Source organism: Pagrus pagrus (assembly GCF_965226575.1).
Source record: "Pagrus pagrus genome assembly, chromosome: 8".
Classification (NCBI taxonomy): domain Eukaryota; kingdom Metazoa; phylum Chordata; class Actinopteri; order Spariformes; family Sparidae; genus Pagrus; species Pagrus pagrus.
Genome location: NC_140192.1, coordinates 24141693 through 24263588, shown reverse-complemented (window position 1 = coordinate 24263588; position 121896 = coordinate 24141693). Strand labels below are relative to the sequence as shown.

The window sequence follows — 121896 nt, the reverse complement described above, 5'->3', positions numbered from 1 at the left end:
TGTGTGTGTGGGAGTGGGGGGAACCTGACCCACAGGGTTCAGGCACGGACAAAGCGTCCTTTTGAGGCCTCATTCTCACCAGTTGCTTCAGGGAAGGAAAGAAAAAATGTCCTGCAGAAGAACAGATGCAGAGAGCACTCAGTTTAATCAGAGTGCCACACTGGTGCACACATTAGCAATACTTCAAGAAATATGGTGTTTAGATTAAATGTAAATGGAGGGACTGGCAGTGTAATAACTGCTGGATGATAAATGTAACTAAACACAGCCAAAAATGTTGTAAATCCTGGAACATTGAATCACAACATGTTAGTACCTGTCTGTGACACGTTGATTGATTGATAATAGTGATCATAATGTAATAGCTTCAGTTACAGCATTCTTCTTATATTACAGTATTTGTAATTATATAATTTTCAGCTGGTAGAATACATCATATTTAACTGACTGATAGTTTGGATGATGTCATTACATCGTTGGGCAAAGTTTGATGACTGTTTTAAAGGGGCTCTGTGGCACTTCTGTGTTGTGTTGGAAGCCAGTCGTTAGTTTGTGTAAGCGGACTCCATCTGAAAACAGACATTAGCTTATAGTTGCTCTCTGTTAGACGAGGCACTCGAGAACGTACATAAAGTCACATCCGTTGGACTGTCGCAGAAAATCATCCACAGGCCTGTACAGACAGCCAAGAGAGACGAGAAGGTCTAATTTTTCACATCACATTACAATCCGCTCACATATGGCCAATAAAAAAGTGATTAACTTGCAAATTGCTACAAATTGTTACATAGATCCCCTTTAACCTAATTATCTTGTTACGTTTTGATGAATTACTGCCCTCAGTTATAAATTATTCCATATTCACTGTGTTAGGCTGCATTATCGGTGCTGTGCACCAGGGACGCTGGAACTATTTTGTGGGAGCGGCTGCTGTAAGTGGGCATTTATAAACCTTGCTACTTTCTAAGCATTAAAAAAAAAAAAAAACTTAACGTGGAAATATGCGCAAATTTACAGAAACTTTGCCCCATGTGTATGAACATTTTGGAGACTGTCCACAAGATGGCTCCCATTGATTGTCTATGTAGAAAGCCCTGCAATGCATTCTGGTAGTCGAGCGTCCTGTTTCAAGGGACGGGGCGTCATGTTGCTGGCTCCTCATTTGCATTAAATGGAATTGTAGCTCTTTTATGCAAATCAGTGACGTCCTGCACGAAGACAGATTCTGCACCTGCATTTTTTCTCGCCTGAACTGTCTTCAGAACCAACTTCGCTGAGCTGTTCCTGTAATGAAATAGAAAGTTTTCAAATAAGGCACCATGTTGGTCCAGCCAGTAAGCTTTTGCGTGGTTGACGTGGGGTGGTTTCAGCTAAAGCTAAAAGCCTTGTGTGACCTTGTGACAAACAACGCCCCTGTGGATACAAACCTTTACTGCACCTTTAAGTGCAGGCAGACTAATAACTTGACGAGGGCTGCTAATAAACCTAACCTGCTTGTCTCTGGACTCACAATGGGAGAACATGCAAACTCCTCACAGATGTAGGCTGCAGTGCTAACCTCTAGAGCCACCAGGTCTGACTCTCATAATCTCTCCTTCTAAAATGATTGGTATAAATCTGTGAGCCAACATGTGCCACACAGAGATGAAGGTTGATCTTAGCACAGTGTGAAGGGGACTAAAAAGTGTTGCTAGTGAATACACACATGCAGATTTTTCCTTGGCCTTGACCCGGGCAGCCAGCTGTCCAATATCTGTTGGTGTCACTGAATACAAAGTTACCGTTTTGATTTGAACTTTAGGAGGATCTGCAGTCTGACTGCTGATACTGATAACTAAAATCTCTTGGTTTTAAAGCAACATTATGTAACTTTACCTTAAAGTAACAGCCTCAAAATCATGTTGATGGTACAATATCTTGTAATAGGGTGAATGGTGTCTCTGTCTCAGCCACTCGGCCCCCCATAACTTGTTTCTGCACTGTGTAACTTCAGTGAGAGGATCACAGCGTTACATACATGTCTTCAAGTCTTCAACACATATTGTTGTTGTGACTTAAGGAATTTTGTTTGTATTTAGGACCTACATTCAACTGACAAATTGTTACAGACTTTGTATTCATGACAGAGGTGTTGCAGTCAGAAACTGAGGGGGATGCCAAATCACAAAATTCCAATTTCTACATAATGTTGCTTACTCTAACATTTGTTGTGTTAAAACTTGTAGACTTTCTTTCTTTCTTTTTCTTCTTCTTTTTCTTCTTCTTTTTCTTCTTCTTCCTCTCTTCTTCCTCCAACTGTAAAGATGCATTTCCTCACCTATTGTGTCAGAGTGTGATGCAGTGCTTTTAAAGTCCATGAAAGTAATTTTGCTTTGTATTATCATCCATATTTATTAGCTAGAACTTCACCAATACTGACAAACAGCCGTTAATATAAATGTCCCAATATCGGGCTGATAATTTATTGGTCTGATATTTATCTTTCATCTCTAGAACGCATCACTACTTTGGACTACCTTGCTGTGCACAATAACAATTCACAGTGCTCCTAAAAAGTGCAATTATTTATTTTTATGGATGCACTTCAAATGTAGACATGCAATATTCGTTGACACTCAACCCACTCTGAATGAGTCAGGGAGCAGCACTTGTGCTGTAGCTTACATGAGAGCTTATAGATAGTTATCACTGATCACAGGCTGATACTCCAGAAAGCTGCTTCAGAGGAATGATTCATCATATCAGATAAATACACTCAATTATAGCCTTGGAGAATCACGGATGCACAGTAAAACTGCCTGTGTCTGTGTCTGCTCTTAATATACACACAAGCACATGTACATGCCACCACACAGCCACACACACACACACACACACACACACACACACATACACACACACAGTCATTATTACTTGTTCTTGCAGGACGCGTCATGTCTGATCACTACCTCTCATGTCAGTGAAAACGCTCACACACTTCCATTACCCTGTCAAAACTCATCAATGTTTGTGTGTCTCGCAAATGTGACAGAGAGAAAGGACAGTGAGATAAAACAGAAAGAAGTGAGAGGCAATTTCACTTCTTTCTTAATTTCCCCCCCCACCACCACCGCCACCGCTCTCTCGTCCTCATCTCATCACAGCGAGGAAAAAAATATGACAGAAGTGTTAATCTCAGTTTTGCCATTCCAGCTTTGTTCATTTTCCAGAGCACTGTTATCTCGAGGAAAGATAGACTCCCAAGATGAATATTATGGTTTTCATAAAGTCCTCTTGTAGCGAGGGCCAAGGGGGCAAACCGGGTCAGTTACAAGCAGGAATATTAGATTAATATTTTATATGAAGCGTCTATTTCATAACACACACACACCATTCACCTTTAACTATTAATCATCCAACAACTTGGTGTTATTTGTCACATTGCTGATTGACAAGTTTGTCTGAATCACCTGTTTTTCTTTTATTTGGCCCGTTTGCAGTGTATCACATCTGTCTGGTGCTTTTTTTTTTTCCCAGGCAGAGTCATTGGTCATTCTGCACAGGGTCCTGCTATGGAAAGCTGTCACAACCAATTTCGAATCACGAGTGTATGAGGACACCTGCTGGACATTTGTTGACATTGTTTGCATGTGTAATAAGCATAAGAGGAAAGCATAGAATCAGTTAACATGGCTTGATATGGTTTAGTCTTCATTCACTATTCACCTGGATGTGTGTTTATCAGCTCCAAACAAGACACAAACACAGCAGAAATGCAGATTGCCAAGTTTTCTTTATTGACACTCCATCTTCTTTAGTTGTTCATCATAACCTGGAAACACAAGTATTCGGTTACCCTAAGCCAACTGGAGGTGCTCCTTCACAACAGAGTCTAGATGTGTTTGTGCGTCTCCTACCTGGTCGATCCAGCCGTTGAAAGCAGAGACTCTGGTGAAGACGGTGGGCTTCTTCTTGTAGTTGCAACCAAGGCCAGAGACGAAGCTGGCAATGCCATGAACCTCCCAGGCACCACTGGCGTTCTTACAGCTCAGAGGGCCACCGGAGTCACCCTGGACGCAGAAAGAAAGACTTATGTTTTATTCTCTTGGTGGAGATTCTGGTCGACTGGCAAGGAAGCCTCAACTATGAGAATCAAAATCATTGATAGCTGAAGTATCGTGTGGGCAAAAGACACAGTTTTTCATCTTTCTTGGTAGCTAGGCAGCAAAAAAAATCTTTCCCTCTGATTCCTTAGATGTTTGTATTTGAACACACTCACTGCATTCAAATTCCAGTTTGCTTCACATGCATAATCAAGTACAGAAGCCACAGCAGGTTGTACAAGTTTTACAGTTTAAGCATAATCATTCAGAAAGAAATAAGTGAAAACGCAAATGGATTTTCTCTTTCTTTTTGCACACTCGCACAAAGAAAGTACAAACTTACGTTGCATCCAGCCACGATCCCATCCCCACCGGCACACACCATGGTGGTCCTGACAGCGATACCCCACCAGTCAGACTGGGAGCAGGTGGCATAGTCAGCCACAGGCATCAAAGCCTGCTGCAGCTTATCAGCTATGGGGCCTCCGGCTAAAACACACAGGCAGAGTCCATTACCATCATCCACATACACTAGCCGTCTGTCAAATCTGCTTTACAGCATTTCCCCTGAGCGCCAAATTCACAGCCCCGACCCAAATTTTCAATTTGGGAGTAATCCTTGAGCAAAAAAGTTTCAACTAAAATCTCAAGCATTTGATTTTCATCCCAACTTTGGAGGCTTCCCTGGGTAACCCTAATCACACACACTCACACACAGCTGGATTTAAATCCAACTGTTGTGCTTTCATCATTACATGAAGACATTTCAGAGGTTCTAAGCTGAAAAAAAAAAGTATTACAGTGACAGACACATAAACACATTAGTCGACTTACTGTACAGCCTGCCCCATCCAGTGATGTAGCAGGGGTAGAGGTTGGACAGCACAGTTTCAGCAGGAGGGATACATCCCAACTGCACATGGTCAGTCAAAGGCACAGACTCAGACAGCTTGATCAGGGCAATATCATTACTGCAAGAAAGACAAAAGAGAGCGAGACTTAGGGAGGTGGTTGTTCTGGCAAGCAATTTAAAATGTTCATCCAGAGCCAGAAAGAAGGAGAGCTAGAAAAGATAATGAGAACAAGTCCAATCTGCACTTTTGCAATCTTTCTTATTGTTCTCATGTCTACAGATACAAATAAATCATCTCAATGGCTGATCTTATCTCTCCCATTTGTCCTGCTGCATATTTCAGACTGAACAATACAGTGATATTAGGAAGTTGTGTCCAAGTTGTTCTTGGCCGAACTGAATAAAAATGTTTGAGTTTATGCCTCAGTCCACTTCCTCGAGACAGAGCAGACTTTAATGTACTCTATGTCTCAGGGGGCGACTCAGGCTACTCTTTGTACTGTATGATGGTGCTTTTCTTACCCGAAGGCCACAAAGATGGGGTTCCATTTCTCATGGACGACAATCTTCTCAGGCACAATAGCCTTGGAGCCAGCCTCTTCCTCAACCAGGTTGTGTTTGCCCACAAACACCCTGTAGTTGAACTTGGTGCTGGGGGAGAGAACAGACTATTGAGGCCAACCCAAACAGAAGATTTAGAGCGCAGTTCAACAATTTCTTAAGCTCACATTGATGATTAAAAGTCACAGCAAGATGAGGATTTGACCCGGGCAGCGGTCCAAGTGACCTTGAATGTACTTTTCTTATCAGTGTGACATTTGGGTTGGAAACCTTTGGACCTAATGTCTTGCCCAGTCCTCAGTTTAATGAGGGTTAAGCAGGGTTTAGGGTCCAGAATTTGGCAAGTAGTCTGGTGCCGAGTTAGGACAGTACATTTACCAGAAGGTCTGTGTGTATTTGACTTGTAGATGTGGGAATCTGTGGTTGTGTTTTTGTCTTTGTGTGTTTATGCTCCTACTTGATGCAGTGAGCAGCAGTCATGACCCAGTTGGCAGCAATCAGAGATCCCCCACAAGTGTGCCTCCACTCACCGTCCCTCTCATACTGCAGAGAGATCTGGAGACAAGAAAAAGGACAACATAGCAGAAACAGTGAGAGGCAGGTCATGGATGTGTAAGATGGCAGTTTGCTGCTGATTTAATTCAAAAGCAACCATTTAATTACAGAATTTTCAATAGCCACTGGGTCTTGAATCTAACAAGCAGATGCCAGACCCGTAAGGTTTGCCAGTAAAAATAAAAACATTGACAGATGTGTACATATTAGCATACCTGCCAGGGCCAGCTGTGGGGCTTGGCATCTACTCCATTGACCACACGGGTAGTCAGGGGCTGAATGGGTGGGGTGCCGCACCCAAGGGCTGTGCGAGGAAGATATAAACACGAGTGTGATGGACATGAGACAGGGAGTGTTCATGAGGCAGGAGAACAATGAAATTAATTTTGATTCCCACATCAGGCACAAACTGCATCATTTTTCTTCCCAATAAAGAATTGCACAGTGCTAGCTCCCGGTGTGGTATTATGCAGGCAAACACACACTCACTCAAGCAAACTTGCAAACACACAGAGCCAATTACACAAAGAATTAGAGAACGCCAGATGTTCTTACCGCTAGCAATGAGCACTGAGGCCAGCACAATGGGGATCATGTTGATTGATGCTTCTGCTTGGGGACGGCAGGACACACACTCTCTTTTAAACTTTCTACCACAGGCAACACTCGCACCGAATGCGGCAACACACACTCTTATTGGTCTGTCATGGCCTCCGGGGATGGAGGTCGACCAATGGCAATGAGGGTCAGTGCAACTGGGCGAATGACGAACCATACAGGTGTGCTTTCTGGAACATTTCCCATGACCTTCATGCAGAGCTGCAATGTATGCTCTGTTACTTTGCAGAAGATGTGTGCATTCAGAAGGGCTCACATGTATACATGCACAGTATATGGATGTGTGTACATGCTGGGGAGACATACTAAAAAACCTGCAAATGATTTTTTTTATCTCACCTCTCCTTCACTCCTTTCTGTGACAAAGTCTCTAGCATGAAACCTGGAATTAAATGCTTGCGTAACAGCATGGGAAGCCAACATCTGGATTACGGGTAGTTGCCTGTTTTCTCCGAAATGTAAAATAAAAATCAATCTTGGACGCATTACTATGATAAATAACTAGGACAATGAGGAACAGATGGTGTCACTGGAGCAGAAAATATCGACAGCTCCACTCAAATCTTTTTGACATCTTACAACGTACACAGTTCTGCAGTGAATTCTGCTGTGCCGGGAATGTGAGACACACTGAATGACCAAACGTATGACCAAACATGTCACTCAGCACATGCCACGTTCAAAACAGTCTAGTACATTTTCTGTTGTGAGGTAAAATGCACTGTTTAAAACAATGACCCAGTTGTTATAATGACTTGAATGGATAGAAGTTGAATATTTTATTTTGTTGAGTCTTTTTTTTATTGATAGGGAGAAAGAAAACATTGTTATTCAAAACCTTTGCAAACATGGGACCAAAAGCACAAGAAAGGCTCCTCAGACACTTCTAGTTTGCAATGAATGAGACTGATTCACAGAAAATGATTAGCAAAGATAAACCAACTAACACTGCAGAAATGGATACAAATAAAGCCTCAAGGCTAAAATAATGAACAAAACCCAACACTAACTAGAAAATCAAAACTGGTCTACAGAATCAAACAGAAAGACAATACCAAGCTCTCTTGCAAACCACAAAACAGGAGAGAAAGGGTAAGCAAAACAAACAGCAGAGAATCCCCACAAGGCTTCCTTAAAGTTGCCAAAACTAATTAAAAAAGGGTGTTCATACCAACTAGACAGCAAAGGCAAAAGATGGGTTAAACTGAGCCGTATCAAGGTAGATAATATCAAAAACAGAGTTTAACTAATAACAACAAACTCTGCAACAGCTGCACCAGACCAACAAGCAGCTACGTGGAGATTGGTCTTGGTCTCAAGATGACCTGTTTTTTAAGGTCTCAGTCTCGTCTCGGAGTCGACCGCATTTTTATTCAGCCATTTTTCTCCATCTCAGACAAAGATGACTGGATTTTATTTCAAGACCAGTCACGAACACAACTCTAGGGAATTACTGGTTTATATATACTGTACTCTTTTATGGTTTCTATTGGAAGACAAGACATGAAAACCTGATTCTTCCACAAAAGATTATATTGGTTTAGATTATATTTCGTTTGGTCGATGGCAAAACTTGGATATATATGGACATACATGGCAATAAAAGAGGTGAATGAAAAAGAAGCTTCATTTGTTTTCTGTGGATGTTTTTATGTGAATGTGGATCTGATCCAGAATTTTAGGACTGCCTATGGCTTGCATGTTCTCTGGCACGTTGGCTTGGTCTCGCCCTGCTTTGGTCTTCAGTTGGTCTCGGTTTAGGTGGTTCTTGACTTGGACACTGGACACTGACATCCACATAAGGAAACAAAACATGGCACATGAAATCATGTGAAATTTGCTTCTTTGCTTCTTTCACAAACAAACGGAAATTTCCTCACAAGAAATCAAACTGTTCACATGTGAATTACACATATGTTCATATGCTATTGCCTTTTTTCACACGTGGATTAGAATTTCCATGAAAAGGTAAGCAACACTGGTTCTGGGAGTTGAAATACGGCTCCAACGATGATTTAATGAAGTTCAGGGGTGGCTGATCCAGAGAGGGCGTGGCAGACCTGAAACACACACACACACACATAAACAGACAGCTCCATAGAAGAAAGTCAATGAATGTAACAAGGACATAGACTCGGGTGACTCAGCATGCTCTCATTGTAAATCTGTCAAAGGCTGTAATATTACACAGCTCAATAAAGGTGAGGTGTTCCGGTGCAGTAATCAGGTAGAGTCAGGAGACAAGGTGAAGCAGGAATTATAGCATTAGAACACAGTTTGCTTGTATGTAATGATCTTGAAGGTGTTTATGGTGAGAAAGTCTGTCTGTCACCACCTTAGACAGGATCAGGTTGTTACATACGCTGTTACAGCAGCTTTATCTCGAGTCACCGACCACCTTAAACAAACACTGCTGTAATACAAAGTATTCCAGAGATTCAGGAAAGAACATTTTTCATCAGGCGGCAGACGGGACTTGTTGTTCATGAATGATTTACTCTCCCAGCTCACCACTAGATGGGACAATTTATCTGTTTAGAAACCATACCTGAGTTATATTCTTTTACAAAAGAGATAAAAGCAAAAAAAAAAAAGGAACTCTATATGTTGTGTCTGTTTGCCGCAAGATACAACATCCAAGCTTTGAGTCATTTAGAAAATCAATTCTCAGTCTAACTGGGTTGCAGCACCTGAAAAGGAGGTCAGACAAAACTTTGATGCCGATCTGATAGTAAGAGAGCTTCATACACCTCTGAGAATACCTTGTAACTCATGACAGCTGAATCTACAAAACAGGGTTGTTTTTAAAGTTTGGTTTCAAAGTTTTAACAGAGCTACCCTTCTAGTTTACAGACTTGAGAAAATAGTTGATATCATTTAAAAAATAAATGCTTGAAAGGCCACTACAGCAACAAAACAAGCTTAGACATACTCAGTGTGTGTGTGTGTGTATCCATTCCTGCGTGTGTGAGCTTCTCCACAGCTGCGATATCCAATTAATTGAAGGCTAATTAAAATTACTCTTCAAATCTCTGAAACATTGTCAAACTTATTACAGGCCAGTGTCCAGAATAGAAGCCTCCTTTCCCATTTTCTGATTAAACCTCTTGTATTCATTAAATTTGATAGTGGCCAGATGACACTGCACTGATAATGAACTGAGGTATGTGCTGAATTGGTATAACTACATTAAAAAGAAAAGAGAAATTAAGAATAGATAGGAGTAAATGATCTCAGTTAATGTCGTTTTTTGCAGCAAAACATATTAACCTGACCTGAAATATCACCAGCCCCTCGTACGGAGTTCAAAACCTCTGATCTCCAGAATCTGCTCTTTACCGCTCAAATATGTTTCTATGCAGTCAGATGCAGTCTGTCTTGTTGTTGGATGAGGCCTACTAGTTTCATGGCTGGGCAAAGCAGAACACCTCATCGACTGAAACCCCCCCGAGGGTCTGTAACAGGTACACTTCTGCGTGTTTTCCCTATCAGAACAGCAGCTGAACCCTGAATGACACTCTATGTGAGGTTTATGGTTGGGTTATATCACATTGGGGCAGTAAACACTGTCCTGCCCATTGCCTTTCCCCATGTGGAGCAAAGGAGAAAGATTTTGCAATAAAGTATAAACATTATTGTGGCAGGTCTGCGCTGTTGGCTGCAGTCAGCTGTGTGGCTTTTAACGAATTTTCCTTGCATACCTCTTTGTATCCAACAACATCACCACTGGTATGTGGCGTGCCGCTGCACAGTGTCTTGGATCTTCTAGTTTTGTAGCAGTTGTATAATGTTTAGCTCAATCTGAGCCCACGTACATCCATATTGTCAAGCTTTTTGCCTATTTAAAAATATACAGCTGTATTTTCCAGGGGCTTCTTTATTTGCCACAGGCAGTGTATTTTGAGCTGGAGGGCTGATGTAAATCCAAACATCGACTGTCTGCTGCTGATGTGCTTTTATCATTATCCTTTCTACTGATGGTAACAGAAATCCTCCTCTGCCTTCGCCTTCCGATTCTTGGTGCATATGTTTATTTCATTTTGATGTCTTGGTTTACTGTGGTTCTCAACATTTTGGCTTATCATTCCTCAGAAACTCCCATGTTGGAACTACAAATTTAATTAAATCTCATAAGCACACATGACCGAACTGGTCTTCCCACAGATCTTGTATGTACTTGCCAGATTTCCATGTCTTTCATGTTGAGTGGGAGAGAGTAGCAGGGGAGTACTGGGGCTGGGTGCAGCCTGCCTCACTACATACAGTGCTGTAGTGTTTAGAAGTACTTACAGCTTGAATGAATTATTTATTTGATTTGGCATTTGAGGCTCGTTCTCTCTCGTGTATGCTAATAGTTTACAGTCACTCCATGTTTATATTTTCAGTGGATGTTTATATTTTCTCCTTGCTGCCTTTTCTGTGACAAATAAATCACCTCTCAGTTACCCATGTTTCAGGCACAGCAGCCCTCCTCATTTTCATTGGACAGCATGTCAGGAGCCAATCAGACACTTTGAGTGGTTAATTGGTATATTGGCTTGTTTTGTTTGTCTGATAGTTCATTCCAGTAAATCTGATGGATATATCGGGGATGATGTGTGTTTCCAGGTCTTGGAGAGTACCAGTGCATTTCTGAAAAAAGTAGTATAAAGCCTTTTGTGGCTCCAGAGGAAGAATGTAATCTGATAAATTGCCTCCAGTGATGTCACTCAATGTCTAAGTTGCATTGTGGGTAATAGAGGTGAGATAGAAAGTTTTCCTAAAAGAAAGAAGAAAGCAGTGAATAATAAAAGCAATATGTCTGGTTCTGCTGTATCGATTTTGATCATTTGTTTTCAAATTGTCCAACAGTGTTCAGAGTGGAAAGCTGGACTGCTTTTCAAAACCTTGTGCCTACATTACCCACAATGCAGCTTAGCCACTGAGGGACATCAAAGGTTCAGATGCCATGTGGCTTCCTCTGGAGCCACAAAAGGCTTTATACTACTTTTTTTTTCACGTGTGAGGTAGCACTTTAATGTGTAAAATTGGTGGAGTTACCCTTTAATTTGACTTGCTAGACTGGATGTGTGCCTCAGCAGACGGTGCCAGTAGGACATTGATTTACGGGCAACTTCAAACATACTAGCTCTCATGTAACTTGGAATTGACGTGTATTAACATGTATTCTAAGTGTGTGAATTTCACAAGTTTGTTCTCTACTACCAAACACAAAGGAGCTTTTTTAATTCATAGTTTGGCTGTTGATGTTATTCTCTGTTTGAGATAAACGATATCTCTATATCAGATGTACCCTGTGCACAAAGGAGGACTTTAAGTGTGATAAATACAATTTGTATTGTGTGTTATAGAGCTATATTATAGTAAATTATAGTGTTATTTCCATTATTCTGTTATTCAGTATTTCTAAAGGAACATATTTGCTAAGTGTAAACCTGTACAGGTACCTGTACCTGATTATTAACTCCACAACCAGATATTTATTAAGGGATCTCAAACACTGCTGCTACCTTAATTTGGCATTCACACAATTGTGTTTTTAGCCTTAAAGGAAAAGGTCATCCAAAAATGATAATTCAGCCATTACCTACAGTATCACCGCTGTGCAGATACAAAGTCAGGTGGCAGCACCAGGCAGCACGGGGGTGCAGTGGTTAACACTGTTGCATCACAGCAAGAAGGTCCATTGGTTTGAATCCTGCTTAGGCTGGGCCTTTCTGTGCAGGGTTTGCATGTTCTTTGCAGGTTTCCTCTGCACCGTCAAAACATGCACACTAGTTGATAGTGCCATTGACCAAGGCACTGGCTAAGATCCTGGTCCCTGGGCACAAACTTCTCCCACTGCTCCCTCAGAATGGGTTAAATTCAGAGTACAAGTTTCACTATCTTACATTGTGACAAACATTGTATGATACATGAACATCTTTTTCAAACCAATTGTAGATCTCAAGACTTGAATTACACTAGGCAAGTTGTATGGAGCCTTTTATGTTTTGTTTTATTTCTTATGTGTTTTTACACTTCTACATCAGTTGTTTAGGAGAATGCTGCAACGCTGTTTTGCCGTGAAGCTCCAGAAATGTTTTGTGGACTACAAAACTTAAAGCATGGGGGTGAGTAGATAATTTCTGAAGTTTACTTCTAAGTATTGCTGCAGCCTTATTCCTTCTTAAAAATGAATCTCTCTGCCAAACAATTATAAAACAGGATATTAAAGACCTACTATATATATAGAGATACTTATATACTTATATACTTGTCTTATTTTTATTTTTTGTACACAAAAGTGTGGAGTGTTCTCCCTCTGAGTATAGTTCTTCTTCATTAAAGCATGTCATGCCATTTATACACACACATATCTGTAGAGTTAATCATAGCAATTTGGTTTTGGAACTAACACAACTATTTCAGATCCTGGAGGCCTGTTTTTCCGCTATGCAGGGTTATTTAGGGTCTTCTGAAGCCTGCAATGTCACTGAACTTAAATAATAGTGCTTATCAGAATTGGACTCACACGCTGAATATTGCCCAGCCAATTAACACTGAGTGGTCATTGGCAAAAAAGTCTCATTAACTTTGTTTGGTTGTTGCTGTATATAGATTTTCATAGCAGCAAAGTATTTTGCAACTTTATTTTGAACACTCAACCTAAATCATGAATTTCCAGACTACACAGGGCTAAAGATGACTGACAAGATACAAGACACATAAATCACAGTGATTATGGACATTTTATGTGATTTGATTCAGCAAAAATGTGTATGAACCCTGATTGCTGTGTGATATACATGACCCTCAACTGCATGAAGATAAACAATGTCTAGTGAGATTAGATAATAGCAGCAAACGTATGTGGACTAAGTACTATAGATAATCTAAAGGTCGTCTGCTCAGACAGAACTGTACACAGTATGTACCCTATAGTAACAATTTATAATAAGTGTACAAGACATGCTGAAGTACTGTTTAACTAATGCATGTTTCTTTAATGCATGTATCAATGCAGGATGTATCATGAATTCCTGTTGCTCACATTAACAAATGATCACTATGACTTCATGTGATTAGTTCACACTTAATAGATCATCAGTGAAGGAATGTTAATCCAGTGACTTCAGACGTTAATCGATATGCATTACAGGTGCAATACAGTATGTAAGAATTCTCCATCTGTCAATATCATTCTCACAACAAATAGGGAGCAGCGTATCGCTAAAGTGACCACTAACTGCTGCTAACAATAGCAGCTCTAGCTGGTTAGCTCAGTTAGCCATGCAGCTATCGGCCCAGACTGGGAGGTCGGAGCACACCGGGAAGCGTTGGTGTTTACACTGCTAGCACAGAAGCTTTAGACTTGAATGCGACGGGGCTAGCTGATAAGCATGCTAACTTCAGTAGATATCTCTGCAACACAATACACAGAGGACATAATGTCAAAACTGTTATTTCTTCACATTCTGTTGAAAATTTAAGTGAATTTTTGAATGTTGTCAACTAAAATTCTTACATATTGCCCCTTTAATACATGGTTTATAAAGGATTTCATTGTTAACAGTGAAATAACTATTTACTGACAGTTGATTAACTATGGATTTTCCATATTTAGCATGACCAAGTTATGTAACTGTATTTATGACATGCTTATTAGGTAAATGTTTGCATTTGACAACCGCTTTTATTTTTAAAATAGCTTAATTTTCCTATGGAAACAGGTACTGTTCTGCTTTTAGAGAGGCTGAGCAAACACACAGGTTTTATGCAACTGGAATCTAGCTAATTTGGCTGCATGTCAATTAATGTAATTCTGAATTAACATTCGTTATCTGATGATCTAATAAGTGTTAATTAATCACATGAAGTGATTTTAATTTGAGCAACGGGGTTTCATGATACAACCAGCACTGGTTTAATTACAACACCGCACTTACTGTTGTTTAGTTCCAGGGATTACTTCCTGTACCTGGCGAGTGACAAAAGGTTCAAAGGTTTCCCTCAGAGCTCATATAAATCCTCTGTGTTTGTCTGATCATCTCCGCAGAGCGACCAGCCATGTCCAAGACCAAAGAGACAACCAGCAGTGAGTAGACCTGCACGAACATAACAATTGAAGAATGAATCAAGACTGTAGATGAGTTATATCATTTTTATATTATGCTATTTTATCATTTATTCGGAGGACTGGGCATGACTAAATCCACATTCAACAAGTGTGCACAGTTGTAGCAGTGCTGGTGTGCAGCAGGGAGCAGGGACAAACAATAGCATCTTGTTGAAAAACCCTCATATTCCACACAGAAACAAACATGCACACAGTGCAGAGCTAATGGTATTTTGTTGCATTTCAAAACCAAATATGCAGTTGCAATAGTACATGTTGACATTTACTATTGTTCCTGCTCTATGGTCTCCTGTTGAATCAGAGCTTGTGAAAGAATACGCACAATGTCTCATTAACAGCTTTTAGTCATTCTCAGCTGTGAACTGAAGGAAGAAAACTGTTGAACAGGTCCCTGCATGGTGGAAATGAAAAGAACAGAAATTAAAAAGATGTGCAGGAATATGACAGCTAATTCCAACAAGGTCATATACTTGCACACTGACATACTGTTGGTGCTGTGAGAAAAACATTTGTTAAAGCAATAGCTGTTACGAATAAACTACTGTTGCAACTGTGATTACCAAAAATGAAAGATACAAAAAAGCAATACCTGAAGCTATTATCCACAACAGCTCTGAGCTCGTCAGTGTAGCAGTTTTGTTTTCAAGAGACTCAATTTTATATGCCGCAGTAGGAAACTACATGAAACCCCCCCCCTAAAAAAAATGTCAGCACGCATTCAGGCATCATTTGCAATGCTGCAGTAATCACATCAAAACTCACAAAGTCAACATTGTAAGCGATTGTTAAAGCCTACAGCGGTTATCTCTCTATTGCACATTCTCGTTTTTATTGTCTGTTGTGCTGCTGTCATGGGAATGAACAAAATTCTGCCTCTGCTGATTGGTTGCAATAACAATTCACATAGTAGTAGAACTCAGCATGGGTCTCCGTATTGAACCGCGATGATTTGCTTTTGCTAATCATGCAACACTCATACGTTTTACAATCTCCATAATGTTTGGAGATATGAGGTAATGAACACAAATTGGTTATTGGATAACAGATAAGACAGTAGATAGTGCAGGTGTCATTCACAGGGCATGACCCCAAAGAGCCATGAATTTATCCAAGCAGGAGCTGTAACAGAACATAAGCTCTCCTGCAAAGAGATCACGTGTTTCTCACTAAACCATTATCACTTGTGTAGTTTGGTAGGCAATACAGCTACTGGGGTGTGAACAAAAGGTTGTTTAGAAGGTGTAAAAGTGTGACATGCTGTTTATTGACAGCACTTCTGGCTCAGAAGACCAATTTGGTTAACGATTTTGTTTTTATTTTCAATTTGAAACATGTTAATTTGAACATGTAAGGTACAATCACAGTGAAATTCCATCACTTCTCTAAAATTGATTTTGTTATTGTCTTCAAGCCTGCAAGTGGAATTACTTCATTACTGCTAACAGCTGACTGCTAACAAATGGTTTTCTATAGGGTCTTACATCACTTCCCCGTTCACACTCGCTCAAAGTTCCAAAGTTATAAATGGTTCACAGCACCACACCTTGTCAGTACAAGCCTGCAGAGATATACCTGTGTCTATGTGTGTGTGTGTGTGTGTGTGTGTGAGAGAGAGAGAGAGAGAGAGAGAGAGAGAGAGAGAGAGAGAAAAAGAGGTGTGATAGGTCTGGGGTTGTGCGGCTCAAGTGTTATCAGAGGTGGCAAAAGAACATACACATTCTTACTCAGGTAGAAGTTAGAAAGTATAGGCTCTGAAATGTACTGAAGGTATAAAAGTAAAAAGTATCTGAACTATCTAAAGTAAGTACTGTGTGAAAACGCACCAGAAAGATAGTTGATTGTAAAGTCTCATTCCCAGGATGTGAAATACTTTGGGTTGGTAAAGCGCCAAGAGCACAGCAACAAAGCGAGAAAATAAGAAAATACAGGAAGAGGGCTGCAGGGTCCCTGCAGTCAAAGCCACCACACCCCATTTCTCCCCAAAATGAAAATAATCAGTAATTCCCCTCAGTAACGAGCCTATTTTGAAAATGTAAGAAGTAGAAAGTACAGACAGCCTTTGTGTGTTAAACTGTAATGAGTAAAAGTAAAAAGAATTGAATTACACTAGACAAGTTGTATGGAGAAAAATAAAATACTCAAGTGTAGCCAGGCGAACTAGGGACTGTTAATAGGGTTTATTTTATGTTCATAATATGATAAACTCGAGGCATTATTACTGCAAAAGCTGCTTTTTGCATGCTGAGGTGACACTGTCACTTTAAGAATAGTGCAGGGCTAGACACACGAAAGTGAAAGTAAACAAATTTATTGCCCAACGTTGGACCACTGAGGTGGGTGTTGAGGGAAAGAGTGAACAGCTGGACAGCAGGGGAGATATGCCATGTTGGGTTCCAGGTGTATGTGTCTTTGCGTGCAGGCTACACACTGGAGTGAAAAAATAAGCCACTGCTGTTGTCTATAGTCCATACTATTGCCTATAGTATTGTCTATTGTTTTAGTATCGTCTATAGTATTTAGGATCTGTATTTTTAGTTCATTTTTGTCACAATTGTGTAGTTGGTCGGTCTAATTAATGTTATCAGAGTACTGCTGGAGTGAATAGTTTGAGTGCCTGTATTAACAACATAAAGGCAAGATAACTATCCTGTACTGTTAGCACTGTAGTTATCTACAATCCTCAACTTACAACATTAACACTGTTCCTATGCATTTTGTAAGTTAAGTCGGGGAATGAAGACCCACATAAAATCCCATTCTGTGTCCGGCCCCATCTTTTTATGGCGAGGCCACACAAGTACAGTACAGATACCTTAAAAATCTACTTTAGCACAGTAACAAAGTATTTGTACTTCCCACCTCTGAGTTCTATCATAATTGTATTTGAATATCTTACAGAATTTACAGTCTTCTTTAATCAAAACCTCTCGTCCCCTTCCTCCTCAGTACCAAGCACGCAGCGATGTCCGCTTGCCAAAGGCCTGGAGAGCATGGCGCCTCTGGTGCGTTCTGTGGAGGAAACCCCTGATCCCATCCCCACCACCATCACGGGAAGAATTCCATCCTGGATCAACGGGAGCTTCCTGAGGAATGGTCCTGGGAAGTTTGAATTTGGGAAAGACAGGTATTTGAAAAGAACTATGAAAGAACATCATGGCCAAAGGTGTACAGTACACAAATGACTTGAATTGAGTGAGCTTTATTTGAATGGCAGCGGGCATCAGGTATAGTTTGGAGATATTTGGTGAATTGACTGAAGAGACACTATTTTAACACAATAGAACTTTAGTCAAGTATGACTTTCAGATTTTTTTACACCCCTGTAGTAATATGGTGCAGGGGGGTTACTTTTCCTTCACCCATGAAAATTCCCAATCCAATCACTCTCTCTACTTTGACTTACACAAATAACCTGCTGAGAAATCCAATTGTTCTTTTTTCCCCTCTCAGATACACCCACTGGTTTGACGGCATGGCCATGATGCACCGCTTCCACGTCCGTGACGGTGACGTTAACTACAGCAGTCGATTCCTGCAGAGCGACTCGTACGTGTGCAACTCAGAGAAGAACCGCATCGTGGTGTCGGAGTTTGGCACAGTAGCCATGCCTGATCCGTGCAAGAACATCTTTGCACGCTTCTTTTCACGCTTTCAGATTCCCAGTATGTGTGTCTTCTATACATGTTGCATATTCCCATGTGTCATTTGCTTCATTACGCCAGTGCCAAATGCATAATTTAAAATATTCAGTTCATTTGTGCATAGGTAACAAGGCAGCTGTGCCAGATTACAAGGGACAAAATCACAGCATGTCTTTCTTCAGTGCTCATGCCCTCAACTGAATGAGTTGTATTGTATATTGCAGCCTAATGACAGCTGGCGTTACATTGAATTGTGTTTTTATTAAGGTAAAGGGAACACAAGTCAGTATTAGTGTGTAGTTGTCTGTCATGGAAAGATCAATCTGAGGCATGACGTAAAAGCTCTGAAAAGTTACGTAGGAACACGTTGATGGTAGTTTCCAGTGATACCATTGAGAAAAAAGAGTCTCGCTTAACAGCTGTATTTATTATGTTCCTGACATTTGTATGTGTGAATAGAGGCCACAGATAACGCCAGTGTGAACTTTGTCAAGTACAAAGGAGACTATTATGTCAGCACGGAAACCAACTACATGAGACGAGTAGACCCACAGAGCCTGGAGACGAAGGAGAAGGTGAGTCAGAGTAAAGTCTCCTTTGAATGCTAATGCTGATAAACTGTCAGAGGATAGAGATGAGGAAAATGAGTGCCTGTCGATAATGATGATCAGGATAATAAAGAGGATGATGCTATCCATTCTAAGGTGGACTGGACTCAATACATTGCTGTCAACTCAGCAACAGCTCACCCACACTATGGCCAGGACGGGGCCACGTACAACATGGGCAACTCCTACGGCAAAGGAGGTAACCTTCCTTCACTCCTTGCCTCCTTGCTTTCCATCTGTCTACCTGCTGAACCGTATACATCTGCATTTTATGGGACCCTTTCTGTTGTACAACATCACTTGTGTCTGGGCCTCCTCAGGTTTCTTCTACAATATCATCCGTGTGCCTCCACCCGACGAGAAGGCGGCAAAGGCAGACTCTCCAGACTTCGGTGGAGCTGAAGTGATCTGCTCCATCCCTGCAGCTGAACCCAGGAAACCTTCTTATTATCACAGCTTTGGTGAGATAGACACCTCAGTATAACAAACAGGCCTCAGCTTCCTTGAGTAGTCCACATCCTGCACGTATACTGACGTGGAATTAATGAATTCTATGAAACACTTTGTTTTATGCCTGCACTGACAGGGTGAGTCTACTCAGTGAAAGAGAGCGTCACAGTTTTTTTGCAGCTCTTATTAATTGCTAATGTGAATTCTAGTCTCATCCTGCTTCTTTTTTTGTCAATCACAGCTCCTTTGTATTTGTGTTTCAGCTCGCACTATCTCTCTCTGTCTGCAACTCTGCCTCTGACTCACACTAAACACTTTTTCTCACACTTTTGCAAAAATATTAAAAAGACACAATCAACTTTATTCCCCTAAGAATATATCAGGATAATTTGCGTAGCTTTTTGCTTGATTGCAAACTGTTATGTGTCTATATTTCATGTCAACAACCTTTATAGCAGATGTTTATACAGTCAGATTTGGTGTGTGTGCTCTGCTCTTTTAGGATGCTCTTAAAGAATTACTTCTCCCAGTGGAGTCCTTTTTCCCGCTGGGAGAACTAATCCCCCCTAATAAACAAATACATGAATATTAGATCTTAGTAAAGTTGACAGCGCAAAAAGCTTAGCACACAACACGTAATGTGGTGGTTGGGGTGGTTTAGGGAGCTGCGACAGCACTGGCATTAGCGTGTAAGCAGAGTAAAAAGTAAGGAAAGTAAAGTTATAGTGGTCACACAGCAGTGGAAGGGCATCCTAGAGGACAATTTATCATTTTTTTAATTTACCACAGGGCCATCCAAGAGGGCACTTTTGCGGTATCTGATATTGAATATAAAATATATGTAAAATTATACATATATTTGCATGTATGTATACACTGTATACTATGGGTCTACTGACTATCGGCCTTGCCAATTGTAAGATCTGATATTTGGCATTTTTCTGAATTACTGCATTTTTTTTTTTTTTTTAAATGTGATTGCATATCAGATGAATGGCACTCAATACAGTGCATCCCTCCACCCAGGCCAAACAATCCCCGTTAATCCTAATATATATTAAACCACCAATAACTGCTAAACCGTAATTTAAGCTTACCAGATCCGCATGGAATTGAACTCACTCACCTAAATATGCCTGATTTCTTTCAGCAAGATTGATGCACTATTCCCTGAGAAATTAATGAAAATACGTGTAATGTGCAATGTTAAAGAAGATAAGAAAAAATTCCTGGATCTGTCCTTTTATCCGGATCTGCACATAAAGTTAATGAGGTCTCTTTTGGGCTGAGACCAATCCTCCATCCAAGTTTCGTGGAAATCCGTTCAGTAGTTTTTGTGTAATCCTGCTGACAAACCAATCAACAAACAGACTCTGATGAAAACATGACCTCCTTGGCAGTGGTAATACATTTATTTAAAAATATGCTACTTTGGCTCTAATGCAGCATGCAATCTGCAAGGTAACTAGAAACTAAAGTGAAAATTTAGTGGAATGGAAGTATAAAGAAGCAGAAAATGGAAATACTCAAGCAAAGTACAAATACAAATTCCATCACTGTATTACTAGTCAGCCAAGCAGCTGATAAAAAAGCTACTGATAATGACGCATTATGCTGATGCCAATCAGCTTATGCCGGCCCAACTTCATTAGGCTTGATCTAACACAATGTTGGCCCATTTGGTTTTCATACTGCGCCAGTTCACTGATTATATCTCAGTCTATATTTCCAGCAGACCACCCTTGCTTTGTCAGACTGTCTGGCACCGAGAAATCTAACAAGTGATGGAACATTGTATGGCTGTACAAGGCACCACATAATTACTTCTGCCAGTAGAGTTACAGTAGATAGGAGGGGGGTATATTTTTCCCTCATGTCAGGAAGGGTTGGTGCTGAGACAAGAAAGAATCATTTTGCAAACTGGCCGACTAATAAACGAGCAACAGTGGATGTGGCCTCCTGCGAAAAGGGAAATGTCTTCAGAAAAAGATCCTTTTTGCAGATTTTCCATTACTGGTCCAATTAAACAACATGGGGCCACTTACAAAGTCATTTTCAGTTTACATACAGACATAAATGCCCTATTTTAAAAAAAATCCAAATTAGTGTCACCCTGAAATAATTAGCTTCGACCCAGTTCACGTATATTTAGGGAAATATCTGAGGCATATCAGTGGGGCATTGCAAAAACAAGAAGTTAGTAAACAGAATCAGAATCATGCAACCAAATGTAAGTTCATCATCCCACCATGACACAGCAGGTCCACAGTATATGAGCTAAAAAATCAATCAACCATCTCCCTCCTCTCTCTCCCCAGTCATGTCAGAGAACTACATTGTGTTCATCGAGCAGCCAATCAAGCTGGACCTGCTCAAGTTCATGCTGTACAGAATCCAGGGAAAGAGCTTCCATAAGGTCATGACCTGGGAGCCTAAGTATGACACCATCTTCCACTTGGTCAACAGGCACACTGGCAAGGTGGGTTCAGATTAGTTCACTGCACAGGAGTAGTCTTACTTCGAAAGTGTGAAATAGGAAACATACTCGCTCATTTGCTGAACACTCAGAACAAAAAAGGAAAACTGCAAGCTAATCTCTTCACGCATGGCGAGGTTCTTTCCTTATTTATTTTGATGAAGTCACACTTTGATGGCATAGCCTTTTCTCATACATTGTTACTCTCAATTTTCTCATCTCATTACACAGCATACCCATTAAGCATACAATATCAAACTTTCATAATGTGGAGGTGCGACGCAGTAATAGCAGTGCCTGCAAGGAAACCAAGAAAAGCGACACAGAAACTCCTTCTTGATTGCCTTCATAACTTTTTCATTTTGTCAATAACAGGTGAGTGAAGTGAGGTACCGTGCAGCACCCATGTTCACCCTGCATCAGATCAATGCTTATGAAGACAACGGGTTCTTGGTTATGGACATGTGCTGTGGAGATGATGGCGACTCCATTGGAGACTTCACACTGGAGAACCTCCGCAAAGACTCAGGAGAGGAAATGGACAAGGTGAACGCATCCAGATTGATTCCTCAGAATCATATACAAACACAGACATAATCCAATGATTATGTATATTAATTTATAATTCCTCATCAATGAGCAGAGCAGATTTAAGTGCTGGCTTTTACTGGACTATTTCAGCGGAAGTGTTTGTCATAAAGTACAATGATGTTTCTCTTTCCACCATTGCTAGTTTGAATTCTTGGCATCGATCCATCCATTCAGTTTTTACCTACTTTAAAACTGTCCGCAAAACCTCGATCTATTAGCAAGCTTTTAAAGAGGTTGCTGAGTTTCTCTGAGTAAGGGCCATCTTTTTCACCAAGGTTATCTCATCTTTCTCTCTTAGCAAAGTCTGCCTCTCAGGCCGACGTTCCTGAATGATATCTGATATTCTCTTATTTTCCCTTTCTGTAGTCAATCATGAATTGGTCGGTTTCTGATTCAATAAGCTTTTCAAATCTCTGCTATTTCCAATGTGGTGAGGCGTGTTTCTTTCATCAAAACACAATTATTTAAATTTAATATGTATAAATGCCTCCAAACAATATTACTGCCATGTAACAACATGGCTTTTTGTCAGTATTTTGGATCTGTCTGGACAACCCAATCCTCAGACTAAATGTTAACTAGAGTTTCTGCAAAACCACAGATAGGTTCGAGCTGTACGTTTCTTAATGTTGTTTGGGTTCCATTTTCTATTTCTCTCCTGTCACAATGCTGTGCTTATGCTCAGATTAGGTTTAGGCACAAAAACAACTCTGTTATGGTTCGGAAAAAAATCATGGTTTGGTTTAAAATACCTCCTTTGCTCTCCACAAACACTGCTGGAAATGTCCCGAGGTCTCCTTCAAAACTCCTGTTTCTGTCGCCACTAACACAGCTGGAAATAGCCTGACTTCCCATTGAAAATATCTGGTTTGGTCACCATGAACACGGCTGAAGAGGTCTTGCGCTCTTCTTACGTAAATATATCCAGTGGTGTTGCTCTTACAAATGCTGCAACACAGACTCATACTGCATTTGCCCTTTTGGCAACCTTGTCGTTTGTAACGTCACCACCGTCCCCTTCACCTCCTGATGTGAAAGGCAGTTAATAAACATATAATGTGAATATGGCACATTTTGTACAAATGTCAGTATAGTACGTAGCCTCTTAAAACTTGCACGTATCTTTGGTTTGCAGAAACGTTAACTGCTAACATTATATCCAAGCGACTTGGCTGGTTTGGGTCTGATTGTTCTTGAGGTTGTAATGTATCTTTCAGTCAAAGGAGCCGCACTCACAGTTTTTCATGTCTGCCTGATTTCTTTGGACAGTTTTACAACTCGCTGTGCAGAAACCTCCCCAGGAGATACGTCCTACCCCTGACTGTGGACGAAAAAACTCCTGTGGACCGAAACCTTGTCACTCTCAATACCTATAAAGCCACAGCAACTAAGACAAAACTAGGAGAGGTACGTTTAAACTAAGTGTACAACACTCATTTTACGCATACGGAGTCATATGTTAAACTGTACATAATGCTCGATCTGATTTCCTGGAATCAAGCAAAGAGTGAGACCTATAATCATGATGAATGCAGCCAGTTCACTCCCACACACTCACACTGAGCAATTATCCAGCTCCATGAGACACTCAAGGTACTTTCTGCAATAGTAATTTTATAACTTAAGGCAGTTAGAAAGTGAGAGTCCACCATGGTGCTGAACAATTGCCATTAACAATTGCGTATGCACACACAGACAGTCCAACATTTTCTTAGGACAGAATACGTCTGAAATGTAATAGAAAGTGTGATGTTTTAGTTGTCATGACTACCTGAGCGACACTGTCCTCAGTTTTAAGTTCTCAGTGAGAAATAACACCTGAGTAACAGCCGTAGAAATGATGCTGGCTGCCACGGACACTGAGGAATTATAGAGCAATATGGGCTTGTATTGCAACTGAAGGTACACATATTCTTTAAAGTAAAATTAAAAGAAATTGATTTATTCTTACTAAAGTTTGAAATGAATATCCAGGATCTTGTGCAGGTATCCATTTACCTGTTTTAGAGAATAATGCAGTATTGATTCTAGCCCTCACAGCTTACAGTAATTCAGGTCTGCTGGTGTGCATTACTGTAATATTTTTTGGCTAAAATGTAAAAGCTGCACTGACTTTCTTCTTCAGGTTTACATGACCCATGAGGAACTTCACGACGACGAGCTGCTGCAATACGGCGGCCTCGAGTTCCCTCAGATCAACTATGACAAGCACAACGGCAGACCTTACCGCTACTTCTACTCCTGCGGCTTTGGACACGTCTTCAGCAACTCCCTGCTCAAGATGGATGTCCACACCAAAGAGCTTAAGGTCTCTATTAATCAAAGAGTACTTAGGGAGACCTCATTGTTAACTGGGCCGGGTATTATCACATCAAAGTTATGTCTACTGCTGTCTCTCTATCAGTGAGGCCAGCGAGTTGGGAGTAGGTTTTATAACATGAAACAGCTCCGAGTGAAAGGGGATGTTTATGTAATCTCTCCCTGTCTAGGTGTGGCGTTACCCCGGATTGTACCCGTCTGAGCCTGTCTTTGTTGCTTCGCCCCAAGCTACTGATGAAGATGATGGAGTGGTCATGTCAGTTATCATCACACCCAGAAAAGTAAGTTAACAGCTGCAAAGAAAATAAAAACCCACATAAGACAATGTAAAGTAGCAGCAGCAGACATTGTTATTTTACCAGTGTCAACATTACTTTGACTGATATTGACATTAGATACTAACAGTGTACTTTAACACAGAAATATAAATAAAAAAGATACATAACCACTGTGTGCTTCCAAAGCACTTTATACACACAGCTAAAACTACGATTAGTTAAAGATATAATATGCAAGAATTCTGCATTAGATTAGATTTTGTTGAGTTGTGTACTTACAGTGCATTATCCTGAATGTTTCCAAAAATGTTCAAACCAGAGGATCCACAAGTTAAGTTAAAGCAACGATGTGTTAGAGTTGGTCAGCTATCGAGTCAGAGAGTGAGGAAGGAAGAAGGTGAATGAGACTAAAACATGAACTCATGCATGAACGTGTCTGGAGGAGTCATGTCTGATAGGCTGTTAAATGGTGTGTTCATGACCACAGGATCTTTTGCGTATGTTTGTGTTACTTGCCTGAGTGTTTTTTCACGACACACAGCCAGATTCCTTTACAGTCCATTAGCCATACGCTAATGAGCGATGGCATGCACCTAGGGTGCGTGTGTCTGTGTGTCTGTGTGTTTGAATTCAGGTCAATCACTGAACTCAGCACTCAGCCAAGACTCTGGTTCTCTTCCTTCTTTTTCTCATCTCCTCTCTGTAACGTTACGTCCATGAAGTAAAGTACATTTCCCCTCCAGCTTCAGTCAGAATTAAACATTAGCGTGTAAACCCCTGAAAATGGAGGTCAGCGGCTGGGGATTGTTGCTGCAGTCAGGTTGATAAACAGGGGTGAAGATCATTCACATTTTTAATCGATAAGATTTAAAAGTGATCTCTGAGCTCTCCTCTCATTGGTAAAAGAGTCCATTTTCCAGCCCAGAGCTGGTTAGAGCAGTGAGAAGCGGCTAAAACAAATGACCCTTCATTTTGTTTTGATAGAGATCCTGGCAGAAATTACATATTGTGCATTTAAAGTTAGCGAAGGCGATTCTGGGGAAAATAGTTGATTGTTGAGTTTCATTCCCAGGTCGTCAAATACAGACGCTTTATGTAGGTATTCGGCCTTAAATTCTAACCCAGAGTGTCGATATTTGACGACCTGGGAATGAGACCGAACAATCAACTGTTTTCTCCAGAATATGCTTTATTACCTTAAAGAGCAAGACCTCAATATATAAGAGTTAGAAAGACTTAATTTAAAGTTATTTAGACACTATTAAAACTTGTAGTTTTGAGTTTTATTAGACAAAAATATACTGTTTTCATGAAGTGTAGAGGAAGAAAGACTATTCTTGTGGTACCACCCTTATTAGGCCAACATATAAAGATCATAATTCATGTAAAACGATGTCCTGACTGATTGGGGTAGTATTTGTATAATATGGTTATGACGAAAAAGGCTTTATAATCACTAATAAAGAGCCAATATGCTACTATTATGCCTGCTAATAAGGATCTAGTGAATGGTTAATGTGTTTGCTAATCTAATATATATTTTTTGTACTGTATGCATGAGAAGATAAATGGTTTAATACTTTCACTGCCATGACTGTGGAAAGGGTGACCTTCTTCTTTACATAACATATTTAATCTCCTCTGCTTCTGTTTCCAGGAGAAAAGTACTTTCCTGCTCGTCCTGGATGCCAAGACCTTCACTGAGCTGGGCAGAGCAGAGGTCCCTGTCAATGTTCCATACGGGACCCATGGTGTGTTTAACGAGATGGGCTAGATGTGCTAGATGTGCCACAGTTTGCAGCTCTGCTGTAAATTGCTGAAATTGAACCAGCAACTGGCCACTTTATCCACTGAAGAGAATATCTCTGTTTATGTCATTACCTGCAATATTCCTGAACTATAAAAAAATAAGAGGAAAAATAAATAATAGTAATTGGAAAAACCTGCAGAATCATGGTATTTGTTTGTGCCCCCTTGATAGGAATAGGTGCATGTCCTCACTGTGTGCTGCCATTACTGTCAGAAAGATGGCAATCTTTTTGAGACTAACAAGACAGAAAGCCCAGCATGGCATCAGCACACTGATAAAGTTTGTCCTCTATGTGTTCTTACAGTATGTGCTCTTGGAAGATGATGTCTTAGACAATGGCCTTGGGATTGAGCACCAGGTGGATGATGCTCACTTGTAAGGAGCAATAATTTATGTGGAGAACATAAAAAAAAACAACAACATGAAAGGCAATACACACATTAAAATAAAAATCCATTTCCCCTTTTTTTTGTTTAAACCCATAGTGTTTTTGCATCATCACGCCACTGGAAACGGTATACTCCCAGTGAGAACAGAACAGCACTTAGGATACATAAAAATGCATCAGAGGAAATTCAATTTCTGTCAAAGTAATGTGATAGAAATGGACGACGTCTGAAATGGCTGGAAAACAAATGGATCTAACTGGTCGATAGCCTCCAGAGAGTCTGGAAGAGGTCACATCACAAGTGTAGGGCTCTTTATACGCTCAAAACAACCTAAAACAAAGTTGACATACATATAAACACTGACATGAAGGAACTTGTCTGCGAAAACAAGAGCAGCTGTGTTGTTTCATCGTCTTAATCCGTGAACTGAGGAGAACGATGTGAGATAACGCAAACAGACCCCAGAATGTGAAGCAGCCTACAGCGACACTTGTCACTCCACCATCTCCACGATCGACTTCACTGATGCATACTTCACTGGCTATTTTCCCTCACACATTGATTTGGACGGATGATTTAAACTGACTCCGGGCTCTGGCCCTGATACAGGCTCTCTTTGCTGTGTTTCAAATATTATGACCCATATGGTTTTTTGTGCCTTTTTTTAATGTTTCAAATTTGACTTTCAGTCGAGAGTCAGAGAAACAGAAGTTTTGAGGATGTATGGCAACGGCAAGCCCCAATCTTTAATAATTTATGTCTGTATAGTACGCACAGGCAGACGTTTCATCTTTTGCATCTCTCATTACTCTGATAAAACAGGAGGAAATAGATCTATAGAGGGCTAAATTAAACTTAGGAAATTTTCAACATATTTTTTCCATGTTCTCTGCTTAACTTGGGCTGTGTCTCTTAAGCATGCTGCACAGGTCTCCTAAGATACATATTAATTAGCCCATCATTTCTAATCTAATCAGTCACGCTTAACCTCTGTGTATTTCTATGTGTGTGCTTGCACATACTGTATGCCCCGGTTCATTAGTACTCGCTCAAACGAGCATGACCAGCCGAGAGCAATCAGAGACCTTTGCCCTCAGATAAATCTCAAGCTAAATTTTGTGTTTGCAAAGTTTGCGAAGCACTGCAAACCCTTATCAATGCTGCCCAACGGCCTTTTGTTCCAGAGTATTATTGGATGAGACATTAAGCAAAAGGATCAATGGTTCATTCAAGGTGTTTTTCTAGATAGTTAACAATTTGATGGCTAAATGTCTCAGATTCACCTGGGTCGAGTTTCAGTGTTGGCCGAGTGCAGTAATTACAGTCATTCTGAGAACACAATCAATTTCAATTTTCATTTTTTTCATTTTAATAGGTTTTATTGAAAGAGCATTTGACAAGTGCTGCCAAAGCACAATTAGAATAAAGAGAGGCCAAGGATCCTAAAAAAGAAAATATGGTCATTCCGTCACTGAATCTTGCTTTGATGCCAGGCTGTGGTGTCAGCTGTATTGAAGTCTATGGGAGATGTCATGGAGAAACACGCTGCAACCCGACATATTTACGTGAATACTGATGAATTAGCCCTGTCAATCATTTGAGGGAAAAATATCAGTCGCTAACCTACTCTCTGAAGTGTGTTCTTTCATTTTCTGGAGGCATTTCTTCATCAGAAACCATACGACATAGATATGTTGGGTGTTGGTTTCTCCATGCAACACATTAAGGTCCAACGTATCTTTGCTGTATAAAAATGACAGAACACACTTCAAAATGATTGACAGGTCTAATAATATCATCCAACCAAATATCGCTAATGAGACTGTGATTACACTGCGAACAGGAGCCTTTGCCAAATGAAATCGAGGGACGAACAATGCGTCGGAAAAAAAAAATCAGCAGTTAACCTCCTCTCTAAAGTGTGTTCTTTCATTTTCTGGAGGCATTTCTTCATCATAAGTCATACGCCGTAGATATGTTGGGTTTTAGTGTGTTTCTCCATGACATCTCCCATAGACTTCAATACAGATGACACCACAGTCTGGCACCAGAGCAAGATTCATTAACGTAAAGACCCTCCCTTCTTTTTGAGGTTCCTTGTGAAAGATGAGGAGGGGAACGAACAAAAAAACTCAAACTCACCTATTCAGGCACCTATACACACACATTTAAACTGCCGTGCACAACATCTGTATTCAAGTTTGTCTGTCCTGCTTTCAAGGTGATGGATTCAGACTGTCTAAGCTCTTATTTGACCCATGAGAGTAACCATGAGCTCACACTCAAACACCCCCTCCCCCTTACTGTCTCACTAAGCACAAGTTATTGCGCAGAGTCTTAACTTTGACTGTTATCTGTATCATTATTTCAAATCCCATGAATTCATAATGATATCATCTATATTCACCATATTAGACACACTTCTCGGGGCAGCGAGTGATTTCCCTCAATAGCGGGAACAATGTGTTCAAATCCAGATTTTTTTATCCCATATCGTCACGGTTTTGAGCCGTCACGTGGGGGCACGGTTAACTGACGTACAGATTAAATGCATCTGCATGCACGTGTGTCTCCAGTGCACGTAAATGTATTCTTATTTATGGGAGCATGAACGAAGCCATGTGTATGTGTTTCTATGTTAGCTCCATCTAATTGTACAAGTGAAGAAAAAAAAAGGACTGCAGATGCTTTATGAAGTCAGAATGGAGCAATTAAATACCCACAGAGGGGGTGAATCGTGCAATGTCAACAAGAATAAACTCCCACCATGACAGCTTGGCTCAAGGAAAAAAAATGTGAGGATGGTATTTATCCATATTGCACTATCATGGACGGGAATAATGAAATGCCTGAATAAGAATCCACAATGATTCAGATTTAGCTGTTTTATTCGCTGTGTTTGCTGCTAATGTTTCTCTCTTGATTTCTTGTCTTTTTGTGTTAGTAGAGATTTCTCTTTCCTCTTGAGCATACTGCTCAAGCAACTGTGAACTTAATACAATTTATGCAACTGCTCTTCAGTGAGAAATCTACTTGAATAACTAAATGTCTTCTTTATCTGCTAAACTAAAAAAAAACCCCACAGAAACTGGTCTTTTTGCTCAAAAAGCACAAACCATACTGTGTTGAAAAATGCATTTCAGCAAAAAAAAAAAAAAAAAACGATTGAAGAATCAGTGGTATGAGTTACTGCAGGACAGATGCAAGATACATTCATGGTGTTGGCTGTTGCTTTACAGCGTCCTCATAATGACAGAGACTTCAAACTCTGGGGGGAGAATAAGCCCAGGCCAATATAGGCAGAATGAGGCTGATTTTGCCATTATAACGGCGAGCTCTTTTCCCTGTTGGATGGAAGCCTGGGCTGACAGTCAAACATCATTATGAGCCAGTGGCCTTGCAGTTTGTCACTGTCACGGCCTCTAAATAGAGACTTTGTTTTCAAGATTTGTAAAGATTTATGACATTCCTGGCACTATTTAAGCGATGATGCACAGCAAAGACGTTTTGTTTAATGTGAAACCACTTTGAAAAATGGCAGATTCTGTGGATTGTGGTCTTATTTCTTCCAGAGCGCACACATAATACGAGGCATTGTGCTCATTTTTTAAAATCTTTCTCTCAATCAGAGGAAACACAGATGTCGCGTGAAGTGTTGGGGGTATTCGCTGCAATGAATGATGACATTTTCACCGTCATTGTTGGGTCGAGCCTTGAACCCTGTCCTCGAAAATGATCTGCAAATTTCTATGAGTCGTGGGACCGAAGCCAGGATGACCTAGTGGCCCTAAATACTGGAATAAAAGGCTCACTATCTGCTGGGTGACCGGATATTCTTTCCAAGACTGCAAGTAGCCAATGCACTTATTATTGTTTCCTACTTCCTTCCTGGGTGTGTTGCAGCTGTGGCCTCATCACTCCTACAGTTGTATCTTAAAGACTCCCCTGTGAAACAGATAGTAATGATAGAGGAAGGAATAAATACATGAATCACAGAAATGTAGAGGCTTCCACCAGAAATCCTCAAGCAATAAACCCCTTGGAGATCAAAGAAATACCTCACAGGCCATGTGAGGTCACTATAATTCCACTGCTGACTACCAAAGGTGCTCCATCCACCAGCTCCCTGCAGGAAAATTACAGGAATATCCTGGTGATTTTTCTATAGGGGAACATTCATTACAGGGCCTACTCGATGTGCCCGCGTCCCCACCGGCAGCGCCCTCTGCCGGCCCGCTCAAACTCCTCTTTATAAAGTGCCGTGATGCCTCGACACACATGCAGTCAGTGCGAAAGAAGCGTTCACTCCCTCCAGAGGAGCGCACAGCTTTTTTCTTCTTCTTCCAGGGAGCCAGTGGTGGGAAAAAAATCCAGTCAGCGTTCTGTTGCACTTTCAGATGAGTTCTTCTACCTCGTTAGAGATATCGGCATAGCTGACAGATCATTTGACGCCAGTTTAAGGGATGTTTTAGGGACAAATTGTCTCCAAGGGGCAATTGGAGCGGGCAGCCTGAGCCCTTATAATGCGGAGAGATCAAGTCTCAGTAGTTTGTCGGTATGAACGCAGCACAGACGGACCCTGAGAAACTGCTTTCATGGATTGACTGATTGATTGATTGACATTTGATTTTTTATTTTTTTTGCATTATCAGAGGATTTTCCTGCCTGCGTCGTGGTTAGTCTAAAATCCCCTAAAAAAAAAAAAATATTTAAAAAATCGCGGATTATTTTTTTGGGATTCGAGGATTTCTTTTTTTTCTCCCGTCTTTAATGAGGATATTGATTTTTTCACAGTTAGACTACAGCCTGGGTCAAGGATCCGGAGAGGGGAATTAACCTTTCACAAGGTGGAAATATTAGTGTTTTTGGAGCCTAACTCATCTGTGCTGCCGCTGAGCCCAACATGAAGTCTGACACTGTGTGGATGTGCGTTCACATCTTTCTTCTGCTCTTAGGTGAGAAGTGAAATATGGATTTAACGTGCACATGCAATTGTGGGCAATTTATGAATTTTCACACATCATGTTATCATTCTTTCTGTCTCTGGTTGGTGCCCACTTTTCTCACGCAGGAGTTGTTTGAGCGCACAAGGTTATTCCTCTTATTTATCCTGTGCGCTGAAATACTGATGGGCGTTCATGTTCTTGCAGGATGCTCTGATTAGATTATGTTCAGTTATCACCCATAGCTTCAGATCGAACTTGATATGTGCGAGTGAATCACTTCTCCTGGATCCATTAACCAACCACAGCTTCCATAGTAGGAATAGAAAGCTCATTATTGTATCAGCAGAGTCCAGCTTTCGGCCAGTGAATGTGAAATATAGGAGGTGTTTTCAGTTGCACACTTGTGTTTGGTGGAATATGAAAATTCATCATCATCAATATCAGCAGCAGCAGCAGCATAATTATCACTATATGTATCCGTAAATGCTGCTTCAAATCAAAAATCTAAATAATCCGGCACATAAAAATATTTCCACAGTTAACTACACAGTAACTTCATGTTACTCTCTCCTGATTCTGATGCAGTATCCCCTTTTCCTTTCCGAGCGCAGTGCTCCACATCACCACAAGGGGTCTCTCTTGTCATTTCACCAGAATCTTCTGCACTTTGCTTGACTCCTGTCAAACTGCAACACCTGAGAGTCTCTGCTGCTCTGTGGATCACTGTTTACTCATTTTAAGCTCATTTTCTGGCCACCCAGATGTGAACTGAGTGTAGTTCACATCTTCTAAGTGCTCGTTTGATGTGTGATAATTAGATATCCGTCACTGATCAAGTCTTCCTTTGATTGGAATTTAATAGGAAACTGAAAGCTGCAGTTGTTCTAAAAATGCACCGACGTGACTACAGCTTATTACGAGTAAATCACTGTGTTTAAAGCAATGGGGCATAACAAGACCCCATGTAGAGATGTTTAGGATTCATGTGGACCGTGAAGAATGTAACTGTCTCGTTAAAAAGATGCCTTTGCAAGTGTGGGCATGTCAGTGCCATCAAACCTCTTTATTGTTCCCACATCTAACCTGTTGCATCGACATTAAAAAAATGAAAATCAGGTTTTATAATATGTGCCTGCACTTGCACACACATAAACAAACACAAAATCCTTGACACGTTAATTTACACTTTCTCTTGCCACCTCCGCCTCTGTCTCCTGGTCCCCACCTAGATAAGGCTGCAAGTTCCTGGGATGGTCCCTCAGCTTTGTCTGTGTCCTTGGCCAATGATTCCCCAGGATCTCCAGACGCTGGGTCTGGGCCCGCAGCTCAGCCAGAATGGGTGGACTGCATCCAGGCGAGTGACATGTGCAACCAGAACCCTTACTGCAGCTCTCGGTACCGGGTGATGCGCCAGTGCCTTGTGGGCAAGGAGAAGGAAGCCATGCTGGACAACAACAGGGAGTGCCAGGCTGCCTTGGAAGTGCTGCTGGTTAGTCCTCTGTATGACTGCCGCTGCAAGAGGGGCATGAAGAAGGAGCTGCAGTGTCTGCAGAACTACTGGACCATCCACATGGGACTCACTGAAGGTAGGAGGCAGATGGTTTTACGATTCTCTGTCTCACAAAATTGATCTCACATCATGTTTAACTGTGTGGCAATTTCAGATCCATGAATAGACCCATAATAACACCTCGGGAGTCATGCAGCTTCTTTCTGAAACAGCAAATGTATTCATGTGAAATTTCATGTTTTTCTCAGTCTTCGTATTATAAACGATCTGGGCCTTCAGTGTCATTTGTTTTCCTTCTGTATTCTCCCAGTGGCTGTGAATTCATCTTCCAACATGTTCAAGGTTTTGTTGTTTGAATACTGGTATGTACAGCAGGGCGTCTCAGGGCGTGAGTCTCATGGCCACGCGTACAAAAAGAGGCGTATGTTCTGCTGCAGTAAGTGGTGTGGGTCTGTGGTTGTGTAACACGCCATTATTGATATTAATGTGTATGACTTAGCGCATTCTGCAGCATTATACATTTATTTTAAATGAATCTTCCGATCTCAAGCACCAGTGTACTTTCCGAGCAAAGGAAAGAGGGTTGTTCACCACACCCAGTGTTGATGCCCTATTCCCTGATGCCCTCTTACAGTGATACCCAGAAGCCCCTGATGAAAAATATATGCTTTCCTACTTTCCTCACCCTCTCGAAGGTAATGGATCTATAATGGGATTACATTACGTAGACCTGTTATGGTAGACTTATTGGTTTTCACCTAAAGTGTTCCATATTACCATGTAATTAGGTTGCATTTGTATAGCGCAGTGGCCCTTATGTGTCCACTTACACTGGACGTAAAATAGCACTCTAGTTGTTATATTGAAACCTTCAGTAGAGCATGCAGCAGCCTCCTGGTCTGACATAAGTCTTGGTCCATCCTTAAGGGTCAAAGGCACACAGTGTTTCATATGAAGACAAATGGGACTGAGTCAGAGCTGCTAGAGATGCCGTGCCCCGGGGATAAGGCTAAAGGGGGACCTTAACCCAAGAGTGACATTTCTTCATGCTTGCGCACGTGGCCAAAGTCACTGATACTGATGTCAAGTTTCGTGGCACGTAAACACGAACATGTACTCAGCTGTTATGACACGTGGGCTAATGGTGGAAATGTTGCAAAGTCGCTGAGCTCGGAGCATTCCGAGCTTTTGTGTTGTGATCCGTGAAGTGATTCGCCAGGCTGACTGCTCATAGCACCAGCTACACTTCATCAGACTGATGGTAGCAGAGGGTCCCTGACATGAGTTCAAGGGAAATGTAATGACATGGATGCTCCCCAGGCCTTCTGTCTCCCTTTCTGTCTTTCTCTCCTTTTTCTCTTTTGTGAGGATTTCTGTTCTCCTTCTATGCCTCTTTCTCGCTCTTCTTCTTCTTCTTCTTTTCACCATTAAATAGCTGCATCAGTCAAAGTGTTTGTGTTTGAATGAATCATGCAAGTTGTCTGGCTGTCATGGATAGAGACCTTCTGCGCCTGCGGTATGCCCTTCACAGAGCCTGTGTTTCTTTCCGAATAAATGCCTCTCAGCAGTGTCCCGTTTTGGCCCTGTCGCCCTCAGAGATAAAACCTGCTTTAACACAAACGAAAAGCTCTTACAGTGCAGCTTTAATCTAATCACGATCCATTGTGCAGTCAAGCAGGCTTTTGTTAACTGGAAACAATCTATGTACAACATCCATCTCTGGAAACAAACACGAAGGGCTGAATCCCAGCAGACCCTTCGAAATGGTGCTAAACCACCTCCAAAATGATTTCTGGTCATAACAGGAAGGTTTCGATGTAGTAATTGGGTTAGATAATGTGTAATGTAGCTATGAAAGTTTTATTTTTCTTGTGGGTAATGTGGAAAGATGAAGAGTGCAGGAGCATATGAGAGAAAAAGATAAGAAAAGCGAGGAATTAGGGATTAAAAGAAGAGTAGAGCTCGAGAAGGTGAAAGGAAGAGGATGAAAGATGAGGGCAGAGATTGATAAAGACCTGTGTACTTTTTACTAATGTGTTAAGCTCTATGTGAAAAATAATGTACGATGGCTTAAGGACAAACATATTTAGCCATTTTGCACATATGGCCACTTTTCTGCAGCCTTGGGCCATTACAAAGCATAGAAAGAAACAGTCTGTAGAAATCTAGCTCCAGCGTTGGCATGTTTCTTATGACCTGTGTTGACCGGGGGGCAGAGAGTTGGTCTGCAAGCTTGAGGGCTAAACCATTGTGTCTGTGAAGGGAAAGCTGATGTCGACTGGGGATGGACTAGGATTGAAACAATGCCCAGACCAGCCCTACACAAAGAGCACACAAATACTCCACTGCCTCGGGCGAGGTTAGCACACTGACTTATTTCGTGTGTATTCTATTATTCTTCAATTAAATACGGAATCAAAGAAATCTAGAAGTCAACAGTTCAATGAAACATGTGAACAAGAATAATCATCTAGGCCTAAGTGGGCGAACAGGAAGAAAATTGAATGCCTTAAATTTTAATAATTTTAGCAAGATTAAGGACTCACTATTCACTGTTAGGCTTCATATTAAAGGAGATATATTATGTTCATTTTCAGGTGCATGATTTTTTTAGGTTACTACTAGAATAGGTTTACATGCTTTAAAGCTAAAAAAACACATCAGTTTTCTTATACTGTCTCTCTGAAACACTCCTGTCTCTTTAAGAGCCCTCTAGTGTGCTGATTGGTCAGCTCACGCACACCTGAGCACGCACTGCTCACCATGTCTCTGGTCAGTTCTGCGTGCTTCCAGTTAGCTTCACTTCTCCCGTGAATGTAAGCATAAATTAAGCAAATGTGTGACATGGTGACGTAGTGTGATGTTAAGAAGTAACAGATTTAAGCGCGGGCCTACTGACGAGGCGTTTCAGGAGCAGTGTTTTCCGTGGGACAGAGGAGCTCCCGTTGGCACAGACTTTGGGATTTTTGACTTTCAAGACAGTTTATGTGCACAAGAACCTTTTCAACACACTGAAGGAAATAAAAAACATAATAGGTCTCCTTCAAAGATCAGTTTTTTTCTTTAAAGAACTTTATGACAAATTCTACATAATTCTTTTCCACATTGTGCATAATAGAGAAAAAAAATATGCATTTGTATAGGGCCATGTGCGCTTCTTTAACCGGGTTAGAATTAAGACTTATCTCAGCAGATAAGACTGATGTGTGAATGAAGGAAGGATAAGATTAGTACAAGCCTCGGTGGTTTGCACTTGTAAGAGATGACTGTATTTGAAATATGCACATCACTACGTACTTGTTCTATAAGATCTTTATTTTGCCGATCAAAAGGACTTTGTCAACCTTAGACCACGAGGCATTAAGTACTCATCATCTGAATTGCTTTAGGAGCTGCACTTCTAGAGATAAGGACTATCTGTTAAGGAGGTGAAGCAACCTTGGACGGATCTGCTTCTTCGAATTAGTTACTTTGCTGCTTCATCTCTTTCTCCAGCCGGCGAGATTTATGTCGTTCAGCTACAAAATGGTTGCATTAGCAACAGTATGAGCTCAGTCCTCAAAGAAATGTTGACTCATATTTCTCAGATTGTTTTATTTAATTAATTTTTTTTTGTATTTGTGATGAAAAAGTGTTGAAACCGTCGACAGATTGTTGGAATGGGTCCTGAGAATATTCTAATTACAGTAATGATCCATATGGAGTGGAGAATACACTCAAGACTCGAGTATTCACAGGTACTTTTTAGTCCCTTGTTATTATTTTTAATATCAGGTGTTGCACATGACCTCCAAGTAGACAGAAAAACGAAACACCTGCAGTTTGATCGTCAAAGATGTAGAGTTGGTGTGTATTTAGTCACCATCTGCCAATGAAAATAAAAATAAAACTTGCCCTTCACCCCACTCACCAGAGAGAGGTTCGAGACAAGACAAGTAGGCCGAAGCAGTTTGTATTAGTGTATTAGTTCAATTTAATCAGAAAATAGTCAGAGGTGGCAAAGGAACACACATTCTTTACTCAATAAGAAGTTCATATACTTGTGGAAAAAAAACAGATTCTGGTAAAAGTAAGAAGATACAGGCCCTTAAAAGTGTTCTCAAAGTTTAAAAGTAGAAAGTGTCCCTCTGAAGGATATTTCTACCAGCCATTTGTGTGCAAAGCTAACCGTACCTCACGTCATATTAATATAATTCAAAGACTATTCACCTTAAAGGTAGAATCCGTAAACGCACCAGAAAGATTGTTGAATCTCATTCCCAGGACGTCAAATACAGACATTTTGGGTTGGTAAAGCACCCCAAGCACAGCAAAAAATTGAAAAGTAGGAAAATACAGACAAAAACGAGACACTAACACGCCTTTTCTCCCCATTCGAGTCTCCCTCTCCGTCATCTTTTATGTAGTCTTGTGATGTTGGAAAGGCGATGGCAACGACACAAAATGAAAATAATTGATCATTCCCCTGAAATGCATTAAAACTAAAGTACTGAGCCTTTTTTGTAATATGTAAGGAGTAGAACGTACAGATATTTGTGTTTAGATATAGGGAGTAAAAGTTAAAAGGTGTCAGAAAAATACATACTCAAATAAAGTACAGATACTTGAAAAATCTACTTAAGTAAAATATTTGTACCTGGTTATGTCCCATCTCTGGATAGTTCAGTTATATTTTAGATGCAAATCTTGAAGTTTTGTGTCTAAATTTTCCTCTCTAGTTGAGGTTATTCATGGCATGTCTTGGTTGCCATGGAAGGACAAACAATGGTTTATAACGGACAGAAGGGAATATGTGGTGTCACCTTGTATGTGAGGTGCGTGTTAATTACCCACTCAGGTGGTGTGACGTCAGCAGATGTTGTTTCTGCAGACAGTTCTGTGCTATCAAAATTAATTTCAGATTAAAGTGGATATTGTTCACGCGCAGGTTTTAAACCATTGTGTTAAACAGATCGACATGCACCTCTCGTACGTCTCTTTCTTGTGAGAATTCACGTCTCCTTCAGTCTGATAACTGAAAATGTCATACTTATTTGAAAGCAGACTAAAGAGTCCACCTTGAGACTGTAAAATTAATCATTCAGTCTTTTGTCAAACCAGACTCACCATAAAATGCACCCACTCGAAAAGGCCCTAAGGCTGCTATGTGTCCTGTGGTCGTGAGATGTAACTTTAAATTATGTTGGTTATAGCAAACAAGGTCCAGACACTTAGGAGTTGCATGAGCCCTCCACTTAGCCCAGTGAGGGGCCTGAATCTTATATAGCACCATTCAGACACAAAGCAAATTCAAAGCACTTTACAAGGGCAAAGAAAAACATTAACAAGTCAGACATTAGGAACATTTTAAAATTGACAATAAAATAACATCAGGCAAAAAAATAGTTCCAGATGAGTTACAAAAGTTATGTATTTTAAACCCTGATTTAAATGAACTGACGGTTGAAGCAGACCTCAGGTCTTCAGGAAGAGAACAGAAACAAAAGGCTGCTTCACCTGGCGTGGCTTTGATGCTGAGAACACTGAGTCAACCTGTCCCAGGTGGCCTGAGAAAGCTGTTTCAAAGTGAATTGCTACTAAGAAAACAATGACAGCATAACTCAATACCAGTTATGTGACTAAAGTAATTTGGTCCAATTCCTAAAAACAACTCCAGAGTCATTTTTTCTTTGATCAATCAGGAGAGACTTTGTTCTGAATTAATAAATATTTCCTGCAATGTGCACATCAGATGAGAAATACTTTTGATGATTAGGCCCCATCGTGATGAACTATTATATTTTAGGAGGGGGGGGCTGTAGGAAGTATAGGAAACCCCTTGATGCTTGTGGTGGTGATGGGCTGAAGATGAATGGCTTAAGATCTGGATTTGATGAGGTGGACTCTGATGAGCTCGACCTGGGCACTGGATCTGATGACCTGGAGGTGAATGAGGTGGAGGAGGGTCACAAAGATTTTGCACTGATATGACAACTGAGAACAGCAGAGAGGAGAACAGATTTAGAGTTTGATAGAAACGACATGATTGGTCGTTTTAATCGTGGCAAGATGTGGTTGGTTTAACTGAAGGAGTTAAGCTGATTAAGAAGTAGGGAGAGAGAGAGAGTGTTGTCCAAGAATGAATATTAAGATGGTCTTCCTGATTGAACTGAGCTTCATTATTGACTAAGTTATTTAACCTGCTCAAAAAGTAAGACAATGAATTTAGTTTGTATTATATTTATACTATATTTAGTAAAATACATGTACTTTTCAATACAAGATATACCAAAAGTGTGCATGCAAAAGGTGATTAGGAATCCTGAACCACAGCTGGAACCACTCAAGGTTGTTTGGATCAGAAGGTGGATGATTCGATCCCTGGATCCCCCAGCTGCAGTATCCTCGGGCTAGATACTGAACCCCAAATTGCTCTCGATGGATGTTTCAGAGGTGTGGGAGCGTTTGTGTGAATGGTTGAGCATAAAAATATCATGGGGCACTTTAGATAGGAAGCGCTGCATCGCTCCTGCTGAGCAGGCTGGCACCTCGCATGGCAGCCTCCGCCGTCCGTGTGAATGGGTGAATGTGACAAGTGTTGCAAAATACTTTGAGCAAGTCTATTTAATTTTAAACATTGAGCTGACAGCCGGACCACAACATAAAACAGAATATCTCAGTTATGAGCAGATTCAGGGTCTTAATGTGTGTGGATTTGTTGTTCCTGCCCACCACCATGGAAATAATCGAAATACTCAAACATAAAATGAACAGGGTACAACAAGTATTTCGAGTCATCGTGTGTCAAGTCGAGTTATGAAGCTTTATCTTCCAAGTCCAAGTCGAATCTCGTGTCATTTATTGTGTTTATTGATGTGTCATTTTTGAAAAATAGCTATTTGACACATTCCAGCAGGTGTTGGAAACTATGTTTCTGCAGCATTTGAAATGTTTAAAATGCATCATTTACCAGCGGGAATCTGAATAACAAGGCCTGAGGCTATGTGGGGTCAGATTTCCTTCTTAATTACCATGCTGCTGTTGCCTGCCTTAAGGCTACTGTACTGCCCTGAAAGGCTAAAGGGTATTATAACGCCGGTCTTTGCATTATCAGTAATGGTGCTACTGATGAAATGTTAATTGTGTTTTCTAACGGAAAATGGCAGCTGAATTCAATGTGTCAATGCAGCCATCCTTGATGGATAATGGGTGGTTTCTGCTCTGAATGAGCCTGTGTCGGCGCAAGGCAATGAGGTCTTGCAGTTTGAATCTATAAAAGTAGTAATTACTAAGAAAGAAACATTGGCTGCTACACACAGGGATAATGTATAGGCAGCTGTGGTTCTCTTTCAATTGTGCCCTGGGCCTCATGTGAATATCGCCTTGTAGGTTTGCAGCAGAATTGGACATTTAAACGATACGTTTCACACCTCCAACATACATTATTTCACAGCCTCAGCTATGAAAACATAGCCTGGGTCTCAAAGTAGGAATCGAAGATCTTTTGTGCGGACCTTTCACAGCAGTTTAATTAGTTGAGCCAACTTCTATTGCAGATAGAGAAAGGGGGGCTCCACCAGTGCTCCACACCAGTTTGTTCATTGTGAGAGGCGACTGGACGAGAATATCAGACAGTTTTGTGGAATGATTTATTTTCTCCATATTCAGGAGTGTCACTGCTGCAAAGGTCACCTTCTGAATATGTCACTGCGTCATGCTAATACCACAGGTTGGCCCTTAATGCTGTGGGAAGGTGGATGAAATGGGCAGTGTGTAGGAATGCTGCGCACATCATGATAGACTAGAAGAGAAATGGAGAGAGCCAGAGAGGGGACAGGAGGTGACGACAGGCACGATAGATAGATGATGAGGGGGGAAGAGACAGAGAAAACCAAAGAATGAAAGAGCGAGAGGAAGAAAGAGAGAGTCATGAGGGGAAACCACGGAGGAGGGGGGGTTACAAAGGTACACAGTATTCCTGGGTGAAACCATCATTACTATGAGCAATGGTAGCAGTCACCGGCCATTACCTTAGCCATCCACTGTCATAAGCAGAACATTTTTCCAGCCTGCCCCGCATGTCAGGGGAGAGGGGAAGCAGGCTCTTGCATGCTGAATATGTCCTCTCTGCTTCTCCCTGCCTGCGCTGGAGACACAGTCGGCACTCGCTAGGTGGCTACTTTATCATCAGAGGAAGGGACCTGTCGATAGCTTCTGGACGTGATCAATAAGGTTTTTCAGAGCGCTCCCTTCCTCGTCCTTTTCATTCTCCCCTTTTAATCTCTCATCCCAAAATGTGAAAAGGATCAGTGAAATGCGGTGACAAAACAGGCACTGTTTGTCCTCATAAATCTGTCTAATGATTTTCTATACTGTAAGGTGAACTGTGAGAGATGACTCCCATTCACTGTGAGAGCGGTATAGAGGGTGACAGCGCGGCTGAAATGAGGGGCCGAGTGAGTTCTCAGGCTCTCTATCAGACGGGAGAGTGAGTGAGTGACGGCCCATTCTGCTCAGTGAATACTGTCATGATGTGGGCATTAAGACTCACTCCTGGCAGAAAGGTTTCACAGCGGTGCTGAATGAATGCGCATCGCAGAAGTAGACTACCAGACCCAGCGGCTGTCAACATGCCATGGTTACCTCTCTCTCGCTCTCTCTCTGTCTCTCTCTCTGTATGTGTCACTCTTTTCTCTGTGTAATTAAATGAAATAAGTCAGCCAAGTTTTCTTTCTGGTGAAATTCAAAGCACAGAAGTCAAACACAAGTTATTTACACTGGAGACACTACAGGTGAGTAGGGTCCAAACTTTAAACTAATAGATATAACCATGGAAGGTCCTCAGTTAATTACTAAGGCAATTATTTATTGTAGTAGTCCATTTTCTGAAATTTTGTGTTTAAATATGTGAATGAGGCATTACATGCGAGTATTTGACAATCTGATCATCAGATAAAACCAGATTAAAAGTTATTGTTTCATCTTGTTGACATATTAGAGCTGAATATTTTTTAACGGAGGGGAATTTGGGTATCTGTTTTGATTACTCCACAAATTAAAAAATACTGTCAATAACCATAACGAAATGAAACAAATCACACGGCTCACATTATTTTATGCACCAATGGAGTGATGTTTCAGGCAAACCTGCTCTTCACAAGTCTGAAGTGACACTGCACAACACTATCTTATGTTCACATGAGAGCAAGCAACACTTGCTAGAGGGAAGACACGACATCCGTGTCTCCAAAACACGCTCGTACAAGAATAACCCTTAAAATCAATGTTCACCGTGTTTTTAAGATTAAAAATGATGATTAAATCGATCGATCGAGAATATGAACGAATCCTTTAGTAAAAACCTTCAGAATATAGATCGGAATAAACCTGGAAAGTTTGTTGTATGTATGTACTTTTTGAGAAAACAGGCTCTAAAGACGTGTTGTACAATTCCATACATTTAGACCAAAAGATTCTGAATAAGGTAAACATTTTAACTTGTATATATCACCACAAAACTTGAACTTAAATATATGCTGATTTGCGTTGGGTTAAGCCGGGTTTAGACTTGTTGCTTCATTGTTGTTTAATACTGCCAGACTCCTCGTCCCAGTGCCTCTCTCCACTCCGCTACCAGAGAGCAACAGCAGCTGACGTTTGTTTAGAGTCCGCTGACATACACTAACGACCACTTCCAGCACAACACAGATGTTCCACAGAGCCCCTTTAAACTTTCCCGTTTGATTAGTTACATAAAGACATTATGTTTTGTATTACAAGTCTTTTTGATGTTTAATGAGATTTAAAAAACTAAAACAAACACCTGAATGTGTATTTTGGATCTTTTTCTTCCTCTAGTCTGAAAAAAAAGACATGCTATGGTAGCAAAATAGCCCAAATCTTTTTAAAAATTGACTTTTGCATGAAGAAAATGTTTTCACCTGTAGTGTCTCGCCTAAATCATTTGGGTTCTCAACCATCTGTTACCAATGCAGCAGCACTAATCTTGTTTACAGTGAGTTTCTGAATATTGGCTGTTTAAGCTGCTGTAAATTTGTAACATCCAAAATGACGGTGCTTCTGTTTGTTCATATTGATATAATGTATAAAATGGTGAGGAGAGGCTGATAAATTGGGCCGCACCGCTGCTGCCTGTTTTTAATGTTCTCCCCAATATGCTGCTACGCCATAAAGATGATAGCCGTTTTTACTTAAGTTTTGCAGGATTTACACCCTATTCAACATTTAGCACCTGACACCAGGTATTAAAAAGCTGATTTAGTTAAGCGAGTGTGTAACTATTCGTATTAACATTACAGTCGCATAGCCAAGGGGAAGGCTGGAGATTTCAGCACTCATTTTCTCAGCTGTGTTTGCCCACCACGCCACGCTGGATTGGAATTGTGACTTGAAATATTATTCTGAGCTAATCCAATATTCTATTTGTATGGTTTGAAATTGAGTTTAAAATGTCAATATCACTTCAAAAGCTGAGCCGTTAACTGAATTTGTGCTTCAACTTGTGTTCTGTTAAGCACAACTCGAGGAAGGATGCATTTGCGGTGTCACTTCATTCATTTCTATCTTTCCTTTGTTGAAAACGAGAACTTTATGGGAGGGAATTGAGGGGAAAGATGAATGCATCTAAACCTAATGTAATAAAAATGTGAATTCCCATATTCCACTGGTGCTACCTCTGGTACATTTCTATAGAATACAAATGTGCTTTGAGAAGTGATTAAAAGAGGAAAGTGTTCTGGCCAGCCTTATCTCCACTGACAGCTCATTTGCAAACTTTAGGAGCTCTGACAGTGGAAGCTTGGTCACCTTTTGTTACCAGCCGGGTTCGTATATAACCAGCAGGGCTCTGCTGAGGACCTCCGGCTGTGCTCCAGGCTGCTCAGGCTGTGCTAATCTTTCTTTGTATATAATTAATATATTACCAAAGGTAGTGTTGCGATATATTACTATCATTTAAATAAGAAGAATGTGCTATGTAACAGGAGTGTTTTTTCCACTGCCTACAGCAAAAATAGATGTACACTATAAATCTATATTAAACAGGAGCACAATCAGTATAGGGCACCTTTAAAAAGCAAAACAAGGTGAATGACATTTATTAAAATTGACTTTGCTTCAAGCCATAAACGGTTTGCCAAGAATGTCACTAAAAAAATCTATATGACAGTTTCCATCACCTCAGGAGTTTAGCTTCATTGATAATGCATATGAAAAGGATGAGTGATGGCGCCCAATGGCTTCATAAAACCCCTTATGGCAGAAGAGAGGACTGTGAATTCACTTAAAAGCCGCATTCCTCTCATGGTGTAACTACGAAAAAAAGAGCTGATTGTCTGTCTGAGCCGTGGCGGTCATGCTCCACACTGTCAGAGCAAATGAAGTCAAACGGAGGCTTAATTACAGCGATAAGTTGTTGCCCTGTGGCTAAAAACATCTTATCGCTAAACAGCTGGGAAGAATTTTCTATTATGAATGCATAATTGGGTCCAGGGTGACTGTCAAAGAGCAGTTTTTTTTTTTTACACAGTGCAACAAGGCCTCCTGCTGCGAGGTTTTTAACATCCTAAGGCTGTGTGTGATTATAGTGTGTTTTGCAATTTAATGATTCAGCACGGCTTGTAACATCCATGTAAATAAGCTTTTAATATTCATTAACTACTGCTGCCTTTGTGGTTGGACATTATTGTTTCATAGGATGAACACAGCACACACTGTACAGTTCTGCTTTATATTTAACACGGCTTGATTCCCGGCTGATTGTGCAGTGAAGCCTCCCTAATGTGAGGAGCTGCCCAGACAAAATGGTAAGCAACCTCATTACGAGATGTTTTGCTTTTGGCAAAAAATGGAGCATCCTGTGTTCCATGTTGCTCGACAGTACAACATGTTCTTGGTTTACTGGGAGAAGCACTTGACTTTCCTGCGAAATATTTGCCTCTCTTTTGAAAATACACAATAGCTGTATGTCTACCACTAAAAGAAGACATAGCAGGAGGGTTAAGGTGGTTGTTTGCCCAGTAAGTGGTGGTCTTGAGCGCTTGAGAGGCTTCTAAAGCACTATAGCTTTAGAAGGTAATTGTTGTAATTAGACATAGTGAGAGATCTCGAGTCCGGCGGCCACAGGTCCCTCGCTCTTGACAGAAATGTAAAAACTAACATGAGCAGAGATGTCAGTGACACAAAGGCAAACAGAAAAAATCTAGAGAGAAACATACAGATTATATAATATTCATGTAATTTTCCTCTTTATGTGAAGTTCCTTTCTCCTTCTCTTCTCTGTCTCTGTCTGTCTTTTCTTTCCTCGCCTTTGTGTCTCTGGTCCTTTTCTCCTCTGCTATGTGTTTTTTTTTTCTCTTTCTCAAGCACACACACAATCCTCAACTGTGCCAGATGTCGATAGCTATATGTGCTCAGAGAATGGCCAGCTGAGCCGCTCTATCTTGTTATGATTGTAAATATTGATAGACAGGGAGAAGTGTGGAGCTTGGCCCGAAACAATGACTCTGCAGATGTACACAAGTCCGAGGTTGGTTTTCTTTACCCTTCAGATGAATTATGATAGAAAATTCCCTTTAGTAACTCCCTCTTCCATTCATTTTCTATGATAAGTCATTCCTTTTAACCGTGTGCCAGTGCACATGTTCAAATCTTCCTGTGCTTCTGATTAGTTTTTAAGGAGACTTATTATGCTTTTTCATTTTTCCCCTTTCCTTCAGTGTTTTGTGTACGTTGTTGTGCATGTAAAAGATCTCGAAAATTAAGTAGGTCAAAGTTTGCACCATCAGAAGTTCCTCGTCAGTAGTCCTGCCTCTAAATCTGCCAGTTTGTGACATCAGTCACACATTTACATAATGACACGTAAGAACTGATTTAGCACAGCTGCTCTGTTGTTGGTGGTGGTGCTGTGTCAGGCATGTGTGAACTGACCAATCAGAGGAAAGTGGGTATGTGGGAGGGGGGGCCTTAAAGAGACAGGAGCTAAAAGAGAGCGTTTCAGACAGAGGGGGGAATACAGAGCTGCAGCACTGGATAGTATGAGAAAACCGAAACTTATACTGGTACTAACACAAAATAAAATCATTAACCTGAAAATGAGCATGTCTCCTTAAATAGACAAATACAGTGTCTGCAATGTGCATTCCTCTTTCAGTGAAATATCAACACAAAGCTGATGTTATCTTTGCTTTTATTCTTATTTCTGACTCTTATTTGATGATTAAATATGTCCACGGCAGGTATGATAAACACGACTTTATGAACTGGTAAACACACACAAATACACGTTCCACAGCAGCTTTGCCTATTATCAAAGCAGCCATATAAGACAACATTTTATCACCGAGAATCATCTTTTTCCAAGAAGGATGCTGATAAAAAAAATAAAAATAAATAAAAGCTTTATCTATTGGTTGTATCTACTGATTGGTTGTCTGGGAAGCACGATCTTGTACCAACAGGTTTCAGAATTTCTCATTTGTATCAGCGGCTTCCAAACCTTCCTCCTCACAACACCCTCACTGTGTTTCTGTTGGGATCAGAATGCAAAGCTATTACACACTGGAGGGTTTGTCTCAATCACACCGAATGGCTATGAATTTTAAATGCGGGATTAGGGCCTACAGAGAAGCAGGCACATGGGGGAGACTCAGTCAGTTGAGTGCTAATTTGATTTTTAAATTTTGATTTTCTTGTTTCTTTTACAAACGGCTCTGGCAACACTTTGTTAACAGGGAATATTCACTGCTTGTGCTTTAGTCCTTCAATCCAGCCACAGCAGGAACACATCTTCTTACCGAAAGGAAATGATGTGACCATGATGAACATTCTGTTTTCAATATAAAAAAATGATAGGAAATTACATCATCACAGCAAATTACATTTAAATCCAAAACATGCACTCCCTTGATCTATCAAACTAAAGATAGAAGGCTTTCCAAAAAGGAAACATAAACTGAATTTCCTCTTTGTTGTTGTCTGTTTTTCAGGATACTGGAGCTAAAATGCATTCCTGCATATGTTTTTGTAACAGTTATTGATAGTCTGAAATGCTGAAATGTTCTGCTTTGCCAGGAAGACAAACTGCAGAGCAGGTCATCCACATGGGTGTTAATGAATCTTTGTCATCCTCACTGTTGTTTCAGGTGGAGACATGGATGACTCATCACCGTATGAACCCGTGGCACCAAACCGACAGCCTGACGTGTTTCGCTTGGCCTCCATCTCCTCAGGTATCACAGGTTTGATCTTTATCATATGAGTGGAAATATTTGTTTTAGAGAGGGTGAAATGGAGGATCCTTTGTGAGAAAAAACAATGCAGCTGTGTGTTGATCTTTCCTCTCTGGAATTCCACACGTCCTTGGCCTTGCTTATCGTTTGATCTGTCTTGTGACATACGGCGGTTGTTGTCGGCTTGTGAGGTAAATTATAATCTCAGCGCACTATCCCACATTTCTCCCAGCTATCGATTTGATTTTAGTTTGATTTCCTCATTGGCTTACTAATTAAACAGCCCAGCACTCAGCAGGGGAGTCTTTAGACTACTGTTTAATTTACTGTTTATTACCGTCATGGTATCACTAATCAATGGAGATCTTATTATAAAACACAGCTACAACAGTTAATGCAGTGCAGAGATACGAGTTATACAACAGGAGTGATTGGACACAGACGCCTGTCCATTGCGAGAGCTGAAGGCTACAGTGACTTCCAAATTCAATCATCCACTTCTGACATAAATTTCCGGAGGATGTTCTCTTTTTTTTTTTTCTTTTCTTTTCTTTTTTTCTTTGTCTTTTTTGCCAAAAGCAATCTACAAACACTAAAGGCAGCACATTTTCCTTTTCTTTTGGCTGATGTATCTTTGATGTAGTTTTGTTTTATAACTGGGAGGTACAAGAAAGACACGCTTTCTGCATAATCCCCTTAGTGTATCACTTATTTTTGAAAATGCGCTTTTTCTGATATATTAAAAGATGAAGAGAGTACCAATGGATGTGGAAGAAGCGCAGGCTTTGATTACTTTGGAAATTTGAGATTTGATGGCCAACTGCCTTCCCTGATTTAAGTGCACATCCATCTAAAAAAGCATCCAGAGAGCGAAAACTTTCACCAAGGCTGCAGAATCCTCAAAAATTTATACTTTTATTGAAAGAAAATGAAAAGAAGTTGCCTCTGGATTTGAGTTCCACCCCAAAATAGTTATAGTCATAAACAATAATGCTGGTTTATGATTTTTTAGTTTTATTATTTACACTTTTTTACATTTATTAATCCTGTGGCTGAAGTGCCACCTATATGCAAAATCATTCTAAAGGAGCACATATGAGATATCCAGACTAACTGTTTAATGTGGTTGCCCTCGTGTGCCCAACTTTTTCATTTAGGTGCACCAGTACATAATTTAAATGCGCTCCATTATACACTTAAATTTAATTTTGTAACACATTATGTAAAGATTGTTAACAGGACTGAAGGTGTAGATAAATGTTTTTCTCCATTTAAATCACAACACAAGCGATAACTGTTACAGTTGAAAACAAAAATAGATATGGGCTTTATTTACAAAGCCCATACCCAAAAGATCGAAATGCAGGCAATAAATGACAGGCGACAAAAAGGCAACAAGAACAAACCAACGGCAGATGGAAAAAACAGAGAACACAGGAGACGCAGGACTGACGTGAAACAGACAAACTGACAAAGAGAGAAGGAAATACACAGACTTAAAATACACAAAGGAGGAAAGACTAATTACAGGCAAGTGAAACTAATTGGGCAATCAAAAAAGGGTGGGAAGAAACACAAAGACAGGAAGTGGGAAGTAAAACATGACACACGAGGATAGAAAAAATAAAACAGGAAAACAACTAAACCAAAACAATAAAGAAAAAGGAAATTTCGTTAACCTCAATAGTTTAAACAAATAAAAACATTTAAATGTAATGTAAATTACAAGAGAGTGGACAAGAAAAAGGGAGTGTGCTGAATATGGACAGTAGGCCTAAGTGTAGGCGTGATCCAAAAACTTTGAGTCCAGTGTTACTCTAAAATTCTCTTGTTTTTGTTAGTTAAGTGTTTGAACTAAACTGCAAACTGGATTCTCTACTAACAGACATATAGGGTGACAGCTGACTCACATGAATGGGTCCAACGCTGGTCGGTCTGTCTCTCCTGTGGGTAATGACTGTATCCTAATTACAATATCCTAATGTGAATTAGGCATCTCTACTTCTGCTGATGACAAAAGATAAATCAATAGGCCAGTCCAAAATGAAGAGAACTATATTCTAAGGTGGTGATGTCTCACAGTTTCTCTCAGTTGCATGCAATAAATGTGGGAGCAGTACATGGCGTGGACACATGCACACTCACGCAGACATGCGCTGCACATATGCAAGATATACATGGAATCCTGCTTTACACTGACAAGATGATCCACAGAAAATATGTTTAAAAGCTAATATTTGTTGAAAGGCAACTGTCTTTTTACTCAGTTGGTGTTTGTTTATATATTTTTATGGGCTCCATTTTTTAAAAAAATCAGACCTGCCACATTTCAGGCACACTGGTGCCACCAATGAAAATGTTAAGTTGTACAATGGATTTTCCTGGAGCCCTGCATGTTGGCAGTGCTGCACCAGAAACAGGCGAATGGCCAAATCAAACAACATTTTATTGACTTATGTGTGGTTGTTCTGAGATGCCCTGCTAACTAACACTCAAGCCAGATCATAATAAAGAGTACAGATGCTTATCTCTAGCCCACCAGTGTATAAGTACAAGTGCCCTGGTAAATCAAGTAGTGCAGTACAGTGTACCTTCACATATTAAGATACAACAGGGGACTCATTACTGTATCCATTTTGCTTCAGCTGTTTCCTCCACTCTCTCCAAGGTGGAGTATTGGATTTGCTCTCTGAAATCTGTTTAGCCGCAAGCTTTCCTCATTATTTATCATTTTTGAGGACAGAGTAATTGATTGTGGCGCTGAGAGGAAACCACAGGCAAAACAGATAAGTAATTACACACTTGTTTCATGGAAATACTTCTCATTTCGATCACTAAACCACATAATGGTATTCATAATCATGTCTATAAATGTTAAACTGTATGGAGACCCAGGGAATATATGATATCTGGTTGGTTGATGAGGACAGGGGAATGTATACTCTCCAAGAGGCAAGGTGGGAAATTGAAAAATAATCTCTGCTATTTTAAAAGTTTTTGTCTGGGGGGAAGATAAGGGACAGAAGTTGTGATAGAAATGGAAAATAATTCTATACTACTGCACGCACTCACACTCTGGAGTTAAATTAAACAGGCCATATGGAGACTCTGATTCTGCATTGCCCCAAGTGATACCTGCAAAACAATTTCACACAGTTTCTCCTTATAATGTAGTCTGAGCCACAAATTGTTACAGATCTTCAAACTGAAAATTTGCATTCACTGTACACACACAGACAAAAAAGACAATGGCCACATTTAACCCCCTGGGATCTGTCCCTGCAGTGATGGCAATATAGCCAAGGATGGCCTCGTTAGAAAGACAGCAATGAATCCTGCTCCTCCTGCCCCTCCTGCCCCGGCTTGGCCGGCGGTATACACCTGCATCAGCAGCATTTCATCACCTCACTTCTCAGCACAGTTGCATCCAGAGCCAGTGTCCTCGTCACGCCACGTCAGTGCCATTTTTCCACTGATCCCTTTGCTGTGAGGCACAGTGCGGTCTCTAAAACCCTGTTCCTCCACCTCTGCGTGCCATGCCTCTCACCACTAAAGGGTTACTTTGTGTTGTGACAAGGTGGACTGCCTTCAGTGTCACAAAAGCAGCATATTTATGCTATCATTGTGCTGACAATGTGCCAACTTCGAGAAGCTACTGGAAGCTGGGTGAAGGAGCCAGCGAGGTTACCTGGTAACAAAAATAAAATGCTCACTGACTCTGGCTCCCGGGCTCAGTAAATATTGTTTTCCAGAGAGGAGGTTCTACTCAGTTTTTCCGTAGACCTTTCCATAAAACTGCTTTAAATGGACACGAAGCCCAGTTGACACCTGGCACAGTTAGGCTCGCTATCACATGGAAGACATTTGTTCCTCAGCCCATCCAAGAAGTGCAGTGTGAGATGGATTCTGTCACACGCTGGCCCACTATTTCTACATGCTGCTTAAGCAGGCACGCGTTACTATATCATGCTGTCGGTGTCAGGGCAGAGGGCATGTCTATCTGATGATGGAGATGATGCGAAAAGAGCAGATGTTATACAGGAGAAGCAAACATATGAACAGGACAATACTGACAGCTGACAAAAGTGGAAATGACCTCTGGTTACCAGCAAGCGGGAATGCTGTTAGAAACACTGGTGTTCTCCTTTGGGAGCGCTCTTGACAGCAGAGTATATGCAGCACTCACTACGAACAGCTAAGCCTGAAATATGGTGATAGTTAACATGCTGTAAACCTGTAGTTCTTTTAAAGGCTCTGTGGCAAATCTCCCCAGTTAAAACTGGTCTATCTAGTTTTGGGGAAGAAATTTTAATCAGAAGAGAAAGATCCTCATTAATTCATTTCTCTAGGCCTAAATAAACTAAATAAATAAACTGTCTTCGTTTCTGTGACTGGATAAAGGAAATAAACAAACTGACAACACAAGTTCATACTGTTTTACTTTGTTTATATTTGGCGGACCCTGCCAGCTTTCTAGCTTCAAACTGTGTTCATGGGACCTTATTTACCTCTGAGAACAGATTGTTTATTCAATTATGGAAAAAATAAACATTTCTGAGTTTGTATTACTACCTCTTTAATGTAAATATTAAAATTCTGAGTCAGACTTTCTTCTCCAATAGTACATAGTGCCCCTTTAAAGCTGCAATAGTCAGATTCTGATCTCAACGAAACCCTTAAAAAAAATGTTTAGTGTGACTTTGAAGATACGCAACACAAAGTGAGCGATACATTGAGCACTATAGACAACACTGTGTGGAATCTTAAATAAAGCAGAAATGGAAAGATTCAATAATACCACAAAATGTGTTTGTTGCCGTAGGGAGTGACAGAGCAAGTGATTGAGCGAGGGAGAAGAAGATTAGACAACCTCTGCCCTTATTATCAGTGCCTGAGCTGAAAAATTACTATCACAGTGAAAACCATCTAATGGAAGACGCAAAGGATATTGCAGCAAATTTACAGGACGCATGTAAAGTGCTTTTCACAGGTTAAGCAGCAAAACAACCACAGTGCAGGTCAAAGACCCTAGATCGGCAATAAGAGGATTGTCTCTAACATCAGCACTTCAGCACAATCTTGTTCCATTTTTTTACCCGGACATGACTTCTACCACCATTTTATTAACTTCTGGAGGTTAATAATCTAGTGCACCATGACTGAATCAGTAAGTCATATTACCGTACACATTGGATTCTTTTTTAGTTACAGCAGTAGTCATGTCAAAGGAAAGACGTCATACATTCTCGCCTGAAAATACCAAATTATTATCAAGAATGACTCAAGTTAGCAGTCCATCCTAAACGTAAACTCCTCTTGCACCACTATTTACATTTTGGGACAAGTATTACTGCATTGTCCTCAGTGGAGGCAGGAAGAATATGAAGACACGCATTTAACTTTTTGTCACTGGGAACATCTTCATCATCAAATGATAGGGAGTGCTGAGTGAGTCTTTCCCACAGGAAATCTATTGATAATCACTTCTCTCCCCCCAAAAAAACCCTGTAGTCGCTGCAAGAATTGAGTGTAATAAGTGATATTAATGCATATTTCCCCAGTTCTAATCAAATTGGACTAAACACCGGTGGGACTCTAACAAAATCAAACAAAAAGATGAAGCATGGAGATGCTGCAGGAAGGCAAATTTGTCTTCTTTATATTCTCAATGAAAGACATCTCATTGCCGCACCAGGTTTAGTTAGTTCAGAAAATGAATCACCTTTGGGTACTGGCGTTGTCCTGCTAGTTTGTTTGATGCATGCAGGAACCTTTTGTTTCTCAGGGACACTGAATATTAATGAGCATTACTGTAAGTATTGCCAGAATTAGCCAAGAGGATAGTTTTTAATCTTTAGTCCCTGGCCAGGTGTACAGTTGGCAACCTAAAAGCTGGAAACAGGTTTAAAACAACGATCATGATGTAAGGCATGTCAGTTACAGTGAAAAGCAGGATGAAGACATGGGCAGTAAAACAGAGCAAATTACAGTCAAACAACAAGCAAACATACAGTGAGTACAGACAGTTGCATCCTTGCCAACCCTCCTCCATTTTTTGTTGCCCTCTCCTGATCAGAATTCTTATATTTCTTCTGATTTATGACAGTTTTTATCACTTGGAAATGGAGAGGAGACAGAATATTTTAAACCAACTTCAGACGCCCTGGAGAGAAGAATTCCCATTTCTTACGCAACGAAAGGGGGTGTAAAATCGGCCACGTTAAATCTTCTGTCAATCACAGGAGTTGCACCGCATCAATCCCCACAGAGAGAGGCTGTCAAACACAGGGCAGTGGCATGCATATACTCTGGGGCAGAAAATGAATGAATGAAAAGTGAGAAATATTACTTTACACCACAGATTTATGCGAGTTAACACTAGAGGGTGAATTATCCTGTGTTGTTTTCTGAGAATTAAAAGCAAAATTGAAATTATTTGACATAAAAATGCTGTTGTTACTTATTGTTTGGTTGTTTTTATTCTTGCAATATGTAATCATTTTAATTGAAAGCACAAAAATGTACATCTATGTATTGTGTTTTAATACATCTACTGAAGTTAGCATGCCAGCCAGTTAGCCTCAGCTTGTCCCGGCTCGGAAGCTCCTGTGTTTGCGATGTAAACACCAACATTCCTCCGGTGCTAGCTGCCGGCTAACTGAGCTAGCTAACTTACAGCAGCTACAGTTGGCAGCAGTTAGAGTTTACCGTGGTGATATGTTGCCCCCTGTTTGTTTTGATTATGAATTTGACAGGTGGCCGATCTTACATATTGCACCTTTAAATAACACCCGAATGCAGGAAACACAGTGCTTGAATCTCTTCATTTTCGGGGGTTAGGACCCCCAGATCCCCGCTTTGGCTTTGAAATCCGTCCTCTTGTTGAGGTCTCAGTGTTGGCAGGTATGCTTATTTGTTTAATGAATCAATTCATTGTTTGGTCTATAAATCACAGTTTGAAACTCAAAGATATTCACTTTACAATCATAGATCTTCACATTTGATAAGCTAGTTAAAGAAAAAAAATATATTTTTGCTTTCATGGAGAGCGAAATTCATGGAACTAGAGTTACGATGCATAACCACTGTTTTCTTGGTTTCAGTTGCTGTGCAAGTCAATAACCTTCTACTCAAATCAATAAAAAGGATTCGGGAGAGAATCCCTCCCCCACAATGAACCGGCACCCTTATCAAAGCCCAAATGAATGCCGCATTACGTGCGGCATACAGCAAAGATATCATTGACTGTAATTGTTAATATGCTCCATGTGAAATGTATTCTGTTCTCTTGACCCAGCGCTGAGCTAATTAACTTATTAGGAGCAGAGGGCAGCAAAGAATCCTGCATTCAGGGGTCCCTCCAGGAATTAAGTTTAACATCCCTTAGTTAGACCTTCTAACTCTCAGCACTAAGCCTCTCACCTCTCAGCGCAGTGTGCCCACCATCCAATTAAATCCAGAAAGCTGTTTCTACAGCTGGGGGAAAAGGACCAGTGCAACAGCCGTGCTCAGCATGCTGTTGAAATGTTCGACATTTTCACAATGTCCTCATAACAATTACTATTACTTTGGCAAACACTAAGATCTTTTTTTTTTGCATGCGGTCTGAGTGTAACTGTGCATACTTTTTGTTTCTGCAAGGTTTGTCTTGTGTATTCTTGCGATTGTGCCTGTGTGTATTTACATTACTTTGTTTATGTGCTTTGTTATTCTGTGTGAATTTTTTAATCAGTTTACCCTCAGTCCAGTCTTAGCTTGTCTCTCTCAGTGGGTCACTAATGAGAGTTGCTGTTCAAAGCTCACTTCACAGAGAGCCTTTCTAATAGTCAGCGTTTTTCTAACAAGTTTGAATTAAACAACAGTGGATAATCCACAGAAGATGTTTGTTGTTTTAGTTTGCTAGTGCGTTTAGTTATTCCCTGCTCTCAGTGGTGCAGGAGGTATTCAGATCTATTAATAAAAGTACTAATACCACACTGCAGAAACTGAACATTGAAAGTATAACCAGCACAATGTACTTTAAATCATGTGTTATTCTCATTGTGGACGCTGGGGACATGTCCCCACCACTTTTTGTCCCTTTTTAAAAAGGCATAATTTGTACAAGTTTTTTTAAAAACACTTTTCTCTCCATCAGCAGAGTATCTGGTCGAAACCGGCTGCTTGATTCTGTCGCAAAATTATGACAAAATCTTTACGGAGGACCGGATATATAGTGTAGGACACTTTGAACTGAGAGTCATATGCAGGAAAAATCTCTGTGATCTGCATATAGGCAGACTGTGAAATCAGAATGTAACACATTAGATGAACTGATTAGCTATCTAGCAAGAATAGCCTGGGTTTGCAAACATATTTGATCATTTCGTCGTATTTGATAAATATTACAGCACATAGCCCAATAAGATAGGCATGACAGTGCTGCTTGCTAAAGTAGTTTCTAATGTATACTGCACTTTTTTAAACATGTAGCTAGCTACTACTTTTCTATGATTGTTTATCCTGTTGTGCCCCCTAGTAGAGTGGATTTAGAGGAGTGGTATTTTAATTTTATTTTGTGAAATGTATGTTAATTAATGTTAATTAATTTAAAAAACTAACAATCAAATCAATGATTTGAGATCTAGAATTGTAAACTCTGTTCCTCTAATGTTAAAATAGTATTCATCATTGAGGCAGTTTAACTTAACATCTGAAGGTAAGGTTGACTTATTATCTTAAAGCGACATTATGCAACATTTTTACCTTAAAATAACAGCTGCAAAATCAATGTGATGGTACAGTGTCTTGTAAAAGGGTGAACGGTGTCTCAGCCACTCCGCCCTCCTATCACTTGTCTCTGCACTATGTAACTTCAGTGAGAGGAAAGGATCACAGCGTTACATACATGTTAACTTCAAGATGCAAGTTTTCAACACATAACATTCTCATGACATAATGAGTTTTCTTTGTAGTCTGACACATTGTTACACACCTGGGTTTTGTATTGAAGACAGTAGGGGGTTGCACTCAGATAGTGTCAGTGCACCAAATAGTACAAAGTGCCCGTTTCTACATAATGTTGCTTAAAGCTAACATTGCAACATTATTCCTTCAATTGTTTGTCATATTTTAGGGCAGTGATATTGAATATTGTTATCGCTGATGTTGCAGTTGTGGATGTGATGCATATGGATGACTTTTACATGTGCGGTCAGTGTTGTTTCATGCTATTTCTTATTGATGACTCTGTAGTAGCCTATGCTACGCCCTTATGATGCGCCATTATGCATTTATTCCCTGTTTATCTCTGACCTCGTACCAATCCCTCCATTACATTGCCTAAAGTTGCTTATGCAGAAGATTTTTTTTCCATCTGAGCCCTCATGTCCCTACCACTTTTCCACACAAAATAACACCCTTACTTAAACTGTAAAGTACTTAATGCAGATAAATGTCCCATATGATAATATATTACTCTGTTCTGTGTTTCCTCTAATTGTTTTGTAACAGTGGTGGCAGTGGGTATATTTTTGTATTTGTTCCACATCCATCCCTGTTGTTGTGTGTTGGTTCAAGTGCTATAACTGGCTGCAGCACTAATATTGTTCATAATTAGTCACTTGACCATGATTAACGGCCTACATCTATGCAGGAGGTCTTGTGCTTATTTGTGTGAGTTTTTTTTGTTTTGTAATCGAGATGATGATTCAATTTACCATTGTATCTAGCTGTGGTGGTAATGTTCCTACTGCAGTGGTCCACGACTCCTGACCGAATGTACAGGGAACACTGTTATTGCACGAGATACAGCTTTTTATACGGGACTTCAACTTAAAAAATTCTTATAAATTAATCTCCTGATTATGTTCTCCATTCATTGATTAATTGTTTGTTTCCTAATAATTATGAAAATTGTGTGAAATGCCGTAACAATTACACAGATCTTTACATTTGTGAAGCTGGAAACAAAACTAATATCAAACGATTTATTGACTCATCTGTCAGATAGTTTAATAATAATGAAATGAATAATAATTTGTAGCAATTTACATGTATTAATCACTTTTTCATTGGCCATATGTGAGCAGATTGTAAGATGACGTGAAAAATGAGACCTTCCCCTTGTCTCTCGGCTGCCTTTACAAGCCTGTGGACGATTTATTGAAGTCGTTTAATGCTGCTGGACTGTGAACATATACAACAACTGGCTTCCGGCACAAGAAGACACAGAAGTTTTGCAGAATTATTTATCACTATATATATATATACATTTATTAAGCAGATTATTGAAACAATATCATGCAGCTTCACTTGGCACACATATCGTTAGATTATTTCCATACATTATGTATTACTGGCAGTGATGTTTGAAGGAGCTAAACAGCATGCATATTAAGACTGAGGGGGGCCACTAAGGATGCTCCAGCTTTGAATTTCACCAGAGGAAGCTCACTTAACCATACTCATAAACAGCTCAAGTATTTAGAAAGTGTGTTTACAATGATTTAAAATTCCTTTGGACGCCCCCTTCTCAACTCCACACACATTTATTCTTACATACAAATATTTAGTCTTCTCGCGTCGTTTCCTTTTCTCCTCACTCTCTCTTATCTGCACCCTGGTTCGTTTCGCAGCTATAATTTCCTGCTTAGGGGTAAATTCTTTAAAGCCTTTGGAGCAGAGGATTCCATGAACTCCGCTGGTCTTCGTCTGATGACGTCTATTGGTCTGACTTGCAAAGTAAGGCTCCGGGAAATGATGTTGTAGATCCAGTGCGCCCTCTTCGACTCCTCTGGAAACCCCGCTGCAACACAGAGTACAGAGCTAATGACTGATGAGCCCTTTGACACGGAAATGCTTGACACGCTCCTTGGGGTCCGGACTAAAGACTTCCCTAACAAGCTCTCGCACACTCACCCAGGGCCGTATTAAATCCAAACTTTGGCACCTTTCCTAATTACTGAGAACATACCCAGAGCCAAGAGCCTCTTCCTAACCTGGGCTGAACTCCCCTCTGCAGCGCAGCGTCCCTTGAGTATGGGATGATATATGAAATGCAGAATTCAAATTAGGCTGACAGAGAGCAATTACTGGGGAAGCAAGATCCCTTCTTCCTTTCTTTGGGAAAAAAAAAAATCCAGATACAGTGTACGTGTACATTTTATCCCCTTCTTCTCATTCATATGTGCTCCCTCCACCTGCCTCACCTCCCTCTTTCTCTTTATTATCCCTCTTTCTTATTTCTCCCTGGAACGCAGGTCTTAGGTAACATTGTGTTTCTCTCCATCTGTCTCATCTTCTCTGCTTCACTCTCACTTCCCTCTTTCTCTTTCTCTCCCTGTGTGTGTGTGTGTGCTGAAAGAATAGATGGTTATTCCCCATACATTGCCATCAGTGGGGTCTAATTTATGATGCCCATAGAGCAAAGAGCCCTATTAAAAGCCTATTTACAGTCGAACGGGAGGATCACCAAAAGCAATGAGCTAAATGTTATGAGGCCACAATTTCCGGTGCACACGAGACAGTTGTGAGTCAACAGAATCCGACAATTTCAAACTCTTATTGTGAAATCGTGCTTTCTATTCCCTGAATCAATTGAATACGTCACATCGTGCTACACGCACGAGTAAAACATCTCCGCACACGTTCATGTTAGTTTATTCTGCAGCCAACAAGTGTTAATGGAACAAACATTATTCATGGCTTTTCCGTCACTCAATGACACTGATCGCCCGGTGTTTATTACATCCATTAATCAATCAATGCTTCCAGCCGCCAGTCTATATGCTCATCCGTTCAGTCAAAGCCTTGCGTGCTCATTAATGTATAGTGCAGCCGTGGAGGTACGTTAATAGATATACGTGTAAGCTATTGTGATGCTGAGAGCTGTTGATGGCGCCGCTGATGGCTTGGGTTAATTATTCTGAGCACAAGAGTCGCACATCTTCCCCGAATTAGGCTGGATTAATTGAAAGCTCTCCAGCATGTCTCTGTAAGTGGCTGTCCAATCTGTTAGTCTGTGTCCTCTCATTTCATCGCTCTATCTGTCATGATCAGCCACTGTAATCAACTGCTCAAGTCTCCTCTCCCCCCTTAAAGCTTTTTCCATTTTTACATGTCTCGTATCATTAGCTTATCAACCCCTTTCTCTTCACGTTATGGCGGAATATGTTTGCTCAAAACCATCGTTGTAATGGACTTGGAAAATCAATTATAACTCTGTAACACAATACCACCGCATTTCCCCTCCCATCTTCACTTCTTCGCTTCCTTCCTCCTCCCGTCCCGCTCTTGCTATCATCCTGTTTGTGTGTAAGCACGTCAGAGCCATCAAGTGGGCTTTGTGTCTTATGCTTCGCCCCAGGACATCTTTTTGGGTTGAGCACCAAATTCAATCTCAGCTCCCCAATCAGAGGTAGTAAAAACTCGTCCATCGCTGTGGCTTCAAAAGCTGCTTCAGCCCTGCTTGGTCAGATAAATCTTAGTAGCTCATCCTTCTCCTATACTCTTTTCATCCTGGACCCCCCGGTGGCCCACATTAGAGCCTGCAGATGGCCAGGGGAGATTTAGGAGCTGCAATCCATCAATGTAATGTAGCCTGAACCACTGGACAGCCGCCCCGCTAACCTCTCCTCCAGCTGGGCCGTACTGCACCCGTTCAGGCCCGCTTCAGCCAAGCTTGGCCCACTTAAGTAAAACTTTTGGCCCTGCTTGGGCCTCATCATACCCAGTGCCAAGGTCAGCTCTCTCTTGTAATCACAGATCAACTGAGCTGCTCCTCTGTGACAAGGTTAACTAATTGTTGCATCCCGCTGAGAAGGCTTGATGTTTGTTACTGTCGCATAAGTAAATGATCGAAGCACAATTCTGCCTGCCTTTTCAGACACTTACACTAACAAGGCTGAGTCAGTTCTGCTGCCAGACATCTGTTGTGAAGTGTTTATCCTCTCCCCTCGGAGAGTGCAGGGATAAACAAGTCTCATTTGATGACACGATGATGTCTTATTTTAATGAGTCATAAAAGGGAATGCGCTTATTATTTCGAACAAAGAAAGGAAGGTTCTCCCCGGTGGCCCGTGACGAGCGCTGTAAAAGACGGCAGTATTTTAAACATCTCCCGAACTCAAGACATGTCTTATGACAACCTGCCTGTTTATCAGAAACACCTGCAACATTCAACCTTGATACATCTAAATGAAAGCCCTGGTTAGCAGAGAGCGAGATTAATTTTGCTTTCTGCTTTCTGTGATGAACTCCTGATATTACTGCTCCTCCTATTCTTCATTGGCAGTGAATTGCATTTTATCTGGCGTCATCTGACACCACAAAATCATTAATTTTGGGGCTTTGCTTATTTTTTCCACTCCTTTTGGTATGTGATGTGTTCTATGTATCCCCATTTCTACGATTGATAACGTGCTATGCAGCACTTGGAAACAAAACAGCATCTCTAGCACACCCCTCTAAAATAAATGGTCTTCTTCCAGCTCCAGGCTGTCTGATAGACACAGAGTGAGATTGGTTCTGTTGAATAAGAGATGAATCTCTCAGGGTGTCACCATGCCGCTACGACCTCTGAAATATCATTATCTACAGGGGAGGGAGGTTAACTTCTCTAATATAGCCTGAATGCAAGAGAGGGATGCCACAAGTGAACATGATCCTGCTTTATTACTGGTATATCTCAGGAAAAGGTGTGTTTTTGTCCCGCCGCTGTAGTATATGTAGTATCTCAGAACACGCACCTAATGACATAATCTGTTTCCCACAAATATGATGTGCAGCCTGAGGGGTAATTGCAATGTTTCAGTTTTTGATTACACCAGGGAAAAAAAATAAGGGAACTTAATCTTCTACTTGAACTGTCCAATAAATGAATCACACAACACGGTGTCTCCAACAGCACGGAGTCTTTGCCAAGTCCTTGAGCTTAGCATGTTTTCTGCAGACGTTACAGTATTGAGTATTGTATCCCACTGACTAGCATTCGCGTCAATAAGCTTTCTTGTCAATATTTTCCCAAGGACTCCTGTTTGCTTTACATTATTTCCATGAAGCCAACACAATACCTCGTTTACTTCATTATAAGTCAAATAACAAAACATCTAATTAAATTTAATTTCGATGAAATCAAGTTTACTTTCTACGGCAACTAGATAATGGATTAATATTTTCACAATCACATCATGGAATTACCTGGAAATGAATAGTTTATTAACATCCAATTTGGAATCATAGCTTAATTCATTCATATTTCACTCAAGGTCTGAAACAGACTGAATCAATTATTCAGTTGGAGTGGATGTGGGCTAGCTGCAGGCATTCCTCCAGTGGTTTACTGTTGGTTGGAGAAACACAGAAACAGCACAGATGATATTGAAGATTCTCCTCCTGCGCTCAGGTCCAACATTTGCAGTGAACTCCCCGACGGGTGGAGATGCAAGGGTTATTGTTTTATTTGTTGATCCTACTTGTCAGCTGAGCCCACTGTAAACCATGTCAGAGTGGTGATGTGGAGTCAGAGGATGAATGGGAAGATTTTGATCCTTCTGTTGTGATTGTATTTGATCCAGGTTGTGTTTGTTTAAATATTAACACTCGTACAAAAGCTAGGATCATAAATTCAAAATACTCATTCCCTTTGGAAATTCACGTAATAGGAGTGAAATCCAAAGGAATATTTTAAGTGTATCAATTAATTGTGAGGCTGAAAGTGAACCTCTTTTTTGTCTCTTTTCTTTCTCAGGGATGCACACAGTTGCCCCAAAAGGATTCCACTGTCTCGACCCTGAGAAGAGCTGCAACCCCTGTCTTGATGCGGCCAAAGCCTGCAACCTCAACGGCAGCTGCAAGAGGCAACGCTCTGCCTACATCGCTACCTGCAGCAAGGAGGACCCCAACAAGGGTGAAACCTGCAGCAAGAAGCGCTGCCACAAAGCGCTGAGGTTGTTCCTGGATCGTGTGCCCCCTGAGTTCAGCCACCGGCTGCTCTTCTGCCCCTGCCAGAGTGAAGGTTGCGCAGAGAGACGCAGGCAGACGATTGTGCCTGATTGCTCCTATAAAGATAAGGAGAAACCCAACTGTCTGGAGCTACGGAAGGTCTGCCGCCAGGACTCTCTCTGCAGGTGCGGGAACGGGAAATGGTGGGGGGGGGTGGAAGGTCGTGGCGGGAAGGAGGAGTGTCCTCTGATGCATGTGTGTGAGGGGTGGCAGGGCACACGTTCGATTTATGTGCATGCATGTCTGTGTGTGCATTTTTGTTTTCTTGGCTCGATGGACAGATTTTAGTGCTGTGCGTACAAGACAAGCTGCCGCCACACACATCTGAAGATTCATAATCATCTTCATGTATTCATGAAAAATGAGAAAAAAGAAAATTGAATCCGTGCGTTAGAGAGAATTCATGTTTGATGGTAATTTCCTCCTTCCCGTGGCATCCTAAAGTTGTATATTCCTCTGCTGTAACTTTGCCAGTGAAGTAATTAGACTTTCAGGGGAAGCTTGGGCTATTAGACGCAGGATGAAGATGTGAGGCTAAGTTAAAGGGACAACGCTCAATTAAGCTGAACAAAACATTAGTGGATCACGGTGGCTGCACGGGGGCCTCTATTGGATTCAAGCGGCCGGATTCAATTCACACCTACCCAGCCGTGACATGTTTCCCTGCGTTAGTGCTGCTGAGAGCAGGTGAAACACAGCGGTTGCACTATCAGCCAAATCAGCTGTCAAGATCTTTTTAACCCCCAGAACATGTGCTGTGTCTGGCCATCAACAGGCTGCACACCCAGCCGGGTAAAGAGAATGTGCGTTCATTAGACTCATGGCAAAAAAAAAGTGAGACATTTGAATAATTCTGAGCATTTAAAAGCTAATTTATGAGCCTAATGGAGTTCGACCAAGTGCTAAACCCTTCAAAGCTGACTACTAAAAATAATACTCAAGATGTGAGAATTATCAGAAGGGGCAAAGTTTTTGCTACTTTTTCATATCAAAGTTTGAGGCAGCTGATACAATTCAGTGACGGGTCTTAACAGAGTTTCAGGGTGTAATACTCCAAGAAGTGACACTCCCACCTCAGTAGTCATGGAAGATGGTAGCACCATGCCTGGTTCGTTAATCACAGTAACTGCCTGATAATTAGACACCAGACACCTCTCCAAAAAAGTACTTTAAATTATTGTCAAAAAGGTTTTTTTTGACAACTATTTTTGGGTGGGTCTGTAAATAGTAACTCTGAGCACCGGAGCGCACCCTGGCAAAATAACCGAAGCTTTTCTAAATTCAGAGCCCTGTTGGAATGGGCCGTCAGAGCGCCACATTCTCAGAGGGACAGAGCGCGCTCTGGGCACTGTGTCTGAGGAGATGGAGCAGCAGAGCGCCAAGCCCCAGGAGCAATCATCGTTTCATGAACAGTTGAAATGGCAGTCCTTGGTAAATGTAGCAACGGTGGACTGATGGGTGAATCAACAGAAATAATTCAACACACAAGCAAAGAAGAGTGAGTTGTTTGTGTCTGTGTGTGTGTAGCATTAGGCAACTCTTATCAAGTGGCCTGGATTTCTAAAACTTATTTTCAAAGGCGTGTTCTTACAGTAGAGTCTCATCATCTGTAACGGTTTTATCCGCTTTGCTGTCGACAAGCTCTTGCAAAAGAGGCGCTACATTTTGTATTATAGTACATATCGATAGGAAAGTTTATCTTTTATCTATTTTCTGACAGTTAACCCGTTAATTCGTATGGAAAGAGCTGGACTGCTTTAGAACCACACTCTCATTTTAGTATAGAGCTGGACAGGTACAACAAACAGAGGTGAGAAGTAATGCAGTACACATATTTGTTGCTGTAATTGGGTAGATTTTTCAGCTATCTGTATTTTACTTGAGTATATATTTTTCTGACAACTTTTTACTTTTACTCCTTACATTTTAACACAAATATCTGTACCTTTCTACTACTTACAATCTCAAAACAGGCTCCTTACTTTAGTTTTAATGCATTTGAACTTCAACCACCTTTGCAAACTTGCAAATTTTACTTTTACTGGAATATTAAGAGAAGAAAGAAAGAAAGAAAGAAAGAAAGAAAGAAAGAAAGAAAGATCAAGTTAGGAAGGACATATTATACATAAAGTGAAGTGGCCATGGATTTGGTTCTTGGTCTGGATGAATGGTTGACAAGTTTTTGAAACACTCAATAAATGGTCTCTATAACTTGAAAAAAAACCCTTAAAAGAGAATTTTATTTTTTCCAAGCTCAGAAAAAAATGTCAAATCACTCAACCACAATGAAAAGGAGGCTTGTTTTGGAGATTTCCAGGACAGTAATAGCCTTCTTCTTGCTAAGAAAGTGTCGTAAGGGCAATTATGTCTCCATTTTGAACCGTGCATTGTGAGGGCTCTGATGGCACACCAGACACCAGATAGTGCCTGCACCGAAGTGTTGCAGGTTTGGACCAATACGTATGCGTTTTTATCGTCATTGTTTGCTCGGATGTGACAGATTTGTAATGAATTTATTCACGCCACTAAATTGATGTGAGTAATAGTCATAAAAAACATTCATCTACATGTGAAAACATCTTGTGCCACTTTTGCATCACTTGTTGTTTTGCTCTCTTTTGGTTAACCAGACAGAGTCATATGAGAGGAATGATTTGCAGTCCCATGAATTTCAAATTAGTGTTGCTAGCCATGCATGACACCTCCTTGTGAGAAGTTTATCTACGGCGCATCGCATTCATCCTGTTTCCACTGAGGTTAGCAGCTGTCGAGGCTGAGTGCTAATGGCCAAAACCCAATCCCTCTCCAACAACACTAAATCCGACCACCACGCCACGAGAGGAGGGAAACTCTATCACCTCCTCCCCGATTTATGATTGTCTTCATAATTACCTGCTTGCCTGCATTGTGTAATCTGTTTTCAGGCTGAGTTGCTTTCTTTGACCTTTAGGCCCTGTGGTGTCTGCTGTGCTCCTCCTCATTGAGAAAGATGAAATAGAACGTTAAAGCTCATTATCGGTGGCTGCGTAATGCCCCACTGAGGTCAACAGCTCGATGAGGCCGCACACACACGTACAGTGCGGACACACGCCGGCCTGCGTAGACAACCATTCAGATGCATGCACACACAAACACACACATCCACTCGGAGCTCGAACGTGACTCTAATAATCTGCTGTTTGGGTGGTGCATTGTCCTGCAGTGACTACAGAATGTCACTACGATTCAATTAAGCTGAGATGTCATTGGTCAGTGCTGGGCTGACAATGCTCTCTGATTGGCGATTTTATCCTGCCTCGAGGCGTCCGCAATCACCACCATCCTGTGAGATATTCTCAACGTGTCCTCTGTCCGTCTCCGTGTCCTCTATCAGTTATATGATGTCAGGCATCCTCACAGGACGGCCCTGCGTCCTGGAAGACCTTGGTAGTACTTGATCTGATAATTTATCCAGGCATTGCATTAACCAACACATCATGTTCTTAATTTGTCCTGCACCTTCAGTATGTTGTACAAACAAATTGAATTTAAAAGTTATTTGTCATGCTAATGGAGGCAATGTCCGCAAATTAAGGTTTGTTTTGTGCAACCTTGGTGATAAAAAACAATCGTACAACACTAGAAAGAGCTCTCGATAAAACTTTTAAAAAACATAAGTCCCAGCGCACTGAAGTATAACACCAGAGGAAACTTTCCTAGCTCCATTCTCCCCTCTCTCTCTCTCAGAGATGTGTTGATAAAAGCAGGGGAAGATCATTCAACGACAGGCCTGCCTCCCCTGGGGACGCCTGTCTGACTCCAAAGAGGGGAAACACAGCTAGCCCGAACCTATTTCATTTTAACACATGGGACGTTTTGAGAGAGGAGGAGGGAATGGGAGGAGGAATGAGAAGGAGGGAGAGATAATGAGACAGAGAGGGAGGAGAGGCTGGGAGGGTCCTGGAATCGATCCGGGCTGTAAAGCTACTGCGGCGGGTTGGAGGTCAGTGGTTTGGTCACACAGCTATGGATCTCTGCAGCAGACTATGCAGGCCATCTCAAAGACGAGCTTAACTCTCTGCAACACTCTGATGAAGAAAGGGTCACGGCTCAAAACACGTCCAAGCCAAGATGGATTTAAAAATGTATACTCGCCTCTTTTATTATTTATTTTAGACATTGAAGGTCCAGTCTAGCAGTTCCTTGCTTTATGCTATGAAAAATACCTTGAAATACTTTCTTTTTTTTGCCTTGAGCACATCGGATGCCAGATTGGCTGTGATTTCACCTTTGGAGACTGTTCAGATTGTTCCAGGTGGAGCCCAGAGCTCAATCAAACAAAAAGTAAATATTTGAAAGGATTTCAAATATATAATTTTGGCTAGGGCTTAGGTGGCATATTGCAGTGGAAGATTTCATTCTCCTCCCGGTCTCTGTGGAAGCAATTGTTGACATACTGTGTAGATCTAGGGACTTTAGATGGACAGAGAACAAGCATTAAACTAAGCTGATTTTATTTCTTACACCTGGTTCTACTTCTGCTGCAGTTATTACATTACTTCCTTCCATAATCCTGTGCAAACAGACCTTCATATGTTTGTTACTGCTCTCCAGTTTTCCTCACTACCTCTCCTCTCAGTGTTCTCACCATCCTTCCAATGGATCCAACATCTATTCATTGGGGACTGCTGAGTCCATGGAGTGACAATAGGCTATATTTAGATGTGCTGTTTTGGGTAGAGCGGCGTGAGCATGTGTGGATGTATGCAAGCAGAGAAACTCCCCATCCATTTCCATGTCAGTTCACACAACGCTAGCCCAATGAAGCTTGACCCAAAGAGCATTGAGTTGTATGTGTGTACTATATTGATTGTCTGGACGATCAATGCAACACTTCTATCTTTGATTTATATCCCCTGGTCTCCAGGCTCACTGGGTGCTCTTTGATTGAGCTCTTTGGCCACTGGTTATCAAAGTGGGAAGCTGAGAGACAATCGATCACTGTACAGGTAACCTGACCCAGTTAGGGAGGTGTACTGTACCACGCCGCATTTATACAGAAAACTCATGGGATACTCTTTTGCACTTAGACACACACACACACACACACACACACACACACACACACACACACACACACACACACACACACACACACACTCACACTCACACTCACACACACACACTGCCCTAAATCAACAGTCTGCTCTGCTGTATCTGACAACTCAAACCTTCACTGAGGGGGAACAACATAGGGAGAATGACTGGCCCAGATGGCGTTACTCTTCTGAGACAAAGCTGAAAGAAATCAGGATGTTGCTGCACTTTTATCATCACTTTCTCTCTCACATTCACTCAAACACAGGTACGCTTGTCAGGACCCTCAAAGTATTCCATGGCCGCAAACCCTTCCCTAACCTCCCACATGCGGTCAGGTCTCAATGATGTACGGTAACTTTAATGAGCAACCAAGACATGACTGCGTGGAAACAGATTCTCAAATGAACAGCTTATTCGTGTGCGGGTGTAGCGGCAACTAACATATAAGTGCATAATTAGAGTCGAGTATGTAAATTACATGCAACCCAAATATGCCAGAGGCTGAAAACTCATGAGCGGGCAACAACAGTCAGCCTGCTACTCTACATCTGTATGTGTGAACAAGGTGTTAACAATGGCAGCTACATGCTTAAGCTGTTGTTGACTGATTTATCACAAATTTGACCTGAATCTATTCTTCAGGCTCATTTATGCTCCCTTTACATAGGAAAATACATGAGTCCATTTCAAACAATATAACTGTCACTGCTAACATACTTCAATGCTTCTGCAGCTCTGGCAGTAAAAAACTAAACAAAAAAAAAGCTCAAACTAAATGAAATAATGAAAAAAATGCCTCTTTAGGAGATAGCAAAATAATGACTCTTTAGCAAGGATATTACATTAAAATATGGATATGGTGTTGGAGGCAGAGCCCCATCATTCTTATGAAAGCTGCTCAGTGGCGCATGGAGCACAATTATTTAATCTTGCGGCTTTTCTAGACTTTCGAAATTTTGTCAGACCAAATGGCTCAAATTATGATCTTGGATTGAGTCATTTTGTGGTGCTTGATACCATCGTTTTACAGCTGTTTCTTTTACAATGTAAGCTCATAGACAAAGTCTTTTTGGCTCCAGTGCATCATGTGATGATGTGATTACACAGATTATTAATATTAATTAATTAGATAATGTCAAAACCATAGTTGTTGGTAATCTTAGTTAAATGTGAATGCTTTAAACTAAAATTCTTACATTTTGCACCTTTAACTCCCAAATTAAATTAAATAGGAAAAAAACTAAAGAGGTTTAGAGGGGCTTGGATATGAAGGGGATCAGTTTACACAAACAAAAGGAGACCTGCAGCTGCCAGGCAATAGAAAGGCAAGCAAAACTGTTTCACAGAGAAGCATAGTCCTGATCTAGCTGAACTGTGACTTATGACCAACATTCAGCTGGGTTGCATAATGTTCACAATTTCCCTCAACTAGAAAGACAAGGACAGCAAAGAAATCTCGACCTAAACAGGCCAGAGTTTCTAGCCGACAATCTATTTGGATTAAGACTGCAGTGTGTCATGGACAGAATCAGACTGACCTGGGTGTCATTCCCCACCTCTCTTAAGCCTTCACCAAAGGGCGTCTTCACACCCTCACTCACTCTTTAATTAGGAGCCAGTGTCCACACTGTGCACACAGTTGATCTGAATCCACTGCAGTCAGTTCAGGGGGATTTTGACATTCAGTTAAAATAAAAAGATAGCAAGTACTACATACAGAAGCTACAGACAGACAGAAGATTGAACATTGAGCATAAAGTTTAGTTGTAAAGCCAAGTCTTAAGCTCAAACAGCGTGTGAGGAAGAAAGGACTGCTCAAACTGTCGTCGCTCTCAAGAAATCAAACTAACATGGTCCTAACAATGACAGAAGAACAAAAGCATACAACATATAACAGATTTGTCTTATCTGCTTCTAAAAGTCAGAGGAAAACCTGGACTGTTTCTGTCTGCCTGGGTACAATAAAAGAAATCAAAAGGAGGTGTCTTTCATGATGGTGCAAAGCTCTGGTTTTGCAAGCGAAGCATGTGTCAATTGGTGACCTTTTCTTCATACATAGTACAGTTTGCTGCAGTGTGCGACTTTAATCAGGCCTCAGCTTCTGTGGAGACGTGCTCACTTTGCCGGCTACACATGAGAGCGGACAACGGGGCGAGAGGGAAGCAAAAGACAGTGAGAGAGGAAGAGAAGAAGTATTAAGAGGGATGGGGCAGGAGCTGGAAAGAAAGAGTTGTGCATTTAATTCCAATACATGGATTAGTATATGCCCATTTACTTTGCTAACCGTAATCTCTGAGGGAACATGGTATGGCAGACAACTGCAGTCATTACTGACAAGGCCTCTTCCATTCCCTCACAATCACTTCCTCCAATGGTCCCATATCTATTATTAATGCAGACATCATCAATAGGACTTCAGACTTACCTACAGTACAGGATGGTCGATGCGTGGTTTTCGAACGTGTCAATTAGAGCAGCTCTTTCACTCTTAATCACTCCGACTCTGAACTTCTCTTTGTACTTAAGAAGTCTTGCTGATAGCTCTACCTTTCTCTAAACTTTTCCCACAGAATTGTTTGATATGTGACTAATAGCTATTTAATTACTGGTAATAACTGTTCGGCAGCCCACTGCAAAGTCTGTCATTTTTTCGGGGACAGTTCATCCATTTGTTTGATGTGTACACTGTGTCTGGGAGATGCTGTTTGCCTTGTTCGGGGAGTATTTAGGGAGTTCAGATAACCTTGAATAATCTACTCACCCCTTACCAAACAGTCAGCACTGGATTTAGTGTGTGGCGCGCTTGATTTAGCATTCATCCCAATGACATAACACTCAGTGGGGGGTGGTAAGACATCTGCAGCGGGTGGTGTACACAAGCAAACACAGAGAGCCATAGAAAGCAAGAAAGTCAAAGAAACACTGACTTGTGAGCCAATTTTCTGGTCACCAAACAAAGAACATTGCAGCCATGCATAAGTAAGTGTTTGAAAATAAAACACAAAGTGGGCTAATTAAATGTGCAATACATTGTTGCTTGTTTTTGGACTCTGGATATTCGGCTCATTAATGCAGGGGAGGTTGTGTCACCAGACAGTTTTTGTTAGTTTCAATTCTCTGCTGAGTAAGGGGGCGAAAGGTTGTGTCATGTGACAGCTAAGCTTAACTGCCTTGTGTTTTGACTGAATGCCATCTGTCCACATTGCCCTTTTAGAGTATTGACTGGGAATCCCAATGAGTACAGTGCTGCCAAAAAAAATGGCAGGGCCCTGTCCGGTCACATTTAAGAGAAAATAGCTGTCGGTAAAATGGACAATCACCTCTGACCAGAGCAGATATCAGGGTCACTGACAGAAAGTGAGGTGGCAAAGCAGGAGAAAAATGTCAGTGCAGCGACAAAAAGTGAGTCTTTTAGTGGAAGAAAAATAAAATAACTCTGACAGATGTTATGCCCTTTTAATCAAAATATATTCATAGCGCTCCACCCACAAGGTCATTGCTGTATTGTTAGGCTTTTCATGATAATTGATATGACATAATGAGCCATGCTGCATAATGCAGAAAATTCTGGGTGTCAGAAAAAGAGAAATGGTAAAATCTCTGCTACACCAAGCCTTATTGTTTACTCTGGCATTTAACATCAAGAGCCAAAGGACACTCGGGACTGTGGAGTCATATTGATTGAACCAGGGTCAAGTTTCCTTGTTGTGAGCACTTGAGGCTCCAATGACAATCAGCTTCTATGACAGTGACAATGGGATATAAATGAGCGCGGAGGAGAGGAGAGGAGAGGAGAGGAGAGGAGAGAAGGGGAGAGGAGGGGAGAGGAGAGATAAGGTAGGAGGAGCACAACAGAAAGAAGAAAAGAGGAAAAGCAGAGCCGAGTGAAACATCTTTTGTTTTTCCTCATTTGCTTCATGTAACTGCTATTATGTCGGCAGCTATTGTGTCATGGTTATTGTTATGCTTTCTGTTGACGAGTGAGAGATAGGGTTTCTAAAGCCTCTCTAGGCTGAAGACTGTGGGAAGTGATAAGACCGAAGAGCTGTAATTTCACATTTAACAGAAATTATCATCAGTGGAAGAAGTCATATTTGTGGACGGATCGCGGAGGGGAAGTCTCTAAACCAGATAGAACTCTCACTAGATTTGTTTTTAATGTAGAGAGGAAGCTATTAGAGGACTTTGGAGTCTGAAAGCTGTTTTTCCACCTGCCCCTCCTCCTTCATGAGGAAATGGCTTCCAAGACTGACACTCATCTGATTTGAGTCACATTGTTTGTCACGGGCATCAAGTGATAGGAATAAGAATCCATATAAAAAGCCATTAGTTTTCTATTACTGCCAAGCAGGATGGACAGGCACTCAGCGCTCAGCCGAATCACTGTGTTTAAAGTGTCAGGTTGGTTGAAAGAAGTCTACCTCTGTGGGGGCTCCCCTGCCACTTCCCTGGGGGCTGAGTGGCTGAAATGACCATAAAACTCTGTTGAGCTAGACAGCCTGTAATTTCAGCAGCGAGTGGCGCTTTGCCGAGGTATAATGGAAAGCCCGTGGAAGCCATGAAATTTGCTGCATCCCGGTGTTGGAACACCATTGTCTGAACACTCAGGACACCTCTCTAAACTTTAAATTACTGTTTTCAAGCCGTCATTGTCTGGAAGAGCTCTGCATCTAAAACGAAACACAGTACTTGTTCAGTTTCTTTAATCTTTGGTGGTCTTTGCCGTTCCCACAGAAATCTGACTTTCATATTCTTTACTAGCACAAAAGTGTGAGTAAAGTGCTTTTCCTGTGAGAAATAGAAAAATGGAAAATGTGGTTTAAAGGTTGCTTTGTATAGGCACAATAGACTTGTTCTCGCTCCCTTCTGTCTGTTGTATCTTTTTTTATCATCTGTGGTGTGACTGTGGGTACAAGTGCCTTCTTTCACTCAGAACAGGAATGTTTTAGAGAGGGCTCTGACTGACGAGGGCAGGAGCGGAGAGGCATAGGTTTGGATTTGGGTCTTCTTTGTTTGCGTGAATTAACATAATGTACTATGTATTGCTATCTGTGTGCGCCTGTGTGGGTGTGTGTGTGTGTGTGGGCATCCATATCAGACTTTGCAGCAATGGTAGAGCGCCCATACGTCCCGTTTTCTGAAGCGTGGCTTTAGATGTGATGTTAGCAGCATGTCACGTCGAGAGGCTCTCCGGGTGAGTTGATAGGAGGGCGGATGGAGATGCAGTTGGAGTAATGAAGTGAGTCTGAGTGGGGTTTTGCTGCTGGAGGCCTGAGCCCATCACACCACACTGGCTGCATCTCTGCTGTGGCGAAAGATACAGAGAGAGAGACACAGACAGGCAGGCAGGGAGACGGAGAGATTGTAACCTCACCGCCCCATGTTTCCCCTCAGCCAAATCTGCTCATCTCCGCTCGCCTTATTCGCAGAGTTGCGATGCAGCATAACAATAAGCACATTTGTCTTTAACTCATCGCAGCAACAGGAGGATTCTCTCTCTGATAAACTGTATTAAGGCTCCATCTACCCTCCTCTCTGAGTTTCCTGAATGACAATGTCCCTCCTGCCAGAAGCGATAGATCTGGTGTGTGCAGGTAAACAAGCAGGAGGCTCGGTATCATTACAATGCATCTCATCTAATCCAATTACTCCAGAGCCTTATGAAAGAGGCACAAAATGATGAATAAGTGATCAAGAAGCGCCACTGAAGAATATGTGATACAGCTGCAATGCATATTTAAAGACAGGGCAGTATGTAAATGTGTGTGACATTAACATTCCACCTGTTTAGGCTACTTGGGCATGAGTGGTGTGCCCCATCAGCACTTTATTGTTGTTTTTAATATGAGTCTCTTGCTCAGCGCAGGAAGACAATGATGTAGATGCATCCGTCAGAGTTCCTCATTAACAACAGAATCACTTAGTGACAGACAATAATGAATCTTTGACAGTTTTGCTAATCATTGACAGACGTGGGAAGTAAACAAGGACAAATACTTTGTTGCCGTACTGATAACATACTACTCCCTACATTTTAACACAAATATCTGTACTGTTCTATTTATTACATTTTCAAAACAGGCTCATTACTTTAGTTGTAATGCCTTTGGGGGCAATTTCGATGAAAAAAGGTGTGTTAGTGTCTCGTATCTGCAGAGACCCTGCAACCCTCTGCCTGGATTTTCTTATTTTCTCAGTTTGTTGCTGTGCTCGGTTGTTTTATCAACCCAAAATGTCCGTATTAGACATTGTTGGAATGAGACCCAACAATCAACTATCTTTCTGGTGCTTTAACGACAGCTCAGATGAATCCTACTGATTCTGCCTTTAAGTGATGTGAGACTCAGTTAGCTTTGCACAGAAATGGCTGGTAGAAATGTCCTTCAGAGGGATACTTTTTACTTTTATACTTCGATTACATTTCAGAACCTGTACTTCATTACTTTTACTTGAGTAAAGAATGAGTGTACTTTTGCCACCTCTGATCAATCACATATTTTGTCGAGTACTGTTCCTATTCTGTGGAAAAACATGTATTTAAAGGTGCTAAGTCGTAGCATTTTAACATGAGGAGATTATTACGACATTCATGTTTACACACTTGGACAATGACTTACCAGGAAATGACTTTACACATTTTCCCTTAGTGAATTGTTTCTCATATATTGCTTTATGGAATGAAATCAGCCAAGAGGAAATTGTTCCTGTGGCACAAATTAAGGGTTACACTTTTTAACACCTCTTCCACACAGAAAAAGGATGAGCAAAAAATGAGCAGAGAGAACAAGAATGAGAATGAAAAACCCAGTTCAAACATGTCTGACTGAAGTGTAGGTAGGTTGGTAGACTTTGTAAGAACAACATAGAAAAATTAACTGAAAAAAAAAGAAACACATCACCTTTCTCTGCAAAATCAAGGACAGGAATAAAAGCAGCCAAAAAAAGGCGGTATTAAAGGAACAGTCTGACATTTTTGGAAATCCCTTTACTGCAAAGAATTAGAACAGAAGATCAGTATCACTCTCATGTCTGTCTGTTAGAAATATAAAAATACACCCAGGAGAGGGTTAATTTAGTTTAGCATAAAGAATGGAAATCCAAGAAATACATTTCTTTATGCTGCATCTGTATGTTCCTTTACACCACATTTCCAATTTTATGTCAATAATAATAATAATAATATTTATTTGTATAGCACTTATCAAAACCAGTATTTCTAAGTGCTTCACAAAAATTCAAGTAGGTTAGCCTGAGGAAAGGATCATATTTTGGCTCAAAATACCTGCTTTGGTTGCCACAAACACGGCTGGAACTTGTTCTGAGGTCTCCTTAAAAATATCGAGTGGTGTCACGCTTAGAAAACTGCTGTCACTGGCTTGGCAGCCTTTTTGCCCTAGCTTAACTCCACTACCATCCCCTTCACCTCCCAATATGAGAATCAAGTCATAAGCATGTCATTTGAACATGATTTGACACGTATTGTTGAAATGTATGTTTTGTACAAATGTGCAGATTGCACAGACATTAACTGCCAACATTTCATTATGCCGATAGAGCTGCTGGAAATGATAGCTAGCCTGCATGGCTCTGTCCAAGCATTATTACAACTCACTAACTTATTAACACATGATATCAGAATCAGGCTAGCTGTTTCCCAGCGTTTCCAGTCTTCATGCTATGCTAAGCTAACCATCTCCTCGCTCCAGCTACATATCGTGCAGGCTATCGTTCTCTTCATAACCTCATGCAACAAAGCAAATAAAGGTATTTCCCAAAATGTTGAGCAGCTCCTTTAAGAGTGAGAAATCATTGCACGCACTCTGGCTGGCATCTGGATGCTGATTCGATTCTTTATGGCAATTAAAATGTGTGACAATTAATCTGACAATGTACTGAGTTGGCCAAAAAATTGCAACTAACTGTATACCAGCCAGAAAACACATTCAATCCAAATGCCCTGACTAAACTTTCTTTTTTTTTGGTGTGTGTGTGTGAGCAAGTTTTTGTGTGGGATGCTGGTTTATGTTCATTAAGGACAAAACAGCCTGAGGTATAGTACAGTACCTTTGAACTCAAGGCTGCAAGAAGTGGTCAGACCAGGTCAGAGGGAATGACTCATGGCAAAGAAACAGAGAGAGAGAGACAGAGCGAGAGCGTGTGTGTGCATTGGATTGTGATTCACTTAGTGGGCAGCTGTGATGTGAACAGTACAGACAGAGCAACTTTGCACACGCTACTCCCAATAAACCTACTTAAGTGGATTAGCAATGCCACCCTGGGGGACTCTACAGACTTAAAGCCCTTATCACAAACACACACCAAAACAAAACATACTATTTTTATCAGTTCTCTCAGTGTGTGGAGAAAGGGACTTGGGGATTCAGTTGAGATGTCCAGCCTGAGCATGGAAGCAACAATATCTCTCTCATCCCTACACAGATGCAGGACCGTTGTGTTTACATTGCATGGCGAAAAAGAGAGTGAATGGCTTGTTGGCACTGAGGCTTGAGTGAGACCTGGTTGCTATTCAGGACACCTGTTTTAGTGACCTGGAAACAGATGTTTCATACTTTCCCAGTTTGATTTAGGTCACAACAGGCAGCTGCTGTAGAGTAAAAATGGTGCCAAAAAATTAGGCCCATATTGCTTTGAATTTATGTATCTGTATTTTCATCTGTCACGTTCTTATGACTGAGCCCCTGCCTCTCTTTCTTTCTCTGTCTGTGCTGCAGGTCTAGGCTGGCTGATTACCTGGTGAACTGCTTGGTAACTCCCCATGCAGTGAGCACCTGCCCCAACCAAGACAATCACCAAGCCTGCTTGGCCTCCTACGCGAGGCTCATCGGTCAGTACAGCCAGTGCGGCAGGTTGAGTGTGTTTGTGAGAGAGAAAAAGACGGCAGGAGACAAACAGAGATGCACAATTTTTACCTCCAAATTGCCTCAATGTTTTTCTCTAATTTCAGATACATGGTGAGATAAAGTGTTATGATTATAGACAGTGTGACAGCACATTTTTATCGTGAGGAGCAGCGACAGGACTGAGACTCTCATTTAGCTCCCTTCTTGCCTCATATCTCCCCCAGCACGCCGGACATCAGCTCACCACTAGAAGTAATTTGGGAGTAGAGCCACAGAGGGAGCGTTTATTTAATTAAAACGCTTGATGACAATCTGTTTGCTCAAAGTAAATGTTGCTCGAACAATGTGCATTGACTGGTACATGCATATTTTTCAATCCCTGCCAACGTTTGATAACAGCACATTGATAATGTAGAGCTGGAATCACAGAGCTCAGAAAAGGGTTCCAAAGCACATTTACGTGAAATAACTTTTTTTTTCTGCATAGTGGCTGCCGGAGAGTCCATATTTCATATATCAGTCACTGCTTCCCCACCATGTGTCATAAATTGTGCAGGATGAAGTGATAATATGCCATGGTGCTTCCTGGATTTCTCTGGAAAATGCTGCACAAAGTGCATCTAACGCCCCTGACTCCAGTTGAAAGCACCGACACCGAGAGACATTTGAAAAGTAAAATGCGTTGCTACAGCAGTGCTATATTCAAACAGCACACACACACATGCACACTTCCGAAAGCACCTACTTTGCAAAATATTCATAACATAATGGCCTCTTTACATCTAAAATAAAGCATTACAGAAAGCCTCACCTTCCAATAAACTGAAACAGTGCAAACCCATTCCTATGACTAACATCTTGTCGTCCATTTTATATACTATTTGCGATAAATGTAGTCCATTATTGCCCATTAGTGACCTATAACTGTTTGTCCTAATGTGTGTATGTGTCTGTGTTTGTGCGTGGATGTCCTCACAGGGACAGAAATGACTCCCAACTACGTCGACAGCAGCTTCTCCAACTGGACCATCTCCCCGTGGTGCACCTGTAAGGGCAGCGGAAACCAAGAGGAGGAATGTTTGAGCTTCCTGCGGTACTTCACCGACAACACATGCCTAAGTGAGCCACCCTGACGCACGGATACTCTGCATGCATCTGAAATGTGTTTTGCAACTGATAGGGATCCAAAAGTCATGTAATATTGATAAGAGCACAAGCAATACGATGGAATAGTTACTCTTGCTGCCATGTAAGAGAAGAGTGAGCCACGAACTTTGATCTAATGCAACTTTAATGGTTTCATGTCAGATTCTGTTTTTCAACGTTGGAGAGCTCTCGAGGAGAGATGACTGTGGATGTGATGTTGTTGAGGACTGGATTGGGTTTGGGGCAAGGCATGCATGAATAATGACAGGTGGGGCTGGAGCAGTGAGCTAGATACTCCTCAGATATCAAGATATTTACGCTGCTGTAAGCTTTACATTTGTTTAAGTTACTTAAGTTACTTCCAAAATGTTATGAATTACATACATACTAGTACACATTACAAATTACACATACTAGTTACTATCATTTGCAAGTAATAAGGGCATGATACACTGGAAGAGAATAATATTGTTTCAAATATTACTAAAATGACATTATTAAAATATCATTGTTTACTAAAGCCTGGGATTAACCTGATCTCTATTGACTATAAAACCTTTTACTATCATTCAAAACTTGCAAAAGCTTCATGTTTTGTGTTCAGCTGCATTTAAAAAACAACTGAAAATGATGCCAAAAATTGACCCGAGCCGTAGGCAGCAACTTAAGAAAACAAACGCGGCCAACAACACCGGGCAGGGAAAATAGAAAATATGTCTCCTGTCGGAAAAAGTTATGTACTTGTATGTTTCACAACTTGGATTAATTTGATGAAAAGCCTTTTTGATGCTTCTGATCAGTAGACCCTTACGGACTAAAGGAATATAAATTGTAAAGGAATGGACACAAATTAGGACTTTGTGATCTCTTCAAAGGAAGGGATACACCATTTTTTTCTGTCTCTCTTGCCATGCCGGCAAAGGAGCATGAATTCTTTGGTTGTTCTTGTTTCCGTTAAATGAACTGAACTACTGAATTGTGGAGACTCTAACTGCTCTAACCATGTATAGCATGTCTCTATTGACAAAATGTAGAACATTCATATTGTCATGAGCCGCTTTGAGTGAGCTTAAAGAGGCTGCCAGCCACCTGCTGGGTCTTAGTTTCAGGTGGTAACGCACTACCGGACTTGAAACTGTAATAATATTACCGCAAATCCTATTAGAAACACGTTGTATTATTAAGTCAAATAATATCACTGAAATGCATTACTTTTGTGTTTTGTGTTACCCCCAATACTGATCCGGACTCAGTTAAGAGGCAGTCCTGTCTGCTCGTGAACACGCAGAGAGCTGGATCCTCCTGTTTACCGGCAATGGTGGAACAATGTGAGCTACCAGTTCTGGCGCTCCAGGGAACAGCTTAAACTCCCAAACATGGCAAGCAAAAAAAAAAAAAAAGAAGAAGAAGAAGAAGAAAGGAGAGAGAAGAAAAGAAAGGGGCGAAGAGAGCTGCCTTGAAAAATAGAAAAGAGTCGTGCAAGTGTGGCAGCTAAAACGACGACAACGCTTAGAGCAGCTTTTAAATATCAGAATAAAATTAATGTAATTTAATGGGGGATGTATTCATTTCATTATTATTATTATTATTATTATTATTAGCAAAAAGCTATAAATTATTTACTTTATTACGTTTTGCCACCAAAGAGTTGGAAGGATTAAGTGAATATATTTATGGATGGATGGAACTTCGTAATGACAATTTTTCTGCCTCATAGTTTGGTACCATTTATCCATGGACTCCCCCTTTCCCACTGATTAAGTTGGAATTAAATATTCTCAGTTTCGCAGAAACTAGTCATTTCTTATCATTTCTCATCCCTCCTTTGGGCAAGATCTGCCCAGACTTTAATACAAAAGAAACCATTTGCATGTCATTTTCACATTCAATCTGAGGGAGTTAAAGGGCTTATCCCTGAAGGGAGAAAAATGTCATGAAAAGGAACAGATCTAGCACAAATGAAATAATAGCAGAGGCTAAAATACATATCATCTGTACATCTAATGCATAACGCACAGGGCGCAGCATGACAGAGTGGTTACCTCAAACATTATGCTTTTTTCACTGAGGAGTAAAGTACAGAGAGCTTCTTCCTGGCCATGGCGGAGCGAGCAGTGTCATCAGTGCTACAAGACAGCATTGCCTTTAACATGTTCCATTGTGTGGATAATGCTTTGAGACCATTTCAATAGATTGCTGGGGTACCGTTTTAGCTGAGTGTGCAGGATGAGGGATGAGGCTGGGAGCTGAGGAGGCGTCTTGAAAAATAACACAAAATGCAGCATCTCCTCTCTGCAGTCAAGGGGAACAGGCGATAAACTTCGACACACCAGAGAGGAGAATATACACAAAAATACACTCGCTATACAGTACTATACATATACACAGACAGATGATCTTTAAGCTCCATGACCCACATCAACCCCGCGATCTCATCCCTATCCTTCCATTTTCCCCCTCTCTCTCTCTGTTTCTGCAGGGTAAGTCCTTTGTCACATTGATTGACAAACCAAAGTACATTGCATGTGAAAAGGCAAATAATTTATGATCCACACTCTCTCCTTACAAGAGCAAATGAACAGAAGAATAGTTACAATATTTATTCAAGTATGTGTGGAGGTTCCTCTTGCGCTCTCCCTCTTATCTCTTACCCCATCTGTCCCTGCAGGTAGGGCAATACATGCCATGCCCAGGGGTTAAAGGAAAACTTATCCGGAGTCATTAAAACATTGAATCGCTATTGGCACTGAGCTTAATCACTCAGCGGAACATTTGGGTGCAGTAAAACATCCTGCGTGGAAGCCCTCCAGCCAACCAGTTTGATTTATGACTTTATTCCTACATCTCACAGCATCTGTAGGGGGATCGCTAGCTGTAGCCGACCCCGACAAACAGATGCGTAACATCACATGTCTCAGCAGTACTTCACTAGCTCTTCACTGCTAGCATTAAAGTTGTTCGGCTTCACTGGTGAGCTCTGGTCCCTCTCTGTGCTTTTATTTTCCTGCAGCTGCCCAGAATCAGGACAGAATGAGAGACGTGAATGCTGCCTCTGTATGTGTTAAGCGTGCAGGTGTATGCGTGTGCCTCTGTGAGCAGTAGTATGCTCGTGTTCAACAATGTGTAGGTGGACAGAGGACATGACAGACAAGTCTAAGGGCCCATGCATCGGGAGTACTAAGGACTGTGTGTGTTCCACAACTATCCTATTTGTCCTCCGGGTGGTGATGGGGAAATGCCAGTTCTCCTTTGTTTGGGAATGTTTTGAATTTGATCAGTCACATAAATCTATTCAAAGTCATCTCTGCATGCTGACCTTATAATGGAGGTGGTTGCCAAGCAATTACATGCCTTGCCTTCTCTCTGGCTGAACAAAGAGAAACAAGCCCCGTGTTTTAAACGGATGAGCAGTGAAAAGGTACTCAGCCCCTATTTTACCATATCTAGCTGAAAAGCTGACTGAACATGGATTTATCACATTTTTGCAGAGGCTCACACATGCACTTAGACACAAAATTACGCACATGCGTGCGGTGCATCTGCACACGGACACACAGGCACTCATGTGCATTCGCAGGCGGCCGCTCCCCCCGTTTGAGCTGATTGATTTGCTTCTTTTAAAAGATTCCATTTGTGAGTGTGCAAACAAATTGGGGTTCATCATCTCAAGTGCTACTATTTGGTCAGCTTGTTGAGAACGGCTGTAGCAACATGAAAGGGTTTTTGTAATGAGCCGAGGACGTGAACCGAAGTTGTTTGTATTTGATAAATGTGTCCATTGTGTCTCCACAGGATTCCTTATGGAAGGATAATTACAAGCTAAATTGATAGCAACACATGTTAGGAATATAAATCAGCTTAGAATATAAAACATAGAATTTCTGCAAGACAGTAGAGTCATCCCCTGAGACAGATTCTACAAACAACCCTCTGATTTGTTTTTGATCAGTTTGGCGTACAACTGACGAAGCAAATACACTGGCTCTCATACTCTTCTTACTCTATCCCTTCCCAGTCAAACTCCCTCGATAGCCAAAGATTGGGCAGGGGTCCAAGAAGTTGACTTAGAGCTGTCTGTCTGCGAGCTGGCTCCCTGCTGTGACGGCAGTCAAAAACAAATGACTTTATATCTCCGTCCCTGCAGGAAATGCCATACAGGCCTTCGGTTACGGGATTGACAACGTGCAGAACAAAAGTGTGTCTGTCCCAGCCCCCTCAGTGACGACGAAGATGGGGTCAGATTGGTCAACGGCCACCTCGGAACCGCCCTTTGTCACCATCCCAAAGGTAATAAGATTGCATCGATTTGGGTATTACAAATGTAAAATGTCATGAAGAGTCATTATTTACTGCCGGCTTGTCAATCAGGAAGGCTTTCTGATTCATATGTAGGCTGCCTCATTGTGTGAAATGGAATGAAACAGAAACGAGTTGTTGTCGTTGCTGCACAAATACACCCCTGCATACACAAATCCATATGTTTTCAATAGTTCCCAGCAACTTCTTTGCATAAATTTGTCAAAGTGGACCTATTACAAGACGAACCACAAAAACACTCCTCCTCTCTGCTTCCATGAAAGGAGGATTTTGTGTGCAGAGGCAAAATCATGGAGCTCAACACACTGCGCCATTCACATTCACATCACATTCAATCTCTATGCTTGTTAAAGCAATTGGCACATCAGAACCGACGCTTTATGATAAGACAGTTTATGCTACACCCAAGATGATGACATTTGGTTGAAATATTATATTTCTCTCTCACACAATGAAATAGTGAAAGAAATGGGAGGTGGGGGGTTTAATCTGGATTAGAGGTTCTAAAATACTGGCCCAGGGCCTGTTCTCTGCTGAATGCCGTCTACTCTGAAGACTGCAGTCAACTCGGCAATAACTGAGTTCACAGTCAGGAGCAGAAAAACATCAGTCTTTGCTGTGCTGCACGAATGCACGTGTGTTTGTCTTTTAATAGAACTGTACTTCATTTTCTTCTTCAAATAAAATGCGAAAATGACAGAAGCACGTTGTCCGCCAAAGACTCCCTCCCTCTGTCTGTCTCTGTTGAACAGGGGCAGAAATATTTCACTGCACTTTGGGCCAAATGGAGGTTTTTCTTTCCTTTCTTTTTTTTTTTATCTAGCTCTTGAGTTTGATTAGTTTTCACCATGAAATATTGTCCTCTTTTACAGATGTGTTTTAGATGTGCAGTGCAGCCTTCTGGTGTAAGACTAATGATGTTTTTCACCTTTGCAGGAGACCTAGTTACCAAGCCCGGCTGCATCAGACACTGACTGTGTAAAACTGTACTTCAACCGTCTGCAGCTGTTGCTCCTGTTTATGTTATTGTTAATGTCACATTTCAGCAACTATTACAGATATACACAAAATCCGAGCGGCGTGCAGTGTTTATGAATGCAAATTTGCGCGCTGAATGAATGACTCCCATTAAGACATCTATTTTGAGTAATTTCGGGGGCTTTCACAGCCATTAAATGGTCACACTGCACCCGAGTCATGCAGTATTGTCCTTTACGCAGAACCCCTCATTGTTGTGAAGACAGCAAATTAAAACTTTAAAAATGTAGCGAAGAGGAGAATTAATGAACAAGCACCTCCGATAACAATAACAGCGTGCATATGGGAAAGGTGTTGGAGAGAGGGGACGGCGAGGAGGGAATGGATTGTGGAATTGCTCTCTCCAAAGGTTCTGTGTGTGTATGTCAGTATTGATGCACCGCTCTGTGCCTGTCTCACTGCAGCATGGTGTTTAATTTATTGTAAAAATGGTAATTAGGAAACAATAAGACGTGTGATTACTCAAGCAGGAAGTTTATAATTAGAGAGGGAGCTGGTAGGGACATTTTGGGCGGCCCTGCGTTCTCAGACAACTATGCCTGGCAATTAAAACTTGTCAAACTTCCCTGGCAGATAAATTGGGGGAGTGTTGTTATGGTATGAGTCCTCTTGGCAGAAGACTGACTGTCCAAGGCTGTAAATCTTACGCTGGCCAGCGTGGCCCCCCTTTAGTACCACACACACATGCTTCCACGCACGTGTACAAACAGTCTAACAGAATACATTAGATTTCTGACGGATGGTTGGACGTCAAACGACCCATAATGTGAAGCGCAGCTGGAGATGAGTGAGTACAGGAGAATCTGCGGTCTGTGACTAAGCCTGTTCATGTCAGTCATCCTGCTCTCTTATGGCGTATAGAATATTTTCCAGCTAATTTAGATGCATAATTATTCAAAATGTCACCGCCAGTGGTTGTGGGCTTTATCCCATGCTCAGTGAGTAAACATGTGGGCTGAAGCTTGGTCCTTGGAGCCTTGTAAGTCAGTCGGGTAGCCATCACAAGCCATCGCTTTGTTTACATGGAGAAAAACAATAGCTATTCACATACATTAACATTCAGTATAGCTTGACAAAGGAAATCGTAAACTCCCAGTGTATCTCTTTGCTATATTCCCAAGGTTGGTGAGGGTCTCACAGATAAGATGGATTTTGTGTGACTCATAATTGCTGTCCTGATTTGAATCCTAATGTCCTCACTTAACAGATCCCCCAACAAGGAACTGTTTGAGTTCAACTGTTAATGTTTAATTTCCAATGTAATATAAACCAACTTCTGTATGTTCGTATCAACAGTTTAAATAAAAGCTTGTGATATTTTCCATCCCGTGCGTGTGAGTAAACGAGTGCGTGCTGTGACATTGTCTGTATTCCGTCACGGTGCACGCGCGCTTGTACGCATGTGTTTGCGCTTCTCGCCGTGTGTTTATGCGCGTGTGTACCTTCTCATGAGCTTGAGTGTGTGTGTGGATATTGGCTGCAGCCAGAGATCTGGACTCATGTCAACAGGCTGCTGCCACACATCACTGCCCTTGCTAATTAATTGGCTTTTAGTCGCGGATGTGTTTGGTGCATTGTCAAGCTACCCATAGCTTTCCCCACCCCCCTCTCTTTTTTTGGCAACTGTCATTTAACCATCTCTGTGTAGAGCGCAGAGAATGCACATGCCCAGGTAGTGTGATAAATGCAGCTATTTTTGTTACCCCTCCTTCCTTTTTCCCTTTGGAGCAAAAGAAAAAATGCCTGTCCTGTTAATATAATTCAACACTTTCTGTTTCATTATTTATTTTCTCGTTCATACGTTGCCCTGTTCAGTTGGAAGATGAGGTGCTGGTAGATAACATCTGAGTAGATGTTTTTTTTTTTTTCTGTGTACAGGGAAATGGACCAAAGTGCAATCTCTGCAAAGGTTACATTGGTGAAGATGAGTTGAGGGGATGGTGGTGGTGGTAGGAGGAGGAGGAGGAGGGGGTGGTGGAGGAGGAGAAAATGTTTCATGTTCCTTATGATGTGGCTCTGTATTGCTGTGCTGGACTGAAAATGGTGCCTCCGCAAATTGAGCGAGACTACTTTAACTTGCAGGCAAATGGTTCTGCTTTGTGTTACAAGAATCCCAGAAAATTGAAAAAGTATTCGAAATGCTAACAATTTTATGGAAAAGCACATAATAAGGCCATTGTAGTGTGGGTATAACAGAGGAGCTCTAGAGGCCACGGAGTTTAATATCTGCGCTGATATGTTCCCGCTGCTCTCTGCCATTATGAGTGGTAAACATGCACCGCTTTCTCTCAGTATGCACACTGTACATATGTTTATTTCCTATTGTGCACAAGAATAAACATTGTGCCGGTTTGATTGTGCACAGTCAAGCTGCATACAAGGGGTCTAGCAAGTGTTTTGTTCGGCGTCTACTCACTGTAATTTATGCCTTATAAAATATTGAAAGAAATCCACAGCTGCTGTTGGCTTCTGTAGTGTGTGTTTGGCTGCGTAGCATGTTTTCCTTGTAAATAAAGTCTGTAATGATAGCTTTAAAAACTGTTTAGAGACTTGCTGGCACAACCTAAAAGAGTGGGAAAAAAAGGAAAAAGTCCTCACAAGTAGCTTTCCTTTGTTGCCAACTTGTTTAAGAAGCAGAGAGCATACTAAGCAGCATGGGCTTGAAATATACTTCACATATCAAAACATTTGGTGGATCAAACACTTAATGTCGGAGCCAGAGTGGGTCTTCCATGGTTACATGTCATTTCTCACTCTTACTCCGACTCTGTGACTCTTGCTGTCTCCTCAGCTCGGCTCTGATACTGTCCAGCCTCACCTTCCTCCCGTCCCCTGTTTCTCTTTCCCCTCATCAAATGCCAGAACAAGAAAGCAGCACGAGTGACTGAGCCATGTCTAACCTTTACACGTCTCTCTTTCCCCCCTGTGTGTCTCTCTATCTGCCTAGTATCCTGAACCAAGAGACGGTGGCCTGGGCGAAACCCGGGGCCTGCCAGAGGATCACTCTGCCTGTCTGTGTGCCAACGTCTGGGCTCTGGTTCCCGGCCTGGCTTTGGCTCTGGTCCTGGCCCAGCATGCCTTATAGAAGCGCCAGGAGGAGAAAAAAGAGGTCATCCACCCACAAGCTGATCCCAAAAGCAGAAGGTGTTATTTCTGAGACTGATATTAAGAAGGCTGAATCTCTGGGCAGTCGACATGAATGGCATTTGTGAAAGAAGAAAAAAAACAAAAAGAAGAAGGTGGTGGAAAATATTGAAATTTTACAATTGTGAATTTGTTGTTCATTTGATGAATTGTTAGGGACGGACCAAAACTGTGATGAAGCACACGGCGTTCAAAAGGACCCTTGATAGGAGAGGCCGCGAAGGCTGTTCTCTGGGAACGACTCTCTCCCTCCGACTGAGACACAAAAAAACCTGGAGGACTGAAGCCGATCACGTCAGAGACTTCTGCACAATTGTCACAGGGAGGGAGGGAATGAGCAACATAATTAAAAGAAGACAGGATTGACAGTAAAGAAATTGTTGCAGAGAGAAAAAGGAATGAGCACGGGGTAAATTGGGTAGAGTGAGAGCGAACAGAGAGAGAGAGAGAGAGAGAGAGAGAAAGAGACATATTTCTGCTATCAGTCACACTTTTTTTTTTTGTCTTGAATTGGTTCTCGACTTAATCTTCTCTTGGATGAGCAGACCACAAATTTCGGGGCGGGGATGGGGGGGATGATTACATTCTGTCTCTTCAACACAAGTGTAAACTCTAAACTGTAAAGCCTACTCAGTGTTCTAAGTGTTGGTATAGTATCCGTGACCATAATCAATCTACCGTACTGCTCTTTCATTTGGGTGCTACCTTAAACTTTTTTCAGTGGTCAGAGAAAACAACTAAAGGCGGCGATGTTACCAGTTTATGGTTCTTTGGTCATTTGAGATGTTGTTGTTGATGACTGTGGGTGTACGCCATACGTCCACCTGCACATGTGTATATTTCTGTCTCTATGTATATAAACAACACTTTTCTTTCATTCAGCCGAATGATATCCCCAGTACCTTGAATGGACATTACTGTACGCTAAGATGACTCTGTATTGATTATTGGTACTAATGGAAGGCCTTCATTATCTGCGTTTATATTTGTCTATAAAGGTTTGATCACAAAGAATGTATACAGGGATGAGATTAAACGAGCTCAAACTGCTTGGAAAGCCATAACCTGTGTGTGAGTATCATACTGTGTTCACTGAGTGTGTGTGTGGACAATTATTGCGACGTGTGTGTGTGTGTGCGCGCGCGCCGCTGTGTTTACACACAGGAGAAAAGTAGCTTATAAGGTGCAGTTTAAATTGCCAGTGTGGGAGTTCACTCTGCCCCCTCAGAGAGCAGAGGTTATGATGCATGGTGTAATTAACGGCTGGGTTTTTTGAGAGTAAGGGCAGCCACCAGTTTTGGAGAGTGCATGTCCCGGCCTTTTAACTCTGCTTTTCTTCTTTTCGTAGAATATGTTGAAAGGTCTCATATTGTAGAGTCCAAAAACATCCTTAATTTGCATACATAGTATATGACCATGTCTATTTACCTGAAAATATTTTGTTCAATAAAATCTGAACCTGTCCTTTAAAAAGTTAACCCTTTGTCCAGAGTTTATATCAAGGGGACCTCAAAGCAAGGCAGCTGTTCAAGAGTTTGACATTTTAGAAAATACACGATGGGGTCTCTTCCTAAGAATCAGATGAGAAGATGAATTGATTCCCTTCTCATATTTGTAGGCTAAATATAAATCTACTGACAGCATTTGGTTAGCTTAGCATAAAGACTGAAAACAAGGGGCAACAGCTAGCATGACTCTGTCCGAAGGTAACAAAATCTGCCCAGCAGCAACTCTGAAGCTGACTAATAGAGAGGCGAAGTCCCACCCCCTTCATACACTATGGGACCTTATTTCATTAAAAAAACATTTTTTTAAATTGTACTGTAGTCAATGAGGAGAGACAGATATATTTTTGATCATGTTTGATTTGTGCCGTAAATCACACATATGGTGTTTGTTAATTTCAAAGACAATTTTGCAAGTCAAGAAAGTCACAGTTTGTCAAAAATAAAGTTAAACACCAATTAGTCTTATGTAAACCCGCTCAGTGAACTACATCCTCTCACCCATTCTGCATTACTAACTTCAACATGGCCGCCACCAAGGCACAGAAAGAAAAAGGTGAAAATTGCAATAAATCTGTCCATATTGACAACTGCAGTTATGTGTAGGGAGAGTTCATCAGTTCTGTGAGCTGCTGATATTCAGGACCAATTCTGGTTTACTTTCTCAAAAAGATTATCTTTTAAATTGACAAATGTCATATGTGTCTTTCATGGCACAATTCAAACGGAATAAAGAAATGATTTGTCGCGTTCCATTCACTACCACACATATTTTTTCCTGAAATAAGGTCCCATGGTAATTCACCATTCACTACATGTATCCGCATTTGTGTCATAAATCACTTCCTGTCCTCCGTCTGCAGTTTTTGCGCCATAGCTACAGAAACATGTGACATAATAGAAAAACAAGCTATTAGTATGTCATGTCCTGCTTGTTGAGTCCTTACTCAAAGTGAGGTGTAAAAGGAAGGAAGACAATTTTAAAAATTCTTTACTGTCGTGGCTTTATCATAAAAAGGGCAATCATTAAAAAAGAGTTTCCACCATCAAACAGACAACACCATGAGGCCCGGGGCCACAGCCAAGAGGACCCAGATGTTTTTGTAATCTATTTTTTCTGTAAAGGCTTCCCCCTTCTTGACAGTATTTGGGTTATTAATCTATTTTGTATGCTGTAAGCATGTCAACATCTCTTGTGTTTTTATGCTTCATTAACTTGAATTTGTTTCACCTGATATGTCATCATGTGGGTCATGTGATGCCTCCCATTGGCCACTTGGTTTTGTTTGTGTGGAGCCCAGGAGAAGACCTGATGGTCGAGGCATGTTGGCTTTTTTTTTTTATTATGATTTAGCCACAACAATAAATGCTTTTTATTATTATATATTATATATGCCTGGATTGCCTTTGGAATTGACCTTTTCTCCCATTTTCCAAGAGCACACAACACAATTTTTGGCCTACATTGTGTTAAATAGAGCAACCAGTCATCTTCTCTTTCTTCTGTAAAAGTGATATGTTTGGATTTAATGGAGGGGACTAATTACCTTGAGCTCACAGACATGAGAGTGGTATCAATCATCCATCTACATCCTTTCAAAAAGCGGTGGTTTTATACAGACTTTGGACAAAAGGTACTTTTTTCAGGATTTCAGGTTTTTTCAAGCACTTTCAATACTAAAAAGGCCCCATGTGTGCACATGTGTGACTCCTTTGTAAGAAATGAGGGGCAGACTAAAAGAGTCACATCCTCTGCAGCACTAGATATAAATAAATAGATATAAGTCAGAAACAGGGACACAGAAAAGCAATTTTGGATGATACCCCCTTGAGTTGACTGGTGATTTTGTTAGGAAAAGATCTCATCATGGCCGGTATGGACAGCAACTCTAATCTATGGACATGTTACTGTCATATTGAAAAACATGCTTCATTCTTCTCTTTAATCTGATCACATTTCAGCCCTCAGGCCCTCTTCAAGTTCAACAACCATACTTAGTCGCAGGCACTGATATTGTATATAGGCTACACCCTAATGGCACATGTGATGGTGATTAGACAATCATCCTCCAGCACAATGGAACAATCAGGAGGCCTTCAGTGTTTGTTCCCACCCTAGTGGTTGAGGATGATCATGATCTTAAAGAAGGCCTGAGGGCCAAAACGTTGTCGGATTAAAAAGAAAAATGCATACAGAGCCAGTGTGTGCAACACTTTTTTTCTCTACTTTTGAGTGTACTTGCAGTCCTTGGTGTATGTTACTTTCCTATTAAATAGTAAAAATCTTAACCTAGTCTCCAGTGGGCAACTTTCACTATTTTCTTCATCCAATCAGCTGCGGCTATCACTGAGAGGACTTATGCATGCTATTTGTTCTGTACAATAGTAATAGTAATAATATACTAGCAAACAAGAACAGGCAGACTAAATCATTTTGGACCTATATTTTAAACAATATATCATTATGTTTATACTCTAGAATGTTATTTTACCCATGATTTATTACTTCTTCTTTTTAAAACATACACCCTCACACATGTGCTGAACTTTCTTGGGGATGTTTGCACATGAAAAATGCATTTCTGTATGTTTTTGCATACATATTTTCTTCCCTACAGAGAATGAAGGTTGACCATTGCTGATACACAATTAGTGTCTCCACCAAAATGTTTATGCCTTCAGGCGGCACATACAAGTATAGTGTTGTGCCACATAAATGCATGCTACTGAACCAAACGTCTCTATGTTACCCGCTGATTTAGAAAAAAAGGTTTACAATCTGTCACAGGAACAGATGTCAAAGTAAACGCTGCTCAATATGTTATCGTTAACTGTGGTTGCACTATATACAGAGTGGCCAGGTCTGGCAGAAATTACAGCGATTTTCTAAACTGGTGGGTTTACTGCTCTGGGCCTCTGAGAATATAACATGTCAAACATTTGAATATGATTTGTATAGTTTTTCACCGTGAGCTCCACATTCAGCACATTTGAACAGTGACACTGTGTTTGATGTTTTGGCTCAGTCATCTTGTTATCATTTTGGATGTTAAAATATATGATGACTGCGAGGTAAAAGGTACAGACAGTTCCATTTCAGGGATTCTTCACCAGTCTTATAACTAATAATTACACATCACTCATCATTTCAACCTCCAAAAGTATTTTCAAAGATAAAATAATGCAGAATACATTAGCAATTTGTGCTTGCTGTCTACAACCTGCACACATCTCAAGCATTTTTAAAATCAAATATTGTTTCTGGCAGCGCAGCAGCGCTTTTGAATTATAATGCACCTCTTTAAAAGTTTACAAGCTGCTCTCAATTACCCTCAAGGCATGATTTTGAGATATGGCTGCTTAAGTTAAAAGAAAAATAGGAAATAGGTCTTGTGTGCAAAACAGTTATATGCAGTGGTGGAAAAAGCAACAAAAATGTAAAGTTACATTACTGAAATATTACTCAATTACAAGTAAAACTACTGTTAAGTACGGGTGGTGCTGATAACCGATATCAACAATAACCCTTTATATTCAAAGAATGAAATATTCATATTGTGCTAAAAATATAAAATTATAAAATGTTTCTTTCTGTTACAGTAGGTGGCTGTAATGCACCTCAACACACGTTGCCAACTGCCACACAGAAACAGTTAACTGTTAGCTCGCTAGTGTGTGGCCTGGATCTCATTGAAATACATCTGCTGCATCTGCTGCAAAATCCTGTCGAAATGACAGATGACAGATTTGTGGTTATGTAGACTTGAATTTTATTCATTTGACGAAAAACACAATAAACAAAGTTGAAATGAATTTGACAGAGGGCCCTTTTTTCAAATTTTCACAATTTTTTTACAACTGGTCTACATTCCCAAAATGTCAGTACCTGACGGGTTGGGAATGAGATTCAAAAAAGTACAAAGTAATCTTCTCAAACATTAATAAGTATTAATTACGTTTTAACTGCTGATGTTGCATTATAATGCATTATCAATAGCAAGCATTCAATCAAAGAGGGTTCTGTTTCTCCAAATCTTCTAAACTACTCCCAACTCCTGCACTGTCCTGCTCAGTGGTTGTGGTCACCTCTCCAAACCTGGGCCTGCTGCACAGTTTTTATCTGCTTTGGGGTTTTGTCCATATGTCAGGTTTTCATTGGCCCATTTGTGATCGGGTAGAATTATTGACTACAAAAATGCAGATGAAAGGTTTAGATATGAATCCTAATTGTACTCAGTACTCAATAATGATGTCAAAAGTAACTAAGTAACTAAATGCACACTAAAAGCAACATTGTGTAGAAACTGACACTTTGTTTCTGAGTGCAGCACCACTGTCATAAATACAAATCCCAGGTGTTTAACAATTTGTAAGACCTAATGTAGGTGCTAACTACAAACAAAACCCTTTACGTCACCTCTTCATGTGTTATGTGTTGAAAACTTGTATGTAAAGCTGTGATCCTACCCTCTCACTCAAGTTACATAGTGCAGAAACAAGTGATAGGAGGGTGGAGTGGCTGTGACAGGGACACCATTCACCCTATTACAGGACACTGTATTATCACAATGATTCTGAAGCTGCTATTAAGGTAAAACGTCACATAATGTTGCTTTAAGTAAGTAAAGTAAAATTTTGAAAGAAAAATTACAGACCTGAAAAAATACATAATTATAAATAATAATAAAGTACAAGTACCCCAAAAATGACTTAATTACAGTAATTTGACTTGCTGTAATTAGTAACTTCCACCCCAGTTGAATGTAAACATTTCTATCTAACCATCTATCTAAAACACATCAACCACATCAACAGCATCAGCCAGGTTTGGTGTTTAAGAATCAAAAAGCATCTGACATCAACATTAAACAATTTCAGAGGAAGAAATCCATCAAAGATGAAGCAGAGCTGCCAAATTCTCCGGCAGCCCCAGTGGTCCATAATGCAATCCAGCTATAATATAGCACAGACCCCATCGCAGACACAACCCAGTGCTCAAGATTGATTCTCCAATACAGACATGGATCTTTTTATAGCATGAAAACCTTATTATTTTTCTATGTTTACATTTTCACATTAAATTAAAAAATACAGTGTACAGGAGCTCACTACACAGAAATGTGTTCTTCAAGTTTGACACTTGGGCCCCCTTCACCTGCATTCACTTACACCTCTATGTATTTTACATTGTGCCTGAATAATTTAGAGCTGAGTGGAGTCTACAGCAGGATTATTACAGGGAGAAGGTAAAATGCAAACAGACTGCAGCATTGGTGCCTGGATGATAACAAGACTCCGCTGATGTTTCTGGGTTATGTACTGTGAGAAGTCACTGCTTGACACTTCATGTTCAACCCTTTTGACAACATAAAATGTTTTTTGGGCTTTCAATTTACGTCAAACCGGAGCTCTTCAGGCCTACGCAGCATGCTATAAACATGAATCACAAAGTTTACCTGTTAGCGGGATATTCTCCTCTATAAATGCATAAAAGTGAACTTCTGCCACGCTGTGAATATTTTACAATCTGCTCTATCAGAAAATTTATAGCTAAAAGCTCTCTGGGCTTTCTGTGTACGCAGCTGTCACCAGAACAATGTTGTCTAGACCTCCCTGCCTATTAATCAAACTTTGATTTGGTCAGTTTGTTGCTTACTTTTCAGAAAAAATTGATGACGCAGTATGAGTGATTATATAGTCAGCTCCCCATAAAGTCCATCAAAAATGGGTAGATAAATTAAAGGTTCTGACATGTTGGAAATGCAAATAAACTGATCAAAATTCAAGCCTCCCTGGAGTGAGTTTGGGGTGAAAAAGACAGCAGATCAGCAGTTCTTACACAGCGTAACAGAATGTATATGCAGGAGACCTACAAACACACAGCACAATTTAGAAATGTATCAGGGGTTTCATGGCAGATATTACCCGTTCCAGGAGCGCAGTGATGGGACAGCTTGAAAAGGGAATAAAGTGCTTTTATCAGAGAAAAAAGTGAGCAGTGGGAGGAAGGTTTGGATGTTAGATTTAAAGCCAAAATAATATAGTTATCTGGCTGCCTGATCCTGGCAGAGAAATGCATTGGACATGTGTCTGTGTGTGCACAACAAAGTGCTCAGCTGCACAACTTTCAACCAGTTGCAGAGTCGTGATCTCTCCTTTTGCCCTTGTGTCCTTGCATTCCTGTGTTTAAACACCAAGCAGTTTCTGTGTGTGGCGGACACATGTGTTCACAAGGCTGTGTGTATGTTGGGTGGGAGTGAAAAAAATAATAATCTTGAAACGGGAAATCTGCAAGGAGAGCATTTTTTTTTTTTCTTTCTCAAAAGGAATCCTTGTGGAGTCCAGTTTGTTTCTTCCTTTTACAGACGGGTAGAAGAGGAGAAGCGGAGGGGTTTTGGGGGCACGGGAATAAGAAAGCGGCAGGTAGCTGTACATTTCACAGTTGATTAATGAGTCAGTGGGATGATGTCTCTTATCAACACTCTGCACATGGCGGTGGGAGAAGAAAGGTTTACCGGGGCTAGGAATGCTCCAATCACAGACGGCTCCCATTGCCGTCCCATCATTCCTTTCTGTGCTCACCCACCTGTTTTTGAGGGGCTCTCTTCTTCTCTTCTCCACAGCAGTTTGTGGCTGATGCAATAGGACCCCTTACTCTGTGTTAGGTGAGGTGCCAGCGAGTTTTGTCTGTACAGTTCGTGATACATCTGTATCATGGTCTTTGTTTGGAGATTACCACAGAAACTGATGTAAACGTTTGTAATAAGTTGTTAATGTGGCTGATGTCATCATGCAAGAGGAGAGTCTAGCCGGCTGCCAGCAGACAGCCAGAAAAAGATCCGCCAGTAAAGTGTTTGGTAATAGTTACAGATGTGCTTGGAAATATATCACTTTCACGCTTGACAGAACTAGATGTTTGATATAAACTCCTGTTTATCAAGTTTGATACGCAGCCTGGATGTGTTGATTCTTGATAAATATGTATGGCATGCACTAATGGCTCTCAAAACCACTGTGATATGAGCTGAGAATGATAGTTCTTTGAATGCCTGGGAAGAAAAATCTCAGTCACAGCATGTATCCTTCGCACTGCAGCACACTGTGAGAATAAATCACATGGTTAAAAAAAAGAGCAAAAGAGAGAGCAGCAGACAAATAAATTCAAAGTAATGACCTGCTCCTCTTGTTTTGTGTGTAGTATATATCCTTGTGAGATTAAATATTACTTCAGAAGATGTTAAGATGTTTTGTCCCTAGCAGTAAATGATTTTCTCTGTCCTTTCATTTGTTCCACTAAAGGTGTTAATATCTTACTATAATGTGAGAAATCCTGTCTGCGTGATCGATTTGCAATACAACGTTAATGGCAGTTGGGAAGGGAATTAAAGTGATTAGAGAGAGACGGATGCGACGCCAGTACGTTTGGCTTTCTATGGCTAGACTGCAGCGCTCGCTTATTGTTGTCAAAAACACTTCTTGCCTTTCTCAGATAAATCAGAGAAGACAACATAAGAAAGAGGAATGTGAAATTAAATTCACAGTAATGTGGTTATGCCACCGGTTTCTTTTTCCCTGAAGTTTGCATATTATTAACTGTAGGAGATGGAATAATAATATGTGACACTAAAAATTAAAAAGATCAAATCCACTGAGTCTTAATCAAGCAACATGGTAATTAGATTTACTTTGCTATTCAAGCTGATTCTACAGGTGTTTTTTTAACCTGTTAAGCTGCGCTGAACCACTGAAACCATTCAAGATAAAACCGCATCAGCAAGGTGCAATCAACAAACAAACAGGCTAACAAACTAGCTTGTACGAAGTTTGGCCAACTCATCAATAAAGTGCTTCAAACTCCAACAAAACCTTTTTCATGCTTTCATCTGTAAACTAAGACTCCTCATTTCACAGCAAACGCCATTATCCTTCCACACCAGGTAAAGCCTGAGATGGCAGCCATTTGATTGACAGCTCATTTAAGCAGACATGAGCATCTATGCCCGCCCTAGAGCCTACAACAGCCAATGAGTGATCATGTAGACCAGTGACCCATTCTCTCTTCTTTCTCCTCTCACCTGAGACACTTACAGGCCAGCCTCTGGATGATGATGCATGAGATTTCAAATCAGGCAATATCTAGTTTAAACTATTTAACTTTTTTTATATATAATAAATTATGTAAGTTTACGTAGTTTTATGCCTTTTGTTTGAGGCTGTTTTTCCATCTAAGCACTTGTTTTTGACTATTTTCTATGCATAAAGTTGCTGTTAATAAGGGAATAAAGAACTATAGTGAGTTTTAGCCCCTGTTACTCTCAAGCAGGGGTATTTTGCCAGTTGCCTAACTATTTAATTAGAAAAACATAAGTTAGGTGTACATTTTTAGTGATATTGTTACTAAATTTGAAATTGGACCATTTAAGACTAGATGATGTGGACCCATTGTGTTTTCCAGCTAATATGGGGCAGTTTCAGGTCATCTGCAGGCTTATCATGGCATTAATAAATTCAGGTGAGAAAAATGAATAAATAATTTAGTGTATTCAAACTCCTCTAAAAAGAAATTCAGACTGTAATCTTTCCCAAAATCAGGCCTGTACTCCACATGGTTCAACAGCCTTTGCATTTACTTTGGGCTGGACAAAGGATAGGCATTTTCAGATACTTTTACATACATTTCCAGGAATGGTAACAGGGTGACAAAGTCTTGCTTATTAAAATATTTGTCATACATTTTGGAATTTCAGCATGTGCTTGAATTAAATGTATTTTTTAAACACACATTAAATGAAAGACAGGCGGGCCAAAGCAGTCCCCGGGTGGTGGCGTTTCCAGAAGGCACCGAGAGGTAATTGAAAAATGTGAACTTCAACAACCTGCATTCATGCAGCTTAAGTGGTTGCTGTACACAAATATTCCTGCCTCTCCAGTAAATTTCCTGTTTGACACGACAAATTTGATCAAAATAAATAACATGTCTGCTATGTGACCTTTTTAACGTCACATAATAACAAGCTTGCCAGTCCTGTTGTATGTGTAATATTTCAAGCATGTGTGTTCATGTCAGTCCACTAGGAAATTCTCAGTAATCTGCGTCTAGCCTAAGGTCATTCATGATATGATGTCGGCACTTTGATATAATGAAAAGCACCTATTATACTCACATATTGGGTGTTTGGAAGATCTGTGAACTCCTCTGTTTTGAAAGAAATGCTGGAATACTTCAGATTGTTGAGTCTGAAAGAGCAAATGTCTGATGCATTTGAAAAAAATTAAATGGGTTGAAAAATTGTGAGAGTTCTTCAGACTCTTCTCTTCATCTGACTGTTGAAACAAAAACCTTCAAGACGGATGACGACTGCCAGACACTGGTGTCTTTTCTGTCTATTCAATGTCCAGTGAAATTGTTTCAGCCTTCATAAGACCTTTATAAAGTTCAAAGAGTTCAAGTCTCTTAGATGGACAGCAGTGTTATGTATGCAAAGCTTTACAAAATGACTCATTAGAATGAACATGTGGGAGATATTTAGACGTGAGGGATGGAAAAGTCTTGTATGTGTTAATGGAAAAGAGCCGGTGTCTCCTTTTATGTTGACACACAGTAAATGAGAAGAGCACATGCATATTGATTTTCTAAAAAAGAACACAAACGGCTTTCTTTACCCCATTAAATGATGTTGTTGTTTTAGTTAATTGTAAAACCGTCTGTGTAGTTGTTATATAAGAAATAGTGTTACTTATGACACCCTCTTTGACAAGTGAAAATTGTTTCAGTGAAGAGGAGAGAAACCCAGAGACAGGGAGAGAGACTGTAATTGGAAATCAAAACAAGGGCCATATATCTTTTTAAGCAAACATCTTCGTTGTCTGGCGAGCGGAGTGGACAGCAGTATTGAACCAGACCACTTGAGATCTAATTCCTTGCTCCATTGAAGAAAGACTGGACATTTCTATTGTCAAGACCAAAAAAAGAAAGTGAAGGTGAAAGCAAGAGAGGGGGACGGGGAGAATGAAAGAGAGGCGTCTGCCAGAGCAAAGAGGCGTCGGAGAGAAGAGGACTCAAGCTAGTGGAACTGTGAAACAATCCGATATAGATTCTGCCATGGCTGTGCGACTTTGACTGCGTCATGCTCATCCCTCTGCCTCTCACATGTGGGGTGGTTATTGATGGAGCCGTCATATCCAGGCTGAACATCTGTAATGAAATTCTACTCCTCTTATTGGATTTGCCGATGGGATCTCTGTCTCTCTCACAGCTGTAGTCTGGCCTGTGTTGCACAGCCATAGCTATCCTGTGGAGGGCACGTATACACACAATACACAACACAGTATGGAGTCCTGCACATAGGGAATGTGTTGCTGCTCACCACTTTAGGTGTCTCCTTACCCTCTCTGGATGGTCAACAGTGCATCTCAGCCATATTTTAATACTGTTTTTCACGCTCAGAAGAATATTTGGAATTGAATCAGGAGTTGAACTTAATGGACACAAGGCTCCCAAAGAAAAAAAAAGCAGGAGTGGAAACTATAAACAGAGTTAGTATCAGCAGTTGCTGCAGGCGGCGTTCAACAAAAGGTGGTTGGCGGGAAGAGTTCTGCAAGTGGCGTTACGGTGTGCGAGCAGGAATGTAGCAGTAATAGAATAAAACAGAAAAGATTTGAACAGAATAGAATGAAAGAAATGGTATAATGCAAAGCAAATGTATGAATAATTTATCAGTAATGCACTAGAATGGAATCTGAATATTGCAGCGGACTCCATGAAGAGCCATCCTGGCCGCGGGAGGAGCTTCCATCCAAATTTCCAAAGGGAGGAAAAACCAAAGGCAAGAGTGCAAGAAAGAGGGACAGCACAAACAGAGCGAGGAGACAGAGTATAAAATTCACATGACAGGTCTCGTTATCTTGAATGCAAATGCCGGCTGTGTGTTTGCCGGAGTGACACATTGGTTCTTTTATTGATAAATTGAGGACCGCTATGCTATAATGCTACCAATATACTTTGCAGAGGCCCGGGTAAAGGACCCACTCTAAAGGCATAGATGATGACAGACTGTTTGGACTGCCTCTCATTACTCTTGCACCTCCTGGCCCAGCGCGTTTACATGTTTATGACGTCCACACTGCAAAAGATTCATTATTCCTGCTGCCTGTGGTGATTTAAAATGGTATGGGTGGATTTTTGCATTACAGTTCTCAAAAAAAATAAACCTTGGTTTTTCTCACAACTGGCATATTTGAATTTAGAGGAGATGACCCCATCACGACACCTCCTGCAGATAAAACAAAACAACATCAGTACACCAACAATTTTTGTCAAATTAACTTGGTTTTGCAATCTGCTTTATTTGTACCATAATTACATGATTACAGTATTTCCTAAATGAGGTGGGAGGAATGAAATGTTTCACAGCAACACCTTTGAAACTCTCCTCATTAAATTTCCGACAAAAATTTATTTTGTGCAAACGTTTTCCATGATTTCTACATTTTCTTTATCTCAGGCATCTAAAGCTTCATTCATATAAGACACTGTCAGGTGGGAAAATCCATTATGCAGATATATTCAATCCATACCTCTATGTTGAAAGGGCCAACATAGGAGCTTCTCCGTGCGTTCTCTCTGTGGACATGCACGCACTGTGTGTAGCCTGATGTCTTTGTCTTCCAGACTTGTAATCATATTTACATGAACTGCACATATTCCAGCAGGAGTGCTGTATTAGACCCAATCACTGCGGAAGGAATTTGAAGGCCAACCTCAGGAAAACATCACTTATATTATAAAGCAAAAAAAGGCACAGCAGGCAGTCCAGTGGGGTGTATCTGTCGGAGAGTATACGGAAAATAAAAAGATTTTCATTGAACCCACAGAGATTCATGCTGCATTTCACAAGGAGATTCTCACTTCATCACATTTCTTTCCCCCTTTTTCTTTCCCTCTGATGAGCAAGTGCTTCTTCTCACTGACGGTGCTGCAGGGCTGCACAACAACTCGCAACCCCTCAACCAATTAGAAAATTACTCAGCATATGAAATACTGTACACTATAGTGCTTCATCAATTACAGTAAAACAGAGTATTTCACTGCTCAGCAAATCTGCCTCAACTGTGCCGGTGGTTTTATTTATTTCCTGGTGTTAACAGTCATATCATAACCAACTGCAAATAATATTAATAAATATTTAAGTGTGCTGCCCGACCAAACGCAGGGAGGAGGCTTATAGGTGGGGAGTGAAGGGAGCACTATTGATGATCGCTCATCATGACTGACAGTATTGACAAAAATGCATTATTGTAATGAATATTAGATTATATATATTAGATTAGATCAGCATCAGCAGCCACTAAATTAAAAACTAGATGCAGTGTTTCAAAACCGCATTAACTGTTTAAAAAAAGGGAAGGGAAATAAAGAGCTAAAAGATGGACTTTGACATCTATAACATCTTCATGTCTGATTTGTATTCCAGCTAAAAGCACAATAGAGTTATGTTCAGATCAAAAACTACAGTGAAAAGTGTGGACAGAGATTTATTTGGTGGAGAGAAAGTCTGAGTAAAGGTGAACATCATAAAAAGCTCAGTGCAACGGTAGAGAACAGCTCTGGGAATCTCAGAGTGATATCAAGTGCGTGTGTGTTAGTGTGCATGCGTGTGCGTCTGTGTGTGTGTAGCCTCGCGTAAGGGTGTGTTGAAGCTTGTATTTTTAGGTCTTTGCCCAGGGCCGTTGTACTACCCTGAGTCTGTGTACTTTATGTATGCGCTGAGGCATAGAGAGGGAGGGGAACATAGAAGAAGGAGGGGGAATAAGAGAGGGAGCAGTGGACCTGAAGGTAGGGAGGGAGGGATGAATGGATGAAAGAGGAGGTGGTGTTAAACCCCGCTCATCACTGTTGTTTTCACACTTTTTTTCCTAGGATGGCGACAGAAGGTCACATTATTCATCCAATCAAAACGACAAATGTTCTTGACATCCGACCCAGGACTGTTAGGGTGAGGGGTTAGGGCAATGTCAAAACTTATCAGCTATCTCCTGTGGAGGATTTAGCCTCCAGGGGCAAGAGCAAATGTTTCGGGGCTTCCGGCATAACCAGGGGATATCCGGAAAAAACACAAAATGGATATCCTGTTAAGATTTTTCTTCTGTGCTTCAAACTAAAGATGCCAGAATGGAGTTGGACTTTAGAGACGACTTTTAATTTATCTGCATATGAATGCGGATACATTTTTAAAGGGTTAATAAAAAGCAAAATCATCGCCAGATGATAGCTGATCCAAGTTCCAACATTGCCAGATTATCAGTCCTGTCTGCTGAACAAAATATTGATGACTTTCATAATGGGGGGCGAAGAGGATGGTGGTGGAGTAACCGCTGGGTGAGACAGCTGCAGAAGCAGCGATCGTTTTCAGCTACATTTCAACATTTGTAAGCATCACACCAAATGATATTTTTAAGGAGACATGAAAACAAATCCAGTTGTTTTTGTGGTGACAAAAACTGGATATTTTTGTCGCAACATCTCTAGCCGTGTTTCTGGCAACGAAACTGGGTGTTTATAAGGAGAACTCGGGGCATCTCCAGTCATGTTTGTGGCGACCAAAACAGGTATTTTACACTAAGTGGATTGGTTCTTTTTGCCTTAACCTAACCAGACCATAAGCACAACATAAAATTGCAAATTGAACCTAAAAAATGTAAAGTTGCAGCATAAAAATATGGTTGGCTCTACTCATGGTGATTGGTCAATGCTACTCGCTTCAAGCGGAAATCAAAACACTTCCGATCAAAATCTTAGCCCTTGCCTACAGATTCTGCATTCATGTACCCGTCTTTCGTAATGGTGGTGATTCTGTCGCCACCCCACGGAGAAAATATCGCGTTGCAGTTTCCTCTCACTCCACCCTTCAGAGGTATGCTCCAGGTTTGTATTCTGAATGAGCGTACCTGTTGGAGAACCGCACTCCACAACCAACAAAACCCGACCCCAGAGGACCCCACAGGGCCTCCAGCAGCTGTGGACGGACGTGCTGAACAAACCCAATGTCAGGTCAAAACACCTCCTCTTACAACCACACATCAGGCAGGGCTGAGATAGAGCGAGAGCGAGAGAGAGAGAGAGAGTGAGAAAACAAAGGAAAGGAGGAGGCAATGCAGGGAGGAAAGGTGGAGGAAGAGATGTGGACAGTGAGAAATAATGAGAGAGTTGGGGAAATGGAGGAAAATGAAAGGGGTTGGGGGGTGATGTCTTACAGATAATGTTGAGAAGGAGGAGGCCCTATATACACTATATGGATGTGTGTGGTGAATGTATGTGTGTGTATATGGTGGAGTGTTAGAGAGAGGGAGTAAAGGAAACAGATATGGAGAGGGGAGCAGAGACCAAATGAAAAAAAGACACAAAAAAAGAGAAATCAAAAAACCTGGCTGAAGATTTTTTTTTTTCACCAAGTCAGTTTTCTGTGCTCTCTTTCTCCCACTACAGCAGTTTCTTGGTGAATACTGATACAGCACAGACATATGCCAAGTGTTGCACTTTGTAACCACAACTGGCAATAAATTCTGAAGATTGTGCGAAATATAAATCATAATCACATCTTTTGCAGAAAAGTGGTGTATGCTGTAAAGAGGGGCAGAGATAGGAATAGAAAACCCTTAATAAACACTGTGTACGTTATGTATATTTGATGGCAAGACATCTCTATACCAAAACTATGTGGTAAGTCTAACTATGTGGTAAAGTTTCAGAAAACACATTACGTAAGTCTAAATAAGACAACACTGAATTTTAGTGTCACAAAGGGACAGGAACAGTGGTCCGCTGGGGCAAAATGTGGGTGTGTTTGCTCCATCCACTCACCTCAATCTGCTCGTGTTACTCTTTATACAACGTAACCTGACTTCTTCCTATTCATCATAATTACTATGGCCACTAGAGGTCACGACCTGACAATAAAACTTAAATACGGATCGTAATAATCTGCTTGAACAAACAACCTGTATAGCCTTTTTTCTGGTGAGGACGGGCTGGTTAAAGAAATAGTTCGACATTTTTGGACTGTTCGATTTCTGACAGACAATAAGATGAAACAATCAATACTACTCTCAAGTCTGTTCACTTAAAATGAGGCTATAGTGAGCAGCCAGTTGGCTTAGCTTAGCACAAAGACTGAAAACAGCTAGGCATGGCTCTGTTCACTGTATCATGGTTTTGATTTTTTGTTTTATGGATTACCTGTTTTATTTTGTAGTTATATCTTCATGTGTCATGTTTCACTTTCTCCTTCCTCCTGTCTTCCCACCCTCTTTGCTCCTCATCTGTGTTCCATTAATAACTCCCTGTGTATCTAACCCTGTTCCTCTGTTTTGGTCATGTGTTTTCCCGGCATTTGCTAAATGATTCCTTGTGTTACTCTGGTGTGTACTTTGTTTTGGGATTTTGCTTTTGACATAGGCCTGCTTCTGTTTGTTGTCTGCAGGATTTTGGATTTGGATTTTTGGACTTAAGAATGAAAGCTCGCTTTTAGTTTTCAACCTGCCTGCCTCAGTGTCTGCATTTGGGTCCCTGTATGGTAAACAAAATCGGTCTACCATCCCCTCTTATGCTCACTTATCAACACATTATATACATTAAATATTAGCCTACACATATTATTATATTTGTTGAATGTGTACTAAAAAGACAGAATATGAAAATCATGATAAGCCCTGATATGTGCTAGATTGTTTCTTGGCTGCAGTAACTTTCTAGCTGGGTGAATTTTGCTACCTTTGGATAGAGCCAGGCTATTTGTTGTTTCCCATTGTCTTTACGCTACTGCTGCTCTCAGTTAGCGGGGCAAAGAAAGGCACTGAGACGAGGCACTCAAGAATGTGCATACAGTCACATCTTTCGAGGAAAATCAGACCCAACAGTCCGGCAAAAAAACTTGAACTAACCATCTACAGACTTGTATAGGCAACTGAGAGTGACGGGGAAGGCCTCATTTGTCACGTCACGTTATAATCCGCTCATATGTGGCCAGTAAAAAAATTATGAATACAGGGAAGCTGCTACAAATTGTTACATAGAGCCAATTTAATAAGTCAAAATATTTTATAATAAAGATTTCTTGCTGTTTACAGTTAAGTATTAGCTTGGCACAAAGACTGGAAACAGGAGGAAACAATCAGCCCGGCTCTGCCCGAAGGAAACATTATCCACCCACCCAGGATGTTACTGCTGCCAACCAAGAAATCATTTTCACACTTTGGTTTTTGTATGAATTAAACAAACTTGATATAATATGTTCATTGGAAGAGCATGTAGACAAATGATGTAACTGTCTGTTTCTCCTTGTTTTCAGTCTTTGTGTTAAGCTAAGCTAATTCCTGCTCGCTGAAAACTTATAATTAAGGACAGTTGAGAGTGGTATCGATCCTCCTGTCTAACTCTTCACAAGAAAGCAATTAAGTGTATTTCCCAAAGTATCCTACTATTCCTTTAAGTTAAAACTTAATAATGAGGCAGACCAGTGTGGTATGTATCCGAGAAATCTACAGTACATGGCTTCATCATCGATGAGTGCTCCGTCTTTAACAAGACATCAGTGGAGACTACATGAGATGGAAAGAAATGATAGCGGTGGAGAGCTCCAGCGAGAGGAAGATGGTAATAATTTCATGGAAAAAGTTGGGAGGAGGGGTGATTAATTGAGGAGGTCAAGTACGCTGAAAGAGAAAACGGCTGCTTGTTGATGCTTACAGCTAATGGTGGAAGACAATAAGACAATAATGGACACGCACAAAGCTGATGATCTGTTCTCGTGGAAATGGTTCCTCCAAATGCTTCCTGTCAACAGAAGTGCTGTTGTGCTCTGATTTTAAAGCGGGATTCTTTTGTTTTTTTTGCCAGACGCAGCCTTAAGACTCCTTCTGTTTAACATCCAAGCATTTTCACAGCTAATACACTGCAGACTACATCATCCAAGGCCATGGCATTCAAAAAACTTTCATACTCCTCGTTGGCCTTCTGATCTAAATGATTCATTTAAGTGACTAAATACTCTTTAGAAAAATGTGGGTACATTTGAATATATTACAAAGTAAAAGCATGGCAAAAGTAAGCTTGGTATTTTGAGGACAAGAGCTCAAGAATTTAGACCGTGAATCTTGGTACAAACTATATGATGCATAACTAGATTGCAAAAAAGTGGTGGTTGAATTGTCTTTCTTGTGGGTGTCTTCACTTTACTTTAATCTTCAGCCAACTTAAGATTCAATCCGCTGATATAGGAATAACGATACATCTTTGGAAAAGGGATTGAAACTGTGAGGAAGAGGGGGAAAATCCCGACATCCACAAACTAAGGTATTCAAATGGCGGTGACAGTTTTAGCGTGACAGAGCCTAAAATTTACAATTATGATATTTATTTCCACTCACTGTCTCCTCTCATTTTTCACTCCCCCTGGACCCACATCTGCACGTTACAATAACAAGTGATAAGACTGAAGTCCACCGACTGACCCAACTTAGAGATCTAGACTCGCGAGCCTGCAGCTCTATGCTCTGTCCCTCCCACAGCACTCAGGTCTAATGAGTTGAAACGAAAAGGAGACCTACTGCTGACGTTAGTGGCTGAGCATTAGCTTGAACCAGGCCCCATGCAGACCCACTTATCTGTAAATCACCTGTGTTCTGCAGACCGTACGGCCAATTATATTGAGCTAAACCAGTACACCAGAAACAAATCAGAGTGCAGTGTTGTCATCCACTTACTCCAGATCTAGAGAGTATTCCTGTTATTTTATTTAACCTTTATATGTTTAAAGAAGATAACATTATTAGGTTCTAATCTATTTTTCAGAATCTGGCTTTTTTCCTTACTTGCCCGCGAGGGTCAATCACCACTGCAACGGGGAAGAGGGAGCAGCGTGCAGTATGTACGTCTGTGTGTATGTGTGTGAAGCTGCTCCAAATCATTAATAATGTTCTTTTACTCTGATATGATCAAATTTATTTGAGTTTACGGCACAGAACAGCCTGGCATCAAATCAATCTCTGCAGGATTTTTCCAACAAGATACGAGGGCCACAGTGGAATCAAACAGTACTTTTTCCTTAAGTTCACAAGGCATATGAGGGAGCTGAACTGGCAGTTCAAAAGCTGTAGGGTTAAACATCTTCTGATCCAGGATCTGTTTAAACTTTTGCCAGCCAGCCTCACTTTTTCACCATCGCAATGGCCCTTCAAACACCCTCTCCATCCCCCTCAGACACAGAGAAATTGACCACGGTATTGATCTGCATGTAAGAGGTAGAGATAACATTGACAGGACATTATGTCGAGTCATTTATCTTTCGTCTTCTGATAAAATGATTGACAGTAGAAGGGGATTCTTATCAGGGTCGAGTGGCCTTCCTATTCATCAAAATTATAAGTCAGTGCATGAAAATGAGAGTGTCTGTGCTGATAAATGGACTCTCTCAGAGAGCGTTTGATGTTGGACTTAACTGTGCTCTCTCACCGAGGAAGAGAAGATTTTAAACAACCCAGCCACCCCCAAAAAAGCTCCCTTCGAGACAAAAGAAAGTAATTACTGATTACTCTACAGTGATTGAAACATGTCACACTCCTGCACTGTTTCAACTTTTACTTTCTTTTGGTTTATTTATGTGCACCTGTGTTCACTGGTGTGCACGTATCAGTGTTTGTGTCCAGTCCCCTGCTCTGCCCCACTGGTCCACTCAAATTACACACTATTATCTGGTCTCTCCAGCCAGCAAGCTCATTTGGAAATGAGATTTAAAACAGCAATAAATATAGAATTATGTGTTTAGAAAAAAAAGAGAGAAAAAGGAGTGATTTTAAAATTGTTTTGTTGGGGGTTGGTCCAAATCACGACTGGGAGTTTGGATAAAGGCAGATAGAAAGACGTAATGGCAGTGACTAACTGCTAGCCAGTGTTTTTGTGCATTCAGGCCCCCTTGCTGAAAGCAGTATTTTCTCCACAGTTTGAAATCCTTTTCCCAGGATAATTATCCATTGTAGATGCCCATCCTCAGATAATGACTGCCTCGCCACTGAGATAGGAAATTAGCAGGGACCCAGTGTGCTGCAAGCACAATGGAGGGACTGCCCCCTGGATCACTCTGCTAATTTTAACCAGGGAAAGAAGCTGTTGTTAATACTCCCCTCCTGCTTATAAGGAATAACATAATTTCATTTCATGTATGATATCATCTAGAAGGAGGACAAAGCGGGAAATAACGTCCGAGGAGACCTTGGTTCATGAAGTGAATGGCAACAGTGCCCCCTTGTGAAGCAGATAGGCAACTTCTCTGCATTCACTACAGCTGAAGATTTGCAATAGCTCCAATTTTTTCTTTTCTTTCATACATTAAGAAGCTGATTTGTGCCGTTCAGCCTCATACTGTCAACACACCTTAGTTACTTTAGCCATGCCAGAAAGGATTAAGTGATCAGGAAAGATCAGGACTGACAAAATGGCTGAGGAAAATGGGTTATGTGGAGTTGGGTTATTTTAGGGTACCGGCTCATGAGCAGTTTGTGGTGCAGAAGAAAAGAGGGATAAAATAACAGTGTGAATATAGTTGAATCACAAGCTGGTATTATGTCTACAGCAGGATTTTTATAAGTGTATTAAGGCAGCGGGGGCTCAGTTTTAATTAGTCTAGCAAGTATTAACACATTTGTTTAGTGCTGTGCTAGTGTTCACAGAGGCTTAATTATATGACAGTGAAGGCCATTTTTCACCAGCTTGGCCTCTTTGTAAAGTAATAACTACTGGCTTACAGACTGCTATTTTCATGATTCAATTGAGACACTTGTTGTGAGCTGGCATGAGTCCCAAAAGTCAGCTGTAGTTTAGCCATTACTGCAATTTACATATATTACCCCATCAGTCTTTAGAAGAAAGTACAAAAACTAATAAGATCACCATCTCGAGCTAACATAATCTGAATGAGCTCTACGAAGCAGGCAGATTTTGGAGGGAGGAGGTGTTTGGGTAATTCTGCTATTCTGTTCACGCTACATGGCCGTGCACCTTGCTACAATTTATAGCTTAGTTACACTCCATATAATCCCTATTACCAGATGCTTAAGACTTCTCAAAGCAGTTAACTGTTGTTAGCCTGTGAAGTGTTAACCACAGGGAGAGATGGATGACTTCATTTGTGAAATTTATATTATGCACGTAATACCTGGGGGGCAAAACGGCTGGATCAGGGTGACTTTGGCAGTGATCCATCTGCAGTGTGTATGGGCACACACACACACTCTGCCCCCTGAATCAAAAATGTAAATCATCGCCAACAGTTCCTCTATTAACCCCACAACTTAATAGGATTATGTGAAAATGTAGTCAGAAAGGTAAAACGAGGGGAAAACAGCAGCTGGAAGCTCCAAACAGAAATGTAGTGTTTGTCAGAGGCATCCCTGTCCTTTCACTCACCTCTCACTTCACATTTCCATGAGGTCGAGATGTATTGATGAGCAGATCTGTAAGTGTTTGGCCCTTTACTCTTATCTGAAGTCAGTTAATCCTTCTTCGTCTATAAAGACAATGCTTGCCCTGGCTCTGCGCCCAACACCTTCAACAGGGCGAGTATGTTGATGAATTAAAGCCTCATCAAACTGTGGCTTAGCGAGGTACATTAAATCAATACTAATAACCCCTGTATGTGTTTGTGCGCGTGTCTCAGTGACAACATCAGTATCTGGGTGTGCTCTAATGCATACTTTACTCTCAACTTGTGCCACTCATCAGGTGCGTGGGACAGACAGACAACTTCATTGTCCTCATCTAACCTGACAGGCTGTTACCGTGCGCTCTGACCGCTCGGTGCCAGGCTTATTTATATGCTGCCGGTGAGAGAGATCTTGGGTAGGGCAAATTGCTTTGCACACAGAGAGACAGCCATCACTGCTTTGAAGTGTGAGCAACTGCGTGCTTGCATTGCCTCGCTGCATCTCTTGCGACAGGACAAGTTGCGCGTGTTTCTGCCAGGTGAGAAATCAAATGTGTTTATGGGTTTTTATTTATTGATGACAAGTTTATGTTGTCAGTTGTCTGGCAATGAGCGCTGGAGATTTATCTAGCTCAGCACGGAGTGGTGTTCTCACAGGTCAACAAGCAGGTGAGTGTCTCTCTCGCTCGCGCTGCTTCACAGCAACTCTCAGTGGAATTGTGATGTACGGGGCTCACAGGGCTGCCCTGGCCTCGCTGTACCAGCAGCGTAAAGTAAGGTCCCTGTAGTGCCTGACTCCCTGACTCGTGTCCCTTGCTACAGCGGCAGAGGATGAAGCAGCCATACATCATAGGCCAACTGTGTCCTCTGAGGCGGTGACAGACAAAGCCAACAGAATCAATACAGCCTTAGCTCAAGCCCCACTTCTGTGCACTCAGACCTCGCCTCGGCCTCTTCAGCTACTTTTCTTACTCAAATTCCATCTCTATTTCTTCCCTCCCTCCCATTTATTGTACATCTGTCTCTCCACTTCTGTCTTTTCCAGGGTGACATCATTTATCTGTGTCTGACTACAACTTCTGTCAATATTATCTCTATCTGCCCTTCTGCTGGGCCCCAGGTGAACATGCTGATACACAGTGGAACTGTCAGCCTTGACAGGAAATGGGAAAAAAAAGAGGAGCACATCAGAAAGAAAGAAAAGACCAAGGCCTTAGGATTACTGAAGGCCATTCAGCTTGTTAGTGCAGCTGCACCAACATCAGACAAATGCATACTTAATTTTTTTCAGAGGGTCTGAGTGATTCAAGCTCTGGAGGTGTGAATGATCCCCAAATAGACAGTTTAAATGATTGAGGGCCTTGTGTAGTACCCACAAACCATTTCAGACAGCAGTGGAAATGCTATTAGAGAGATAGAAGGAGCACTGGGGAGTAGTTCACGGTAATTAAACTGGAGCGTCAATGTCACTGCTACCTGTTTATGACCCAAAAGAGTAGCAGTTTCCTGCAGTGAAGAGGTTTGGCTTTCATTTATTACTGTCGATTACCATTATGAACTCCTCCCACAAAGAATTGGATTTCATCTTGGGAAATGGTTCTTCAATCTCTCTTGGAAATATTTCCCCACAATAATGATTCCTCCGAGATAATAGTTGTGTTAAAGTTGTAAAGGATCTGAAATCTAAAATGCAGTAAATATATTATGGAATGATTAAAACCACCGCTTTCTCTGTCCTTGAAATTATACCTGGGAAGATGTGTGTAAGGATGGAAGTAAAATAGCTCTAATAGCATGTTGCTTTGCTGGAGTGCCAGTCATCATTTAGTGAGAGGATGCTTCTTGTTTTGCATGTTTTACTCTTCTTTAATCTCATTCGGTATGAGACGAAGAAGCTCAAAATGATTTACTAAAACACGATGGCACACTGCTTCTTGCAAAACAGTCAACTTTAGTTTGAATGTTTCAGTTCAAGATGGCCTTTAAATACTCTGGAGTAAATCATTCCCAACGTTTGAATATGCATACAGTCGCTATTTACAGCTACTGTACATGCTTGCTCCATGTGGGATGCTATTGTGATTTGACAGTCTATTTAATCTCTGTGTATTGTGTATTATGGTTTCATTTTGGATTCACGTTTAGCTGCCTACATCCACCAGTCTGCCAAAAAAAAGGCACATGGACAAACATAGAGGAGGCTTACATAAGAAATTGGATTTTAAGATCGGCAGTGTGTATGTATGTGTGTCTATGTGTCTGTGTGTGTGGTTTTCAGAGTGCTTTTAAAAGCACTGGTTCACCAAAATCCTGAGGGTCTAAATACATGAAAATACGAGGATATTCTATTTTAGTTTAAGTGTTTCGTACAGTATATGTGTGCATTTAGTAATTTGTGTGTGTGTGTGTGTGTGTGTGTGTGTGTGTGTGTGCGTGTGTGGTTGTGCAACCCAGCTGCGTCAAGCCTCCGGCCATCCGGCATTGACCAGGGTCAGTTTCTTGGGCCAGCTGGGTCAACAACATTATGCTGGGTCTTTTTATTCAACGAGGTATTGATCCTCCTCCATGTGCTCATTTGTGTGTGTGTGTGTGTGTGTGTGTGTGTGTGTGAGTGCGTGCGTATGTGAGTGTCCGTGGGGGTGAGTAAAGATAAGCAAGGAGATGGGGCCAGGGCCAAGACAAGGAGGCACGTTCTGGAAGAGCAAATTTGACATAAAATCCAATCAGTTGCTGCAGCCGATTCCCCATCTGACAGTGTGAGGTGCTCCCCAAGTACAGAAAACGCAAAACTCACATGAGTAATGACACCGCTTCAGTCACTTTGGCAAAAAGCATAAACATTTCTTAATTGTTTTCCTGTAATGCAATCTGTAGAGACCTGCTAGATAATTTATATATGGCAGTGGGTGTAAATGCTCAAAGATCCATACAGCACACTCTGATGAGATATCTATTAACAACCCTGAGCACCATAGTGCAGCCCAGTCGCCCCGATGTAATGTTAGCAGTTAACATTTATGCAAACCACATAAACGTCCAATGTTGACATTTCTACCAAACATGGCATATCACCTTCACATTATATGCTTATGAGCTGACTTTCACATCGGATGGATGGTGGCGTTGAGTAGTTTCAGTCCGTTTTGAGTCTGGAAATTTCCAGCCATTTTTATGATGACGAAAGCAGGTGTTTTTTAAGGAGACCTTGGGACATTTCCAGCTGTTTTTGTGGTGACAAATGCCAGCTATTCTTCACCAAAAAGTGGACCATCTGGGGACTTTTCCAGTCGTTTTGTGGTGACAAAAGCGTTTTTTTTTAAGGTGACCTTGGGACATTTCCAGCCATTTTTGTGGCTACAAAACTGGGTTGTTTCTTTTAGCAGACCTATTTTAAGCCAGACCACGATGTGTTCCTAACCCTAACCAAGTGGTTTTTGGTCCTAAACCTAAGCAGACCATAACCACAGCATTGTGACAAGAGAGACTTACTTAACTTACTTAAACAAACGTAAAGTTAAACAAAGTATAGCAACATAAAGAAACATTATGGTTTAACTTATCTGTGGTTTTGCAGAAACATACTGAGCTAACATTTATTCTGGCGATTGGGTTGCATTTTTGGTACCTTTGGACTGAGGTATAAAAGCGACCCTTTCAAAGCATGCAGGCTTTTGAGATAACCATGAAATTATATGTTCACATGCACACATAAACACACACACACACACACACACACACACACACACACACACACACACACAGAGACAATCCCAAATGCACAGTCCCACCCAGACATCTGTTCATGCACACAAGGGCAGATTGTTAAGTGAACACAAACAGGTTACAAGTCAGATTTAGGGCCTTTAAAGAGCGGCCACTGAAACACCGACTAGTGCACTTTGTCATAATAAGAGACGGTTGTTTTGTTATTATCACACACACTGACACACACAAATTGCCTGGCAGTGGTCAGCTGTAGCAACGATAAAAAAGAAGAGGAAAATTATACTGTCAGGTATCGAAATGAGATGAGTCAAACACACCTGTGTCACAACTAAGATTAAAGGCCTGTATCGAGCGGCCAAACATGCAGTTACACACAGATATGCACATCTTTGGCACCCACTGAGTGTAAAGGCGATGTCCCTACCTTTGTTCCTGGCTGCTGAGTACTAAAGGGGAGAGTATCATTTCAAGACAAATTGGCACACCATGACCACTGAAGGAAGTCTCCAGCAGTCATTATATCTCCACCAAACATGCCCAGACAGCAAAGCGGAATAGTGTACGTTTTGTTCACAGCCAGCAAAGTGACTTCAAACTTCTTTTTATTTTATATTAACTGCGAGAGAGACTGGAAGTTTTGATAATTGTGATGCAGCAGTTGTCGTGAGTTTTGGGGCGAAAGATTAAGGATGAGAAGGGAGGGTGGACTGCAAAAGAGGAGGGAAAAAAGAAGAAAGAGTGAGATAACAAGAACAAGAAAGACCTGCAGACAGGCGTGCGGGAAAATGATGGACACAGAAAGGCAAAACAGAGAGAGACGGGGGGTGTACGCGCACGTCAAATGGGTATTCTGCCAAGACTGCAGTGTGAGGTTGTAACCTGCGCACTACCACCCTGATCATTTATTCAACTCATCTGTTACATAAATAAACCAACACACAACAGATTTGCCCCCGGCTTCCTGTATGTGTGAGTGCCAATGGAGCCAGTTGGAGCACTGAAGCAGGTTAAATGTACAGCAGCAGAGCATGGTGGGTAACAGCATGCATGAATCATCAGCCCAGTAGCCACTCACTGACTTACTCGCAGGTGCACACATATAGGGCGCACAGGTTTATATGAATATAGTCACACGACTGGACGCACGAGTCGAACTCAGAAATACTTAGAACACCTACAGATATTGTGTGTGGCTTAGAAGTGTGGGCAGGGATGATGTGCTGTACGTAGGCATATCGAGGCAGTGAAGTGACTTAAAATGAATAGCAAAGCCGCTGGGCACACTGCCAGGAAAAGAGGAAAAGAGAGTGAGAAGACAGGTAGAGAGAGATATGGATGCAGGGAACAAGAGATGAAAGGGCGACAATACTAAAGAAAAAGTGCACAACTAAAGGGGAATGTAAGAGGTGGACGAGGCAAGCAGCGGAATAAGGGAGGGAGGGAGAGGTGGGAGGGAGTGTTGGATGTTCAGAGTGAAGGAGAGAGTGGGAGGGAGTTCAGAAGGGAGGCAACAAGGATACACTGTAAAGAGAGGGAGGGGAGAGAGAGCGTGTTTATGGAGGAATGTGACAGTGCTCAGTGTATGGGAGATGGGACGGACTGATTCCACCATACCAGGTGTTGAAGAGGGGTGAGAGGGGGACCCAGAGAGATCAGCAACAAAGGCAGACATCTCTTTCTCTCCACTCCAGCAGTGCCAGCTAGCATCCCACTGGAAGTGGTTTGTCCACAGTGATCCACACAGCTTTGGGAAAGAGAGCAGCAGCGGCAGTGACTGTGACTGTTGGGGCATGCAGACTATAATGGAGGTAAGTCACCTCTGGCCAGACTTGAGGGAAGGTTGTGGCTGTTTGACTGGATGTGACAGGGGACAAATGATGGCACAGAGTCAGTCAGGGCTCACGGGCTTGCAACTTTGAACAGGAGTGAGTCTGGGTGGCACTAGCACATCCCACAGATTTAAGTGTGTGTGATTGCAGCTTAGTTTTTTGGGGGGGCTTTTTTTAGCTATGTTTGCACTAAGTAAGAACCAAAATGTAAGCTAGGATCATTTTAGTACCACACTGGTTTATGTCTGTTGTTTACACAGTCAAACATTCTGACTGAACAAAGTTTCTCTCCTGGAGGCAGTCCAAGTGTTTTGCTACTTTTTAATATGCGAGCTGAATTTCTAAGTTAAAGCATCTCTGTGTTTGAGGACATGCCAGCTCTGAATGAAATGTCTGCTTTCAACTTTTTTTTTTTTCTCTTTGCAGAAAACTGCCTATCGCATTCTTCAGTTTTAGCACAGCCATTACTGAACAAACCATTGCTTTTAAACTGGTGAAATAATAGGGAGCAGCGTGGGGCTTTGTTTAAATGTTACACTATACACAGCAATTCGGGGGAAATAAATGGCAGTGGACACGGAGCTGGTTGTTATGGGTGTTTTAAGCATGAATTAAGTGTTCATCTATATATGTCCCACCCTGTGACTTTTTATAGGAACTGGCCCAACTGTTATTAAAAATTCGTATAATTTGCTGTGTAATTGAAGGCAACAAAGAAAGACTCTCTGTGGGGAATAATTTACTGTTGCAAACCTTGGCGCTGTCACCCCTGTATACAATAATGCATGTGTTGAGACCTGTGAGGATCATGAATTACTGTGCATTATGCTGGTATTAAGGTGAATGGGTAAGTATAGGGCAGCACCTGTTCAGACATGTTCATCTTTGCTCTGTGTTGTAGCTTTTTGTGCACAAGTAAAACCCAGAGGAGAGGCCGAATCCAAGGGAGAGGCGGTGGAGGATGAAAGTATAAAGACAGGTCTCTTGTCTTCAGTTGTTTGTTTGTTCCTATGTGAAGTGAATAATTCCGTTTGTTTATGGAAATATCTTGACTTCACAAGTGAATTTTTGAGGGAATTAACGCAGCTCTGTTCCATATCTGTGGCGTGTGACAAACCAATGGAGCTGTCATGACCTGCTAAAGAAGACGCTTCTTAAAATAACTGTCCCAGATACCCAAATGCAGTATCCTTGCATGAGTGAAGGCTCTGTGTCAGAGGAGTGCAGCATCTCAACGTCTTTGTGAGGCTCAGCTCCTGATGATATTGCAGAGTGTTCAACTTTCCACTAAGGATTCGTAAACGTCCTTAAACATCATTGTATCATGCAGGTATATGAATTAGATGAGCAACTGTGCACAGCAGGTGAGTATCAGCTGTGACTTTGTTAGTTATGACACCTTGAAACTGTTGATAGAACCACGCAGAGTTTCCATATCATGAACAATTTAGCATTACAAGGTCAGGGGGCTTTTTATTTCAGAGCTGAGCACAGGTATCGCCTGCAGCACAAATTTCCAGCTGCTTTCAGAATGATATAGGCCCCTGAAAGTGAGTTCATTGTGTCTTCTCTTACTCCCACATTGCACCATCGACACACATACACACAGCCACAGCAGATTAGGAGGATGGGAGGATGGTTATGCTCCAGAATGACAACCTTATCACTGAGTCTTCAGCTTACAGGGTCAGTGGGTAACAGTGCCAGAAAAGGCCTCATTCTTTCCCACCTACCTATGTGTGTCATTCTTCTGTGATACCGAAGCAAACACAAATATATGAGACAGACTAAATTACTATGTGAGAAATGCTGTAGCACTAACTTCAAAACACTTATCTCTAATTTGTCTTTGTACCACGATTTTATGATCTTACATTATAATATCACTAAAAAAACACTCATCTGACGCCAGTGTAATGTGCTTCCATTATATCTTCTACATTTTGACAACAAGCGTGCCGAAAGCTTGCTGAGAGCTCAGCTATTGTACAAATGAAAATCTGACAGCACAACAAAGCTTTCATGACGATCCATCAAATTTCATCCGCATGAGGCTGTCATATCAGGCACAAGTGACACAGCCCGTTCAAAACAAGTGCGGATGGTAATGGAAAAGGTAAATATTCGTGGTTAATGGATGGGCTATAATTCGAAAATGTCTAAAAATACTTCCACTTATAACAAAACATTTCCCCCGTGCTGTTTATAGAGTGGGATAAAAGCCTTACACGTAAATATTTCATGACTATGGAGCTGGACGGTGATCTGCCATATCTGACTGAAGACACGTACAACTCTTTAAAACCATTTTTGGACAATTTCCAGGACACTGCATAAGTTTGAAGCATTACAGAAAAGTGCCGAGACATATTGTATGGCAATAATCAATCTTGTATGGATGGATGCGGCTCAATAATGAAGTATAAAAGGGAAATTTCAGATATTTAATTTTAGGGCTCCTTAAATTCATGAGCATCAATTCCCATCCTCGTCGCAGCACTAAAGGCTCCCATTTAGACTCCATTAAAAATACATTTTCCTCTATACTCCAGCTGCCAAGGTTATGCAAATGCATGTATTACAGAGCAGTAGTTGGCCAGCTATACAAAGCCAGTGAGCAGCGCAGACATCCTCCTTATCTATTAAAACCCGAGGAGGTTGATTGTTTGGTCGACCTAATGTCTCATTTGGATGCACATAAGGGCATCTGAACGCAATCTAATTTCAACAGGGGGTCCTCCGCTAAAAGCTTGGCCTCCGAGATGTAGCCACGTGGCTGCCAACAGAAGACGCTGAGATTGAATTAACGAGTTATAAATGTTTTACTCACATGATTTAAGCCTTTCTTTGCATCCAAACCCCCTCACACTTTGCACAGAGGAGGCATTCACTGCTTGCTGGACAATACGAGTCATCAATGTATGATACAATGTCAGCTCCACAGAATATAAATATCTCTCTCACACACGCTGTCTCTCCATGTCTGTCTCCTTCTCTTTCTGCCATCGCCTCTCTCTCTCTCTCCGTGCCTGGTATTCCATCTCCTCACTCTGGGGCAGTAATGAGTGTCTGGTATTCTGCTCTTCAGCATTGAAGCCCTATTCATGCTCAATCTCCTTTACAATGCACTAAAAGGATTACCCAATTAGCTACTATTGGATGCCATTGTGTGTCTGTGCTTGAGTGTGTGTGTGCGCACGTGTGTGTGTGTGTGTGCGCGCTTGGTCAGTAGATGGATGTGTTAGCAGTGAAAGTGAAAGATAGATGGCTGTCTGTACCCCACACTTCATTCCCAGTTGATGTTGTGCTGGAGGCCACATTACTCATCCCCACAACTCAGCCACAGTGAGTAAGACACACGATGGGGAAGCGTGTGTGTGTGTGTGTGTCTATGTGTGTTTGTGTGCGTGCGTGTGTGCATGTGCATGTGTGTGTGTGACTGGGGCCTTGACGGGCCACAGAGGATGACAGAGAAAGAGACATACCATTACTTCTCAATAATTCAACGTATCAGCCCATCTTTCTCCGGAAATACGCTCGCGGCTGTCACACGTGAGACCTTTCTTCTTCTCCTCGCTTTAATTTGTGAGTTTAATTTTCACCCCGTCATGCCTGGGATGATGGGAAATGCCTGCTTCATTACATGTGAATCATCAGTTACTTTGTGTGAACCACAGATCAATTCAGGTTATCTAATGTGTTACATCACGCTGGGAGCAGCGTGTTCGGTGTGCATTTAGAGGATCGAACAGCATAATAAGAACTGATTTGGACTGACGTTTCCTGCGGGATTAAAAGAACAGACTGTTTGATCATCTTTATGTTAGTTACTTCTCGGATTGGTTTTATTCCTGGCATTTTGAAACGGCATTAATGCATGCAAATCTTTGGACAAACTTATGCCTTTCAAAGTTCTGTCTTATCTTTTAAATATGAACAATTCCTCTGGAGAGGATAAAACCAGTATTCCCTGTGAAGTCACAGTCTGATATAGCTAATGTTGACCCACATGTTGATGAGCCAACATGGATGCTGTGTAATTGATAACATCAAATTGGTAGCTTGATGCGTTTGAAAGGTCTCTCTTCAGTAGTCGACTCCTAGCACAAGCCTTTGATGTCAGCCATCCCCTCCAGCACTCGAACACACCCCACCAGAGGCCTAAACAAACTGCTTTTTAAGTCTACAAGACGCTCTGCTGACATATGTTAGAAGTGGCTGCCTGCAAAATATGTATGACAATCAAATTAGAAATTTCGATAAATAAATAGAAATAAAAAATAAGGCATTTTTTGGAAAAAGGTATGTGAGTTCTGCTCGAGGGGAATTTCACTTTTTTTACACATCTGTTTACTCGTCAGACTCTGTGGCACATGCTGTGGCTCTGTGGTCCTGGTGAGGGTTATCTTTGGCTCTGAGACTTTGAATTTTTTATGGAAATCCTGCAAGCATTGAGTTTAAAAGACAGGCTTGGAGGGCTTAAAGAAAAGATGCAGTATAGTTGCTTTATGGAATTAGATATGAGCTTCAGCTATATGAGAGACAGAACATCAGGATGCCTCTGCATCTGCTGCTTCAATTTTAACCATTGGCAGGATTCCCTCACACGTCATCCAGCTTTATATTTAAAGATATAATATGTAACATTTCTTCATTAAAACGTCTAAAAGCGACTAGACCTTTGTAAATATTTTGTTGAGTAATAAAAAATTGTTATATCTATAATAATATATCTGTACTTAGATTATCCCAATGTTTCCTTCAATGTTCAAACCCAGAGAAATCTAAAACAGTGCATTTCATTTGGTCTCTTCCAGGGAAACAACATGACTAAAACTTTAAAGGGGCACTTTGTAGTTTGGAGGAGAAATTCAAACTCAGAATTTTAATATTTAGAATATTTATGAGGTGATAACACAAACATAGAAATATTCATTTTTTCCATAACTGAATAAACAAGCTGTTCTCAGTGGAAAATAAGGTCAGAACACTGTCTGAAGCTAGAAAGCTGGCAGGGTCTGCCAAATATAAACAAAGTAAAACAGTATGAACTTAACTTTATGGTCAGTTTGTTTATTCAGTTTATTCAGTCATGAAAACGAAGAAAGTTTGTTTATTGAGTTTGTTTAGACATAAAAAAATCAGTTGATGAAGATCTTTCTCTCCTGATTAAAAATTGTCCCCCAAATATACATAGTGCACCTTTAATATATAACCTCATCTGCGAACATCTCTGCCTTAGTCACGTCTGATAGGTTTTTCATCAGTCATGGTGGTTGTTTAACACTGAAGACAACACCCAGGATTCTACACTACTTAAAATCATCGAACTAGTCCTTTATTAACTCCGCTAAGGAGGTTCTGTTAATGCCAGTGGTGGTTGGTTGGTTGGTTTGTAAGCAGGGTTACATAAAAACTACTGAACAGATTTTTACGAAAGTTGAATGGAGGATGGGTCTCGGCCCAGAATAGACCTCATTAAATTTTGGTGGGGATTTGGATAAAGGGATGGATCCAGGAAATCTGAGACAATACAAGGTTTTTTGACATTTTTGTTAATTTTGAATAGGGAATAACGCATGGATCCTGATGACACAAACCAGGCGTATTTAGGTGGCTGGTATCTATGGACGAGTACTATTTGATGCAGATACAAATACAAATCCGGATCTAGAGGATTTAAATATGTTTTATTTGATATTGGATTAGGTGTGATTTATTTAAGGGGGACATTGATCCTTGGCAGAGATGTGATTGAGCGACCTCTAGCGGCAGAAATTACATACTGTGCATTTAAATGGCAGTAATTCAATATTATATTACAAAGACTTTACTGTAAATCGGGTAAAGTATGCAAAAATAATAAAGTAACTGAAGAATGATCCTTTTTCAAAAGTTTTAAAAGTATGTTACAGATGGAAAGTGTTTCAGCCTTCAAATAAAGGGTTGCTGTGTGTAAAAAAGTCTGCGGCGCTTAAGACGGCACACATAAACAGAAGAACAATAAGCTGTCTGAGAATGACCTAAAAAAACAGACACACTGAACTAGATAGATTACACATGCATCTGTTAGAAATTACCATATAGACAGTGAGAATTAAAGTGATGCCATCTGGCACCGTAGCAGTGTGGAGGTACAGTGAGAACAGAGCGGAGTTTCATGGTCATTGTGACACAGGTATAAATCCCGGACCTTTGTAGCACACTGCTGCCTTCCACTGGCTGTGGTAATGGATTGGCTATGCTCTCGGAGTGTCTCTCTGCTTGTGTGTGTGTGTGTGTGTGTGTGTGTGTGTGTGTGTGTGTGTGTGTGTGTGTGTGTGTGTGTTTAGGGGGGGTTAGACAGGTCAGCTGGGGCTCGAAAGCTAGGACGACACCCTGCCCACACACACATACACACAGCCCCCTGCCTACACACAGACGGACACACAAGTGCACAAAACCTTTTGTGTGGACACAGAAAAACATGCAGCCAATCAGATCAAAGATTAGACGTATGCATGCATCCACACACACACATTCACACCCCCTCATCCCATCTCACCAAAGGTCTTAAATCACACCGTCCACTCAGAAGCCGCGAGGTCAGACCATTTGTACCGCTTTTTAAAATGTTGCAATGATGGAGTAATAAAAAGATTTTCAAATCACTTTAATATTTGCATGAAATGGAAGTGAAATTGACCAATTCTCTCCAGCAAGTGAGTGGGAACATAAAAGTGAGAAGGCATGGATCATTGTCCAGACAAACAGGCTTGCTTGGGGGGGTGAATGGGACTAATCGAGGAACAATGGTAGTCAGGCTGAAAGGACGAGTGAGCAGTGCTGCTGAAAACGATGACAGTAGATCTACAGAGATACTGTATATCATTTTATTAGTGGGTGAAAACCTTCACACTTTTTATGGTAAAAAGCTTCCAAACAGGATGATGTAATATGATGTAAGCTGTAGTGCAATCCTGTCTGCACATGTTGAAAGATAGTTTATAAGCTCATGTCACTGTTTCTTATTGGTTCAGCTCTAACAAACTAATGTCTTCATTGATTTTTGTGTGATGATATCAGTGAATCAGTCGTGTTCTATCACTAAAAAAGAGGTAATGCTGTCAGCTTTGTTTACATCAGGAGAACGTATCCCTTTACTTGTGACAAAAATGGAGTGTAAGATTTACACTTGTTTTGTCAGCAGCAGAGCTGAGGGGCCATATCTTTTCTGTTGTTGTTGTTTGTTCATTTGGAACACAGCGCCTTGTATATTTTCCTGTCGTGATTTGTGATTGTATTTCATCCACAAGGTGTTTTGTCAACAGTGTGTACTCTGTGGGATGCTGAACGCTCCACTGCCTCAGACAGGCTTGCACTCCAGCAATGAGACTATGTGAAAGTGTGTGTTGTTTGTGTGGATGTGCAAAGGTGTGTGTGAGAGAGAGAGTGTGTGTGTGTATGTCTGAACAAACAGCATAAAGGCAGGATGGTGGTAAATCACTATAAAACTGAGGCTCTCCAGTCCTCTCATTGTGAGGACTAGTCATTTATTTAACACTCAAATATGGTCCTGGGCTGTTTGGGGAGAATACATCAACCGGCACACGGGAGTCCACACAAAGAGCGGCACACTTCAACAGACAAAGAGCGAAAAGAGAGAGGCCAAGCGCCTTTTTTTCTCCTTCAGATGAAGTGTTGTTTGTTCAGGGTGGGTGCAGGGCACCGAGTGGGACGGGGTGGATGGAGGGAGGGAGGGACTGATGGGAGAAGGCGAGG

General features: G+C 41.1%; 4 protein-coding genes across 4 annotated transcripts in view; 3 read left to right on the top strand and 1 right to left on the bottom strand.

The window, feature by feature from the left end:
- Positions 1-3766: 3766 nt before the first annotated feature.
- ela3l (elastase 3 like) lies at positions 3767-6711 on the bottom strand. Its single transcript, XM_084359498.1, has 8 exons — positions 6607-6711; positions 6267-6355; positions 5954-6051; positions 5458-5586; positions 4917-5053; positions 4426-4571; positions 3897-4049; positions 3767-3811 (listed from the first exon to the last, which is right to left on the bottom strand). The coding sequence occupies exons 1-8, from the start codon at positions 6644-6646 to the stop codon at positions 3794-3796; spliced, it is 810 nt and encodes a 269-aa protein (XP_084215624.1). The 5' UTR covers positions 6647-6711; the 3' UTR covers positions 3767-3793.
- Positions 6712-14709: 7998 nt separating this feature from the next.
- bco2l (beta-carotene 15, 15-dioxygenase 2, like) lies at positions 14710-27089 on the top strand. The gene is made up of 12 exons (XM_084359513.1): positions 14710-14746; positions 17735-17912; positions 18239-18450; positions 18889-19004; positions 19134-19236; positions 19358-19498; positions 21806-21966; positions 22339-22509; positions 23824-23961; positions 24680-24862; positions 25044-25154; positions 26809-27089. Exons 1-12 carry the CDS (start codon positions 14719-14721, stop codon positions 26923-26925), a joined length of 1659 nt encoding a protein of 552 aa, XP_084215639.1. The 5' UTR covers positions 14710-14718; the 3' UTR covers positions 26926-27089.
- A 4559-nt stretch (positions 27090-31648) lies between these two features.
- On the top strand, positions 31649-90395 carry LOC311261684 (GDNF family receptor alpha-2-like). The gene is made up of 8 exons (XM_084360529.1): positions 31649-32305; positions 33526-33882; positions 47948-48034; positions 62763-63141; positions 76828-76940; positions 77935-78075; positions 82247-82389; positions 86405-90395. The coding sequence occupies exons 1-8, from the start codon at positions 32254-32256 to the stop codon at positions 86540-86542; spliced, it is 1410 nt and encodes a 469-aa protein (XP_084216655.1). The 5' UTR covers positions 31649-32253; the 3' UTR covers positions 86543-90395.
- A 23499-nt stretch (positions 90396-113894) lies between these two features.
- Positions 113895-121896, top strand: part of lzts1 (leucine zipper, putative tumor suppressor 1) — a 16557-nt gene continuing 8555 nt past the window's right edge. The window contains exon 1 of the mRNA XM_084359488.1: positions 113895-114114. The gene's annotated coding sequence lies outside the window, so the exon portion shown is untranslated. The remainder of the gene's footprint in view (positions 114115-121896) is intronic.

What these genes read in the sequence shown, in the direction of transcription:
- ela3l (XM_084359498.1), bottom strand. Translation starts at nt 6,646, where the DNA reads ATGATCCCCATTGTGCTGGCCTCAGTGCTCATTGCTAGCG. An exon ending in CTCAGTGCTCATTGCTAGCG is followed by an intron (nt 6,356 to 6,606) that starts GTAAGAACATCT and finishes TTCCTCGCACAG; the next exon opens with CCCTTGGGTGCGGCACCCCA. An exon ending in CCCATCTTTGTGGCCTTCGG is followed by an intron (nt 5,054 to 5,457) that starts GTAAGAAAAGCA and finishes TCTTTCTTGCAG; the next exon opens with TAATGATATTGCCCTGATCA.
- bco2l (XM_084359513.1), top strand. Translation starts at nt 14,719, where the DNA reads ATGTCCAAGACCAAAGAGACAACCAGCA. An exon ending in TTTGAATTTGGGAAAGACAG is followed by an intron (nt 17,913 to 18,238) that starts GTATTTGAAAAG and finishes TTCCCCTCTCAG; the next exon opens with ATACACCCACTGGTTTGACG. An exon ending in CTAAGACAAAACTAGGAGAG is followed by an intron (nt 23,962 to 24,679) that starts GTACGTTTAAAC and finishes TTTCTTCTTCAG; the next exon opens with GTTTACATGACCCATGAGGA.
- LOC311261684 (XM_084360529.1), top strand. Translation starts at nt 32,254, where the DNA reads ATGAAGTCTGACACTGTGTGGATGTGCGTTCACATCTTTCTTCTGCTC. An exon ending in CTTGGCCTCCATCTCCTCAG is followed by an intron (nt 48,035 to 62,762) that starts GTATCACAGGTT and finishes TTTCTTTCTCAG; the next exon opens with GGATGCACACAGTTGCCCCA. An exon ending in CGCCAGGACTCTCTCTGCAG is followed by an intron (nt 63,142 to 76,827) that starts GTGCGGGAACGG and finishes TCTGTGCTGCAG; the next exon opens with GTCTAGGCTGGCTGATTACC.